We start from the raw sequence: 143,842 nt of genomic DNA, 5'->3' as shown, positions 1-143,842 counted from the left end.
TTCTGCTTATGGCTGAAGCTAGGAAATGCAGGTGTGTTAAATCTAGGACAGCCAGCACTGGGGAAACGTTCTTGGATTTTTCCAAACTTCATGTCATGCAGGTTCTGGTTCTGTTTGACCTTGGAACAGAGGTCTCACCCAGGCCTGACTTTTTCCAGATCTTGCAGCCCAACCTGGCGAGAGCAAGCCCTGGCACTAAAACAAATGCAGGCTCTCTGCGTGCAGCGTGTATGCCCAGCAGTGCTGGCGGGTATGTATCACCCACGATGCTGTCCGGAGACTGGGGGTAGCTCAGTGTGGGGACGGAGAGGTGCCCTTTACACCCAGGGCTGGGGAGGCACTCTCTTCTGCTCTCTGAGTCATTGCCGCATTGTCTATATGTTAATATCCCTTGGGGGAAAGGGCAGGAATAAAGAGACTCAGTGACATTTTGTTCCAGGGCTCGGAGAGAACTTCATATACTATTAAAAGGCACAAAAGCTCACGCTGGGGCTGCCTGGGATCACGCGTCGTGCTATTTCAACACCTCGCCAGCGCCCCTCCCCCACTCATTCACTGGAAATGTCACTTGTTGGGGTGGGGGTGGGGAAATCAAAATGTTCATTGTTTATGCCTTTGTGGTTTCCAGGCTCCCTCAGAGCACCAGGTTCCCTGCATTATTAGAGGGATCCCAGACAGGGCCAGTGCATGGCACCCTGCAGCTCTGGGATGAGAGAGGGAGCAGGGGAGCAGAGGGGCAGAATGAGAATCTTGCCACCCTAACATAAGGGGCCTGGGTATCGAGGGAGCCATGAGATACTGGGAAGCATGTGTAGGATTCCCAGACAAAGATCTGAGTAAGTGGATGTGCTGACACTAACCCTTTTCTGGCCTGGATTGACTTTACCACCTGAAAATGTGGCCCCCTTGGAGCCAGTGCACAAGCAGAACCTGTGTCTCCTCGATCAGAAACTGACAGTGGAATGCTGGCCTGGGGGATGACATCACAGGGGGTCGGCCTTCCTTTGGGCCTCTCTTCTGCCCCAGCTGAGGCCTGAAGATAAGGTGATGGGCTCAGGCCTGAAAGGCCTGGCCTGTGCCTAGGCACTCAAAGCACAGGTAACACTTGTTCGGATTAGAGCCCCAGGATGGGGTAAGAACAGCAGCACTGGGCTTATAATATCACAGTTCTCAGCAACTAGCCTGGTCACACCAGGCACAGCAGCAAATGATGCCAGGTGAACTGCACCTGCCATGTCACTGGCAGCTGCTCCCTGGGAAACATATCCAGTGTCTCACCCTCTTTTATGAAACATTGGGGTAGCTTGAAACTGTGACCCCCCAAGGCTCAGAATCAGAAGGCCCATAAGAAGAACCAAAAATGTGTTCTTTCTAGACATCTCAGGAGTTTCTGAGGCCTGGCTGATGATTCTGGAACACTTGGGGTCAGCAATGCCGACTCAGTGAGTCCCAAGCAGTACGAGTGAACCCAAAAACGAGCCAGGGTTGCTAATAATGAGCAATAGACTAGAATTAGTCTCCCCTCCCCTTCCTTAATAAAGATCTCAATTCAGAATGCCCTGTCTGGTCCTGGCCTCTCCTATTTGAGCTGATTAAAGAGTGGTGCCTGGGTAGGTGGGGTGGAATCTGGCTTTCCACGCAGCTGCACCTAGTCACCCTCTGCTGCGTGACTCTCTTTCCGGTAACTTTGCTGATCAAAGGCAAATCATCAGTGTACGCAAGAGTGGCAGAAACCTTAATAAAAGCTCCATTATGATTCCAAATTGGTTTTTAAGTGTTAATTAATGGGCACCGTCCAAGACAGGATAACACGTTAGTGACAATTTCCTGTCAGCGCAATTCCATCATTATTAATTAATCTGGTATTTAGTGTAATAGCACTGACCATAATGAGCCTAAATTATTAATAAGAACTATATAAAGTGTTTATTAATCATTAATAGCATTTGCCTGGTGTATTACTTTAAATAAAGCTCCATAATCTGTAAAATTAACTAGCAGGGAGGCTGAGGAGAAAGGGAATAGAGACGAGGCACAAATATAAACACACCAAAGGAATTAACAAATTATTTTCTTCTCTTTTAGTTTACTTTCAAGTGAGCAAAGTGCAGAAGGATCAGTAGGGTCTTGCTGTACAGCTAGATTTCAGCACAGAGTCAGGCTCACGCTGCATAGACAGGCTGAGCTGCACAGGGTCTGGTGATGCTCAGTGCGCATATCACCTACCTGACTATAAAAGAGCCTTTCACTTCTTGATATTGAACCGGAACTTACATCAAAGGCCCTTCAAATGGACCATCTAAAGGGAGATTTGACCATGGCTCACCACACTTACTGTGTGTTAAACTGATTTACAAAATGGCCTGGATCAGAGGAGGAATCTAGCAGGTCAGTGAGGGATTTCAAATGATAAGAGACCCAGTGCACCTGCTCAGCTCCAGACTTGTTAGCCAGGTTTCCTGCAGGAAACTTGCTAAACGTGCTGCCACCATTTGAGAGGCAAGGGGACCATGGTGCACAGCTCTACTGGAACAAGCTGCAGGCCTTCTGATGTCCTCTGAACCACACATCATAGTCCAGAAAGCTGGGACTGTCACTGGATAGTCTAAGGTGCTCATTCTTGCAGGAATGTCTGAGATGCTCTGGGCAGGACACTCTGACATAGCTCTTATTGTTGCTTTGGCTGGCTCTGAACATGCAAAGCCCTCCCCGGCTGGCCACCCCGGCTGTTAGAACAGCTCACTTGTGAATTACAGATTGCCAAGGTTACGCCTGCATGAATAATTATAGAACTCTGGGGGGACAGCTTTCCTCATTGACCGCTGGCTCCATCTCCCAGCAATTCAAAGATGTGGTTCAACGGTGGACTTGCTCCTCAGTGCCTTGCACAGGGGTTCTGCTGGGAGAGTCTGCAGTTAGCTCTGCCCTTTGCTAACTTGCTGGATGATTTGATTTCCCCTGGGTGGGGGCATTATCTTGTCTCATCCAAACTGGCTACTTAGTGTAGCAGACATCCAGGCAGGGCTCCTGCAATGGGTAAACAGACTGGAAATGTCGACTTCCCATAACATTTCATAGAATCAGTACAGAGAGGCAGAAAAACAAACTCAGACAACTGCCTTGCATGGCATATCATGGAACTCGGACATGTCTCCTGCTCAGCTGGCCACCTCCTCAGGAGTAAGAAATGGATCATTACAGACATCCTTTGTCTCTAACAAAAATTTCCACAAATGACAGGAGAGAATCATCTCTGACCAGCCCCGCCCTGCTTATTCTGATGACGTTTCTCCTCTGAAATCAGTGACCTCCTCTCTCACGCGCTGCTTTCTGACACTGACTCCTGCAAGCATCCAAAGTGCTAATGAGGAAACAGTGATTATGGAGAGGGAAAGAGTCAGTGATGGATGTGACTGGGGCCCTGTCAGATCTTCAGCACAGGCAGCATCTCCCACAGAGCAAAGACATCTCAGGAATTAGTTAGACAGAGATTACGTCACAGCCTTGCTCATCTCTAGTGGCTCCTTCCACCTCACGGAAACTCAAAATGCTTTACCAGCATTACCCAACCAGCCCATTCATGTGAGGCAGGTAATTTCCTTCACCCAGTCTGAACCCTCGCTGACCCTGCTTCTGGATTGCCACCCGCTGGCTACAGGCACTCAGCCCTCGGAGGTTTGTGCTTCTTTCTAGCACGGACAGTTGCAAGGGGTGACTGACCCTAGCCCAGGCTGTGGGTACCAGGGCATGCAGGGCCTCACTGGCTATGGGTGCTGTCTCATTCTAGGAAGCAGGCTAGCTGCCACAGGTAGAGCTTACTGTTTCCTGTATCCAGGCTGATGGCTCTTTAAGCAGAGTGCAGTAAATCTGTTGCATTTGTTGCCTGGGAAATTGGTGAGACACACAGCTTAATGAGAAGGATTGAAGAGGAGGTGGGATGCAGACATGATCAAGTGTCATGCCGGCAGCTGCACAGGACTCAAAAGGTAGGTACGAAATGTAGCAGAGCATCCAGCCCTCATGGTTCAGTGTGTCAGGTGAGGTCAGGAGAGTTTTCCCTCTTCCTTCACTCAACTGCAATCTGCGCCTTTGTAAGAGGTTTGCATTCCTTCAGAGCACTGGCTGTTGGTCATTGCTGGAGGCAGGATATTAGACTACAGGGTCCAGTGGTACTCTGGTTTGCAGCGTAGTAAGAAATGGGATCTCAGGACCATTGGCCTGCTCTGGTATGGCAGGAAATAGGATATGCTACCACATGGCAAATAATTCCTAAGTAGCAAAGACCCTGGTTCCTCTTTCCCCCAATCTCCTTTGCAAACCTGATCCCAGTAGGACGGATTTTCTCTGCCAACCCGTGGGGCTGAAGAGGCAGAACACATGACACATAATGCCCATTATTTATTAATCCCATTACTATTCATAGAGTACTTGTGGTTAATAGCAATGGCCACCTGAATTATGTCTCCTGAAAACTTCAGATGAGGAAAATGAAATCCTATCTACAAGGAAACATAAGGCTTGTGAAAAGGCTGCAAATATGATGCCCAATCTAGTGCCCAGGAGAAAGCTGGTTGCATGCCAAGATTCTTAGCTGGCACTAGTGAAGCAGTCCCCAGCTTGCAGTGTGGGGACTGACTGTAACTCTGTGATTAAATAGGTTGTTTATGGACCTTTGCTTCCCTGGGGAAAGCCGCTGTTTGGTGATATGCACGTGACCAGGGTGACTAACTGGGATGATGTATTACACTAATTCATCAGTCTAACCACCAGTCACTCTTTGTGATGTAGCAGGCCAGGGTGATGGAGCATTATCAGAGTATTTCTCCAGTGACGGAGCCATGCAGGGACTATGTGGCCCAGGGATGAAGTCAGCGTAATTCAAACCTGACAAACATTCCCAGCCTGAGGCACTGCAGGTACCAGACAAAAAAACAGTCGGTCACTTTGCTTCCTTGACTTAGGGAAGGTGCTTCACTGGCCAAAATATCATTTTCTGTCTTTATCCCCAGGCAGGATGCTAATCGCCACAGCCCATCCAAAATCTGTTTCTTCTGGTCCTGGCTTGACAAAGGCCTGGCTGGGATGATGTAGTTGGGATTGGTCCTGCTTTGAGCAGGGGATTGGACTCCTGAGATCTCTTCCAACCCTAATCTTCTATGATTCTATGGTCCTGCCCCTTAGCACACATGGTAATTCCTGCTTTCCCGAAGCGTAGCCTGGCAGTTCTGTTTCCTTTGGAAAGAGGCCAGATAATCATGTGCTAAAGATACTTCTCAGAGTCAGGTGTGAAGGGACCTGATGGTGTTGGGGAATTTCTAACAGGACAGAAAGAAGCCAACATGGCCCTGTGGGTGGGGCAGTAGGCTGGGGGTCAGGAGACCTGGGTTCTGCTTCTGGCTCTGATACTAACCAGCTGTCTGACTGTAGGCAAGTTACTTCTCTGTTTTCTCTCCTACCCTTTGTCTCTTCAGGCCAGGGACTGTCTTTCGCTGCGTGTTTGTACAGCACCCAGCACAGTGGGGCGCTGGGTTGTCCAGGTGCTACCCTAATACATATAATAAAGCCAGAACATTCCATTGTAATTTTAAATCCACTTTTCTTTTGTGACCCTCTCTGCCCTCCTCCCACCTCTCTGTCTCCCATTGCCCTCACCTGCTAGAGGGAGGTAAATTCTTCTGCAGACTTGGCTGCTCCAACTGCTAAACTGGGGCCACTGCAAAAGATGGACCTATTTTTCTGGGAAGTATTTTCTGTTTTTAGGAGCAGTTCTTAGGAGCCCTGCTCTCTTGGAAAATTTCCCATAAGAGTCAACACTTGCTAGGGGATGGGGAAGGATGGGCCAGGGCCGAGTCATTTCAGTTCTGGAACAAAAAACCAAAACAAACCTCACCCCCTCTCCAGCCATTGAAACAAAGGGACAAAGGCGGCTCCACAGATGGGAGGAATACAAAGCAGCAAGGAGCAGCTGGGGCAAAGAGGAGGGATCTTCTCTCAGAGCTGGTTTCTCAGGGAAAGAATTCAGCATAAAGAGGGGCTGAAATAGACCCTAATGTATCTAATCATACATTTTAGATAAATAGAATCTTGCCAAAATATATTCAATTGATCTCTAAGATTGCAAAGATACATATTTGTTCCAAGAGAAATTTAATTGTGAAATTGTGAAAATGCAAGAGAAAGCAGGGTGCTCTCCTATGTTTGATAAAGCAGATTACCCAAAAGTGCAAACAGGGTTTAAGTGTACAAAAAGCAGGTGCTAGGTTTTGCAGTTGCAGCTGCTTAATTTTTATCCCTCTAATTTTTTTTTCTAATTTTTTTTCAGTTTCTTGGCATTGTCAGGAATTAATGTGTCAAAGTCAGAGCAGTTAAGTTTGTAGCATTTGAAAGCACTTGGGCCTGGCATTAATCTGATATTTAGTACCATGCATGCAAGTAAACATGCAGGCTGGTGTGTTTCAAAATGGAAGAAAAAAGGCAGTTAATATTCACATCTATGGAAAATGTCGGTACATTTTATAAGCTGTCTTTGGAAATGAACCAAGGAATTAATATTAGGCAGTTTCCATTCATTTTTCTTGAGCTGGTGGATGTTAGCAACGCTTATTTTAACATCTTTTAATACAAGTTATCACACAATTTGAAGCCACTTTGTGTGATTTTTTTATTTTGTTTAGTAAATATTTGCTTTAAACATATTTAACAAGATCCCTTTCCAAGATGATCAATCTGTGTTTAAACTGGCTGCTAGAAACTAATGTAAAAATGCCACCTGAGCATGCCACACACCCAACAGAACCCCCAGGGCACCCCACTAGGGATTCCAGGAGCCCCCAGACAACACTAGGGGATTGGAGGAGTGTGTCCCATCCACCAGCTTGGGGACAAAACAGTCAGCCACTCCCAACTCCACTTTAGCTACAGTACAGGCAGGTTCTCCTATTGCTCTGCCACACAAACACTAGAAATAATGAAAAGAAACAAAAATGGCCTGGACTGATACTACCAGATCCTCTACACCCCAATAGCTTAAGTGTCACAACCCTCCCTTTGCCTTAGGGGGAACCACAAGCCCTGCCTGCCTTGTTGCAACCTTCCCTGCTACTTGTGAAAACATTCAGCCCCACACTTACAGCTGGATCCTTACTTATCTCTTCCAGCTGAGAATCAGAGCCAATCACTAGCTGCTGCTTAACTGGATCAGCTGGTTCCCACACCTGCCTGGCCTCCTGGGCTGCTCCCTGGCTCTGCAGCCCTGTTAGCGGGTGAGGAAGCAGGATGTCGGAAGGGCCCTCACATTCCCCAGCAGTATCAGGGGTCAGAAAGGAAGTTTCCATAATCATAGCAATGCCCTTTCCAGAGCCTGCCCCCCCTGCCATTGTGAACTATTTCATACACAGAGGCCCTAGGTCTCTGGCAATCAGGCTCTGCTTTGACAGGTTTGCTGGAGGGGAGAATTCCTGGTGGGGCTCTCAAGCCAGGTGAGTCAGCATCACGTGCTTTGGCAAGTCTCTTTCCACAGACATGTCAGACACCACCCACTTCCCTCGTGACTTGGCATTAAATACCCGGCACTGGGAACAGCAGCTGTCAGGCTGCTCCATTCAGCATGAGGAGCGAGAGAGGACGGTCCGGGTCAGCGGCAGACTTGGGCTGGTTTACAGACCCCATGACGAGCACACGATGCGCTCCAGGGTTCCCAACAAATCACAGCCCTGGCGCAGGCGAGCTCATCAGCACGGCTTTAACGTCCAGCCCGTGCTACGTCCCACTGAGGCCCTTGCTTCGTTCCTGTCCATTCCCCTGCCAAACGCATCCCCTCTCTGACCTCGCCGGGCACCAGTGCTGCGGCCTAGTGGGTCAAACCCTCACAACCCGAGTCAGAGCCTGGCCAGCCCTGAGGGCAGGAGCCTCTGCTTGGGCCATGGACCTGCCTGGGGGGCCGGGCACTGGCCCCTGGGAATTTTACCTCAGCCAGTGGCTGTTGTTTGAACTTGATTGAAATGTGAACCCCAGGATGATCAGGGACAGAGAGGGATAGGAAGCTTTTGCCAAGCTCCTGCTTTACCTTGGGGTCTGATTTTCTTCCAGTGGAGGATGTGAAGTCAAACAGGCAAGACACGGAGAAACAACCAACCAGCCAACCCCCTTTTCCCTTTTGTGAGAATACACAGCCCATTGTTCCACCTTTGCAGAGAAAGAATAAAAGTTGGTTCCCAAATTGGTTATGGTTTTTACCTTTGGCCATGTTCTCTGGAAACATCTAATGGATTGTATGCACACAATACACAAATACCCACACTCTCCGTCACACACTGCCAACTGCCATCCCAAGACATGCACAGATATGCATATTATTCATCAGTGAGCTGAATACCTGCAGAGAGAGTTTGCATGTGCCATTTCAGCAGCCACTGGGCCATCAATAACATCCCTTGTGGAGCAATGAATATTTTCCATTAGTGTCTTTCACTCTGTGGTGAGGAAAGGGAGGGTGGGCAGGACAGTGGCGCTATTTGCAGGAAGAGTGTGAGACGCAGAAGTGCTGGCAAGGGGCTGCTTACAACATATCTTAACAATCCATTAACCCTTTGTAAACGGAACCTCAAGACAAGGTGTGATTGTGCTTAGAAAAGTTTCCTGCAGTTTTTAACAGCCACCGGATGCTTAGCAGGCAGGTGCGGGGAAGGCTCAGCAGCCCCTGAAGCACCCTTGGGCTTGTGAATTGGCCCCCAGTGAACATGGTCTGTTTGGCGGGGCAAGACCTCCACGCTCCAGCTGCAGTGTTTTGGAACTAGAGTGACCAGATGTCCCGATTTTATAGGGACTGTCCTGATTTTTGGGTCTTTTTCTTATACAGGCTCCTATTACCCCCCACCCCCATCCCAATTTTTCACACTTGCTGTCTGGTCACCCTATTTGGAACCCCTACTCCTCTGCGGAGAAACTGAGCCCAAGGCAGCAGCCACACCCACTACCTTACCTGGCCAGCAAAACCAATGTGAGAGCTCCTCCTGCTGGAACCGCAGGAGCACATCACTCTATTTCCTAGGCCTTTCCTTCCCACCCCGAACATTTTCAGTTGCTGTTCTGGATCCTGCTAATTCCAGTGCAGCTCCTTATTAGGAGATGTAGTGTAGATAAGGCACCGCGAGCAACTGAAGGGGAAATGGGTAGTGTAGACACAGCCCTGGAGATGGGCACATCCTTGCTGACAACTTTTTGCTACTGAGGCAGCAACAAAAACTGAAACCAATGGGAGTAATTCATAATCCTAGAATGCCTGGGAAGCCAAAAGAATTTGGTTGACTTTCCTTGGACCACTCAGAAAAGTTAGTGACAAAAGGAACATCCAGCAACCTGCAAGCCCCTTGCCAGGATGTGAGGGGCTAATCCCTCTCATAGCGATCTGTGCTAGAGCTTTAATTGTAAGCTATCATTGTGACTCTTACCTCCTCACCTCCAGTTTAGCCATCCAGGCTCCTGGAATGTCAGTTTGTCCTGGACACAGTCTGGAAATTAATACATTAATAATTAGTTACAAAAGCAATGACATATTCTTTTCTCAGAAAGAAATATGTTAGTTACAATAACAATACCCGGTAAAACTGAAAACATTTGACTCCAAAGTTTGGGAGGTGGGGAAGTTCTTTAAAATGAGAACAAATCATCCTGTTCTCTGTCTGCGTCCCCTTCTACACAGACTTACACCAGTGTTTCTGAAGAATTTTAACAAGAATCTTATACCGAATTACAGCTAACCTCTGAAAAAATTCCTACAATGACATAATTTCACAATGCCATTTCAGTGCAGCAAAAGAACTGGTCTCAGAGAAAGCCCAGCTGTGCAGAATCCAAAGCAGACATTTCTCTGTACACCAAAGTTCTGGTTTGGGTACCGCTGCCAGGTGGATTGGGGTACAATTTATTGCATAATTTCCTGCCACCATTACATCAGACTCTGCAGACACTTGGTGCTAGCTTGGTACCTTAATATGGAATTTGTCCCGTTCTCAGTGTAACACGTTAACATATTAGTAGTCAGTGTATCTATCTAATCAGAGGATCACAGGAACCAGAGATGGAAAAGACCTAGGACTTGATTCTCATGTACACTAAGGCCTGTTTACAGTGCTCTGGCATTAAATTACATTCACACCGATTCTAAAGCACCATTACTCTGAAAAGGAGCCATAGTGTAAATGCAAATCTGTCCTCTGTAAGGTCACATCTAATCCGTTCCATCTGCCACTACAGAATGGTGTCCTTTGGCTCCCCTGGATCCGAGAGCAGACGTCTACAGTTCAGATGTATCTGCATAGAGGAGCCACCTGCTGCCGCTAGATGATGATGTAATGCAGAACAAGTGCAAGCTAATCAGCACAGCACAAAGTAACCTTTCTGCACTGCACTGCACGCTTTTGGAAACGTGTTATCGACTCTAAGGGAGAATATTTCTTCCCAGTTCATTAGCACAGCAAAGTATTAGCAGCGGTCAAAGTGCAAGAATCATAGAGTGTGGACTCTCTGAATTATTTCCCTGTGATTTGTTTGCATTATCTCTTTAGTTCATAACAGAACAGACTGTTTAGCAATTTCTGAGTGTAATACACATCAATAAGGTGTCTGAGTGGAAATGCATCTACAGCGTAAGTGAGAGCAGCCCTCTCTCTGGCTCCCTCTCATATGGGCTCCCTGATAAGGTTTAATTACTGTATTGACCTTGGTCTTTGTCTGAAGAAGGAACATAAGTATGAGCTGCTGTGTAACTGCTGTCAGAAGTGGCTTAACTCATTAAGTGTCTAACAGGAGGAACCTCCTTCAGCCAAGTGGGTTGTAAGGAAATTAAAATCATCAGTCTTTATATTCAACCTTAAAGCCTGTTGGGGGATAATTAACGGACGGATCTGACCTCATTAAGCCAGCATATACTCCTCTGCATCAGTGGTCAGTATTAGCTATAAGAGTGCCATAATGAATAATGCTGGAGCACTCGAGCAAGGAGGTGCTGGAATGAGGAGATGGCTAAAGGCTACAGAAATCATAATGTGTGAAATGCACCTGGTACATTTTGCAATGTGACAGCCTGGATCTATCTGGACATACCCAAATTACTGACTTTATTTCTGTGACCCCTGTCACCTTCAGACCTGAGTGCCTCACAAACAGGAATTAATGTATCCTCATGCCCTCCTGGGGGTAAGGAAGTGTCATTCTCACCTCTCTATAGATAGGCATGGAGGCAGAGAGAGTTTAGGTGATGTACCCAGGGTCACAGATGCAGTCTGTGGCATTGCCAGAGACAGAACCCAGATCTCCTGAAGACTGGAAAACTGAGCTGCCCACTTCAGGAGTAAAGCTGGTCTTTGCAGGAGACAGAGCTTTCTCGGTGGCTGGTGTGAGACTGTGGAAGGAACACGAACCATCGCAAACCTCAGACCCTTCTGCTCTTGGTGCAAGGCACATTTCTCTGACTTGCCTTTTCTAATATAATCACGCCTCACAGGAGACAGAATGCGTTTAAAAACACAGCCCCAGACAGTTTCTTCCTGGGGAGAGGAAGGAGAAGGAAAGACTCACACCTGACAGATGCCAGTGAGAGGCAATCCCATAAGATACTGCAGTGAGGAGGGTGATGTAAGAATCTGAGTAGAATCTGAGTCCCAGCCCAACATCCGACCCACAAACCAACCTTGCTCTCATTTTGAAGGGTCTGTTTAGTATCAGGGGTGATCTACCTGGGCACAGCTGGTACATTCAGCACAATACAAACCTTCTGCCTGCACCTATTTGGAATAGGTCGCAGGCAGCAGAGCAGGTGCAGTCTATCTGGACATAGCCGGTACGTTTGGCAGCAAATCCTCTAGGCTTAGAACATCTAGCAGGCAGCACCACTGGTGCATTGCTCCAGCCAGGCACATGTGGAAAGTCCATCCACAATCAAGTGGTTAAAGGAGCATTTTAGGAACCTTTACATTTCCGGGTGCTTGTTAGGACGGTGTGTGCGCCTCCCCAGTGAGATGTATTCCAGGCCACAGGGGGATTCCACAGTAAAAGCTGCCAGTGCAGCCGGACCACGCTAAACTGTCCTGCTATGACAGCTCTTCAGCCTCGCAGTCCCACACACGGGGGACTGCCTCATGTTCAAGTATTGCTGCAGATCTCAGGAGAATTATCCCCAGAAGAGTTCACACCCAGGGTGCCCTACCAAGGAGGGCTTTCAATTTCCCAGCTCTGCTGGAGTCCTCTTGGTTAGAGGCCACTGTTTCTCAGCACATCCTCTTGCTTTGCTGTCAGTCTCTGCTCCAGAGAACGCTCATGTGCCAGGCGTGGGGTGCATCATGGAAACGCATCCACCCTGCAGTGCTAGGGCTTAGTGATGCTGCTGGCTCCAGGAGAGGGGAACTGACTAGCTGCCTTGGACCCTTTGTTCATTTGTTAGGGATCTCGTTCCAAACTGTGGACTTTCCTTTCTGACTTGGCAGAATGCCCAGAGAAATATTATAACCTGCCAGTTCCACAGCCTCCTAGCTGCTGGCGATAGAAGAAGACAGGGAGGGGACATGGAGAGAAGCCAAGGCAGTGGCTGGAATAAACACTCTGCGGGTGGAATAACCATCCTTCACTCTGGTTATTTGTAAGAGTGCGCTGGGGTGTTTGCGGACGTAGCATTTAATCTGTAGCCATGAGAGGGGACCGATTGAGGAGACCTTTCTGCAACCCCCTGCCTGAGAGCCCCCACTTCCTGGAGTTGTCAGTTCTATGGAGCCCTTAGTTATCTGCTTTCCTTGCTTAAACACACGGTGCTCTTGTGCGGTAGCTCCCCCCATTCCATTGCTCTGTCGCTTTGGTAAGAGACAAGCAATACTCAGCCCTGATCTCACCCCTTCCATTTCCAGTCAGGCCTGTGTGGGGCCAGGGGAGGGAAAGGAGCCGGGCGCATGGGGCTCAAACCCTCCCAGGCAGGGCTTTTGCCCCACACTGGGGAAGATGTTTTACTCCAGAAGCAGAACCACAAAACAGCCGATTTCCTCTGAATGAGGGAGGCAGGGGTAGGAACCTAGCTGGTAAATAGGCCAAGCCAATCTGAGGAAATTCAAGTCCCCCCACCCCGGCTGGGTCTGTGCAGGGACTGGAGGACAGGTATTTAGTTTCACAGGTATAACGTTCACAGCCCTGAAAATCTGCGGTGAGAAGAGAGAGAATGAACCTGCCAGGCAGTTTAGGTCTCTGGCTTGATTTCCCTCTGTCTCTGCCGGGGCTCAGCTCTTCTAGGGGTGGTCTGAAGACTCAGTCCAGCAGCCCATCATTCACACGGGGCTGTCTGACATTACAGCCCTCTGGCACCTCCACACTTTAGGCCTTGACCTCAGGTTCCTGGTCTCTGTCTGAGCCTCAGTTCCCCCCGTTCTCATCTATCCAACTCTAGGGCTCTGTTCCAGTTACCCACAATGAACCCACGTCTGTTTGAAGTATTGGATCGGGTCAGGCAAGCAATGAAAGATACAGAAAATGACTTACAGAATATTACTGGCTCTATTACACATTGTAAAAAGCTGGATGTGAACTTGCCCATTCCCGATGCCTGTGGGATGCAGAGACAGAAGCCAAAGTACCAACACATTCTACAGCCCACTCCCAGTGGCGGATTAGCCACTGGGCCAATGGGGCCCATGCCCAGAGGCCCCAGCTAATAGGGGCCCCTGGAAAAATGGGTGCCCCCACCCCCAGGCCCCGCTCCACCTGCCCGGCACTCCTGCTGGGAAGTGGGGGAAGCCCCCGCACCCCAACCCCGCTCCCCGGCAGGAGCATTGGGCAGGTGGGGGAAGCCCCCGTGCCCCAACCCCATTTCCCCTGCAGAAGTGCCAGGGAGTGGGGAGGGGGTGGGGACTGCAGGCAGAAGGGGTGGGAAGGGGCCCCCCTTGCTCTGCCCCAGGGCCCCACAAAACCATGATCCGCCTCTGCCCACTCCAGCCAAAGCATATTAAATAGGCTATTGGGAGCAACCCTCTCTTGCAGAGGGCTGAGCTGGATGACCTAACAGGTCTTTCCCATCCCTGGCTTCTTTGATTCTAGGATGGATGACAAAGCAGCACCGTTGTTATTTTAGTGGAGGATTCAGTGAAAATACGGCATTTTGCTGTGTGTTATGCGAACTCCAGAGTTTCCTCCCTTTGGTTGATTTCCTGGTACTGACTTCACATTCCTAGCACATACTTTGCTGCAGCCTTTTTACTGTTTGAACAGAAGATTCCTGACCTGACATCTGATACTGCAGCCTCAAAACAGACAGGGGGGTGGTGGGGAGGAAGCGATCAGAGGGCCAGGTAAGTATTTAGGAAACCACCTGGCTCTTTGGGACCAGAGCCAATTAACCATGTGAATTAAAGAAGGAATTTTAATAAAATCTGAACAATCAGGTGCTAGGAAATATGCAAAAACTCCCCAGTGGATTCTATTAGCTTCTAGGCACTAATTAGAACTGTGGCTAAAATGTTCTCAGCACTGGTAAATGCCCTCTCCCCAGTTTTTCCACACGTTTTATCTTTGGTGTTGCCAGGATTGTATGCAAATTAAGATAATATTATTTTGTCTTTGTTGTATCCTCTGTCTGAGAAGAACAGATCTTGTCTCCAATTTGACTGAACTCTCAGGGAGAATTTCTCATTCTCACTAACAATGGCCTCCCCGGGCTCCAGTTAGGACTGGAGTCAGCCTGTTGTGGAAGGTGCTGCACAGACACATAGGAAAAGACTTGCCCCAAAGAGCTTACAGGAGCTAACAGAAGACAAGGCAAAACAAGAGGGTGGAACAGATTACGGGGGTGGGAACAAATCTCTGGAAGAGCCAAGACTGTTTGGAATTGGAAAGTGCCCCTGGCTCTCAGTGACTATCACTGTTCACAGAATCATAGAATCTCAGGGTTGGAGGGACCTCAGGAGCTCATCTAGTCCCACCCCCTGCTCAAAGCAGGACCAAGCCCATTCTTTCTCTTTCTTATCTAAATGAGTGAAGGGGAAAATAGGGACCATTACCTTGTGCAGGATCCCAAAGTCTCTCCCGCGCCAGTCTGGGCCAGTCCTGCCCTCCAGTGAATGCCTAGCGCTGGAAGTAGTGTTCGTGACTTGGTAACGGGCGACACTCTTCCCTCTGACCGGCCGCGACCAGGATCACACCATGATGTTAGGGGCCATGCTCTGATATGGAGATTGTTAGCGCCACTGGGGTGTTGAGCCCTACGTCACTGCTGTTTTCAGCTCAGGTTACTGCATTCTGCTGACCTCACTTTTATTCATTTTACAGTTTCAACTGGAGATGGTGGTTTTAATCGGTTCCCTCCTTGTGGCCATTGTGCAGTGTTCCTGTGTGCTGTTAAAGAGATGCCTGGTTTCACCTCAGAGGTGGCTGCATTTCAGTGGTGGGCATTGTGACCCTTACATATAAGCTTGCGAAAAACGTTAGCACCATCAGCTCCACATAAATAGCTATACTTACCATCCCTATTAATATCCAGAAGTTCCCGCCTGAGGCATTTGCAGCGGGAACCAACTCACTCTCTGAGTGGGGCCTGTGCCCCTTGCAGCACCTGTGCAAAGGCAGGAGCAGGGCAATCCCGATGAGTGGTGGCTGTGTCAGGGGAAGGATGGGCAGAGCGCCAGGCAGAGCCAGGAGTGGCGTTGGTGCTGACTGGGAAGAAGGGAGGGTGAGGAGGAGAGGAGGGGCAGGAGGTATTTGCGGTACGTTGCTTAGTGTATCTAGGAAGTGTCCAGATACCATGGTGAGGGGCACGGGGTAAGGGAAGAGAATTTGGTGAGAGACAAATGTGCCCATAGCTTCTTGGAGAGTGCTCCTGGCACCTAGCTTATCTGCTGGGCCTTCCCCTCAGCCCTCTACTGCTCCGTTCCTAGTCAGAACACCGCCTGGCGCTGGCCTCCCCTCCCTGCATCCTCCTCTCCCTCCGAGAGCTGCACTGGTTCCAGGCTGCTCTGGCGCCAGAGGAGGGGGGCTCCGCACAGGTGGAGAGGGGAACCAAAGTCCTGTGCTGACAACAGCTCATGGGCCGGATGGATTGTGTGTAACTGATGATACGACAGCCCAGAAAGGGGCCAGAGACCTCCTGCTCCTTACAGCACCCGCCATGCGGATGTGGCTCCATGGGCCGTCCCCTCTGAGCAGCAGAGCCCTTACTCATGTTGTCTCCAGACCATTCCCCCAGGATCCAAGCACCAGGCGCTTGGCTGCAATGGCAGTTCTGCTCCTTGTCTTCTTCCAGGGAAGCTCAGCTCCGTAATCATCCTCTCCTTCCTCCATCCTGTTGGCTCTTGTTGGAGCATTGCCTAGAGTGAAAGCCAGGCTGGCTGGGGCAAAGACCTCCGTAGCCCCAGGCCGAGCTGCAGAGAAACGATTCTGTCACAGTGTGGGTGGGTGTGTGGGGACTGCGATCCGGAGCGGTGGGAGGAGGAATGACCCGTCCCAGCTCTGCCCATTCCATCCACGTCCTATAGCCCAAGCCTGGCTGTGAGCCTTCCTCCTCTCCCTCCCACTGCCAGTCCCGACTCTCCAGAGCACATGGGTGAAAGTCAATGGCCAGGGCGCCTGCTCTCCTAGCAGAGGGGCAGTCTAAGGGCAGAAGCTGGCTGAGCTGTAGGATCAGGAATTGGAGAGGAACAGAAAAACACCCTAAGGGCCGGACCCAGAAGAGCAGAGCCTGGAAGAGTTACTGCCTTTGCCCTTGTTTGCATAATGAAACAAACCAGCTGCTCACTTTTTATCGGCAAACGGCTCTTCTGAAGCTATCAGAGGGAAGCGGGGAGTAAATGAACACAACTGGGGAGAGATTTTTCAAAGGCATCTGCCTCCTCTTACGGGCAGCGGGTGTCTGAAGGTGCCAGCAGCACAATTCCATTAACTTGCAGAAAATGGCTACATTTATTTACTGGGCTGCAGCGTCATGGCAGAACAGTTTGCATTCTCCCCTCATCCACCCTGTGCCTAGATTTCCTGCCTTACCACTGTCAGCTCGCTGGGAGCAACGGTGATAAAAACATCACCAGCCTTGCACACCTGCAACCTGCACAAGCGTGTAAAGCCCCCTGAGCACCAGGGGAAAGCCCATGTAAACCAAGCCTGGTGCAAAGCATGTTGGTGGCTGCACTGGATGCTGTGGGTTGGAGCAAATTGTTCCCTGGGGGAGCACAGGATGTGTCACGGCAGGGCGGTCCGTACCACCGCTTACTGCTGCACGCAGCTCAGGCCTGAGGATGCAGGAAGCAGGCAGAAGTGAAAGGAATTGGAAATCGGATGGAAAACAGGTCAGAGAACGGGATGGAGAATGCGAAAGAGAAGCGGGGCTATGAAAAGAACCAGTGGGGACAGACAGGCTTCCACCTGCTCAGCTTCTTATCAGTCTGCTTCAGCTGCAAGCATGGTCTCCTCTGAGTGAGAGGGCCTGGGGACAGCCCCAGGTCAGGACTGGGGCCCAACATTAACCCTGCTGTCTGTCTGCCCATTGGCATTGTCTGTCTCAGTGAAAGGGAGTTTCTAGAGAGACATGGGAACACAGTCCCAGTGTCTTGGCCAGAACTGTCTTTGTTAGTGATACAGGGTCCCACCTCTGAGGTCTGTGAGATCCAGACACACCTGAGCCCAGAACAGGTCCTTCAGCTTGCCTGCCAGAACCCAGGTTACTACTCTGGGATTCCAGGAAAGAAAATTCTCCGTTGTTTTATCCTCTTGTGAGACATTTAACCCCTGGGGAGGCGGCAGTGACTGGATGCAGAACTGTTCCAGCTGGGTGTGAGGCCGTTGGGATCAAGCTGCTGGCAGGATTATCTGTGCTTTGCCATGAGCCTTTGCTCAGCAGCAAGAGCACAGCAGCAGAGCCGGGTCTGATGTGCTGAAATATTCCTCCACCACTGACCGTGCTCCCAGGATTCAGCGACATTTATCTCCCTGGCTCAAGGTGCATGGATTCAGTGGAGCAAGGACAGATCATGGCACAATTTCTCTCAAGCCTGAATGTAAACCAGCCCTGACACAACCAGTTACGGACAAGGGTGCTCAGAGCTCAGCATCTCATCTGCCTGTGACAGCCTAACCCAGCGGTTACGGATGCAGCGCACTCATCAGGCATGGCAACTCCTTTCTCAGGCCTTTGCAGGCAACGACAGTTTGTTCTCGGCTCAGCTGTGCATTGGCAAGTCCTTAAGCAACATGTGGGGCCGACTGTCAAGCCAGGGTGAGAAATGTCGGACAGAGTGAAGGCAAAATGGTACCAGACTGATGGAGTTTAAGGAGGCTCTGGAGGCTGGTGATATGCTAGAATGTAAACCGGCTGCAACTCCTGAAGGCAAGTCTCTTGTATAACTAGGGTGACCAGATAGCAAGTGTGAAAAATAAGGACAGAAGTTGGGGAGTAATAAGCTGCTATCTAGATTCACAGATTCATAGACTGTAGGGCTGGAAGGGACCTCGAGAGGTCATCGAGTCCAGTCCCCTGCCCTCATGGCAGGGCTAAATACTGTCTAGACTATATATATACTATAAGACAAAGCCCCAAATATTGGGACTGGCCCTCTACAACTGGGACATCTGGTCACCCAGTGTATAATCCCCACATGTGGGTAAGTAACACACCTATCAGGAGGTACCTGGCTCTCTTGCCGTGCTGTTCCCAGCCCCCTGCAGCAGCACTCCTGGGGGACAGAGGGCATCAGGTCTGTGCTACGGAAATGCAGGAGGAACAGGTACTTGTCAATACTTCGGGGAAGACAGCAGAATGGGATGGAGCCTGAGTGATGTGACTCAAAGGAGTGCAGTGGATGAAGGCAAAGGGAGGCACCCAGGCCTGTAATGTCATGTGGGAGTTTACCGACCAGGATGTGGAAGCCACTTCTCCTGAGTCACCTGCATGCCAGTGACCAGCATCTCCCCCTGAACTGGTACTAGCTGTAATTTCAGTTAAGGATGCATTATCCTTTCACCATATTAACATGCACCTCAGGTTGTGCCTGTCTTACCGTGTGATCAAAATGTCCAACCATGAGCCGAGGTGGGAGAGTGGGACAGGGGCCTCTGCCCTGTGACACTATCCAGGCGTAGAAACTCCAGGATGATCCAGGCTTGCAACAAAGGGGAACATTAACTTGCCTGCCAGTTTGTTGGCATCACCTTCTTTCAAGTGAGCATTGCTCTGAAATCTCCTCCAAGCCCAGACGTGCCCTGTGAGGAGACTCTAGACAGGGCCTGTATCCCAACCAATGATTTTTTGCCCTGTAGTGAAGGATGGAGTGAGAAAGTGATGAATCAGTTTTGTCGCTGATGCTGGCATGCCATTGTGGAGACTATTAAATATTTCACTCTGGTCTTAAGAAAATGTAATTTTAAAAGACAGAAAGCAATTAACCATGTCCCTTCCATCGGGGATTTCATCACTTTGCAGTGTCATTGGGCAATGCAAGGCAGTCCAGTGAAAAACTTGAACGTTACTCAAAACCAAGCCCTGGCATTACTGCCGGCTCACCCACTCCAGCTGAATGAAAGAGGCAGGGGCCGGGAATGATTCTGGGCCCATGTAGGCTTCTTCTTTCCACCGCAGACTCATAGACCGCCCATTTGCAAGTGGGTTTAGCATTCCGGCTCCACTCCAGATGCACGGGCCCCTCTCACTTGAGTGAAAGGAGAACCAGCCATGGGTGGCAGCATTTGGGGTCATATCCACTGGAGAGCAGCAGTCATGCGCACATACACACTTAAACCGTTCAGATGTTCCATCCAGCAGAACACCATGGACGCTGATCAGTACATGACAAGCTCCATGGATACAGTGGCCCAATGGAATTGTGCAGGACTTGGTTCTGTAACAAGCCCATGGTCACCTCTGATTTCATATTTGTCATTACACCGTGTGCTGTGGCCATTCAGAGCATCACAGCATAAGATCACAGACCTGCTCCAAAAACACAGGCCCCTGCCCCCTGAACTAAAGGATACTCTCCATCAGAGGACGCCAGGACTGGGTCTTTGCCACTCAGCTGTTCGGTTGCCCGGTGTCCAGTTTTCGACTGGAACGCCTGGTCAAAAAGGGACCCTGGCGGCTCCGGTTAGCACCGCTGACCAGGCCGTGAAAAGTCCAGGCGGCGGTGCTGAAGGGCTAAGGCAGGCTAGTCCCTACCTCTCCTGGCACCGCGCTGCGCCCTGGAAGCAGCCAGCAGGTCTGGCTCCTAGGCGGGGGGGCCATTGGGCTCCGTGCTCTGCCCCCGCCCTGAGCACCAGCTCCGCACTCCCATTGGCCGCAGTCAGCCCCACTGACCAGGAGCTGCCCAAGGTAAGCCCGCGCCCCAACTCTGAGCCCCTGCAAACCTGGAGCCCCCTCCTGCACTCCAACCCCCTCATCCCCGGCCCCACCCCAGAGCCTGCCCCTCAGTGCAGAGTCCATACCCCCCGTGCACCCCAACCCCCTGCCTCAACCTGCAGCCCCCTCCCGCACTCTGAATCCCTCAGCCCCATTCCCCAGCCTGGAGTCCCCCTCCTGCACCCCAAACTCCTCATCTCCGGCCCCACCCCAGGGCCCACACCCCCAGCTGGAGCCCTCACCCCTTGCCTCAGCCCAGTGAAAGTGAGTGAGGGTGGGGGACAGCGAGCATCCGAGGGAGGGGGAATATAGTGAGTGGGGGCAAGGCCTCAGGGAAGGGGTGGAGCAGGGGCTGGGGGAGGGTGTTCAGTTTTGTGCAGTTAGAAAGTTGGCAACCCTACTGAGCTGAACACTTCTGGTTCCATCCGGTGGAGTGGTGCACTTGCACACCAGACAGGCATTAGGAACATGGCTGGAGGGCAGGGATTAGCAGCATTGCATTTCTTAGGCCTCTTCCACACTGAGAATTAGTCCCCATTTCAGCCACTAGTGCATTCCCCAAGGGTAGACACAGAAAGCTGAGATATGTACGGATGCGGCTTACCCGTCTCAAGCTGAGGCAAATTTTGGATTTTGTGCATTGGTGCCGCTGGCATCAAAGTCCCAATGCCTTCGCCTCTCATCCGTGCATGCAGTCTGCACAGACATCTGTGGAAACTTCATAGCCACATCCAACCAACACATCCTCAGGCACCTGGCTCCTTTACGGGGAAATCACTCTGGTATGTTATCAACACAGACCAGTACAAAATGAATGACAGAACACACATGGCACAGAGAGGGGGTGTTGTGGGTGGGACTGTGATGCATCAGCAGAGTTGTGATGGGACCGAAAGGGGTCCTGCAGACAGAAAGAGCTGTACCTGGAAAACCCGCACAACAATTGTGGGCACTATTCCCTGCACTAGCCATGTGTTTAACTCCTCACTTTCATGAGCAATGAACGACCCAGGTAAGACAAGAAAAGCCCAGCTGAGCGTGTCCATCTAGAGAGGAGAGAATGAGCCATTCATGCCCACAGGAGGAGCAAAGCGGCTTCTGGAATTTGGCTGCTTCATGTTTTCAATGAGCCATTTCTGTCTAATTTGTATTTCTCTGTATCTACACACTGTTCCTACGAAGTGCTCAAAAACCCTTCCTAACAAATGAGGTGGCACCACTGTTCAGAGGCAGGTCTTGAGTTCCGGAGTGAATCACTCATCTTTTCCATGTGCAGCGTTTATTCTGACCCCAGCTGATTCCTACAACTGTCACTTAATTAATCATTTTACTTCATTTAATCAATCAGCCCATTGTAATTAATGGAAATGTATGTATGCAAACAGCCCTCTCAGGAAGGGCTTTGATGGAATTTGCTGTCTGCAGCAATGCTCTGGAAAACTTGTTCCATTTATACAAATTAATAAATACAAATGCTGATGACTTCACGGCCTGAATATTAATGCTGGTAATTAACATGTTTATTCTGGCAGATGGCAGCACACCAGCCCCTAGCCAGGGGGCTTCATAAACAGAACCCTCCCCTCTGAGCCTGTGGACTCTGCCCCTGCTACGTTCAAACATCTTCGGTCCTCAGTCCATCTCCCCAAGAAGGCAGGGAGGGGAAGAAGGGAAGCTGGGTGTCATGTGGGCATTACAGTGAGATGCAAGATCCAGCCATGATGCTCCCTTTCATTTGCCAGAGACATGCAGCTCACTAACACGCGGTGCTCTAAGCTGTAGCTCATGAGATTCCAGGGGTTTGCACCAAGTATCAGTTAGGCCAGTTCCTGCTGGAGTTTTTTGTCTGGCTACACGGGAGGCATGAGAATTGCTAGGCTAGATCAGAGCAGGGGTCTCTCTACTCCCATCTCCCGCAATGAGATATACTTGGCCTTCAACCAAGACACCCCACACACGCTGCTGGCCTTGCAGGACTGCAGAGATACCTGGTGGCGGCTGCATGTTCCCAGCCTGCTCCTCGTCCCCCTGTACAACACACAACCGCAACGGGTGCTTCTGGACTTCAGGAAACTTGTTTCCCAGAGGGAAGGTCCAGCAGTCAGCCTCACGCCGGTGCTAATGCATCAGCCACCATGGCACTGCTTGGGCAGGCTTAGCTGCCGAGCATTTAGAGAGCCAGGAGCTGGCGCTTGGGTGGGAAGATCCAGCGTTCCCTAGTGGCAGCAGTGAATTGCTGGATTTCATTGCCGTATTGCCAACCACAAATGGTCAAAAATCAAGAGTCAGGCTCACCAAAAACCCTGAGATTGGCTTTAAAATCCCAAGATTCTGTAACAACAATAGAGGTGGGCCCTGTTTATTTGCCTTCTGCTTTTTGAGCCTTTACGGTGCACTGGGGTCACATTCGGAAGTTTTATCCACAGCCACAAGGGTGAGAAACGTACTTTTCCTTTAAGCATGAAGGTGAAATCCTCCCAGACCCACCTGACTCCAGGAGCTGGGGCTTTAAGGAAAACAATAATTATCATGTGACTCATGGAAAAATCATGAGAGTTGGCAACACTGTCTTGGCACTTCTTCCTGCGTTAATTTTCTCGCCTGATTCCCTTTGTTGCTTTTGCCCCGAAGTGGCATGTACCCACAAGGCGGGCGCTGCTTATGCACAGGCCCAGGAGACAAGGAAGCACAACAGTCCATGATAATGATTGCAAACCCTGCCTTCCCCACACTATGGAGAGCACAGAAGGAAAGAGAGGCCAGGCCAGGGCTGTGGTTACTTTTCTCCAAGTTCTCCTGAGGGATGCTGCAGTGCACGCTGCCCAGAGCTGCTTGTGGACCTGCAAACGGAGAGCAGCTCTTCTGATGGGTTTGCTGCACAGATTCATCTTAAAGCTCCTGCATCTCATCAGGAGCAAGGCCCTTCCCCTTCATTTACTGCGCTCTTAGTGGCCAGCCCAGTCTGCCAATGCGACGTGTGGTTATTATTTGCCTAATCAGGGTTTCTTGGCATGGCCTGCTCGTGAACACTCCACCTGAGTGATATTACGGCGATGTATGATCCATGCCTGCCTGGCCTCCCCAGAAAAAGGTGAAGCTTTTAAGGGGGAGCTGTCTGGCTAATTGGGTGTGGGCTAGGTAATTATCTGTTATGTATTCCTTATCAGCAGAGAAGCACCAGTCCCCAAGCCATTGAGAGGGAGGGAGCCCAAGTGTTATCCTGTCATTCATTTTGCGTTCACCTTCCCATAACAAATAGCTCTGCTGCAGCAGCAAACAACTGCCCATGGTGTCTGCCTTTAGTGAGTGATGAGCGGCCAAGTCCAATCACTTGTGATGCAAATGAGCCACCCTCCCACCAGCCAGCAGAATTCAGCAGATTTAATTAACTCTTCACATCAACTTTCCATTCCGTTCTCAGGATATTGTTATTATTCCATATGGTAGGAAACCCGCTGTCCCTGACAGCTGGAGCACAGGGAGGCTTCTGGGCAGATTCTGAACTGCCTGACAGCCCTGTGCCCATCCCTGGGCCAGGCCTTCCTGCCCCATCCTCATCTAAATATGCTTATTGCCGTTATTTATTTGTATTGCAGTAGTGCCTACGCTCCCCAGTCAGGGATCAGGCCCCATTGTGCTAGGTAGGTGCTATGCACACATGCGCACCAAAGCAGACAGGCCTTGCCCAGAAGAAATGACAGTCTAAATCCAGAATTTCAAAAGAGCTCAGGGCATGGGGCTGGGAGCAGATTGGGTGCTGAGCAATTTGGAAAGTCTGGCCCAACCCATCACATTGTCTTTTGCATTTAAGTGACCAAATACTTTTAACTTGGTTACACACATCGACATGCCCCACTGCTCGGGGGCCAGGCAGGAGTCTGAACACAGAAATATTGTCGGTATTTTTAATAATGAAGTTTAACTCCAGCTGGGTGAACCAGTTTGGATAAAATAATAAACCACCTGATCCTCCTTCCAAAACTGAAACTGAAGTGAATTCTAGAGCTGTCCTGGGGCTGGAGAAAGTTGGGCTAACCCCCAACACTGAAGGAAATTAACCCTTGGAACAATTCACCAAAGCTTGTCGTGGATTCTCTGTCACGGCCAATTTTGAAGTCAAGACTGGATGTTTTTCTCTAAGTTATGCTCTATTTCAAACAGGAATTAACCCAGAGATGTTCTCTGTCCTGTGTTATCCAGGCGGTCAGATGAGATGATCAAGTGCTTCCTTTTGTCTTTATAATCTATGAATATTTATGTTCATGGCCCTACTGGGGTTGGATACAAAAGTACTAAGGTCTTTGTCCTTGGGCTGGTATTTTCTCTGACCCAGCTGGACATCTCTTGAGATCCCCAGCCTGAGGTGCAGATAAGTTTGCAGAGAACCAGAACTTTTGGGTGTTTACCCAAACTGAGCATCCAAACCTACAACTCTTCCCAGTTAAAGAGCAATTGGCACGGGATGCTTATGGAAAAGCTGATACAGTCTGACTACCCTCAGAAAAATGTCCTCTGTAATGGCTACAGATTCCCATGGAATTCCTTTAGCAGACAGACTGCAGAGCTATTGCATGGCGAGCGTGAAAGCAGAAAACAGTATCTTTGAAACACATCCCAAGGAAACCACTTAGTCTGTTCCTTATTCCCATAAGCAAAGCAGAAAGTGCAAGTACTCATAGGACATGCAGTCAATCCATCATGAGGGAAGCAGACTTAGCAGAGAGGCTGCCAGAGCATATCAAATCTGGGTTTCTCTAGAGATCATCTATATTGTAGGAGATCCTGTAGAAAATAAGAAACCTTTTATTTTAAAAGCGTTATCTCATTCTTTTGCTCTACTCCGCGCTGATTAGGCCTCAGCTGGAGTGTTGTGTCCAGTTCTGGGTGCCACATTTCAGGAAAGATGTGAACAAATTGAGGAAAGTCCAGAGAAGAGCAACAAAAACTATTTAAGGCCTAGAAAACATGACCTATGAGGGAAGATTGAAGAAATTGGGTTTGTTTAGGCTGGAGAAGAGAAGACAGAGGGGACATGAGAACAGTTTTCAAATACATAAAATGTTGTTACGAGGAGGGAGAAAATTGTTCTCATTAACCTCTGAGGATAGGACAAGAAGCAATGGGCTTAAATTGCAGCAATGGTGGTTTAGGTTGGATATTAGGAAAAACCTCCTGTCAGGATGGTTAAGCACTGGAATAAATTGCCCAGGGAGGTTGTGGAATCTCCGTCACTGGAGGTTTTTAAGAACAGGTTACACAAACACTAGTCAGGGATGGTCTAGACAATACTTAGTCCTGCGTTCAGGGAGCCGGACTAGATGACCACTCGAGGTCCCTTCCAGTCCCATGAGTCTATGACTCTATAGCCCTGGTGCAATGGTGTGCTAGCTCTCTGGGACAGAGCCTGACCTCAGGCACAGCTTGTTACAGGACCAGAGCTGGCTGGGTCATTGCAGCCACTGCTTGGGAGGAGAGGCATGGCCTGGCGGGCCCAGGGCCCACCATTTCCACACATGGAAGACAAAGACAGCGGAACCCTTGTGGGCTTTGGGGCACTTTTTGACCAGCCAGTTCCCACGGAAGGGCATCGCTGGGGCAATTTGGGCCTTTCAGAGGTTCAGGGCCCAGCTCTGAACAGCCTGGCGTTCCTCTGAAGTCATGGGCGAGCTGGGGGCATGTAAGTGAGACACAGGAGCCCACGGGCGGAGGGGCCTCGATCTGAGCCACAGCACTCGTCTGTTTGCATTTGGTTCACACCCAAGTGTGACTGAAGTTGTGGAGCTGCTGAGCATTTGGGAATACGCCGGGGCTGGCCCAGAGGAGAAACGGCCCCATTCCCTTCCTATCCCCGAGACGGGCTGAGATGTGGGAGGGCAGCTCAGGGGGAGACGGTCTGACCACCAGGCAGTGCAGCTGTTGCCATTCTCCTCTCCTGAGCATGTGCAGGGCACTAAAGCTGAGCTTTCCTTCCCGAGTACGAAGAGGCGCCATAGGCGTTAACAGGAACTGACACCAATTGTCCAGCAAGAGACAGGCAGCCTCAGGGTGCTGAGGCCATTCGGATTCACCTCCTGCCAAGGGAGCAGTTCATCACTTTGCTCCCTCCATGTCAGTCACCCTCAGATTCTGCCTCAGCACCATGACAGGCCGGCTCTCCCTTTGGCTCCCGCCCGGAGGGCAGTTTGGGCCGTCACATGGCCAGACACTGCACAGTTAATGCTGATGCTGCAAACCCGCTGCCTCTCTCCTTTGCAGTGCAGCAGAGACATCCCCAGACTAGCAGCCGGGACCCAAACAGCCCTCGGCTTTGGGGGGATTTGGAAACTGAGCCCAGACCCAAATCCCACAGCCTGTAAGAGGGAGAACCAGAGTCCCAGATCCAAATCACCCTGCAGTCCAGCTGCAGGTCCAGTTTCTGGCTGAGCTGGGCTCCGCTTTGCCTCACCAGCGTCGCTGGTTTCTGAGCAGGCAGAGTTCCCCCCGAGAAGCAGCCACGACCAGATGACACTGCTGCAGACGGTGCTGACGATACCTCAGGTAATGGTGCACATTCACCCAAGGCTCAGCAGTGGTGCTCTGTGGCACAGGCGAGAGGAACAAGCTGGCGAGGGGGGTGTCTCCTGGCCGGCAAAGCAGCAGCAAGTCCCATGGTCATGGCTTGCAAAAGGGGAAAATGTGTTGCCCAGGAAGGTTCCATGTGCCTGGGAGGCAGGTCCTTGTGCCAGCCCCTGCCCTCACCCTTGGGGGCTGCACTGAAGATTCTGCATGCACAAGGCAGGCCTGGAACGTCTCAGGTCATCTACCAGGCTCCTTTGTCTCCTCTCTGTGGGACAGAGGGCCTGGTTCTCAGCAACACGCAGGCCCCCTGATGCTGCTCAGCCAAACTGCCACATTCTCTTCCTCCAGGCCCACCGAGAGTCCTGCCTGGACAGCTCACGCTTCCTCTCTGCCTGTGGCCGAGCAGCACCAGGAACCTGCCAACTTCGGATGAGACAAGGAGAGCAGAGCATCAGCCGCCTTGCTGCTCCCTCCTCAGTGGGGTAGGTGGGGAGTTTGGACATCAGCAGCAGGCCTAAGAGCTTTATCCACCCCTGCCCCAGTGCCTCCAGCTTGCATCACTGTTTCCAAGAGATTAGCCAGCAGGAAAACACAAGCCCTTGTTCTGCAGGAGGTGGAGGGTCACAGAGAGGAAGCAGAAATGAAGTAAAGCAGAGTCTGGAATCAAAGCAGAGCTGGCTGTTCAGAAACTACTAACCGCCTGCCCCCACCCCCTGCCTCCTGCCAAACACTAGCAGGGCTCAAGGGGGGCAGAGCAGGCAGCCCAACACACCCAGCAGCATCTCAGCAAAAGGCAGGGTCAGAAGCAGCCAAAGGAACTGGAGTCTGTGATGGAATGTCTGAGCCCACCGAATGAGCCCCCCGGGAGAGGGGAAGGCCTCTCTTGCTCACTCCCTGCTGGGGTTTAATGGAGTCATCCGGGGATCCAGGAGCCTGAGCCAGAGGAGGGATTCCCAGGCATGTTTTTGTCATGGGAGGCTGGACCAGGCAAAGAAAGACAACGTGAGCTGGGGACTCCACTGTGTTATCTGGGACCCAGGTGTGGCCCATGTGCTGTCAGGTTCTCTTTAAGTGAGGCACAACCACCGGAGCACACGTATGAAAGCCCCAAAGTCCGAAGGAGGTGCCAGAATCCCTTAGCCCCAAGTCACCATGGCCTCACAGCAGACTGCAGCTGCAGTTCAGGTGTGTTCTGGGGCTAACCCCGGCACGGAGCTCTGCCGAGGCCCTGCTGCTGTGCCACCCCGGGATACTGAAATCTGTCTGTTTTCAAAATCACACCCTCCCCTTCATGTTGGCATCTAACAAACCAACACTTGTCTTTAAGCCGAGCCCTGGCTGGAAATGATGCTGGACAAAGAGGCCTAACTCACAAGAGCAAGTGATCCCTGAGAATGCTCCTGGGAAGGCAAATCACCTTTTCTCCTGGGCCTGGGGCCTAGTGAACTACCTGGGCACCCATAAGCGCCTGCCGTTCATCCTTTCTCTGGGCACGTTTCAGCCTTCCCGCGGGGTTCCTATGCCATGGCTGGACCAGCCGGCTCAAACCTCAAACTCAGCCCGAAGGTTTTCTGAGCTGCCAAAAAGGTCCAGTGAACGTCTCTCTCATTCGCCTTTCCTTGCACCTGGGGCCCAGGACTCCCTCAAGCGAAGAAAGGAAACCTTGGGAGGAAAGTCAGAGCTGCTTCATTTACTTCGGTACAGTTCAGTTTCTCCTGTTTAAGGTATAAAGTGGAGAAGTCTTGAGTGCTTTTCTTGCAGCTCCCTGGAGGAGCGGGGAAAGGGAGGTGGGGTATCTGACCAAGACTGGACATCTCTCTAAGAAGAACTGTGCTCTCACCCAGCCCCGAGTTATTGGCTGGATACAAGGACCATTAGGTAGAAATCTCTGGCCTGCGTTATGCAGGAGGTCACTGATAGATGGACAGAACGGTCCCTTCTGGCCTTTGCATCTAGGAATCTGTTCTAGCCCTCGGTACCCCTGTGGGATAGTGGAGCAGTGGTAGTCAGGTGCAAGGCGCAGACAGAGCAGTAGCCCCGTTCCGGGGGGATCTTTAGCTTTAATTTGATCATACTCAGTCCCAGGACTGTCTCTCCTCTGGCACTTCCCCTCATCTCATCCCTTCTGCACACCTCTCTCCTGTCCCCAGCAGCCACCCTTGTCCCTCCTGGTCTCCAGCAGCGAGCACAAAGTCTGGCTGTGCTCCAAATCGTTCTCTGGGAGTTATTAGCTTTATGACAAGATTTGTAAATGTAAGTGAAGGGAAAACCTTTCTAGACACTTGGCAGGACTTAGCACCTTAACAGAGTCAGCTCTCCTTTCACTCAGAATTACACTTTGTTTCCCTTCCACCACAGACAGCCCCTTCCCCGCACTTACAAGCTCTCACTTGCATAGTCTGGGGCCAGGGAGTATTTCTGAGCCACTTAATTCCAGGAGAAATTTTTCAGCCTTCCACCTCCTCTCACCTGAGCAGTAATTTGTTATCAGATTTCACCTTAATTTTAATAGTACAGCAAACCTTCCCGCTCTGTTCTCAGAGGCTAAGGGAAGGAATACTGCATGTCTCACCCAGCCCCCCTTACCAGCTCACCCTTCCTGCTATTTGCCTAATTGTTTTCTTGGAGGAATTGAAGGTACTTTGTATAATAAAAACAATTTAATTAATAGAAAATCACCCCTGTGCACAAAGAATGAGGGCGCCAAGTTACACCATACAGAGACTCCCACAACACACACACACACATTATTTATACAGCACCCAAAATGTGCGAGTTGGTGATTTTACCTGGAAATTGCATTTCACACTTTGCATAGTAGTTTCATACTAAATAAACCTAACAGATTCTCTCTCTCTGTCTTCCCGAGCCCTTCATCCACTATTCATTTGAAAATGCACCTGAAAGTAACTGGGGCTGCTGAATAGTGAGGAAATGTGCCATCAAATAAGAGGCAGGTGAATGAAGGGTGAGTGGATTTCATGAGAGGAGCTCTGTGATTCAATTAGCAGCGAGTGTGTATTAAATTGGAGGCACTGTGGTGGGTGGCAGGGATGGAGAAGTAGCCACCAGCCCTTGCAAGGCAGATCACACAAATGGAGCTTCTTGACTTGCTGAGTTTGTTAGATTTGATTGAAAAGTGGAGGCAGTTCATGCAGAGATATTGGTTTCCATGGATTTCAGTTGATGCAGGAACAGAGCAAATACAGTCATGTCCCCACATATGTTACCTCACGGCCCCAAGGCTGAGCTGGGAGGTTGGTACAGCTAACTGTGTTTGTTATAAAGCTCCAAGACTGAAGAGAATTTGAAAATGATCTGCAAATTGGCCATGATCCTGCCTGCAGGTGCTGCTTCCCCTGCCCAGGCCTGGCTTTGCTGCGGTCCCTGGGGATAGGGTGCATGAAGGCAGCATGGGGGGCTGCTTTCCCCACTGGTTTGAGCACATGGGGGTAAATCAGGGAGTTTCTGTTGAAGTCAATGAAGTCGATTTACAGCAGCAAAGGAACTGGCCAGGGGCGTGAGATGCCGATGGGGGCATTGTTTGTCATCTCCGTTGTCTGATTTCCAGAGCGGGATTGAAAGAAAAGGATGGGTTGGTGGCTTTTCCAGCTGGCAAGATGCCGTGTGAGGAGCAGCAATGAAGCAGGGTTGCTGGGGGGCTGTGCATTCAGCGGGCGGTTCTGTCTGCCAGCTGGTTGGTGGATTAGTATTGTCAGCCCACAATTAAAGAGACACATGTCTGGCTGCTTGGCTGAGAGTCCAGAATTCCTCCGCTTCCCTCCCCCAACCAAACCCTGCATGTTCCAGAAGCGCTATTTATTGCAGAATGAAGCACACAAACCCGTGTGCAAGTCAGAAAAAGGGGCTGGAACATTTTAAAATTCAGTGTTTAAGACAAGACGCTGCAGGGTGCAAAATGTGCATCTTTCCTAGGTACCCAGCACTCATTTTACCTTCCTTCACTTGCTAATCGAAGGACCCAAAGTATCACCGAGTGACGAACCAAGTAACATGCTGCAGGATCTGCCAAACAAACTGCCCCAGAACTTTGGTCCCTCCAGAGGCCAGCACCTGCTGCTTTGGATGAAGGGAAAAGCCCCAGGATTAATTCACCTGGCCTCTGGTGCAATGCTGCCCACAGAGAGAATAGCCCCTGGCAGCTGGTTTATGCCCAATATCAGGAGATTTTCAACAGACACAGGCAGGGGGCAGTGAACTCCCGGTGACAGTTAATGGGACTTGGGTGCCTGGTGCCCTTGCTCCTCTGCAATCCCAGCTCTGTTGTAACCTGCACCTTGCTCTCCCCTGAATCACTGAATTTCTACCCAACACGCCGACTAGTCCATTTGTTCCCCTCACTGAGAGATTCGCTGATTCTCCTCCAGCCCAGACATGTTCCACAGGGAACCTGCTCCCGTAGGGGATCTCCCACTAACCCCATGTCACACGCTTGGTTTGCTGCTGATTGAGAGAGGTTGGGAGGGCGCGGAGCAGCCCCGGAATATAACAGCTGCCTTCTCAGTTCTTACTGGGGCGGGCAGCCTGGTCAGAGGAGGTGGGTGAGACCAAGCAAACAGCTCTTCAGAAAGCCTAAAACACAGGCAGGGGGGTCTAGTAAGCAGGGCCCTACACTGGGCATCAAGAGACAAGGGTTCTATTCCCAGCTCTGCCACTGAGCTGCTGGGTGACCTTGGGCAAATCCCTTTCCCTCACTGTGCCTTAGTTTTCCATCTCACCCCAAGTCAATTAGGGAGTATTCCTCACTTTGTATTTGTACAGCTCCCAGCACAATCGGGCCCTCACCTCTGCTGGAGCCCCTATGCGTTACTACAATATAAGTAACAACAACAGGATAGGAAATGGACCATAGAAATTCCTTTCACTCCACTAAAGACCAGTCTCTGATCCAGATGCTTGTAGATGGTGCCTCAATCACTTCTCTGAAAACTAGTGTGAGCCGGCAGGGAATGTCCTTCCAAATCTAAATATCACATCTGGGTCAAACCCACGTCCCTGTGCTGGGCTGGCCAGGGGGCACTGGCACCCTGGGCAAAGGCAGGATCTGCCATCCCTCCCCGCAGCGAACACCGCTCTCTATTTCTGTCTCATTCCCCTTCAGGAGAGTGCCCGTGTGTGTGCCCAGGCAGCAGCAGGCTCCAGGAGCTGCCAAGGACGCCCCCGCAGAGATTGCAGCAGGGTGTTAAAGGAGGGCACGTGGCTGCTGGCTTGCAGGACTGCGGGGCCCATTAAAAGTGTCAAACAGAAACAGGGAGTTGGGTTTGGAGGGGAGAGGGTGGGAATAAACTGCAAGAACCGAAGAGCAGCTTAGTGATGTGCAGGAAGGTCTGGCCCCAGCACTCCCCGACAGCGCCCAGTGATGGCACATCCTGGGCAGACAGCTCCTCCACCTGGGCTGCCTTTGCCACGAAGAATATTTACTAATCTGCTGTTTATGTAGGACCAACAATGTTTTGGACTGTTCTGCCACCGTCAGTGATGCTTGTACCCAGGACAATGGTCAAGGAGTCAGAGCTGGGTTGGGTTAATGCTCCACTCAACACGTGGGTGGGGAGTGTGTGTGCGGGGGGCAGGGTGTGTGTGAGGCATCAGATGGAAAAGGACAACGTGCTCCAGCTCCTGAGAAGGCTTTTTATGAATAATGGAAGATGAAAAACAAACTGAAAACTCCAGGAAAGTGCTTGACACGGCATCCCTTTGGGAGATGGAGGAACCGCTGCGCTGTGTTCACACGTTGCCCTTTGTCAGATCCTGTCTTGTAAACATCTGAAAAGCATGTCAATGCAGCTCTGCAAGCCGACCTTCCTGCTGGGCACCACACGCCTCCCTCCACAGCAGCTCAGCCACTGCTCCTCTGCACCCCTCCGTGCAGCTCCCTGGGAGTCGGACCCCGATGCAGCTAACACCCCGACTGCTCCAAGCCGATACATGCCACACATGCACAGCTCCTGCCCAGGGATTCATCCCAGCTCAACATCACTCGCATTCCTTGGGACAGCCCATCTCAGCTCCAGCGGCCCCACGAAGTTAGCTGCTGTCGGACACTGCCCCATCTGGGGACCTTGGAGGCTCTGAATCCTTAGGAAATGCCACATGTCCCCCAAGGCGCATGCAGCCTGAGCCAGCTGCCCCATCCCTTCTCGCCCCTGGCTCCGTGCAGCCCAGTTGGGGAGAGGGAGCTGGATGCCAAGTTATAGCTCCTGTCATGTAATCCTGGTGCCTGGCTCCATCCTGGCATTTCTCCCGTGTCTCTCCCCACCTCTGCAACAAGCCAGTGGGAAGCGGAGCAGCCTGTGTCTCAGCGAAGGGCTCCTGAGGGAAGTGGAGGGGAGCTTCCTTGCTTGGGCTGTTTAAAACCAGAGCTGCCAGAAGGTCTGTGAGTCTCCTAGGGAGCACTCCTGCTGCCCTGGCCGCTCATGGGCTCTCTCTCCAGTGTCAGTGGCTCTGCGAAGCTGGTTCCAAGCAGGAGCCCAGAGTTTGCAGAGCTGCGCCCAGGAGTCAGCACCTGGGAAAATCAAAGGGTGGGGAATTAACATGTTCTAGAGTAGTTACCTGGGTAACCTGCCTCCAGTTACCGGGGTAACTCGCCCCTAGCCAGAGATCAGCTCTGCCCGAAAGCAGAACTCCACAGGCAGCCGGCTGGGCTCCACGGCTGGGCTCAGCCACAGGCAGGGCTTACCCTAGTCGCTCGTGGACATTTGTGTGTCACACCCCACACTGCTCAGGAAGCCCAGCAATGGGCTAGCGGGGGGCGGGGCTGGGGGGCTCTGTGTGTGTGGCTCACGAGACCGGACTAGTGTGTACGGGGAGAAGTGTTGCAGGGCAGGACCGAGATGCACTGGCACAGCTGGAGTCTAGGACAGAGCGGGGGGGTGGTAGGTTAGCGCCGAAGCGCTACGGCCGAAGGAGTAGGGACACAGGACCTGACGCACAGGCGGTGTCCATGGCACTGAGAGAGCACGGGGGCAGAAAGTGAGTCCCCTCCTCCACCCTCAGGGGGGCCATGGAGACAGATCCAGTTCCACAGTCCATGGCACCTGGAGGAAACTGGGAACATCCTGCCCCTCGCAGAGGAAGAGGCCTGGATTTTTGGGGATTGGAATGAATTACCCAGCTGCCCTTCCCTTCAAGAGGGCTGCCACCCGGCCATTGCTGAACTGCCTGCAGCAGCACCCGAGAGCAGGACGCGCTGATATTCTCCCCGAATTCAGGCAGCAGTGGGAGGGACGGCCTCACGCGAGACTTGCCAATCAATAACCCAAAGTTTGAAGAATCGTTGGACCCAGCAGCCAGGCAAGAACCTGGGCTTTAACCAGGCTTCAGGACTGGGGTGTGTGTGCAGGACTAAGGCCCTTCTGCCAGGGGAGCTAGACAGGGCAGAGGAGATGGCGTGGATTGTAGCAGTGTTTGGAGGCAGGGTCTTATCCCTGCAGGATCTGAGCTCCAGGCATGCATGAACTGACGTGACTAACAGCCTGGGGGATTCGCTCTCTTCCCTCTCTTCTCCAAGGGAAGATTATGTGATTTTTGGTTGTTATTCTTACTCCTCTGTATTTCCTGGCTGCTGGGCTGCGTGTGCGTGGCACCTGGAGCGGCAGGTGGGAGGTTTATGGTGCTTCTTACTCCTCTGTATTTCCTGGCAGCTCGGAGACGTGTGTGTGGCACCTGGAGCGGCAGGTGGGAGGTTTATGGTGCTGCTTAGTTCCCACAGGAATTGGATCCACAGTGTGGTCCCTGGGGAGGCTTTGGCTCCTGCACAGACCAGCTTCACCCTTGCAGGGGCAGCTTCACTATGCCCAAGAAGTGGAGCTATCGAACCACAGCCCTCGCCTGTGGCCCTGGGTATCCTGGGCCTAGGTCACTGATGCCTTGAAGATGCGGATGGAGGCCTGGAACTTGAGGATAAGGAGAGCAGAGTGATCCGATTGCTGGGCAGAGGAGAGGGAGGAGCAGGTGTCTACGGCACGCAGACAGTTTGGAAACAGTCTGCTAGAGACATATGTTTCCCAGACACAAAACTGTTTAATTCATTAACTACTTCGCTGAGTGAGAGCCGCACGGCACTGCCCTCAGGCAGCAGCGCGCATCTGACTCAGCCTGCAGAGCAAGCCCAAGCCGGGTGCTGGCGGCGCGGATGCTGGCGGCTCAGGGACCGGGTGCGGCCAGCCTGGGAATGCACAGATGTTTCTGTTCTGACACAGCATGGAACAGCCACAGGGACCTGGCTGGTGTCAGGACTTTAAAGGGAAAGAGAGATCCCTGTAAAATTCCAGGAGGAATAGACTAGGTTGGAAGGCAACTCTGGAGCAGGCGGTGCATGAAATGGTCAGGGAACTGGGTCTGCTCGAGGGGAGAGAGCGAGCTGGGGACGCCATGCAACTATCCCAGTTCAGGACAATGGCACCTGTATTCCCCCTCTGTGGTCCCTCAAGGGCCCCCACTCTAGGCTCCCGGCTGCTCAGCTGTCACCTCTCCTGGACAGAGGCCTGCTTCACTCTCCCTCCTGACGGGTTTTCCCAGGCTGCAGTTCCCTGCCTATGCTATGAAATCCTCCCCAGCAAGCCAGACTGCCTAAAAGGCCAGCGTCTGTGCTTTGCTTTCTCTCCAGAGGCTATGAACAGCTTCACTGCTGCAGTTACAAGTTACCATACTGCTCTTCATATGCAAGCACATTTATGCTAAGGTGAAAGCGTTACAGAGACGACATGCTAAAAACAATAAAAGAACCTACATGCAGGCTAGAGTTTACCAGAGGTCACCCCAACTCCAGCCTCCGGCTCCAGTAGGTGTCAGTCCTTCAAACCTCACAGCTGGCTTTTCCCCGGGGTTACAAGTTCATAACGTCTCAGACTCAGAATCAAAACAACCATGAATAGTTCGGTCTTTCCTTGCTACAGCTTGGCCCTTTGAGCTTGGCCTCATGCAACAGGTGATCAGCAGACAGTGGCGCCCTCTTCAGGGCATAGCTTCCAAAGGCTGGGGGTTTGCAGAACCAGAGATGGGGAATTTGCCTTCACCTCCCCCTAGCTATTCCTCAGGAAAACCACTTCACAAGCCTTGGTCCAAGAGTCCATTCTTGTCTGGCCCATTGTTCAGCATAGTCCTTGGAGCCCCCAGGCCTCACATCTCCCCCCAAGAGGTTACATACAATCCTTGCTCACAATACATAAACCATTCGTTTCAATGGACCCCAAAGACACGTGAACCTACTTCAGTGAGGAATATTGCAGGAAATTGCATGTCTGTCACAGCAGCTCTCTGCTGCTTTGATTTCCACCCCCCTTCAATCCTTCAGAACTGCAGCATGTGGCGTGGGGAGGGGAGCGTGAGGATGGAGACTATCATGACTATCTAAGGAGCTCTAATCTGGGCTCCCCGTCATCACCTAGCTCCGTTTCAAGGACAGCTCCACAGCCACTTGATTCGTTTGTCAGATCAAAGGTTCTGGCAGCAGAGAGCTGGGAGTCTGAATTGCAGCATCAAGGAGGGGATGGATGGCGTGGCGATGGTTCAGATCTGCTGCGGCAGAGAGCTCTTGGCTCAGTAACCAGGCCCCACGCCTCTCTGGTCACCAGCACCTCACTCTCAGTGGCATTATTAGAGCAGGGGTGTTGGAACAATTTGTACAGTGCGGGAGCTGAGAGCCATTGAACCAAACTGTAAACCCTGGATATGATGGAAACAACTTCAAGCCAGCACCCCTAGTTCCAGCCCCTATGCACTGGAGCAGAGCTGGGTACCATTCTGATGCATGCATTCAGCATTAATATGCTCTGCCCTGCACATGGACGGAGAGAAGCCTGCGCCTGTCCCCGAGCTGACGGTCTAATACCAAAGTGCAGAGGAGATGGGACGTGCTGGGAGCCAGCAGGTCTCTCAGGATTTACCGGTATTGTTATTCTCACTCCAACTTCTGGTCAACACAGGAGCAGCACTCAGGGGTTGCTAGGACTGGCTGGGGGGTTCAGACCTGGGTTCCCTCTGGGCTGCTCCAGAGCAGCTTGTAGCTGTATCATGCAGGGACTTTGAATGCGGCAGTGAGAGCAAGAGTGAACCAGGCAACAACTGCAGCCTTGGCTTGGGGGTGCTGGGTGCCTGGCTGATGGGCTGTGCCCCCATTCTGTCTGAGTGAGACAGGCTTCTCCACACGGGTGAGATCGTCTGGTGAGGGCACTGGAAGACTGACAGCAAGTTCTGCAGCATTGCGTGCAATAGGTTAGCTCTCTGCATGCTGCTCATCATCATAGTGGCAAAGCCGTATGCACAGCCACGGCGCTGTCCTGCCGCCTCACCCCAGCTTCCCACGCAGCTAAGTTTGCTGCACTCATTGAGCTGCCAGGCTGTCTCTCTAAACAGAGACTTGTGATGTATCTGGCGGCACTTTTCCTTCATCACACCTGTAAGGGCCAGAGACCTTCCTCTGCGCCGGCCACTGCCTGCAGCAAGGCGGCAGCAACAGGCAGAGAACTGGCATTTCCTTCCCTGCCTTGAAATGCTTATTCATGTCCCAATCGCTCCCCCCTCCCTGCCCCGGGGCACGAGATCAACTCCTGCAGGTACAAGCATATTTCTGAATGAATAATCCCCCGGCAGCTCAGACTCAAACCTGTCCAAGCAGCTTTGCAGCACTCAGCTTCAGAGAGCCCAAGGCAAATGTCACTGCTGCTGAGACCACTTTGCTGCCACATCCCCATAGTCCCCATGCAGGGAGCACTCTGTACCAAGCTACCATGTGCAGAAGGGTTTTATTCATAATAGCAGCAAAATAAAGTGACACCAGCCACAAGACGGATACGATTTACAAATCACCGAGAATAATTACAGGAACGTGTGGAATATTTCTTTGATTTACTATTAACTCTAGTAAGGAGCTAGACAAGCGTTCTAATTACATCCATGAATAAGCTGCTCTCTTGTGAACGGCTTTGGCTCTGCAGGGAAATAACCCTTTGTGTCTGGATCCCAGTTCAAAGGAAGGATTGTTTTAGGGGTAAATTAGTTAAATAAAGAGCCGTTCATCTACTTATTGCTCATTAGCAATATTAATAGTGTGCACCGAAACGCCTGTGCCCTGATGGGATTCCCAGAACAGGTTACAATAACCACGCTATAACAGACCACCGGGCCATAGAGACAGAAGAATGCTGCAGTGCCAGGCCACTGACAAGGCTCAGTCCCCCAGCTGTATTTTCATCGCTTACCAAGAGAGGGCAGCATGGTCTGGCAATGAGAGTAGGGGATGTGCTACCAGGATGCCTGGGTTCTGTACCCAGCTGTGCTACTGACTTACTCATGTGACCAGGGACTGGACACTACACCTGTGTGTGTCTCAGACCTTTCAGCTCTAAAATGGGGATGATGCTGTCCCACTGAAACATCAGGAGGATGAATTAGTATTTGTAAAGTGCCTTGAGATCCTGGGAGGAAAATACACAATACTGCTGTTTGGAAACCTAGTTCCTGGCAGCTGGCCCCACATCACTCCCCACTCCACCCCCGTCACATTCTTCTCTGTAGAATCTAGAAGAAGCTGAATACACCTGCTATTCTGGGGCAGGGATATTCTGTGCTGCAACTGACCTTGAAATGGCTTTATTTGTAGGGACATTTATTTACCCCCGTACTTATGCGTCCAGGTTTTGGGGGTAGGTCAAGGGTATGTTCCTGCACTGGGATGTTCAACGGGCTCTTTTGCTGCTTTGATTTAGTGCCTGGCTGAGTTGATTCATTAGTGGTAGAGGGATTATTTTTTGGGGCTACAAGTCTAATTATCTGGGCACCAGGAGCTTTCTGTAGGGGCAGGTTTTTTTAATTATTTAAAAATGGAAAAACGGCAGCAATATTAGCTGTGTCTGTCGGGTGGAAAAGGCCTCAATAAAAACAAAAGAACCTAGCAGAAAGCAGGGAATCTAAGTTCTTCTTAAACTTTTGACAGTGCTATTGGCCTGGGTTAGAGCACTTTCCTTTTCTCCTGGAGAGAGGGGTGTGTGTGTGTGTGTGTGTGTGTGTGTGTGTGTGTGTGTGTGTGTGTGTGTGTGTGATACTTGCATGCACACTGCCCTGGCCTCACTCCAGCAATCAGACTGGACCAGACGAGCTGATAATGCCAGTGTCCTTCTGGGTGCCTGCAAGATATTCCATCAGGAGAGGGGAAATTGTCTCTGCTGGGCTCCCTCTGCTAAGCGCAGCCAGGTCCAGCAGTGAAAGCTCGTGCTGGAAGAGAGCTGCCGTCTCCTGCGCTCTGTCTGCTTTGGAGCTACAGCTGCTCTTTGTAGGAGTGGGAGAAGCAGGACAGATTGATGCCTTTTTTAAATTCTGCTGGCAACTTGTGGAGTCTTCTCCAGGGAGGAAAAAAAATACACCAACCTCCCTGAACCATTTGGGTGCTGGGGCCCTGCTACAGCTCCCTCCATGGCAGTGGCTCACTGACGTGGGGAGGGCACAGCAGAGCAGGAGTCAATTTTCTGATCTATGACAGCAACTAATTTTTGGAGAAAAAATGGTGGCTGGAGTTTGCAGCCTGGCAGACCCCCGAAGAACTGTAATATTACAGAGCCATGCCCTGCCCATAGCAATCTGCTGGGCTGTTCCCCCTCCCACCGCCACAGGCCAAAGTTAGTCAGTACTCCACCTCCTGGCTCTGAGAGTGAAACCTTTTTAGCCTATTTAAGCTGTTTTGTACTTGGCAGTAAGCAGAGGAGGACATAGCTTCAATCTTGCATGTGTATAAGGTCAATATTGATGATATTGAATTAACTATATTGCTCTGCAGAAAATGACATTAAAGTAATTAAATTATAAAAAACAAACAAAACCCCCACCCTCTGCCCAAATCTCTCTGGAGACAAGGCCCAGGTTTCACACATGCCTTCTCCTGCTCCTGGATTTTTCACTTCCTGCATCTGATGAAGTGGGCTCTAGCACCTGAAAGCTTGTGCCCAAATAAATGTGTTAGTCTCTAAGGAGCCCCAAGGATCCTCGCTGTTTTACACCTGCCTTTGAATCAAAGCGGTGAACCCTTCCTTTGTGTGACCTTGTCACTGCTATGCCAGGCTGGGCCTGAGGCAGTGGGTGAAGCTGTTTGCTACAGTTTGGCTGCCTTTTGCCTTAGCGTATATCTCATCTGGAGCCCCTCATTGCCCCATCCCAACCCCCTCTCCACTCCCACCAGCTGGGCGGCTACGGTGAGTCTCCTCTGGGCTCAGCTGCTACAGGAACGTGAGGCCTAGAATGAGCTAGGGAGCTTTTTTGCGATAGATTTGTTTTCTGGGTCTGGGATGCAGTTTTCTCTTGTGGCCCAGGCAGGGAGGGATCAGAATGCTGCTGTTCCATAAAACAAAGAAAGAAAAACCAGCCTCCCTGCTGCCTGTGTCAGAGCACAGACTGCTGCCATTAAGAGTTCCAGCTGCCGCTTTCTCCTACCTTCACCTCCTACAGATGGCAACTGGGTTTGCCATGTTACTAGTCGATTAAAGCAAACCCTGGAGGAGCTCGTTTACAATGCATAATGAGTACACACAACTGTGCTAGTAGGTACATTTCTAATCGCTGTAATTACAGAGCGGGACTGGAATAATTCTCACGGCACTGGCCCCTCCCATTTCCCCTCCCACCAGCGCTCTGGGACAGAAAGGATCAGGTTCTCTGCAGATCAGGGACTTGCTCTCCCTGCTGTCAAACAGCACCCTGCCACCCAGACAGGGTTGTCAGCACCTCTCGGGAATGAACGAATGCGCTGCAAGCGGTGGGAGGCGGGTGCAGCCAGGGGCTGTGCATGCCACTCTGGGCAGTCAGGTCGCAGCTAGGGTGACATTATTGTCACTCATACAAAGGGCCTTCTCCTGCACACGAGGGCACCACCTCAATCCTTTAGAAGTGTGAATTTAGCTCCTGAGGATACAGATGGAGGAGCGAACGCAGCTGTGATTGGGCACAAGTTGGGCAAGTTTCCCACGTGCAGCTTGGCCAGAGAACCTCCCGTGAGCTAGCTCCAGCAGTCCATCCCTGCCCCACCCCCCAAGCTCTGCCAGGGTGTCTTGGTGCTGATGTCCAGCATCCCCCACCCGGGCTGTCCACCTAATGCACCTCACTCCCACCCCCACGCCCCACTGCAGCCCGTTTGATTGTTTGAATCCCTTGAGTAGGAATGGCCGGCGTGCGCCTGGCCATTGGTGGCTTCCAGACATTGCCAGGCTGAGCCCTCCAGCTCCACTGACTGGCGATCGACAACCAATCCTTTACTTTGCCTGGCTCCACCCACTTCCTACAGGGAGCAAAGGCAATTCCCCCCAAAGGACCATCCTTCCTGTCCCTCCGGCACTTCCCAGCGCACTCGTGGCCGGTTTGGGATTAAGCTGCAGAGGGGAACATGCTTCAGGGCGTCCATTTCAGAGAAGTCAAAAGAACCCCCTTGCCCTCCCTCCTGCAGCAATGGCCTGTGACAGTGTTGGGCGCACAGTCCCAGGAAGGGAGGACCCAGCCGGAGCATCTAGCATTAAAGCTCAGAATTCATCCTGGTCACAGTTCTGACCACTTCAGCTCGGCTGCCCTGCTGTGGGGACGGAGCAAGAAGGGAAGAAAATGGCAGCTCTGGCCTGATGTACAACCTCTGCTGAACAAAAGGAGGAAAGCAAAAGGCTTAACATACAAGCTGCACAGATGTCTCTGCTGCAACAAGGAGTGTGGTCCAGCGGGTCGGGCATCAGCCTGGGACTCAGAAGCCCTGGGCTCTATTCTGCCAGTTACCTTTGCTTGAGCAAATCTCTGGCTCGCCTCATGCCTCAGTACCCACATCTGTAAAGTGGTGGCAATGCTGACCCACCTTCATAAAGCTCTGTAGAAGGGCTGAGTATTAAATACAGAGAGATTTTGCCACTGACTCCAGTGGGAGCAGGATCTGACCCTTGTATTGTATGGCTCCTGAAACTAGGCTGAGAGCTCTATGACGGGCCACTCCGGCAATATGGGATGCTGAGAAGTTTTTTACATCTGAACTGTGCCACCTAAAGGCTTGTCTGCACGAGGCCATGCACCAAGGTGGTAAATCGGTTTGTAGCCTGGTGCCCAGAGGCTGCAGGGACGCCAGTTTTGATGTAGGAATGACGGGATGCAGTTTAGTTAAGCCCACTCCGAACTGGCTTAGATGCAGCTCAGTGTGGTTTAGCTTTAGTCATTTAGGAATGACCTTAAACAAACTGCAGTTAGCCCCCCTTGTCCCAGACGGTCCGAACAGGGGTTGTACTGGTTTAAATTCGCAGACTGCGGTATGTGAGTACAGCTTTCTGGGCACACAAGGCCTTGTTCTCTAAAGAGAGTGGCCCATGGCCAGAGTGTCTCGCAGGCTTGGAACCTCCGTGTCTCTCTCTACTGGGCATTCCCTTCTGCAGCCAGTGCGTTGGACACATTGGCCAGGCTGACTGCAGAAGGTGGCCTTGGTTCCTGTCCAGGTTAATGAGCTACAAACGAGGGACTGAATCATTGAGAAAGGATAAGCCAGATTGTCTCCGTAAACAGGTTTCTGGCCTGGCAAGGAGGTGAGTGACAGAGGTGCTGCCGGGCAGGAGGAAGCACTGTTATTTTAGACACACAGACGTGCTGCGAACGGTGCTGTTTAGTTCCCCTGTAGGCTGGGCGCTCCCCTCACTAAGCAGTGCAATCCCACATCAGAACTATTTCCAAGCACTTAGAGCTCTTAACTAGCTGGTAATATTTTTCCTTTGATGCTTAATTACCCCCTGCAGTCCACAACCTCTCCCTGTTGCTTCAATCTGCTGCCTGCACAATAGCTATGAAGCAACCAACAATTATACAGTTATTCCGACAGCATTCACGTAACCTGAGCAGGGTTCTGTCTCTGCCTTAGGACGTGCTGCCTAGCAGCACAACACAGGGCAGCCTGAATCCTTAATGCGCTCTCTATTCCCTGCTGCTCTCTACATTAGCATGGCTGACAAGGATGCAAGACAAAGCTCTGCCTAATTAGCATATATGAATGTTAACTAGGCATCAGTTCCCATATATTACAGGACAGGCCCTGGACAATCACCTCCCCCCTGCCTAGAGCAGACTGTTTCTAAGAGGGCTCAGGGCTGGCTGCTAATGCATTTGCTCTGTTCTGGTGGCAGGCCAGGTCACCAGCCCATCCCTGCAGATCGCAGGGCCGTATGGGCTCTCCCCTCCCTTGCCAGACACGTTCCAGAGGAAGAACTTTTGCTATCAAATCTGTCTCGTCTGAGGACCAACAGGGCTCCCATTCTGGAGCATCACAACTGACAGCTGGGAGCAATTCCTGGGGTGGTCTCCGAAGGCAGGAATTCAGCTGGTGAATGATAGTAATGGAGGACTAATGGGCAGCTCAAAAGATCTCAGTGGCGCTGGAACACTTTTTGGAGTGAGGCTACGGCGCCCCCTCCCTTACCTGTCTGCGTCCCCCCGCCGGCCCCTAGAGCTGGGGCCGGGAGCAGGGCTGTGGCTCCAGGTGGGGGGGGACAGGAGGGACACAGACAGGGGTAAGGGGCCAAGCCTGGGGCCACAGTTGGGGATGGGGGCAGAGCCCCAGGCACAGGCCCAGGAGTGAAACCCAGGCATGGAGCTGACAGCCGGGACCCTGCACGCGGGGCTGGGAGTGGAGCCCTGTGTAAAACCTGGGGATGCTGCAGCACCCCCAGTGCCCCTAGTTCCCGCACCCCTACCACAAACAGAAGTTGGTCCAACTAAAGATACTCCCACTCCCTCCCCCGTCTCTCTCGTAGCTGCGTTGAGCTGAGGATGGTACTACCCTGCGAACAGGAACGGGGCAGGGCATGCGTGGCTCAGAGGCAGGGTGGGGCAGCGCCCTGGCCAAGGAGGATCAGACTCCAGGGGTTGACAGAGGCACGTTGAGGGGAGGAAAGGACAGGCTGGGTCAATGCCGGCTCACAGGACTGGCGGGTGCCCCGATACAGGCTAGCACTCCCTGGACCTGGGCTTGGCTTTGGTTTTTGGAGAGGCCGAAGTGACCTCTTCTGCACTTGGCCTGGGCTCGTGTTTACTGGCCAAGGGGGCTGGGGGAAGAGGAACAGCAGTGGAACGTCTGGGCCAGGTCTGCTTAGTGCCGCTCTCCCAGCCCCTGCTGCCGGGGTGGGGTCAACTCCAGGCATTGGGCTCCCAAGGAGTAAGGCTGAGAGTCTTTCATGGAGGTTACGGAAGTCACGGACTCCGTGACTTCTGCAGCAGCTGGTGTGCTGACCCCAGGGCCACCAGACCAGCCGAGGTGGCCCCGGGCAGCTGGTCCCAGGTGCTGCCCTGGAGCAGCGGTCTGAGAGCAGCAGTGGGCCCTGTGCTGCTCCCCCCCGCCAGAGAAGCAGCATCTGCTGGAGCACCCCCCTCCCCTAAGATTTAGTTAGGGGTATTTTTAGTAAAAGTCATGGACCGGTCACTGGCTGTGACGTTTTGTTTATTGCCCATGACATGTCCATGACTTACTAAAAATACCAGTGACTAAATCGTAGCCTTACCCATGAGCCCTCAGCTCAAAGGAGAGTCACAAGCCAAGCCAGACGGATGTTCTGAGAACACATGGGATGTAGGGAATAAGGAGAAAGGTCTGAGACTGTCTCTCAACCCAGGCCACCTCCTGTCATCCCCCAGGGGCTGCACCTAACAGCAGAAGCAGGTACGGAGGCTGCCAGGAAGAATCCCAGGTGCCCCTCACATGAGCAAAGGGCGCCTGCTCCCACATATAAAGAGGAGCCTTTTTAATTGCAGGTGCAGAATTAGATTTCCCTGAGGCTTTGCCGTCATCTGTAGTAATTGCCTGTCTTTCATTTCTGCTTTCTTCCCCTTGCAGCCAGCACAGGGCTCACATATTGCTCATCAGAGCTGGAAGCGTTTCCATGCAGCTACTCTTCCTAGGGCTCTGGGAGTTTATGGTATTTGAGGCTTTGCTGTTCCTTACACTTGGGTAATTCCCACAGCAGCCCCCGCCTGGCCTAGCCGGTCTGCACTACCTCTCTGAAATGCAAACACCTGGTGTAGTGTGTGCAATGCTGGAGAGCAAATTGCTATTGCACACGCTAGAACAGCGAGGGATGTGGCTCACGCTGACTCCAGGAGAGCAGCTTTCCACTCTAACCAGGTCCTGTTGGGCTAGAATAGCCGAGAAGAGCTGTGCGCTGAAGCCAGCCAGGAGGCTGGGGAAAGGTCTGGGCAGAAGCTCTGTCGTGGAGCACAGAGGAACACTGTTAGTGCCTTGTTCAGTGGCAGAAGAAAGCAAGTCTCTCCCACGGTCACATGACATCTGTGGGCCCGAGTGACTGTGAAGTGCTGGGTTGATTGTCTCCATTCCCTGTAACTGAGCTGCCCTGCCCTTGTCCTCCAGGCACCCCACCAGCACTTGCCAGCTTCAGCGCCGATGCACGTGGGCTGGCAAAGCGCTCAGCGGGTGGTCCTTTAGAGGGCAGCCTCTTGCAGGGTTATGCAGGACACACGCCCCCCTGCATCATTGCCTGGCATGCCTGCAGAAGAGGGCAAAAGCCTAAGCCCTTTGCGAGAGGGCATGATGCCATCTGAACAGACAGGGACGGGCATTGAGGGCATGTTGGTGGAGTGGGCAGGCTTCCCATCCTAGAACTGCCAACCAGCTGGCCTTCCCTGAGTCCCCGGTTGACTGAGGAGCGGTGCCATCACTCACTGGGCTGCAGTTCAGGAAGCAGAAATTTTTTCAAACACTGACAAAGAAGATGGAGTGTTGGGGCGAGACAAGAGCACAGGAAAAGCCCACCCGATTGGCACCCCTGTGCCAGAGCCCTCCTGGGCCCTGTCAGAGCAGCGCAGAGAGGTGATGAACTACAACAGCGTGGGAAACACCAGCAACTTTACCCCAGAAGCCAGAGCAGATTCCCGAGACTCTTCGCACTACGCTTGCATGGGCCTGCTTTCCTACTCCCCATGCAAGTACAGCCTAGGGGCTCCTGGCCAGTCGTGCCCAGGTTATTATGAGGGTTTTACACATTGACAGTGGTGGGGGGATTCACAGGCTTCACTCTCCATTCCTGCTGCCCAACTGAGGCTGGAGTATGGCAGCCCTGAGGGGGCAAAGAGAGGAGGATTTTCACTAGATGCCAATAGAACAGCTCATCACTGGGAGCAGCTTTGCTTCCGTGGGATTCATAGCCAGGACAGAGCACAGTCCCCCTGGTGCCCGGCCCCGGCCTGCTTTTCAGATCAGCTGCAGCCACCCACGTTTGGAACCATCTGCCAAACCTACCCAGCTTTAGATTGGGAGCGTCTCCATGCTGTGCACAGAGGGGCTGGCTCCTCCATACAAATAATGAAACGCCCGGAGCCAAGAGGCCACCTGTGACAGCATCCACAACAGAGGCGATTTTGGGCATTGGGCTCAGAACCTGACAAATTCAGGCGTGTTTTCTGCTTCGAGAGAGACTTGAGGCATAAGAGAGGCAGGTGCAGATACATCTGTCTGTGGCCGTAGCATCTCCCAAGCCTCCTGGCAGGCAGCACAGGGCTGTTATCTCCATTGTACAGAGGGGAACAGAGGCACACAGCAGCTGAGTAACTGACCTAAGGTCACACAGGGAGTCTCAGGCAGGGTGGGGATTTGAACCCAGGTCTCTCAAGTCCTAGGCTAGCACCACGACCACAAGACCACACCTCCTTGCAAGCCTGAAAGTCACAGACACCCAACAGCCGGGACACAGGGTCACTGTCTCAATTAAACCCAAGAGAAACTGCGACTATTTGGGTACTGCTGGGTCTGCCCAGATTCTGCCCTTCTGGCATCTTCCCCTGCCACAGACCTGAGGAAGGGCTCCGGGTAACTCAAAAGCTCGTCTCTCTCACCAACCGAAGCTGGTCCAATAAAAGATGTTACCTCCCCCACCTTGTCTATCTAGTTCCCTCCCAGTCAGTGCCCATCCAGCCACTGCAGCAGCAATCAGCCATTCAGTAATTGCACAGCATGACAGAAAGATGAGGCCTGAAATCCTTGTCTCCCTGGGACAAATAAGAACTGTTATCACTGTCCCGACAAGAGGAATTGACTCATCCCATTTACAAGAGACCAAGTGTCACCCAGATTCTACAGTCCTAATTTACAACCCATTTAATAACCTGAAGTCATAAAACTACTAGAGTAAAAAAAAACACTGCAAAATGAAACTTGAAACAAACAACTAGCTGTGCTAATCTGCATGGATACCCAATCTTCCACCTTTGTGACAGCCTTAGTGTGCATTGCAGCATTTTCCATGATAACAGAGAATCTATTTCAGTTCCAGTGAGCGATGCAATGAATTAGCCAGTAATTCTGCACCCTTATCAGCTGTGGTTTTGCACATTTGCAGTTGGATGCCGTGTGGAAAGGCAAATTGGCAACTGACGTGCAAGTAAATGTAAAAAATCCAATTATGCAACTGAGCAGTGACATTTTCTTGAAAAACTAAAGAAAATATGAGGCTGAATTCTGGATGTTGTCAGGACCCAGGCAGATGTTCTCCATAGGCAGGTGGCTGCATCAGAATCTCCTGTGGCCAGTGGCACATGAGGCAACCCACTGCTGTCAGTCCACAGCAAGGTGTTCGCCTGTGTCAGAAGGATTGTGCCAAAGAAGGCTTTGCATCTCTGTACCCCTTACTTTGGCAGCAGATGGGAGCTTGAATTAATCTCTTTTCTGTTTATGAGCCTTGTCCACTGAGAGGTGCCAAGACGTTCCAATAACCTCCGTTGACATTCTGCGCTGGTTCTGCTTGTCCCCACCTGCATCTCACTGTCCCTTTACTTATGACACTTTCCTCTGCTGAAGCATTTGTAAGTGAAAGCTTTTCGCGCTGCTTCTTCTAACCCTGCGCCCAGACAGATGGAGCTTTTGGTCTTCACAGTGGTCTACAGTGATGGCACTGTAGGGTGTGGTGTGGGTGGGTATCTGTTTGGACAAGCCTTTGATTAATATAAAGACCCGATATTAGGAAATACCAGGTGGTCTTTGAAATCTGTTGGCTGTTCCAGCTGGTCTTAAGTACTCCACCACCCAAAAAAACCCAGCCCCATAATGCTCCTGTCTGCAAAGTCCATGAGAGAGTGGACATGGTCAATCAAAAACAACGAGGAGTCCAGTGGCACCTTAAAGACTAACATTTATTTGGGCATAAGTGTAGTGAAATATGCTGTGCTGGCAAACCACACACGTGTTTATTACATTTACTCCTGGCTTAAGGTAAAGCAATGCTCAGGTTATTGATTAAGCACAGACTAGGCAATAGTGCACGTAGCCCCTCCAATAGCTTACGTAGTCCCTTCACCAATTATGATATATTGCACAAGGGGAGATGGCTATGGGTGAACCAATCAATATGTTACAAGTAACTGTGATCTCATGCTCTTTGTTCTAATTACTAATAAAAACCCAGCTCAAGAGAGCTCGGGACGCCTGCTTAACAAACCTCTTGACTCCGCGTCTCCTTGATCCCAACATCTGGTGACCCCGACGTGATACACTGGATCCCGAGGACCCCTGCTCATCCGACTGGAATAGTCTAGGTGCACCCGCTGGAAACAGCCACTCGTGAGTATGGGGAGCGATTTATCAGTGCCACAAAAGGCTCATGCTAAGGAATTATTTAAGCTCATTGAGGGGAGCGGTTGCCCAGCGGTTACGCTGCGGCATGTAGAGGATTTTGTTAAGGAAATAGAATGCCAATGCCCCTGGTATCCCGAAGAGGGGTCCCTGCAGCAAGCAGATTGGCAAAAGATAGGAACACAGCTCTTTGAGACACCGAGAGCAGCAGTACAGCACCTGCTCATGTGGCAGCGCTGTACTGAGGCAGTGGGAAAACTGGGGCCACAGGCGTCTCTCACTGCCGCCCCGCTTCTCGCGCTGACAACACCGCCTCCGTACCCGCGGGTGCTACCACCAGCGCCTGCGGTGTCGGATACGGGGCAGCGGCCCTCGGATCCCTCCGTTAATAAAGGAACTGATCAGCCTTGTTTCCGGGGGAATCGTGGGGGCTGCGTCCGGGCGGCGGTTGCGTTGGCGCGTGAGACGGGGGAATTGAATTTGGAGGAAGAACATCAGTGGGAGGGGGAGTTGCCCATGTTAATGCCTATAGCGGCAGGAGTCGATGCACAGGGCAATGCCGTCAGAGAGTGGACGGCGCTACCGTATACAGTACTGAGGGAAGTGAGAAAAGCTATCACAGAGACAGGCATCAGGTCTAATTTCGTGGCAGGCATCTTAGAAGGAATTGGAAATGGCTACATTATGGCTCCACAAGATTGGAAAGACTTATTTCGTATGGTGCTGACCCCCGCCCAGTATATGGTGTGGGACAGTGAGTTTAGGTTAGCTGCTGTGGGATACTCAACCCCAGCTGCCACGCCTGACCAGATTTATGGAGCAGGCCAATTTAGCACTATAGAGGGACAGTTGGAGTTAGACCCAGACACATATATTCGTACTAAACTTAGTGTTATGAGAGCTTTCAGAAGGGTTCCCGTAAGTGGGAAACCGACTAGGTCTTTCACAGCCACCCGGCAGCAGCCTACAGAGCCGTATCCGCAGTTCATAGATAGGCTCAAGGAAGCAGTACAGCGGCAGGTTGATAACGAGGAGGCACAGACAGAGCTTTTACGGCGACTGGCCTATGAGCAAGCTAATGCTGATTGCAAGAAGGTACTGCAATCTATAATACATCGCCCCTCGTACACTTTAGCGGACATGATTCAGGCTTGCGCAGATGTCGGTAGTCAAACCCATGCTATGGCTCTTTTGGCGGGGGCTATAAGACAAGGTAATAAACCAGCAGGAAATTGTTTTAATTGCAAAAAACCGGGTCACTTTAAAAGCCAGTGTAGGGCACCCGGAGGGGGAGCACATAAAGGAAAACCCCAGGAAGGGGGTAGGCCCTCCAAAAAATGTCCTAAATGCAACAAGGGGTATCATTGGGCAAATCAATGTCGATCAGGACTGGGGCAGGGAAACCAATAACCGGGCCCTCCCCGGGCCCTGGAAAAACAATGGGGGCGGAAGAATTGACTACAGCGCAACCGGCAACGACCGGCAGTGCTGGGATAGACTTGTATAATCAAGAAGAAAAATCCTCATTCTTACCGGGGGAAGTTCTTTTAATGCCTACTCAATTAAAAGGGCCCCTTCCTGAAGGGACGGTGGGCATTATACTCCCTCGGTCATCAGCAAGCAAACAAGGAATTATGGTAGTTCCAGGAGTGATTGATGCTGATTATCAGGGAAAAATATATGTTCAGTATTGGAGTCACCTGCCTTTTACTTTAAGACGAGGGGACTCCTGGGCACAAATGATACTGTTGCCATATGAGCTCCCTGGAGAAAAATCACAGGTAACACGTACAGGAGGCTTTGGATCAACCCGTACTGAAGGCGACAGCGACTCTTCCTTTCACCCACAGGTGGCGGCGTTGGTACACCGAATATCCCTGCACAAACCTCAACGTAAGTATAACCTCCAAGGTAAGTGGCTGACCGGTTTGTTGGACACAGGGGCGGATGTTTCTGTCATAGCTGAAAAGGATTGGGAACCTAAATGGCCCTCTGAGATAGCCCCTGCGGTATTCGGGGTAGGAGGAAGCCAAGCATCTAAAAAGAGCTCTCAATGGTTACCGGTAAAATCCCAGGAACAAGGTCCCATAATAGCATATATTCAACCCTGCATATTGCCTTTACAGTTTAACATTTGGGGAAGAGATTTGTTAGAACAGATAGGGGCGAAACTGATTTTGGAAGATGAGTAAGCCTCAGGCTCTTCCGTTACAGTGGAAAACTGATAAACCAGTCTGGGTAGAACAATGGCCATTACCTAAAGAAAAATTAGAAGCTTTGCAGCAATTAGTTGAGCAACAATTGAAAGATGAACACATTGAGCATACTACAAGCCCGTACAATACTCCTGTTTTTGTAATTAAGAAAAAATCAGGAAAAATGGAGGCTCCTTCACGATTTGAGGGAAATTAATAAAATACTAGAACCAATGGGCCCCCTGGAGTGTGGCCTCCCCAATCCAAATTTAATCCCTTATGACTACCAGGTGGCAATAATTGATTTAAAGGATTGTTTCTTTACAATACCGTTACAGGAAAAGGATAGAAAGTATTTTGCATTCACAGTGCCAGTCCTGAACAATGCCCAACCACAACACGTTATCATTGGAAAAGTGTTACCCCAGGGCATGTTAAATAGCCCTACCATGTGTCAGTATTTTGTAAACAACTGCTCTTCAAACCTTTCAGAAATAAGTTCAAAAAGCTACTTGTATACCATTATATGGATGATATCTTAATAGCCGGTAGGCCCCTACCCACCACATGGAAAAGTGAGTTAACGGATATCTTAAGTCAATGGGTCTGGTAGTAGCCCCGGAAAAAATACAGGAAGCCGAACCTTTTCAATATTTAGGTCATAAAATGCTTGCAGCATACTCCATGCCCATACTTCCAAAACTTACCTTGCCAAAAAAAATTAACATATGTAGTACTACAGCAAATTCTAGGATCCATAAATTGGATAAGACCGTATTACAAGATTCCCACTTCTATGCTAACTCCACTGTTTAATGCCCTTAAAATTAGGAAAGCAACCGGGAGACATAATATCACTAACAAACGAACAACGGGAGGTAGTGCATAAGGTCAACGAAGCCATGGCAGAAAGGTGGGTAGATAGAGCAGTACCTGACGTGCCCCCGTCCTTAATCATTCTTGGGGACACTAAGCAATTCATGGGGGCATTACTTCAACATACAAGTGAGAGAGAATTTATCCTCGAGTGGATGTATTTACCACACACACACAAAAAACACACTCGTCCCATTGTCTGGAAAATGTTTGCTCAATTAATCACTAAAGGACGCAATCGAGCACTAAACTTGTTTGCCATGGATTTAGTAAACATTATTATCCCCATCCCCATCGCCACCTGGGAAGTTGCATGTATGCACTCGGAGGAGGTGCAAATAGCCCTAGCCAATTATGTTGGGTCCGTAAACTTACCATACTCCCAAGGATCCTCGTCTCCAAGTTGCTCAGCATATTCCACTGAAAGTATTCTACTTGGTATCTCCCGTTCCCATAACAGAAGCTCTTTACCATTTTCACCGATGGTGGCCCCTCCAGAGGGGTGGTTGCTTGGAAGAAAAATGACCAGTGGAAATCCCAGTTTACCTTACCGCAACGCTCTCCTCAGCGTGCGGAGCTAGCTGCGTTAATTCTTGCCTTTAACACATTTTCTGATCAACCAGTTAACCTCATAACAGACAGTTTGTATGCTGCCAATGTTGTTAGTAATATTGCTTCTAGTTGTGTTACTGCATCTTTGGATAATAATTTGCTTGGTTTATTTCTTTCCCTACAACTGATATTACGTCACCGACGACATCTATTTTTTATCGCACATGTTAGAAGTCATCAGCCTTTCCCCGGAGAAATCTCGCAAGGCAATGCCTATGCTGATAACGCCTTAAAGGCTTTTCCCCTGCTCTCCTATGGAAAGTCACTCCCTTACATCACCAAAAATGCTAGGGCATTGGCCAAGCAATTTTCCATACCACTATCTGATGCACAAGCGATTATTCAGCAGTGCCCTGAGTGTACTGGAAACCTCGCAGGACCCGCTATCGGGGTAAATCCTCGGGGGCTAGGTGCAAACCAATTGTGGCAAATGGACGTCACTCGGTTCCCACCATTAGCTCCCTGGTTCCTATTTTGCATGTAGTCATAGACACTTATTTCTGGCTATATATGGGCAACGCCACAAAAAGGGGAAAAAGCCAAACACGTCTGTAATCACCTCATTCGTTCCTTTGCAGTGATGGGAAAGCCATCAGCTTTAAAAATCTGACAACGGCCCAGCCTATTGCTCTTCAGCGATGGCAGCGTTCTGCACGCGATGGGGAATCACGCATACCTTTGACATCCCATACAATTCCCAAGGACAAGCCATTGTAGAGCGAGCTAATCGCACATTAAAAACTGCTCTCCTGCGGCAAAAACAAAAAGGGGGAATTGTCCCCGGCAGCCTGACAGAAAAGGAAGAATGGCTGGCTCAAGTACTGTTTACACTCAATCATTTAAAATCTATTACCTTTTCAATTCTCAATTTTTCACCAGGGCACAACGGCATTATCAGACGACCGAAGTTCTTCCTGCTCCAAAGGTAACCTATCGTCAGCTACCTGGCCCGGAGTGGTGGAGCGGACCTGTGCCACTAATCACCTGGGGGCGCGGTTACGCAGCTGTATCAACACCAAGCGGCCCGCTCTGGGTACCTGCACGATACGTTCGACCATACAAGGATGGCTGCCAGACCTATCCTGGCTAAAGCAAATGTTTGCATATGTTATTGTTATAGTTGCAGGATTAATACTTTGTTGCTGCATATTACAGTGTATTCCTTCACTTATTAGCCTATTTGTCCACGGCTGCCCTTGGCAACGACTTAATACAAAACAGAGCATTCATTATGCCTGCAAATTGCTTAAAAACAAAAAGGGGGAGATGTAGTGAAATATGCTGTGCTGGCAAACCACACACGTGTTTATTACATTTACTCCTGGCTTAAGGTAAAGCAATGCTCAGGTTATTGATTAAGCACAGACTAGGCAATAGTGCACGTAGCCCCTCCAATAGCTTACGTAGTCCCTTCACCAATTATGATATATTGCACAAGGGGAGATGGCTATGGGTGAACCAATCAATATGTTACAAGTAACTGTGATCTCATGCTCTTTGTTCTAATTACTAATAAAAACCCAGCTCAAGAGAGCTCGGGACGCCTGCTTAACAAACCTCTTGACTCCGCGTCTCCTTGATCCCAACACATAAGCTTTCGTGGGTAAAAAAAACTTCTAAAAACCACTTGAAGAAGTGGGTTTTTTTACCCACGAAAGCTTATGCCCAAATAAATCTGTTAGTCTGTAAAATGCCACCGGACTCATTGTTTTTGAGGATACAGACTAACATGGCTACCCCTCTGATAATGATCAATCAAGACCTTTTAGATTTTATTGCATCGCTTACACAAACATTTGCTCTTTACTTCCAAAGTGTTACACAAACTGATTCATCCTCACAACATCCCTGCTAAGTGGATCCTCCTATTCAATTTTATCAATGGGGGTCACACAGTGGCCAATGCAGAATTAGAGTTCAGGGAGTCCTAGCATCTGCCCCTCCCCCAGTCCATTTGACTGTGCTTCCTCTCAGCAAGTGATGATTTGGACATGGAAATTGGAACTTTTTGCCTTAGTCTGGACTATGCAAGCTTTGTTTATCAGGTATGGACAAGAGCTCCTACAAGTGGTGGGACTAGGGCATCCATCTCTCTCTCTCACTCACAAAATGTGGGCTTGTCCCAGGCTCTCCTCTTTCCAGCCAAGATGTCTCATGAAGAGCTTTGCTGCATCTGGTTTGCCTGTGCTCAGTTTATTCCACCATCTCTCCCACACTAGTTACAAGAGATGTGTGTGTGCCAAAATGCATAGTCCTAGGGAGTGGGAAAGATCTCAGAGGCAGAATGGCAGGAGTTTGCTACCAACATGGTGATCACTTAATTTGAGAGGATTGTTTCATCCAGTGTGCAAATATCTAGCATGACTTTCCCATATTACATTCAACCAGCGAGACCAGATTCTCTCTCTGCTTGAAGTTCTTTCAATTTGCAGGATACCTGGTGAAGGGCTGTTGCAGAACGTCATGGACTTGGCCTGGGCCACTGGTCCCTGGGCTCCATTCTTTCCCATTTGCAATGATCAGCGTGGCTGGATGCTCTATTGTGGGAGCACATGAAACAACCCCCCCAATACTACAACAAGGCCAAACCCTCTTTTCCCATCCAGCTCTACCATCAAGCTTGCAGAACCATGTGCTGACTTGCCGGCAGCTGCAGTGGAACTTTTATCCCCTCTTTTCAGTGTCACTAAGCCATGGCAGCCCCGTTTTCCCAGCTTGCATGCCTCCAGATGGTGGGGCTCAGAGTACTCCTTTGCACACTGCTAATCACACCCTGTTGCGATGCTGACTTTATCCATTCTGCATCTGAATCAGCCTGGCCCTTCCCCACAAACTGAAGCATTGACTAATCATCGCAGATGTGCATTTCACATCATTAAAGTTAATAAAAGTGACTTACAAAACCATTTGTTTTGTTTGTTCTTGTTACCTTAAGGGAAGCCTGTAATTGCTTTTTTAAGTTGTATTTGCATATTTCTATACTGGCATGTAAGACAGTCTTGGTGGATTCATTGTAATTTAAATATTAATAAAACAATCAAATTCCAGTTTAATTTTTTAAAAGCAATATTCCTTCTGTTCTCAGAATGCTGTGTTTTCATAGCCCGTTGTTCATTACTCCTTTTGTTTTTATTTTAAAAGGCGGGTGTAGCAGAAATTCAAGGACTATCCAAAACATTGAAACACTTGTAACAGCTTCCCCTTCTCTCCCCCACTGTGCCCGAGTAAGCAAAGGAGACGAAGGTGCCATTCACACACACATGTTCAAGTTCAGTCTAATTTCCTGCCAGACTTCTTTGGGCTGTTCCAGTGGCCCCTGGGGGACAGCATCTTCTCCTTGAACTCTTAAAGGGGACATGTTCACTCTCTCTCTTTTATAGCAAACTTTGCTATGAACTAATCAAAACTTAACACTCTTGTTATATGCAGGGTTGGTGTAGCCTTGTGGGTCCCAGGATACGAGAGAGACAAGCTAGTGTCTCTCACCAACAGAAGTTGGTCCAATAAAAGATATTACTTCACCCTCCTGGATTCTCTCCATGTGAATGCTGTTAGCTGTGCGACACACACTGCCGCGTGCACAGGAAGCTGGGAGGCAAGGCTGGTGTTAGTTTGCTTTGTTGGGCACAGGTGCTCTGAACACTCCCATGGCATGGCTCGGCCCAGGCACAAGGGAGGGGAAGCATGCATAAACCACAGCACCGTATTTGCACCTGCTGCTATGCCTGGGAAAGGGCTAGGACACACAGAAGAGGCTGGAAGTTAGGCTACACTATGGCAGACTTAACTTTGAATTTCCTCCTTCCGCGTATTATCATGTGAGCCAATCCCCATATAGACTTATAGGCGCACGAGTGATTAGGCAGCAGAGCCTGCAGATGAGGGCTGGGAGGCAGGATCCCAGGCACACTTCACTCTAGCAGTTCAGTTGTTTCTAGGAAGCAATGCTTGCACTGACACTTCCCAGAGAACCAGCCCTGCTGCACTGGGTGTGGCAAAGCAAGTGTAAGCGGGGGGATGGTCCCACTATTGTGGGGAACTTTCCTGGCTTCTGCACTACGCCGGTGAAGTGGGCTAGCGAAAGGATCTGAATCCTCGCTCCCACTTCCTTTACCCAGAGACCTGCCTGACCTCAAGGGCTCCCCTTCCACTCTCCCCTGTGGCAGAGTCCTCGTGCCCCTGACAAGGCTGGGCCCAGGATTCCTGGGGTGGGGCTCAACCCCCAACCTTGTCGTGGTCACTTAGGGCAGGGGCTAGGGTGTCCCCACTCCGGGGTGCTCTCTCTGCACTGGATGCTTCCCTGACCCACTGATCATGACATACAATTTATTAAACAGCAATCAACTAAAAAAAATAAGGAAAAAACAGGAAAAGTTAAAGGAAAACCCGTCACCCCGCTCTGTGGCACAGGGACATCATAAGGGGCATCTCTGGAACGTACGGGAAGTTCAGTCTGTTCCTCACAAGTCCCAGGCCCCCGCCCAGGCCCTGGCTACGCTGCAGGGATGCTGCAAGTCGGACACTTGCTCTGGCGGTGGCCACGCCCTCAGGCTCTAGGTGGCAGGACCCTTCTTCCCACTGTCGCCTCCCCTTCCTCCCCAGGGTTACAATCCCCCTCCCAGTCTGGGGACATCTCCCTGTGCTGGGCCCGCTGCCCAGGGTCCCCCTCGCTCTCCCCAACTGCTCACCGCACCCGACTCCAGCTCCACTACTATTTGAGGCTTTGCTGTTCCTTACACTTGGGTAATTCCCACAGCAGCCCCCGCCTGGCCTAGCCGGTCTGCACTACCTCTCTGAAATGCCCTGGGCTGCTTCTCTGTCCCCTCTGGCTCTGGTTGCTGCAGCTCTGCTCCCAGCACAGGTCTGCTCTGTGGGCTGCTTCCGTGACTCTGCTCCCAGTTCTGACCTGCTCCCTGGGCTGCTTCTCTGTCCCCTCTGGCTGGCACAGCTCTGCTGCCCAGCTCAGGCCCCTGCTCTCTCCTTAGCTTGGCCCCACTCTGTCTGACCCAGGCAATTCCAGCTCACCCGGAGGACAGGACCCCCCTGGCCTCCTGACTCCTTGATCAGCCTGCCTGTCCTGTGAATCAGGCTGACCTGGAACATTGGCCTCTCCCCATTGTTCCTGGGGACTGTCAGTCTCAGGGTCCTGATTTCCCATCAACCCTTCCCCTTCCTTTGGTACTGGGAGCTAGCAACCAAAACACCCCCACTGAGTGTTAGTACGGGGACAACAGTCCCCTTACACAAGCTTCCTCATGCTGACCCATCACTGCCTCTCAGCCTTTGGCTGGGGTACCACTTTGAAGGGGTAAGAAGGTAAGTCAGGCTCCATGTCCATCTAGCCATTGCCTCCTGTGCAGAAACTGACAAGGCAGCCAAGCTAGTGGCAGCTGTGATGCTGCTGATTTTTGTGATACCCAGGATACCTGCTGTGACACAAGCTCTGGTGCCCGCTAACAAAGCGTTCCCTAGTCACTGGGGGAGGAAGCTGGGGCTACCAAATCATTTCACAGATGGTAACATGGATTTAGGTCACTACCACCTTGGACCAAATTGGAACCAGGTTCTTTAATCCCACTCAGTCCTTAGCAATGCCTTTGTTAAGGAGCCCAATTGGAAACAGGCCTAGACTAACTCCCACATGCCAGGATCTCAGCAGCACCATCCCCAGTGAAGGAAAGAGATAACTAGGTATTCAGGTGCGAGATGGAGCAGTCACTTCCAGGTTACCTACTGTAGGCCTTGCCCCTCATTCCCGTTAATACACTAGACCTCCACCCTCAAAATCCAGTCAGCAAGATCTAAAGATGTCTAAAGCACAGCCCGTAACGTGGCACAGGAAGAGGCCTGCGTTTGTGACAAAGCCTCCTGAATCTTCCCTCTGTCCTGGCTGCACACGGGGGAGGAGGCTGATGGTATGTGGACAATAGCTGAGCTCACATTTCTTGCACCAAGGCAAAGTTGGGCTGAGGGAAACTGACCAGCTCCTTTGAGCACCTTGGCTGTTGTGCAGAAGCTCTGTGGAGTTTCCAGAACACTTGAAAGTGCCAGTGCATTGATATGGAGCAGTAAATGGAACAGGCTGGAACCCTCAGAACAGCCCTCCTGCTGAAACAAGAGTGGAAATGCCTCCCAACTCCGAGACACACGTGGGAACAAACCACCCCATACAGGCTGCCACTTGGCCTACTCAGGGTTATACCACGCTAGTGAAAATGGTAATGGAGTTTAAATCTACAGCCACTTTCTACTAAGTGATACGTCTTGGCGTGGCAGATTATATTAGTGTTAAGCAACCCTGTACATGGAGTCCGACTAGCTGCTAAAAGTCTAATACTCTGTCTGCCAACTCATTTGGGAAATGTGAGCTGGCTGTCCCTCCTCCCCGGCCCTGCCACTCCTCCCCGGGAGTTCCTGCTCCCTGGAAGAAGAGGAGCAGTCCAGTCGTCTTGCTTTTAACGCCGCAATCCCCACCTACATCTATGCCACCAGGTAAAAGCAAAATGCTATCAGGTTGCTATGGCAACTGCTGGGACAAATGACAACCACCTGATGTGGTCTGGGCTCTTTGCTGCCGCCCATCATTCAGAACCAGCTACTCTTACAAAGCCACAGAGCTTCCAGGGCCAGACCGATTCTGTGGGAACAGCGAGATACAGGAGGGAGTGGGGCCCGGAGCTTGGAGACTGTTTTCACTCCCTTTCCAAAGCACCTTGAGGCACATTACCATTTTAGTCTGTAAATCACATGACACTGTCAGAGCTTTCTTCAGAATGCCCAGAGCAGATGCTCCCCTTGCCCCCATCACCCTCCCATGGGTGCAGACAGCTATAAAGATACAGTGATCCAGCTCTTCTACTAAACTGCCTTTGGAAACTGCTTTCTGTAAGGGAGCATGACTGGAGCCAGAACTGGAACTACAGTTATAAACAAGGGGCCCAAATTCAGACCTGGTGTAAATAGGAGCCGCCTCCCCAGTTTAGATCTCTGGGAAAACAGTGGGTAAGTTAGCCAAAGAATGAGCGTAGGTGGCTTGTGTGAGCAGCATAACTTGCGCTGATTTGGTGTGCAGAGTGAGTGCGCCTGATATGCTGAGGAAGAGGTGATGCAGGGAAGGTGAGTAACTGGGAAGCGTAAGTGAAAGGAGGGCCTCCTCTACTTTATCTCACGTCCACTTAAATTTCTTTCTCCGCCATGCTCCCTTAGCTTGTAGCATGCACCTCTATTTATACCACTACTGAATCTGGCCCAGGGATCCTGCATCCAGGGCTTTTGTGCTAAAAAAGAGAGAGAAAAGGAAGATTCTCCAAGTAACAAATGGCCGTAAGGTCTTGTAGGACAATCTATCATTCCTACTTTTAAAATATGGATGGTTCAGAGGGCTGCTGCCTGCTGACACCAACTTTAAACCCACCATTATCTAGACTCCCAGAATACTTGCATGTCACCCAGCCCCAGCTTTTCAGAAGGTCCCAAGGCTGCTGAAGTCACACAATGGCAGACCGACAGAAATCACGAAACACGGGAGGACCTGTCTGCTTGAGTGAGCCTTTTCCAGCAAGCCAGTGATAAAGCTACATACAGATTGCCTTCGTCTGAGGGGTCACTCAGACTGACTCAGACCAAGACACATTCGGTGGATTAAGATTACACTGTGAATTCTGAAGACAAGGAGAAGTGATTTTTCCAAGGCCCCACCAAGGGGTAAAGCTGCCTCGGCACTAAGTGCACATACATGCTACAGACTGATAAAGTCTCCTGCCTTTCTGGTGAGAAGGGAACACTAATATTTAATACAGATGCACATGATCGTATCCAGAAGTGCTGCAAGATAATAAACTAGACAGAGCAATTTGTCCAAGGCCCGTATGCTGCCTCAGAGAAGGTGCTGTCAGCTTTGTCGTACCTTTCCTACAGGCTACCATTGCCTTCATTTACCATTCCTAAGTCACAAGCTACAAAGCAAACTCCAATTAGATTCTGCGTCCCTGGTATTAAGCCTGCTGAGTGTAGAGCATTTCCCACAAGATCATCAACTGAAGCAGCGCTTGATTCCTCCAATTGAAACTAAGCAATGCAAAATCTTCAGTAGACAATTGGAGTCCCTACAATGCTGCTTTGTGTTGTTAAACCTTCCCTCCACAAAGGTAGCGCTTTCAACCTCAGTCTTTAGCTTTGGAGAGCCATGTTTAGTTACACAGGGAGAAAGACACTTTCGGGAGACCAAAGCCAATATTTTCAAACCTGGATGGCTAATGACAGGAACCTAAATAAGCAGCTAGATTTGCAGAGATGCTGAGCTCTCATAACTCCAGCTGACAGCGACAGGTGCAATGGGCGTTCGCTTCTTCAGTTGAGCACCAACATTTAAAAACCTTGGCCACACTTTCTATATACCAGTCTGTAGAAAAGTGACTCTAGTTTCAAGCTCTCTCTCCTAGAAAGAAGTCTTTGCCTGAATTAACATTAAGGCCAGGGATTTTACATGCCACATGGTAAGCTCTGGAACACATCTCAGGAGTGAACAGTGCAACCGGTTCAATGCACTGATAAGCAAGATGGTCAAGCACTTCCCAATACAGGCTTCTAGCATCACAAAACCAGGTAGCTTTATGCTGTAATGCTCAGCCACGAATTAGATATTTTGCTTGACATACTGTTTGTTTTTAAGTCACATATTGTTGAATTTGATCCCTGTAGGTCTCTATTACAGCAGGCCTCTGAGCGACAGGCACATGAGCTCACAGTAGCTATGGACACTCAGGACAACCCAGCAGAGATGCCATGACAATACTCATTGTTGCTCTAGCTTCATGCTCCAGTTTCCTGTTTTCTATTTTACATGCAGTCCATTGGCCTAGCACTAGTTGAATGTGCACACACATGCTGTAGGAACACAGAATCCTTTCACCCGCTTATTCACCAGCGCCTAAAGAGACTGTCTATCCAAACCTCTATATGGCATTCATTAATGCAATATTTGTACATCTAAGACAAACCGTTATTTCAGTGAGGATCCCACATTCACACTCCAGGGAAGTCGGGTTAGATTTCTAGAGAGGGACTGAACTTAGACTTGAAGAGATGACACTCATGTTCCCAAACTGCAAGAGGACTGAGGCTAGAAACACAGAAAATAGCAAACAGGAGATTGGGCAAGAGCATAGTTTCAAGTCAGCCTCCTTTACATCTTGCTTAAGTTTTCCTCACTGTTTTGTTCATCTGAAGTTAAGGGGCCAAAAATTAAACCAGGAAAATCAAAGCAGAGTTTTCTTAGCTGAGCCGGAACTTATTCAAGAGCTGACGTGACATTTTAGGCCCCTTTCAGGTTGTGATAGCCGTTAAAATCTTGTAAAACGTTCCTGATTGCTAGAGGCAGCCAAGCAGTGACAGAGAGGCCAGATTCCTTGAAGAAGGTAATAACCTCATTAGAGGAGAAATTCGAAAGAGAACAGGTTTCAGATTGATGAGGCAGTGTGGCTGCTGGGAGATTGTAGGGGGCAGGAGCTGTACAGAACAGAAGTTACTGGAGGAAATTAAAGTCCAAGATAAAAAACTGTTATACAGACGTAGGGAGGAGAGAGGGAATAAGAACAAACAACATGGAAGTCAGAAGCATGATGTGGTCCCTCTGAGAGAACGTAAAACCAAAGTGCATCAAAGGAGAAAAGTCTATAACAGATGCAGAGAAGGGAGAGAGAAAAGATGGTTAAACATGGCCCTGCTCACCTAGGGCCAGACTGGGATGCTTTAACTTACTATTCCACGTGGGCAAGTTATTTCAGCCTGGCCCTTTGATTCTTAGCATTACAAGGTAGAGGAGGGCATCTTCTCTCAAGTCACCTGCTTTAACCCAGCACGTACCCGTGACACCGAAGGAAAGGGGGCCTATGCAGAGAAGGAGTGATGGTGACTATGCCCATTTTGTTGCCTTCAGAATTCCAATCAGCCTCCGGGAAAGCAAACGTTGCCTTTTCCTCTCTGGAGGAGGCTAGCCTGTTCTTGGATCAACTTTTGTCAAGACTCCAAGGCAGAGGCGGCGATGATCATTTCTGACATGAATGCAGACAGCTGGGGCTCATGCCAGTAGAAATTTGCTCTTAGCAGCTGTAGTTACTATTAGACTCCACCACCATCATTGCAGTAGGCGTAAAAGTGAGACATAGGAGAAGGAAGGGAGATGCAGCTCTACCACCACCTTATTTGGAGAGCAATCTCAATGATACCTTTCCAGGTGTGAGAGGGGCATTCAGTCAGTCTCCATAGCTCAATCACAGGCCTCTGCCACAATGCTCACAACAAAGGGAACAATCTAATTAGGATTGTGTTTGTGACTCTCACACCTGCACTACTAGGAACTGGACTGAGGCCCCACCCAGTTCACTTCCCAGGGGTCAATGGTAGACTTCTGAGGACCACTCACCAGAGCAGGACTGGAACCAGTGGAGATGAAAGGCACCAACTCATTGGCAAATTAAAGAGCCAGTCTCAATTCTATTAGAGTCTCCCCCTTTTTCTTGTTATTTTAACAGTAATTGACAGGCTGTCCCTGCATTCTCTCTCCTTATTTCCCCGTCACTGTATGTTGTAACGATCGGGAGCAGATCATCAAGGAAACATTCCAATCACAAACAAAAATAAAGAACCATCCACCAAAATGTATACCCATCCAAACCAACCCATACACACATACTGTCATGCATATTTACAGGAAGAAAGTGCAGTGGCAACATCAGCCGTAACTGTTCTAATCCCTCAGCAATCTCGGAAAATCCAACTTTCACCCAAAACAAACTGACACAAACAGGAAACCTCTGCACCAAGAACCACTGCTCAAAGCCTCTCTCTTCAGCCCTTTGCCTGAGTTTTGCATTTTGTGTAACTTTATGCAGAGCCCCTGTATGCTATGGCTTGTTGTGTGTGGCCTTTCTGTAATGTCTGTAGGCTCATTCTGGGGATGACATGGGTGCAGGGTATGTGACAGATATTGCAATCCCATGCACTATCTTTGGGGACCACACTGTGTAGTTATGCATCATAGTGGGCCTGGGGCTCTCTGCAAATCCAGCAGGGAAGGTTCCCAGGAACCAAAACAGTGAGGGATATAACTTTAGATAATGTTTTACCCCTCAGCCATTACAGTGGATATAAACTATTTAAGCTCTTGATGAGTATCCCTTCACTTCAGCATTTGCTTTTAGCCGCGGTAGTTACAGACATGGCTGTTTTTCCAAGGATTTTACTTGGCTCAACCTTTCTGCTGGTGTAGTGCGAGACATCCAAATTAAGTCTGATATTTCTCCATCACTGTATACACTTGAATCTAAGTGTTAGTTCTGCCATCACAATATTGTTTACTCAGACTTCATACTGATGTTACCAGCCCTCTCCATGCCTGAGAACCAGTTAAATTCATATCTACTGCTCAAATCCTAGGGAAGCTTGTTAGTTTTGAATAATTTCAGTGCCATGCAAGCTAGCAATTGCCAACTGCTATTTAATGGAATTAGTTAGCTAGAGCAGCAGTTCTCAGACCTTAGCAACCCCAGGACCCCCATTTTGATTTTAAAATTTTTGTGGACCCCTAAGCCCTCTGCTCAGCCCCAGGCCCCACACCTCCACTCCACCCCTTCCCCCAAGAACCTACCCCACCCCGTCCTCCTCGCTCCTCCCCTTCCTTCCTATATGCCGCTGAACAGCTGTTCCATGGCATGCAGAAGGCACTGGGAGGGAGGGGGAAGACTCACGAACCTCAGTTTGAGAAATGCTGAGCTAGAGATCTGATTGAACACCATAGGGCTGAGGCTCAAACGGAAACGTAAGTCACACCTTTCTGATAAATGTGGTGGTGTTGGGGAAAGCATTATCAGTATAAATCATTGGCAAAGCACAACCCCGGCAATCCAGGAGCACGGAAAGAGAAAAGCCTCTCTGGAACTTCATGCTCATCCATAATTCTGTTCTGTGTCTAATCCTAAGGAGCTGTAGTGCCTTAGATATGTCCAAGATCTTTTTTGGATTCACCTACTGCACAAAGTCACCCCAGGATGTCACAAAGGACACACAATCCTGATTACTAGGAGTTTCCCCTCAGATTGTCCTGATGAAGCTGGCAGTTGAGCTGCAGAATACTGTCAGACTAGAGCAGATACCCATAGTTTAGCTGCACAATCTGCTATGTCCTAGGGGCTTGGTTTCAGTCATTACGCATCAGCGATGTGCCGGAATGCAGCCTTTTCACAGGGAACAGAGAAAAGTCTCAGGACAGAGATACTAGAAAGCGGCAAGAAACATGCCAATACAATATGAAATCTGAATCTATGCTAACGAAGAGTCCCTTATGATGGGGAATGAGGTGCCAACTGTAATTTATTGAAGCCATATGATTTAACCAGATTTTAAATTGGGTGAAGCTAGTTAATTTCCCCCTGCAGGCTCTACAAGTCCTTCTCTGAGCTCTAGGCTCACACTCTCACCCTGGGAGCTCCCTACGACAGCCACAAACTTTGCCCATGAGGTGAAGGGTCACCACTATGTGTTGTGACTCTCCCTCTTTTCAGAGGCTGCTCTTGCAGGACTCCCAGCCCTTCCTGAGCTGAAGCATGAGAGGGAGGGAACTTGCACCTAGTTTCCAGCTTAAGGCACTGCCCTTGGGCTGACCTAAAGCTGGTCATTTTTTTTTTAAATGGCAAACAGAATGAGGAGGAAAGAGAAAATGATCTGGTGAACATAACATCCAAAACCAGAAAATACACCTTAGGGCAGAGGAGCAAGTTGCAGCTTCAATTAATCCCTATGGTAACATTAAAAAAAAAAAAGTAAGTAATCCTCAACTGGGTTCTCAAAATAATTGAACTTTTCACTCAAAGCTTAACTCAGATGCAGATTACTATGCAAAATTTGCACATGGTACTGCTTAGAAACAGCTTCCAGAGACCTTGTCACCTGTACAGCAGCTTTTCACAGAGGGAGGAGGACAGCGTCACACGTATTGTGCCTACTGACAATAATCTAGCAGGAACTATTACATTACCTCCTGGAAAGGACAACTCTCGTGTCCAGATCAGAGGAACAATTTCACAGTGGCAGCTGCGAGAGGGGCTCGGCCTTTCCCTCTCATCTAGCAGGCAACATTTACCCCCCTCTCCCCATAGCTATAATCTTTTGAGAGGTAGATAAAAAAATCCAATGTGGACTCCAGCGATAAGAGGAATGTCAGCCTGAAGGTGAGGCTGTGCTGAGCAGCCGTGACAGTTATGAAATACTGTCACACAAGCTTGAAAAAGGAACCAAAAAAAAGGAACAACAATATAAGCAGATTGAGGCAAATGCTCCCAGCACTCATCCTACTCGCAGTAAGTCCTAGCTAGACTACATCTGCCTGTGTTTGACACTTGATAACACATCTGCTTCTCATTCTGATGGAACCTACATACAATTGTGTCTCCAGCTCTGAAATTCCAATTTATAATTATAAAATCTCTTCCAGCTGGCCTCCTCCTCCACCTCCCCCCATCACCAGGAGATTAGATTTAGAAATATTTCCATATGGGTCTTAGTGCCAAGGCTGAATGGCTGATTCACACCCAGAGAGCTGCACAATTAAGGAAAATACTTGCCAGTCACATTTATTTGCTTTGAATATTCTAACATTTACAAATATACTTTATACAAATATTCTAGACCAGCCTACTGCAGGTCATTGTATCAAACAATTCTTTGAACTGTACTATAAACAATTTTTAAAAAATATAACTTTATGAAAACAGTTTCTCTGCTCTGAAAGTACAATATTATTTATGAAGGTGGATTCCTTGGCAACAGGCAAAAGCAATATGTTCTTTCTACTTGTGACCTCTCATTTTGCAGGCATGAAGTATTAGGATCAAAGAGTTTTTTAGGGCTTTATAGGTAGCAGGGATGTGACAATACATCTTGTTCACGACTACATCAGGATGCTATAAATACTCTCATATAGAACTAAAATTATCACAAAGCAATCACTCATAGAGGTTAAGGACTGATTTACTTTAACTTGTTAGTGACTGTTGGTTAAGTTGGCTTCTTTTTTTAGGCTCTTTCTTGCAGATAAGTTTTTAGGATAGAAAAATTGTGTTAAGTGCCAACTAACAACAAAAGAGCTGTTTGTACTATTTTCTAAACAGCTTTTTCCATGGTCCAGAATAAAATGAGTTGATGTACCATTGATCCCAAAACTATTATATTTCAATGTGTTGGCATAAGCACTATACAGTGGGTATTTATGTAAGCAAAAATCAGGGAGATAAATTAATTCAGCAGTGCAAGTGCCATTTAAGCCCCAAGCTCCATATAACTCTTGTAAATAGTTATGTTTCCAAAACATCCTGGAGTAAATAGTCAGGACCTGGCTGGGGTGGTAAATAATGCATCAGTGTTTCTCTTTGGAGGTCGGGCTTTAAATCCCTGATAGGTGACAAATGTGTTTGATTCACTACATACATTTTATAGGGCTACTTTGAGCAAGAAGTTTTACAATCTTGAAACAGTAGCAGTTAAGCAACTTTTATAGGGCAAAGGCAGAATTAAATATTTTTGTGCTGATTGAAGTAAAACTTTGGATAATTTGTCTTGAAACAACATTGCTTATTAATGACAAATGGTGTACAAGATATTCTAAAAATACCTGGTCCTTAAGTGCCTGCACTGATAAGGATTTCTGAGCAATGGGAACAGAAGAGCAGCAGCACCATCATGACTGGGAGACAAGGTAGGTATCAAACTCCTGACACTCATAGCATGCAACGCTGTCTAAAACCCACTCTCGGGTCACCACGGCAGTACACTTCTGTTGGATTGCTGCAAAACAAAATATGAATGATAAAATCATATCTGCAGGTCAGGGTGAGATTCAGATTGTGAGCTATTCTATTTCAGCATTATTTTCATTAACAATGTTCAAAATATCATTTCAAATCAGTTACATGGTGGCTACTACTCTACACGTCCTGACATTGCATAAAATGCAGCTGTTTCATGGCCACTTGACAAATCGCCAGTATCTACACAGGAACTCTTTAAACCGCCATACAAGAGAGACTACTAAAGGTAAGAGAGCTGAGCAGTCTTTGATAAGCATCACTTAAGGATTTCCAAATCACAGACTCTCAGTTTCTCCCCGCACACACACATTCAGTGTGTGGGGCATGTTTCTAGACATGTGAGGACACTCTCGTAGGGGAGGATGGCACAAAAGGGTGTTTGTGGCATTAAAATGCTCCCAGGTTACATCCATTTTTCAGTTTAGGTGAGGTAGGGAGAAAAAGAAACGAAGGGACCCTCTTGTCCCAACCACTGCCCAGAAGGCTGAATGTCAAGGGGGCTGTGTCTTTTTTAAATAAGTGGAGTGGATGACCAGACACAAATGAGGTTTTTATATTTTATTTTGGGGTTGAGGTACTGGTGCTTGAATAGTTGGAAAAGGAAGATTGTTGGCCGCTTACTGCTGGGTATTCTCTCTCTCCGCTGAGGTTTTCTGCTAGATCTCACTGGTCTCTACAATGCAAAGCCTCTCCTAAACTCTGTACATTTTAGAAAAGTAGTCCTGCTGCCAGGGATAGATTTCAGTTAAACCTGACTCTGGAGACATGCAGGATACATGGGCTGGCAGTTTATTTTAATGCATATTTACATTCACATTTCATCACAACCTTCCTACTACACATCAGGCTAGGAGACTGCCTGGCAAACCACCTCTCAGGACTTTGTTTACTCTCAAGATAGGTAAGGGAAAAATTTGAATGACCAACTGTGTCTGTTTTGAAATGTAGGAATGTGCTCCCAATTCCAAACATAACAGGACTTTATTCTGCTTCCTTTATAGAACCCTACTACTATTTTATTACTCACACCAGTGGAACCATAAGCACTCACCATGTGCACCACAAAGCAATTCATAGCTCCATATAATCTTACCTCTGTACCCTGAGTTTTCGAGCCAAGCATCAGGCTGTACAACTATTACAGCAGTAGAGTTCTAGGATTTCAAGATAAGAAACAAGATTAAAAATAGCTACCGTTATTTGTATTACATAAAATCAACCCTTCCCATCTGTCTGCAGATAGCAATAACTAGGTATTTCTTTGCTTCACTGCATAGCTCCAGTGAAGGAGTCAAGAGGAGGAAAAATAAAAAGTGTATTAAGTTTTGTAAGAATATTCTACAAGAGTTTCTGTTCAGGGAGACTTGGTGACAATAAGTTAATGGCACGAGAGCCTTTTTGCTCCCGAAAGCTGAAGCCGGAGGTGAGCCCCTATGACAGTGGTCCCCAACCTTTTCGTCTGGCGGGCGCCAGACAAAGGACCATGGCAGCAGTGGAGCACCCATCGAAATGCTGCCGAAATGCTGCAAAAATTCAGGGGGCGACGCCTCTTGATGATGCCGCTTGTCAGCAGCAAGCGGCGTCATCCAGAGGAGTCGCCACCAAAATGCTGCAGAAATTTGGAGGCATTTTGGCGGATGCTCCACTGCCAGCCAGGACGTGGGCACACTTAGATGCCCCCGTGGGGACCTCTGCCCTATGAGATGAGTTAAGTGGCCAGTACACAGTGCTCTGTGAACCTCAACACAGCAAGACCAGCACGTATCTTGGCACTACTGGCACTGTGCTCAGGGGAGGCCAAGCTTGAAAGAGAAGGGCTGCTACAGATCAATCTCTGGTTCACCCACAGAAGTGTGAATGGCACCTACCTCTATCTATATCTGGATACATCAGTCTTTTACAAGCACCAAAAATCACTAAGTATTTAGGGAGGGAAAAAAATCAATAGGACAGTTTACCTTACACCATCATCACTGAATACTTACAGCTTTGTGTGTGAACAGATGAGGCTGCTTCACCACTGAGGCGCCACAAAGCTCCGCCATCCATTCTAGATCACCTGATTAAGTCACACAAAAGTAGCACATTACAATTATGACTGCGCTGCCCTGGGGACCAGCATGTCAGAGGTCCAGCCCTGGTTCTCCATACCTTGCTAGTGTGGTTGTTACAAGTGAAATAATTTTATCCCCTTTATTTGTGGCATAAGCAGAGAACAAGGAGCCCTGCTCTTACTAGTCTGTGCAGGCCAATTATTACTATAGTCCTATCCTAGGTTCTTCAGTAGGGAGAACCACCATGGGAGCCTCGGGGTCCCAGGGAAACAACAGACAGCCCCTGGAAAAAAATGCTGCCAGTCAGTTCATCTTAACTTAAAGAGCCAAAGCATGAAATTACAATTGGAATCAAAAGTTACAGATCTGTGATAATTTTTCATTAACACAAACTAGCCAGAGTGTTTAATTCCCATTAATTTGCTGAACTCTTGATGAAAAAACATAACAAAATCTCCTAAGCAGAGGAGCCTGTAATTGCTCATCACAGCACTAGGAGTGAGCACTGCACATGCTGTGGTAATTACTGTAAATGTCAAGAGATGTGGGGATAATTCATCCAGTCAGAAATAAATGTGATATTGGACAAATCAGAGCTTGCTGCAGGGAAGAGAATGAAGAGCAAAGATGGGAAGATATGTGCTTTTACTACTGAAAAGTTAAGCTACAAGTTTTGCTGCTTAATTGTCTTCATAAGAGACACCACATACCTGCAGCTTTAAACTAATGAGAAAGCTGCAATTGTTTTCATCTACTTATCCTATGTGCATAATTGCAGGCTTTAATATGTGTTTTACTTTTCACAACTGCTCTTTTGTAAGATTAGGACGAGATAAAAGTTACACTGTGGCTGTCTCAGTTGTTAAGATAATGGGTAGGAGCTGTGTGTGAGGGTAGAAAAGTACTCAAATAACTTCAAATGTTCAACAGTGAGTACATAAACTTTTTCCAGAGAGAGTGGTGCTTACACATCTGCGTGGGGTTTTTTTTTTTAAATGTGAAAAGAAAATTTCAAACATTGAATGGAAGGATTACGTCTAAAAATATTTTACGTGGCCAAGGCAGACACTGATGGGAATGCATTTAGGGCTGCCAACATTCCAATGGCAGAAAACTGAACACCCTTGCTCCGCCCCTTCTCTGAGGCCTCACCCCTGCTCACGCCATCACCCCTCCTTCAGTTGCTCACTCGCTCATTTTCACGGGGCTGGGGAAGGGGGTTGGAGTGTGTGTGTGTGGGGGGAAAATCAGGGCTGGGACAGGGGTGCGGGAGGGGGTGAGGGCTCCAGGCAGCACTTACCTCAGGCTACTCCCCAGGAAGCAGCCAGCATGTCCCTCCGGCTCCTAGGCATGGCGGGGGGGTCTCTCCACAGGCACTCTCCCTGCAGCTCCCACTGGCTGCAGTTCCTGGCCAACCAGTGCTGCAGAGCCGGTGCTTGGGGCGGGGATAGTACACGGAGGCCCTATGACCGTCCCTATGCCTAGGAGCTGGAGGGACATGCCAGCTGCTTCCTGGAAGCCACCCAGAGCTGGGTAGGGAGCCTGCCAGCCCCATACCAATTGGACTTTTAACCGCCTGGTCAGCGGTGCTGACTGGAGTCGCCAGGGTACCTTTTCAACTGGGTGTTTCTGTCGAAAACTGGACACCTGGCAACCCTAGAGACATTATGCAAAAATCTTTGGACAATCAGGGAGCAGAGCCAGAAATGCCTAATTTCATGATTAAGTAGATTCTTCTAAGAATTGCCTACTGAGTAATAAGAAGAATGAACAGTCTTCTACAGACACTTGGGCAGATGAGGCCGGGAGAGACAAGATTCTCTCTCTCTGATTGGGCTGTTCACACAGGCCTGACTTTTCCATCCTCACCTCAGGTTGGGTAGTACCTGACCTCACAAGTAGTGTTTATTTCAGTGGAGCTACGTGCAGTGTAAAGTACAGCTCAGTTTGAGGGTGACAGAATCTAGCCCTTTGATATTTCTGACAGTTTAGAGGACTGAGACTTGCCACATTCAGTAAAAGAAATTTAAATGCCAGATTTGTCAAGACTCTTTTTTAATTTTTTTAAATAAAGTATTTCTGCTCTAACCCCTTCACTGCACTGCACTCTAGTTATTACTGGTCTTGTGTGCTTTAATTTGTTACTTATGGTAAGAATATTCATTGGAATAGGTGGGCATTACAGAACTTGGAGATCTTACTTTCCATAATCCTAAACTGTGCAGTATTTTCCTCAAGGCTCTAGTTCTTTCCTTTTTATTCAATTTACCTATAGGGATTTCTGTAGGGCTCATCACCTTACATTAAAAACACCATCACATTAGTAACATCATGGTATGAATTTCTGTGCTGTAAGGAGTGCTTGGGGCCATCACTGTATTTGTTAGGGCCTCTAGTCACCTGCAAGTGCTTTGGGGACAGACTTCCAAGATGAAAGGTGTTTTATAAAGCCAAATCTTATTCTATTTTGTGCCATCCCTATGCCACCAACACAGAGATGGAATTCTCCCGAGATCGGTGTATCATGGCATGATGAGCTTTCCCCCAAAAAGAATTGCATCCAAACTTTTTTTTTTTATATATAAAGTCAAGCAGTCTCTTGTGAGTTAAGGAGATAAAACTGGAAAAAAATACCTAGTGTATGTTTCATTGTGCTATACTGTAAATTGCAGATTAAATAGCCCTAAAAGGTGAGTCTCCATGAAAGGGCCAGCAAAGGCAACAATTCTGGAGAATTTGCAATGGCCACTGCAGATATTTTCTGTGGATTCTAGAAATGATAGTACATTCCCTTAATCCAGAACCCCTCACCTGTGCGCATATCGGTGAAAGGTCCATAGCAACAGATCTCAAAGTCTTTGAAGAGCTGAAAAACAAGGCACATGTGAACAGAGGGTAGTGGTTCCAGGGCAAAATGGACATTCAATGAAATGTTTGTTTTATTAGAGTGATGTATGAGGTCCCTCTATGGTTGGGATTCTCAAGCTATGCTCTGTGAAGCAGCTGTGGTGCAGTAAACTCTTTCTGGTAGTCCACAAATTAATGCTTTGACAACCAAGCAGGGGACGGTTGTGGAACTGGAAGAGGAATCTCTTTCTCATGAAGTTGTCTGAAGAATGAAAGCACTGGAGACCCCTGCACAACAGTATACAGGTATACTCTAGGAAATGTTGGTTCCTGTGACTTTGGTACATGACTTATGCTAATATATACAAGATCACAGTGTATATTTTGGAAAATACACCCCTCACTTATCTTATTAGTTATGCTTGCAGCTTGAACATCAATGGATTTCCTCACTGCTAGCTGGTTAATTTAAAACTGATATTCTATGTTAAATTGCTCATGGATAGTAGAAATTGATCATGCCTACAATACATTTTTTGGGATCTGCTAGAATTATTTCAACAATTGTTTCAGAAACAAATTCCCATTCACGCAGTGTTGTGTCAACCACCCTCACTTCAGTGGCCCATAGGCAAGGTATACAGTTTCTTCTTTCCTATGGAAAGGGTTTATTAGGTCAAGGAGAGAGCCATTCTGCAATTCATGCTTGTTCCATAACCCACTTGCTTAACCATTCAATTAAAATCTGCAACCCTTATGATAACTGCTTAAAGATCTTTGAAATTCCAATGACCATTCAAAATTGGGAGAGAAGAGTTGCCAGACCACGCCCAGCCCTGGCAGTGCTGTTGTCCTCAGAAAGTCAGAGCAAACACACCCAAGAGTGTGCACTAGATTTAGAAGTAGCTTAGTGTGAACATCACATTGGATCCTGACATTTTATGGGCACCACACAGAGAAAACACATCACAGAATACTGATCATAAATCAACAAGCACAGCTGCAGCCAGACATTCTTGTGTTGTGAGCCCAGCAGATGTCACAAGGCAGGCAGGAATGCACCAAATCATTACACTTCCAACTACCAAACCTAGGTGCTACAGAAGTGGTGTTAACAACAGAATGTGGCACAATTATCTCTAAGTCAGCACTGAAATAAAACTCCAGCATGATGTTAGGGGAACTGTGCTTCCAGAGATGCCATCTTCTGAAGGAGGTATAAAACCCCTTCTGGACATATTAAAATAGCACCCTTCATGAGCGTAGGGCTATCCTGTCTAATTTCCAAAGCAAGTAATTACACTATCTAAATTTCCTATGCATTTTCAATGGATGCAGTATCCTACAGCATTGCAGATGTAGCTGAGGAGGTGCTAATCTTTATCTACACTCATAGGGCTTTGTTCACTAATATTGGTAAAATATGGGACTTTGAAAACTTGGGATGAAAGCTACCATAGAATTGAAAAGTATTATTTTAGCTCCTATAGGAGCAAAAAGAAAAATCAATTATATTGCTGGCAAAGACTGAAGAGCACACTCTTTCTACAGTACATACATATTACATCTTGCTTTTAATTTATTTTTATTTTTCTCATTCTACTGCTGCTTCCCAGAAGTGCCAGCCCAGAGAACTATACAAGACACTGCTGCTCCACAAAGCAACCCATTTGCTATAAAAAAGGATAAAACTGGAGTTTCTTTAGGTTTAATACTCGAGTTTGGCAATTGTGTTACAAAAAGGAAAGGAACACTGTATGAAGTCTTGTATCTTGTTAACCGTTATTCTTGTATTTACAGTTTCTTAATGAATATTACCAAACATGCTAACCAGAGAACAGGGTGAGAAATGTCTCCAAGTGAGTGCATTGCACATACATGTATAACTAAGGGGGGGGGAGAGATCAGGGATGAATTGCCTCTCTCTCCTTTGCAGTAGGATTCAATTTGAGAGAGAACCTCTGGCTTCGCATTCTCCAGCCCAGTGGAGACAACAGTCTGTGTTTCCAGCGGATGGCTCTGGCATCCTTCTAATGGCAGTCACACACAGCATTATTAATGCCATTCTATGAGAACACAACACATTTCCCCAGCAAACTGGAGGGGTTGGTACCACAATGGCAAATGTTAATGGGAAGGAGCTTGAGGAAAAAGCCATGTGGTTCCAGGATAAGGGCTGGGCTTTCCCCAAACGTAGATGATTGGGGTCTCATCTGATGGCATAAACAATGTGGTGTGAAACAGCAACAAATTATGCCTGCAACATTTTAAGGTCATGGACTATTTGCACAGGACCTTGAAGATAATGAACACCCAGATTCGATAAATGAGAGAAAAAAAATCAAAAATTTTCTGCATTTTTTGTTAACAGCTGAAGTGCAATTTGAACACAGCCCTAAACCCAAGAATAAACAATATTTATCATTTTGAGATTTGGTTTTGTACAAACCCATTTCTTTCCTACTGCAGTGGCAAGACAGCATGACATTTAGTATTTTACAGTTCCATCACTCTGCAAACTGTTTTCTGTAGCAGTTTAGTCAAAAGATCCCTACACAGAGAATATAAATAACTATCTTAAAAAAAATCCTACGCTTAAATCGTGGGAAGAGTGTTTCATGTACAGAGAGAAAGTTTCAGAGGTTAAACAGCAGGTGATCAATGGAAACATTGCCTGTTTCTTTTAGCTGAGAATTAGTGTAGATTGGTTATACCTATCCCTTCCCCCAGGCCTCCATTTCCCAGAGCCCGGAGGATCACCTACACATATTTTTAGTTAAAATTCACCCTGCCTGCAAAAACCATGTCTTGTATCTCACTCATTCTACTTTCTGTAGAAGGATTATAGGATCTCCCTTCAGAACCTATCAACACTGATCCTTAATCAGGCAGAGGGATTGCAAATAGTTTCCCAGGGAGCTCTCTCTATAGCAGAGTACTTCCTTTGAGCCAGCCCACACCTATATTATAAAAGATGTAATTCACTCACGGTATGCATGTTGCATGACTGGCAAGCTCTAGGAGCAGCACTGCAGAGACAGAGCCAACTACACCGTTTATGTACAGTTCTGTACCTTTGATTTCATGGGAGGATAAAAGACCATTTTTAAAATATTTCAGCATTCAGCTGGCATCATAAACAACAGTTTATGCAAAATGGGATTCTTCTGACAGCTATGAATGGTTTCTTATGCTGATGTGCCTGTACCTTTCCAGCCTGGGATCGTCTAGCTCTCTTGGGGCCTTGGTGGTTTCTCCCATTGATTACGTCTCCTCTCACTTCAAAGTTGTACTGGAAGATAATGTAAAGAATCAGAAGTCAGAGACAGAAAAGGCCGGCATGGTGAGCCCATGATAAAAGATAAAAGAGCAGTTGTATGGGACTCAATTAATGCAAATCACCTTGAGTTTATGGAAACTAGAACCAGTCAAACTAACCTGATATCTTTGGGTTTTTTGTTTTTTTTTGAGGAGATTATAAATCTGAGAGCAGGAAACGGCTCTCAGATTTCAGAAACTGGAAACCTTACAACAAACACACGCAGATGATGGACTAAAAAGCATTGTCCTTTATCCGTTAGGACATTCAAGCATTCAAGATAATTTTCTTCTGAGTTATCAGTGACTCGGTAACCAGTAATGCTATTTTTGACATAGAATGCCATTCCCCCTCCCCCTTTCCCTCATTCAGTCCTTCCTAAATAGGTTATAGCCATTGATTTTAACATTCCAATTAAGAGACTTGCCCCACCAAGGTTTCAGTAATACCAATTAGACAGAATTTATGCTAAAAACACCGAGCAATTCCAATTCCTCTTGTTTGCTACCCAGGCTCCTAGCAATGGTAGAGAAGAAATTATCTAATGCCTATACATCAGAAGTTAGAAATTGTAGAAAAATTGATAAGGAAGCAAAAGGACAGAAGGAGAAATTTATGGCCAGCAGAGTTAAGGAAAATTAGAAAGAATTTTTAAAATATATTAAGAACAAAAAGAATGCTACCAATGGTATTGGACCATTACTAGATGGAAATAGTAGAATCATCATTGATAATGCAGAAAAAGGAGAGTTCAATAAATATTTCTGTTCCGTATTTGGAGAAAAAACAGATGATATAGTCTCACCATATGGTGATAACACTCTTTCCATTCCACTAACATCCTCCAAAGATACCAAACAGAAACTTTAAATATTTTTAAAATCAGCAGGTCCAGATTACTTGCAACCAAGAATTTTAAAAGAGCTGACTGAGGAGCTTGCTGGAACATTAATGTTAGTTTTCAGTAAGTCTTGGAACACTGGGTAAGTTCCAGAAAACTAGAAGACAGCTAAATGAGATGACCTTGGTCATTATAGGCAGGTCAGCCTGACAGCAATCCCAGGCAAGATAAAAGAGCAGTTGTATGGGACTCAATTAATAAAGAATGAAAACAGGGTAATGTAATTAATGCAAATCACCTTGAGTTTATGGAAACTAGAACCAGTCAAACTAACCTGATATCTTTGGGGTTTTTTTTAGGAGATTATAAATCTGGTTGATGAAGGTAATAGTGTTGATGTAATATACTTAGATTTCTACAATGTGTTTGACTTGGTACCACATAACATTATGATTAAAAAGCTAGAATGAAATTAAATTAACATGGCACACATTAAATAGATTAAAAATTGTAGCAGATAATTACCTCCTCCCTGCATTTGCCAACATCAACAGTCATATTTTATCTTTGGAACTGTTGCTAGACAAAAGGTCAAGAAAATATCACAGGGGAGGCTCTTTGTTCAGCAGCATGGAATACCTACATTCTGCAGAACTTGGTACGGCCTAGAAGCCTCACTCCTATGCCAAATTCTCCTCTGTCTCAAACACCCCCAACTAATTTTCAGTTTCAAATATTTAATTCCTGTTTGTCTCAGACATGATTAATATGCTTATCGCCATAGTGTCTGGATGCTAGTGCAATGGACATAGTATGCATTTCACTCTTAAGACATCAGACCCACCTCATCAAGTATCCTTCCTTCCTTAAAAGACTGAACAATCCCTAAACAAAAAGAACAGATCACATTAAATCAGGCAGGATGCTCTAATCAGCACCAACAGTCTAATTATGAAGAGAAAGTATTTCTTTGGGAGAAATCGCTTACAGTTATTTGAATGAAGCAATAGATACTTAAAAAAAAAAAAAAAGAGAAAGTGAGTGTTATCGTTAAATATCTAAATATTCAGATGGTACTCTGAAAAATACCAGATGCTAAAATATGAAATATAAAGGAGGTGGTATTAGGAAACTGGGGAGGATGGGACACATAGCTGCTCCAAAGAGTATTATACTTACATTCATAGCTAACTACCCATTTTCTTCCCGCAATGCCCAGAAAGTACTTCAGTGTCCGCTCACACACTAGCTCCATATCTGCAGATTGAGTAGAAATATACTGGGATCACTCTTAGTTTTGCCATCTAAATAACGTAAAGCAACTTTGAAAGTTGATTCATATTTAAAGTGATAGGCCACCAGAAAAACACATACTACCCAATGACACGGTTGACGAAGGTACTTTCAAGGGGGTTCAAACTACCAATGTCCTAATGCTGCTCCCTCCTGGGTCTCCTCAAAGGGAGGAATCTAGTATAGTAGTCAGTGGAGAGTCTCTGATTGTACACCCCCACCCTCCAGCCCAGGTTTCCTATTGAATTGAGCTCAGAGATGTTGGAAAGGCAAAATACAAGACTCTGAATTTGTATGCAAGTGAAATATTCAAACCCTCCCAATTTTCCCCTTGTGGCTTCCTCACCAGCTTTCATTAGGAGAGGAGAAAAATAGTAGGTTGAGGATCTAATGGATTAAAAATGATAAAGACTTTTTTCCCTTTCTACATCATTTTTTTAAACTGGTAAGAAGAATCTTGAAAGAATTTTGAAATGTTCCTATAAAGCAAACTAAGGACAGAAGTAGGTTATTTTATTATAAATAACTAAATCCTGTAACACAGCAGATCAACTAGCAGCAGTAGCTCATAAAATACTTTACAGTTTAATTTTTCAAGTTTTTTGTTTAACATTTACTGATAAAATAGATCTAGTAAGGAGCTTAAAACTAACCTATGCCAAGTCATTTTAAATTTTGAGGAACAAATGTGAAAGGAGAGGTCTGATGCCTTCTTGAAAACCAATCAAATAATCTTATGCTAATCAGTTAAGAGTTTGATTTGCATTTGTAAAATCTGAAGCTGTTCTGTGTACTAAAGTTTATATAAAGTTTATTCAAGTCTTTAAGAGAGATGAGTGAGCTCTACTAAAGAACAAAAAGCAATTTAAGTGCCGTAATTTAAAAAAAAAAAAAGTCAAGTCTTTTACTTTCTGAAGTTAATGTGATCTTGCAACACTGTTACTTTGTTCCAATGGAAGTATGGCCTCCATTGATTTTCTCAGCTACTATTAGAAAGCCAAATAAAATTCAGTTTAGGTCTGTTTTTTATTACAACAGACTATTTTGACTTTTGAGAAAGAATTTAAGTGAGCTTTTTAAAAACACAAACAAAGGATGCTGTAAGAAGGAAATGTCTGGCTCCCCCTTTGGCCGGTTGTGAATTATCTAAAGTCAATGTGCTGCTGACACCTTCTTAAATGTACAGGCATGACATGAATTGCTCATCATAATGATATATCAATTTCAAATTCTAATTGTAACCATGTCAATGATACCATATAACAAGCAACCAAAATAGAAACTTCTCATCTGGACTCCATTTAATGGAATAAAAGACAGATGGGTCAAGTTTTAGTTTAGACTTGGGATCACACAAACTCTGATACAGAATAAAAGAGCAGTGAACTGTAAATCCCACATCCTAATCAAACATCTTCAGACCATCATGCTGAATGATCGTCAATGTGCTCTTTGTTTAGCCTGGAGTTAGTGTTTTATGTGGCATTAAAATATCTAGTTTGTTCACAGAGCTTCCAACACACCTGTTTTCATTATGACATGGGTTGTTCCTTCAGTAATTTGATTAGATAAAGTGCTCTGGGTTTTCCTGGCAAACTTCTGCACCAGTAACTGAAAGCAAATAAATATTGAATTAGAAAGTATTGATTTAATTGGAACATTAGACATCTCTGCCTTTGAATAGGAGTTTCCACATTACAAGATTAGCTTTCTAATACGGCTGAGAATTAAATATATGTCAATGGAAGTTGTAAATACAACAAACAGTGGAGAGGTACTTTGAAACAAATGGAGAAATGAAGTTAAACTGTTACTTCAAAAATGATGTTCATTTTGCTTTTAATAACAAAGTATTTGACTGGCTTACATAAACTCAAGTAAAGCAATACCCTACTATACAATAATTTAGATCAATCAGTAATTTATGAACCAAGTGAAATGGAAACATGTGCTGCAGTTATCTGAGGCATTAAGCCAATATTCAACTTCTGATGGCAACAAAACATTCAAAACCCAGATGATGTGAAAGCTCAGTGATATAACCATCCGTTTCAACCGACTTACAGAGAAGGGTTTTAACCAGCACGTTCATTGTTGTAGAAATCTAGAGTTTTCCAGTTACCTATTAAAACTAAATAAAATTAATAGTCATATATGCAGATCGGTTACTCCTCCAGCATCAGAACTGTTAACTATTGGTTGGTAAATAACTTTCTTTATTAGAAGCCACTATTTATCAATGAAGGCCACCAAAATTAGTATTTTTATATTGTATAAATATTGTAATTTAAGTTATTTCTCTCATGCTGCTTCATCGAGTAGTCTACATGATCTGGGGAAAGCCTTTTATAAGTTTAGCTCATTTCAACAAATCCAAATAGCACCAAAAGTTTCTCCCTCGCTAGTTAAAGCTAGGATATACTTAGCCATTAGTGATGTAATCCACAGCTTAAAAGATAGCTGTTGCCAGTGCAGCTAATAAACCCTTTGCTTTATTAGACCAAACTGGATTCTCTGCAATTACCAATACAATAGATCCAATGTCTGGGTAGCAGCTGCATGATAACTGACTAAATATACTGAAACATTTTAAGCAAGCGGTTTGCCTCAGATACACTAGTTGAATGCACTTTGTGTGACTGCAAGGAAAGCTTTGGCCATCAGATCTTTGAGTATCGAGTGCAAATTATGGGGAGGCTGCAGCTTACTGAGTCTCTTGTGAATACACCTTCCAAGACATTTAAACTCAGGAGGGAGATACTGTAGGTATAGCATGCCAAGTCATATCATCACCAATTTTGGGGCAGAGGTTGCACAGACAACTGAGATATGATTTTATGCTAGTGATGACTGGTTCGGAAAGTCAGTCCAATTGCTTACACTACAGTTGGAGAAGCACTGCTCTATGTAAGTTGGTTTTAAGTATATACCACAATATGAGCCTCTAAAACTTGCAAGGAGTCTACTCAAATGTATAAAAAATAAATAAATTATGTTATTTGAGGTGAGAGTTTCCCTTACTTTGGAACGACGAGCCTTCTTTTTGCCTGCTTATGTGGATGGCTTTCCAATCCATTTAGAAGCTCTGAACCGTACATAATTGCATCATTACATTCAAACCCCCATATTTATCACTACTAGCAAACAAGGCAGTATCTAATTTCAAATACTCTGGTATTATTAATGGGTAATTCATGTCAAATTAAGTTGTGTTGCATATAGGATCTCTTTAGGGAGAGGTTAAAATTTTATTTAGGATCACAGGCGTCATGGTATGTGTATATTAACAGGGGATTGACAAAGATAGTGAAATACACTTACAAGCTCACTCTGGTTCAGACCTGATGCCACAATTGACATTTGTCTTCTACAAGTCACAACTGGGCTTTTGGCATTTTCTTTTACAACTCCAGTGTGCAGAGCAGATGCAGAGGAAAATTCCTGCTTACATCCCTGAGTACTCTTCCCATTAACAACATTCCACGATACAGCTACACTATTCGTTGATTCTGCAGTTTGACAGTGGGTAAGTCTTTCAGAAAATTTCAAGGGAGAGCTGTTTGGAGTCCTCCTCTCATTCCCACACGGAACAGCTGCACTGTTTATCTTTGTTCCAAATTCCTGCTCAGCTGCATTTTCTGAAGGAAAGAGGAATCAGTCACTGAAACAGTCCCAGTCTTTAATTAAGGTTTCTCATTGCAGTCATGTTGGAGGAGGTTGCTCCATCTTTCAAATTTATAGGCTACAGTCATTTTCGCCGCTTAATTATTCACTATTTCACCTTTACCTCATTCATTATTTAAAATCACCAGGAATCATAATTTTTCCTGATCTAAAGCTAAGGTGCTCAAACACCTGTGAAACCTTTCAGGATACAATTAGCATTTCCTGGGAAAACTATACATTTGGGACTAAAACATTACAATTCATTATTATATCAGAGTATTATCCCCTCCCAAACTGCACCTTTTGATAGCATGGGATCCCACAAGGAATTATCAATGTTTCAATAGATTAAAAGTCTCTTGATTCACAAGAAAACACTATATAGTTAATTTAAACGCACGTTCTTTACGATTTCTCTCATTACAGATATATAAACCAGGCCAATGACTGGGGTATAAGTAGAAGCCAAAATGCATGTGTTGGGTTTGATCAGTCCCATGTGTTACCTGGTTCAATTCTATACTGATTACATTGTTTCACTGCCTCTTGTTCCAACAGCACTGCCACATCAACCCGCTGAAATGTTCCCTCCTGGGAGTGAGTTTTGGCTTTCCAAAGGCTCGGGCACCAGTGGCCTTGCTCCAGAGCTTCTTTTTTTAATAGATGGGATTTAGGATGGGAAAGGTGTAAAGCAGGCGACCTAGAACTAAAAAAAAAAAAAAAAAAAAAAGATAAACAATTTATCATCTCCTTAGCTATCAGAAACATTGGATAGCAACAGTGGCATTACGTGTTAGCAACAGAACTGGTATGAAGACACAAAAGCAGTACTATTGAATTTAAATTGACTAAAATATTTTCAAAACTGCATGTCGACATGTCAAACTGTCATGTAAATTTTCTCAAACTAACCCCAAAAGATAAATGCTAATAGCTTGCTGCTTAACAACATACCAGCTGTGTTTCACCACACTATCCAGCCTTGTGAAACAAACTTAATTTTGGTCTCTCCTCCATGCATCTACGTTCCAGAAATTTTGCTAGAACCTGGGTCTCCCTTAAAAAGAACAGAAATCTTTGCTGATTTCACAGGACCAATTTATTAGGGCTGTCGATTAATTGCAGTTAACTCACAAGATTAACTCAAAAAAAAAATTAATTGTGATTAATCGCCCTGTTAAACAATAGAATACCAATTTAAATTTATTAAATATTTTGGGATGTTTTTCTACATTTTCAAATATATTGTATTCTGTGTTGTAATAGAAATCAAAGTGTATAGTGCTCACTTTGTATTTTTATTACAAATATTTGTGCTGTAAAAATGATAAACAAAATAAATAGTATTTTTCAATTTTCCTCATACAAGTACTGTAGTGCAATCTCTATTGTGAAAGTGTATCTTAGAAATGTAGATTTTTGTTGTTGTTACATAACTGCATTCAAAAATAAAATAATGTAAAACTTTAGAGCCTATAAGTCCACTCAGTCCTACTTCAGGCAATCGCTCAGACAAACAAGTTTGTTTACATTTACAGGAGATACTGCTGCCTGCTTCTTATTTACAACGTTACCTGATGCATTAATTAAATTTGTGACTGAACTCCTTGGGGGAGAAATGTATGTCTCCTGTTCTGCCGCATTCTGCCATATTTCATGTTATAGCAGTCTCGGATGATGACCCAGCACGTTTGTTTTAAGAACACTTTTACAGCAGATTTGACAAAATGCAAAGAAGGTACCAATGTGAGATTTCTAAAAATAGCTACAGCACTCGACCCAAGGTTTAAGAATCCAAAATTGAATTTGAAGTGCCTTCCAAAATCTGAGAGGGAGGAAGTGTGGAGAATGCTTTCAGAAGTCTTAAAAGAGCAACACTCAAATGCAGAAACTACAGAACCCAAACCACCAAAAAAGAAAATCAACCTTCTGCTGGTGGCATCTGACTCAGATGATGAAAATGAACATGCGTCGGTCCGCTCTGCTTTGGACTGTTATCGAGCAGAACCTGTCATCAGCATGGATGCATGTCCTCTGGAATGGTAGTTGAAGCATGAAGGGACATATGAATCATTAGCACACCTGGCACGTAAATATCTTGCAACGCCGGCTACAACAGTGCAACGTGAACACCTGTTCTCACTTTCAGGTGACATTGTAAACAAGAAGCAGGCAGCATTATCTCCTGTAAATTGTAACCAAACTTGTTTATCTGAGCGATTGGTTGAAGTAGGACTGAGTGGACTTATAGGCTCTAAAGTTTTACACTGTTGTATTTTTGAGTGACTTTTTTGTACATAATTCTAAGTTTAACTTTCATGATAAAAGAGATTGCACTACAGTACTTGTAGTAAGTGAACTGAAAAATACTATTTATGTTGTTTTTTACAGTGCAAATATTTGTAATCAAAAACAAATATAAAGTGAGCACTGTACACTTTGTATTCTGTGATGTAATTGAAATCAATATATTTGAAAATGTAGAAAACATCCAAAAATATTTAAATAAATGGTATTCTTTATTGTTTAATAGCATGATTAATCTTTTTAATTGCGCGATTAATCACGGTTAATGTTTTTAATTGCTTGACAGCCCAATTTATCTTTCCTCCTCTACCTCCTCCAACCAATACCTCAAGTTCCTATTTAATCTCCCAGCTGTCTTTGACTGACACATGCAATGTTTGCTTACATTTAGGAAATACACAATCAACCACCGAACAGTAATTAAACAAGGGCGACTGAATAAATAAATATTTCAAACTATCTTCCTGCATTGAGTTACATAGAAGAGGTTTGTCTTCTCTATGCTTATATCTTATAGACAGAATATTTGCTAGTAATTTTAGTTTTAACATTTTAATTTTGGGCACACAGCATAGAAATTAGTGCTGGAAAAGACCTACTAACCATCTCCAAAGCCCAATGAAGACTTGCTCTCTACAATTTGTTTTCTAGTATTTTGTACAGTCCAAATTTAAAGGATATAGTTGATGGGGCTTTGTTATTCCAGTCTAGCAAATCTCACTGCTGGGACAAGTTTCCATGATATTTAGCCTGAAGTTTTCCCCTTTGCTCAATTTTGTTCTGTTACTTGTAATTAAGTTTCCTCAGATCAACCTTAACTATTCTTCTTCTTCCCTGACGTTTACGCCCTTCAATTATTTGTGCAGTGTTTGCCTGTCTTCATTTTAAAAACGGAAGCCAACCTCTTCCTTTTCTACTAACCAAAGGCACTAGCCATAAATAACTTCAGGGCACAACACAGTATGGATCATTTGTAAACTAATCACTCTTCTGTGGAATAGTTCATCTCTAGTTAAATCCCATCTCTATTGAAGTAAATTATTGACTTAAGAGGGGACAGGATTTTATCCCTATTGCTTGAACTGATAGATTGGAGGGCCTTGAAAAGAAACTTCCAGGTCCCACTGATCTCTACACGGCCAACACAAGAACAGCCCCTACTTCTCTATCCCAAATGAGGGAAAAACAAGTCTGCTCTAAACTCAGGTTTCCTGTATGCATGCGTGAAAAGGGTTAATCCTGCACCACTGAAATAGTTTGCATATCTGTTATTAAACAGAGATGACAGAACAAGCTACATGAAATCTAAATAAATAAAAAAAAACAGATTTTGACTAGAGATGGAATCACCAATCAAGGAAATACTAACAAAATGCAGTTCTTCTTCTTCTTCAAGGGGCTAATTGTTCATAGAAGACCATAAATGACAAACAAAAAGCATTTACCCTTCTTTTTCTAGCTCTTTATTCTTTGTGTTGGAATGATCACTTGGCATTACATGGAACCCATCAGCTGAAAGTCCCTTTGAACTGCTGATTTTGTGATTTTCCAGATTTACTTCTGAAATTAATGCTGTTCCTTCAAAAGAAAAACAATATTTACAAAAATCCAAGAGAAATAAAAACACTAGTGTTTTCAACCTTGTTCTTAAGGTAAGAATTCAATTATTTCTCCAAAGCAGCAACCTTAGGACAAATCAGATTTGTTTTAAAAGAGAAAGAATTCCTGATAAAAAAATAAATGCAAAATATCAAGTAAAGCAACAAGTATATGAAACTGTTATCACCAGGAGAATGACTGAAAAAGAACAATTTTCTCGGCTAAGGACATAAAGATACGTACGAACAATACATGGTTTGAGTGAACTGTAGTGCCAGTGGCACATTTACTGTCAATAATGGTGAAATGAGATTAGTTTTTATGTAATTTTCAGTATTCTGCAGAATTATAATGCAGCATTAACCATGAAAAAAAATGGAGCCATATTAATTTCTGACCCCTGCAAAAGAAAAAAAGTTACATCTTACAGACTCTAAAATCCCAATGTCCCCAAATCAAAATGTGTATAAAATACTACTCCAGTTGAAACATAGCAAACTTCATATATTCAATCATTTACAAAAACAAGGTGTCAACTGATGTATTAGGTGGAACTAATGATGAAATAGGGAAAAGTAGAAACATTAAGGCAGAATTCTGCTAATTTTATACACTTTTTATTTATAAAGCCTCGAAAATACATGAACGTATCTCTGTTCACCAGTAAGTATTTTAGAAAGGCAAATACTTAATGGCTGGGAGATGCTTGTAATTTTTAACAAACCATCAATAATTGTAATCAGTTTTAAGCTTTTATGAGAAAGCCTTGAAATCCATATTCTAGCATGACAATGTAAACAAGGTTTATATTAATTAAATTGTTTTAAGTCACTTTGTAGCCTGAAGGAAACTAATCATTGATTTCCCGACTTAATCCTCAAACACAGTATTTATAGTTATCTTATGATTTAGGCTTATTGGATCTAGAAATGTCACACACACACTCATTCAAAAGTTAGCTCCATCAGGAATAATGTATCTCTCCTACCGAATTAGGCCCACCAGTGTCAACACACTTTTCAGTTTCTCTACCTGTCAGCAGTCTGGACCTGTCCTGCATCATCTCCTACAGCCAACCAATACTGAAATCCACTCCATTCTGTTTTGCCAAAGGACAGACCTTCAGTGATAGAAGGTGGAAACCTGTTGGGAATTTAGCAGCTTTCACAGCCCCCATCCATCCAAGGGACAGAAGACACTCAGACTGGAATGAATGCCCACAAAACAAGCAGCATGGATCGGTATTGCTAAGCCATGAGGCCTACCCAATTTCTTTTTGAAAATATCTTAAGCAAGAATAATTGTATGAGAGAGTCAGGAACAGATAAGTATGTGTTTTGTAGCCTATATATTTCACCGTGTAAATCATATAAATACAAAAAAGCCACTACTATGTCCTGTGCATTTCACTGAATAATTGAGTTTAAGCAAAACTATATTAAGATTAAGCCAGCTCGACCCAACACCTCAGCTTCTGGGGGGGGGGAATAATCATGAGATTCTCAGCGAGTTGTTTGGAATAAAGGTTAAAAATAATTTTCATTGATGTTCTGTTACCTCTAGCTGGTCTCATCTGTCCCACTGTGAGTGTCCCTTCCACTCTGGAATGAGGCAGTTCACTGGCTGGGGGTGGAAATTCAAAGCCCTGGCTTCCATGCTCTTCCAGCACAGCCTCAAGCACGGCCATTTCCTGTTGAAGTTTTTTTAAGTTGTTTTGCATGGCATCCTTCTGCTGCAATAGAAGAAACTACATTGTGCTACCAGGAATCAGCTCAGTAAAAAATAATTTCTATTCAAATGCTTATGAATGGAACCACAGCAGAACAACTCTGATCCAAAATACTGAATCTAATTCATTTACATACTGGGTGCTTGGGAAATTACAGTGAGTTTTTATTGTAAAAACAAACCATGTCATGGCAGAAGAAAAAAAAATATTCACTTTGCAATCGTAAAACATTTTGGAATAGATTCCAAGTTATCACAGCCTCGCAGTAGGAGCAAATACAGGCGTTGGCTTCTACAGAATGATTTACACAGTTCAAATAATAGATTACTACTTTTTCCTTCCAGTCATCTTAACCTGTTGAATGCCCTAAGACAACATGTCTAACAAAGTGGCCCTTGCATGCCCATTGAATTGGTCCTAAAATTGCACATGCTATTTATTCAGCAGTGGAAAAGGTCCCTATTACATGAATTCCAAGCATACTGAGCCTAGTACATGAAGGGTTAATAGGCCACTTTATTTAGAAAGTGGTAGTACAGAGCCTCTAATTAAAATTTATGTTTGCTCTCTACTATGACTCGGAAACCCAACAGCTGTTTTCAAATAGGAAAAAATTGCATCCCTTCCCTTCTTAATGCTGTCTCGGATCCTTGAGAACTGCTGTGCTCTCTACTAAAAATATGCCGTTTACCTCTTACACCACACAGAATACATGGTTTCAAAGGATGCTTTTATAAACAAACAGTTTTCCAAGCTTGACAAAGGTGGTTTCTATAACAACAGTGGCTATTACATTGCCAGTTCCACCACTGCCACCACGTGGAACTTTCTGGTTATTGCATCACTGACGAAGCTAGAAATGAGAACAACTCTTTCATCAATAAGTCCAGCCCAAAGCTCTTAGGGCTTGTCTACACTGGGCTTTTCAGGGCATGTCTACACTAAAAAATTCAGTCGACATAACTTACTTCGGCATACAGCCGCTGCAGTAATTACATTGCTTGTGCATGTCTACTCTTGGCTCCTTGTGTTGGCGGTGCACATCCTCACCGGGAGAGCTTGTATCGATTATACTGTCAGTGTGGGGCACTGTGGGACGGCTTCTGAAAGCCAGTAACAGTTGATGAAAGAAAAGCAGTGTCTACACCAATACTGCACTGACCTAATTACATCGACTCTATGCCTCCATAGAGGTGGAGTTATTAAGTCGGCGTAGCTGGGTAGTTACATCACGGGAGTGAAATTTTAGTGGAGACACATAGTTAGGTTGATGAAAACTGCCTTGTGTCAATCTAACTCTATAGTGTAGACCAAGCCTCAGTCACCAATGAAGTAGCACCACTGCAAACCCACAGCATAGTTGTGCTACACCAGTACGAACCATGACTTGCAATAGTGCAGCACACACTGGTTTGAACATGGAAGGGTCACCCACACAACAGAAAGGTGAAATTTATTCTTCCTTGGATTCTCTGTTGAGACAGCCAACAGGGTGTGATAGGAGGCCAAGGGGGAGTTCTGTGGGGAGACCTGTCCACTAGAAACTGGACTGAGGTCAACCAGCCAGTACATATGACCCAAGGCACCCTTCCAACGTAGTCTGGTCTGGAATCAGTGACCAAGAAGGCAAAGACTTTGTGCTTCTAATTAATCACCATAGCAATCCAGTACCTCTTTCCCCACAGACAACTGGAATCAGATAATACAGTTAACCAGGGTTATAATTTTAAAAGTCTTTTTACCATAAATCCAATATCAATTCCTACCAATGCAAACCTTTGGTGTAGGAAGCACAAGTTTCCAGCACTAATCGAATACAGAAAGGAAGTTACAGACACAACCCACAATTAAGCATCAAAATCTTAATGCTATATGGTGAATAACCTGTAGCAGAATGTGTTGCTAATGCATAAGGCAAAATCTGTCAAATATCAGCATTAAAGCAGCTCTGCAGTTCTGGATAGCTTAGTACCTGAAACTAACAGCACCTTTTCTGTAGACCTGTGGCATCCAGTGATGGTAGCTCCATAATTTTCACATTAAAAAAAAGGTAATAATTGGAGATATACCAATCTCCTAGAACTGGAAGGGACCTTGAAAGGTCATTGAGTCCAGCCCCCTGCCTTCACTAGCAGGACCAATTTTTGCCCCAGATCCCTAAGTGGCCCCCTTGAGGACTGAACTCACAACCCTGGGTTTAGTAGGCCACCCTATCCAACCATATCTGGAAAGTGCATTAAGCAGTTAGAGAGCTCAGTGCATGAACTTTCATACCTGCGTGGTAAGGATCTCACACTGGGAGGACAGCCCAGAAGAATCTCCTGGGTGACTGGCTTCACTGTCATATCCGGATGCTTCACCTTGAAAAACAGACACTATGATTCATATATTAAAAAGTACTGTTAACAACAACAACGTCTCTCACTCACCACGGGGCCCATCACTGCATGTTCACAATGAAGAGATTAAGGGTGATGTTTTCAAAAGCACCTAAATTACTTAGGAACAAAAGTCCCATATTCAGAAGTGACGTAGGTTCCTAAGGGAGTGATCTTCTAAAGCATCAAAGTAACAAGAGCACAAGTCCCTTCCAATGGGACTGGTGCTCTTAAGTCCCTTGGGCACTTCTGAAAAATATTTATTTCTATTACTGTAGCACGTGGGAGTCCTAGTTATGCCCATCCTGAGTCTCACTTAATATCAATGGAACTTAAGAGCTTTTGAAAATTTTACCTTAGGTCGGTATCCTAAGAATAGCTTATGCAAGCATCTTTAGAAAAAAAAAGTATAATTATCCTGTGAATTTAAAACTTCTCTTAGAGTAGTAAGTAATGTAGAGCTGAACAGCAAGAGATATCAATTTCCATTTCAATGGATTTTTTTTTGGGAAAACCACCTTAGAACTAACAGTGAAGTTTTGTCAGCAGATCCAGGAATCAAATTCTTATATGAAATTCAACCCTTTAGTCAACAGGTGCTGGGGCCAAATTAATTCCAGGCTCTATTTTAGTCATTTCCTCTCTGCTCTAAGAATTACTACGAGAATTTAACTTAAAAGGAAACAAAAATGAACAAAAATGCAGAAAAGTAAATAATTTATTTATGCTTCTGATTTGATTGCATGTTACTTAGATAGTAAGCTTTTGGGGCATGGACCATCTTTTTGTTCTGTGTTTGTACTGCACCTGACCCAATGGGACTCCTAAGTATTCAGTAATACAAATAATAAATTGGAGCAAGGATATCTTCCTTTGTACCTAAATTTGGTGGCACATTCTGGTCTCGTTGGTGTCCACCTTCCAAATCAGTTTTTCTTCCTGTCAGCTCTTCATTACCATTTGGACTAGCTTCTCTGCTTACATTCAAACTGCTCATTTCTTTGGAACAAGGAGCTAATGTTATGGGCTTCTTCAACTCTTGTGGTCTATTGGTTGAATCTTCGGATATGTTGGACTGGGAAGAAAATAAGTTAACTGAGCATTCTGACTCTTGGCTTGGAGAAACACACGTATCTCTCAAGATGACTCCAGGCGTTTTCTGTACAGCTTTATTATTGCCACTGCTACTGTTCAGCAATGCTAGAATCTCTGCCAGGGATGAAGACTCTACCGTAGACATGATCTGTTCTGTAGGCTGCAATGGTGTGCTTGCTGATTTGCCAAATATTAATGCCTGAAAGCACGGTAGTTCTTCATCTTCACTAGAATCCTCCTCAGAGGACTGCAATTTCCAGGCCGGTCTTCTGGGTTCCCGAACAAAGTTTTGAGACCTAGACTTAGAACTACTGCTGCCACTGTCCAGTTCTCTTAATGAGGTATCCTGACCCTTTTTAACAAATACAGCAGAAATTTCTTTCCTATCTATTTCACAAATGCTTATGTTCTCTTTAATGTCACCAGCAGAGCACAATAAGCCATCAGGGGTCTCTGACAGCAATGGAAAACCACTAGTATCTTCAGTGGGTTGTTCCAGAGCCTCCTCTGAAATTAAGCACTCAGGCACACCTACACTGGCAATTTGGGATACTTGTTCTTTATCACTCTTTACTTGTTTGTACTCCCCTTCATAACCGTTCTTTTCAATTACTTTGCAGCTAAATTCAGCAGGGCTTTGTTGACAAACTACAGGATATACCAGGACTGGCTTAGGCTGTAAATTTAATACCGGCCCTTTGTTTTCAGCTTTTTCAGCTTTTACTCCTTGATTGCTTTCTGTTTCATTCATTGTGCTTAAATCAGTTATTTGGAAAATTTGCTCTTCTATATTACTCCGGTCACCTAGGCTTCCATTACTTTTGTTTAGGTTCTGACTTAATTGACTTTCTACCACCATTTCAGGTGAAATTCTCTTTTCCTTTGGTTGTCTTCGTTTTTGCAGTCTGCCCCTACTCTTAATCTTGGCTGTGGCTGCTCTTGGTGGTGAGAATAACTGCACTTGATCTGGAAGTTGTGAAATAGTCTCGCCATCATCACTAACGTGTCCATATTCAGTGTCCCTGGAAAAGTGAGTTCCTGGCCTATGCCCAGAAATACCTTTACCAGAGTCAGATGTTTTAGGCTCTTCTCTCTCACAAACCTCATCCAGACCCACTGTTTTTTTAACATACGTAGGTTCATTTTTTAAGTCTCTATTGTTATGCCTATATTCTACACAGCTAGCACTTGATTTCCTTAGAGTTTCAGAAGCAGTGCTTTCTGTCACTGATTCCTTCACTGGACTAGGATGAAGGGTAAATGATAGTCTTTTTGAATGTCTGAACATATTTCGGAGGTACTGTGTATCTAGCTCACTGTCTTCAGTTTCTGTGTTCAATTCTGAAATGATTTTAGCTTCAGGTGACTTTGGGTTTCTGAACCTTTCCAAGTCATTTTCTGTGCAATGTCTATTGGTCTTGGGTGAACCTGCACACGACTCTTTCTTCTGGGGCTCAATTGTAGCACACTGATTATTCTCAGACAAATTCTGCACTGGCCAGGCAGCTTGATCCACATTTGTGGAATGAGGCTGCGGGAGTGACTGGCTGCCTTGATTTTCACAAACTTGAGAATCTGTATCAGGCACAACAGAACAAGCATTTAAATCCTCCACTGATATTTTGGCATAGAAGAGGCCCTTTCCAGTTTGCATACCGTCAGAACAATCTTCATGATTAGGGTGTGTTTTATCTGCTTGCAAGTCATTGCCCTTCAGATCAGTGTCTGACAGAGGTATGCTGTGGTTCAGTACATCCTGCTGCTCATCAGGGTCTTTGCATTCAGGAACATGGACCAACACATTCCTCTGTAACCCAGAGGAGGAATCTTTGCTTTCACTGGCATGCTTTCTTGCTCTCTCATTTGGCTCACCTCTTCTCCTGGTTTCTTTTGTAATTTTTTCAGTCAGTAACTGAAGCCTCCTGCTGCATCTGACTCGTTTTTTTTCTGAATCAACTTTTCTTGGCTCTTCACTGCTTGGGTAACTATCAATCTGCATCTCAGTCTGATCAGGGCAACTTGAGTTTCTATGCACTATCAGCTGCAGAGAACACACGGGCCTACCCGAATGTCTGCTTCTTTTTGTTTGTGAGCTTCTCATTTTTTTAGTACTCTTTCGGTCACAGGTATTCTGTGCTGGCTCTCTATCAGTGCTGTTGCAAGTTACTTTCTCAGTATCATTTTTCAATATGAATTTCCCCTCTTGGAGGGGAAGTTCTGCTGGTATATTGTCCCCATTTTTCACACCCATGGGACTCCCATTAACAACAGTGGAACCTTCACCACCATTTTTCCTTCCAGTATTTCTACCAACAAGGCACTGATTAACACCCTCAGAGTGCTTCTTTAGATCCTTTTCGTCTCTCTTCTTGATGAAGTCCACAGGTTGCAGATCAGAGGCAGTCTTTCTTTTCCGTTTTAATTTACTTGTTGCGGAATTACTTGAGGGTTTCACATCAGTAGTAACATCTTCCATTTTTGGACTCCGTGGCATCTCTCTCGTGTGGACTAGGGAGTTTGACTTCCTCTCTCTTTTATAAGTTTTCCCAAATATTTTATCTTCAATATTATGCACAATTGATTTTGACAAACTCCTATCATTTTCACATCCCATCACAACTTCCGTGCAGTTTACCATCAGGTCAGTCTTCTCTGAAATACAGGACTCTCTATCTGATAAATATGAATCTCCATCTTCTGTGTCAGCTGCCCCAGCAGGAGCATCCTGGGAGGAACTAGAAGACAGCATCTCATTGCTTTTAGAAAACCACTCGTTGACCTTTTGAATGCTTCTCTTCAGTCTTTTCCCAGAAACTTGACTCAAAGGATTGCTGTGAAGAGTCTTAGGTTGCAACAGACTTTCCAAAGCAGGTTCCCTTTCATGCAGGGAGTTACTCTCAGGTTGACATGTTTCTACAGCTTCAGTATGCTGGACACCATTACCTGTCTTCTTGCTTTTATCTAATTGGTTTTCTGAGCTGTGTGCTAAACCAGACTCTTTGTTTTTACTACTGAATGGAGTTTCCCCAGCATGCATTTCTTCTGCACTGTGGAATAAACTTGTGTCCTCATTCAGTAAAGAGCTGGCGTTGGCTGTTCTGTCACACTGCTCTGCCTGTGAGTTTGAAGCAGAAATGCCCTGGCTTTCCTTTAAATGACCCTCAGCCACATTCACTTGAGCAGCCTCTAAATCTTCTATGCCGTTCCAAGTGCCTTTGCTGTCTTCCTCTGAGACACCACATTCACCTGAAAATACATAAGACTTACAAGCTGTTAAGCACCTCAGGGTTTGTATACACAGGAATAATGAAGTGCTTAACTGCCAATATTTTGTTTGCAAATACGCAGAATTTTAAATTTTATTCATAAAAACTAGTTATAGCTTAAAAAACCTACCTACATGCACACTCAGATACAACTATCAGACTCACTAGATATCTTGTTTAATTATTCCAGACCTAACTCATCTCTCATTTTTCCCAGGATACTTAATTTCAGAGTTTTTGTTACTTCCTCTACACTGTCCTATTCCCTGATCTTCAAAGGCTAATTAACACCAAGTCATTCTTCATTTTTCTGCATTTTGAGGTGGGCACATTATTCCATTTAAACTACAATGAGTCTTTCAATTGCCAATCCTTCAAAACATTTTTAGAAATATTATGACAACCAGTATGAGTAGGTTACAAAAGCAGACTTTGTTTGAATACCTGGAACTAACAGAAAGTTCACCAGCAAAAGAAAGACAGAACTGCTTGTTAGTAGTTTGATTATACAGGCATGAAAGAGCCTCACTAACCCCTGCAGCTCCTGAAATTTCTCTGGATTGAATTAAGTTCAAGGTCTCTGTCCTTATCTTCAAGGTGCTATTTGGCCTGAGCACAGGACACCTAAAACATGACTAAAGCCCCAGGATGAGGATTCTGGTCGACTACCCTGCTGCCCTGGTAAAATGGAATTTTTCCCATAAGGGTAATGCTCATCTGTGCAAGAGTCAGAGGCTTCTCTGAGACTGTGGAATGAACTCCCACAGGAACTAAGGACCATCACAAACCTCACCACTTTGCACTTTTTCAACTTGTCTTCTTTAATTTAAAAACAAAAACAAAACCCTACCAATACAGTTCGCTGCACACACTATTCTCCATATGCGGAGAGGATGGGAGAAACACTGAACCACATGTGACATATGTTCACAGTGATGCTTAATGCACTACTGGAAGGTACTCAGATACTACTGTGATGAGGGTGATATAGGAACCCATGCAGAGAAGAATTTGTTTTGCACTTTAAACAAGTTCATTTTTCTGTTTCCATGCACACAGACAGTTAAATATCTGCTAATAAGTCTGATAAGACAGACAACCAAATGCCTAACATTTTTGTGTGTCTAATCTGTAAACAGCTAGCCTCATAACTACACACACTCTAGCCAAAGTCATTAACAAAAATGAATTCAGTACAGTACTGAGCGTGCACATTACCTAAACATGGAAATGAAAGTTTTAATTTATAGGAAGCCAAAATTAGTACTCTAAGTACATATGGAGAGGAAGGAAGTTTGAAATATCTGGCACAAAAATATCACACATACCTAAGATATCTGACGAGAGTATTTCTCCTGCATCTGACTTGATAGGCCATATGTTGTATGGACTTTCACTTTCCTTCTGAGCATACTTTAGTTCTTCCTCACACTCTCCTTTTTGAGGTGGTGTCTGAAATAATTCTTTGTCTCCCATTCTGTTCGGAAGGATTGTGAAAAAGAAAATCCATGTAGTCACAAGTGCAATAATGCTTTGACATAATCAGAAAATACTATTTTATACCCAATAGCAAACAAAGATTATTTACTAGATAATCATCATTATTATTATTATTATTTCTGCTCCTCTGAAGACATCGTATTGCAGGATTCATTCTCATTCAACCCAGCTCCTCCCCTCAGAGTGTGGGTAACTGTTTCTGAAGTCTTTTTCCCCCTTGCACCTGATTTTTCCACTCTCTCGTATAGATAGAGAGAGAGAACGAACTGTTGTGGTTATGATGGTGCTGTACCAAATCCTTTGGAATATACAGTACCTGATGTTTGCACCATGGAAAAGAATGATCTGAACCTTCATAAATGAATCATCAGAATAGAAACCTAGAACATGAAGACTGTGTACGAAGGGAAGCTTGCCATTGTGACCAAAGAATTGAAAAAAGATGTAAGATAGAAATATGTGAAATCTCAGCGTTGCAGTGGAATGGCAGGGGACATTTCACGATGATGGATGGGTATGCCATGTACTACGCAGGCTCTGTGAAAGTGAGAGGAAAAAGTGGTTACATTTATCTTATCCAAGGAGACATCCAAGCATGTATTTGGACATAATCTAGTCAGCAACAGAATAATCAGAATTTGCCTTTGAGATAAGCCAGTTAACATTGATCATATATGTTCCTACGACAGCAGCTGATGACAATGCAGCTGATGAGTTATATGATTGGTTTGAAAAGATACCCATTGAAACACCAAGTAAAGACATCATCCTGGTAACTGGAGACATGAATGAGAAAGTTGGCGCTATAAGCTCTTAAAGAAGTAATGGGAAACAATGATCTGGGTTTACAAAATGAGAGAGGAAGGTGTTTAGTTGAATTCTGCTGTTTAATCATCTAGTCATTACAATTATCATCTTCACCCAACATCCTAGACGTTTATAGACATGGAGGTCACCTGACAGTGACAACGATCCAAATCACCTGTGTAATGATACAGGGACATTGGAGATCAAGCATCCAATGGGCGAAGATTTTCCTGAGTGCAGATTGAGTCTCAGACCATCAACTGTTTGCCTCAAACAGAAAATTAAAACTTAAGATAACATGTTTGGCAGGTCCACTACATCTGGACCTGTCCAAAAATCAATGAAAACTACATGACTTCTGTAAAGAATGCATCTGAGTCATTGTCACAGGTGAAAGAGGAGAACAACCTGAATAAACTCTGGGATAAAATGAAAAACTAGCATGCTCAAAGCCTCCAAACAACACATTCTGAAAAGCCAGCATCAGATGACACTACAGTTAATGGAGAAGTTGTTTGAGCTGGCAAAAACACAATCCAGAGTGAAAGAGGTGTGGAGACTGAAGAATGCAGGAGAAAATACAAGGACCTGAGCAGATGGATTCAAAGGCAGACTAGACGAGACTGACAGATGCTGCGACTGAAGGACAGGAGTTATAGCACTCGATAATTGCCCTGTTCTTTTCGTTCTCCTTGAAACATCCGGCATTGGTCACTGTCGGAAGACAGGACACTGGGATAGATGAACCATTGGTCTGACCCAGTACGGTCATTCTTATGTTCTTATGACAAGAATAAAACACAATAGGGCAAAATGCAAGGAACTTGAGAATTATAAAGGCAGTAATATTAAAAAAGCTATTCTCCCAGTGGTCAGTCTCCTTACTAAAAAGTTTTCCCCACGACCAACCATAATAAAAGATTACGATGACAGAGTTCTTACTGAAGATGATAATATCAAATGCAAGGGGAGCAATTACTCTACCAATCTATCTGCTTCATCAGAACCACTAACTATACATGACAGCAGAGAAGAGAATACAGAGCTGAAGCCATAAATCCTGAGGGGAAGTGGGGTGTTATATTATGAAAATTAAGCCTAGGAAAGCACCATGGGTGGATAACATACCAGCAGAATTGCTAAATGCGAATGGTGTCCACAATATTGACCTCAAGTGGAAAATCTGCAATGATGTATGGATGACTAAAACAACTGGACAAAGGGAATCTTTCTGCCCTTGCTAAAGAACAGGGATATAACCGAATGCAGTAACTATTGTACCATCTCCCTGATATCGCACATGAGCAAAGTGCAGCTCTACATAATTCAGGATACCATGAAGTACGATAGGAGCAGAACTACCACTACAACTATGTGATTTCAGAGAGGAATGAGACACAGGGGATCAAATTTGCAAATATCCATATCACTGAAAAACCCAAGGAGTATAAACACCCATTGATCACGTGATGACATCTGACATAACCATCATTGGAGGATATAGGCAGACACGGGGACTCCAAAGCATCTAATTAAACTCATTGCAAGTCTCTTCTGTCAACAACAGGCCATGGTGTGAAAAGCAGCGATTGGTTTTCCATTGAGCAGAGTGTGAGACCACGGTGCATTTTTCCCTCGAGTCTTTTCCACGTGTTCACAACATTTATTAAAATTCAAGCTCTGGAAAGTTTTGAAAAAGTGGAAGGAGCTGAGGTTCCACTGGTGGACACTTCTTAACTGATCTCAGATATGCTGATGATATAACACTTTTTGCTGCAACCACGGACACAATGCAATGAATAAGGAAGCCTGTAAAAACATGTAATCAGGAATATGGACTATTCCTGAATGTGGCAAAAATGAAATGCATGTATGTTGCCATGATCAACAACAACATGATACAAGTGAACATTACGATTAATGGTCAAGCTGTAGAGGCAACAGATGAATTTAATTATCTGGGATCATATACATACCAACCAAGGAGGCTACTCTGAAGAAGTTGGAAGACTAGGAATGGCTTCCCTTTTGAAAGTGTGGAAAAACAATGGAATCTGGAAATGTATGAAGGTTCAACTGGTGAAAAGCGTAATATTTTCCATAGTGATTTATGGATGTGAATCCTGGGACACTAATTTTAGCTGTCAAGGGAGTGCAGAATGTGGGTAGAAACTGGATTTAACTGTAAACGTCTTCAGACACGTTTTGTGAATGTTTACCACAGCATTGTCGTCATCTATTTGGAAAGTCCATCAAAGATGCCTAGTGCCGCTAAATGCTATAGGTTCCTCTTGACAGCACTGCAGCACATCTGATTCTCTAAGACCCAACAAGGAGTAGTTAAATGAGATAAACTAGAAAATACCAACCACATTCCAAGTATTGTTCTCTTTTACTTACCCACCACCACCTGCTTTTTTAAAAAGATCGTCAGAAGAATCAGATCCTGAAAAAAACCCCAAATCAGCTGTTAGAACTCCGGCTGAAAAGACCCAAAAAGCAAACCAGGATGTGTCATTGTTTCAATGTGCTATATTCACAGAAGCACTTATACCCTGGTCTTTTTCACAGTTAAGTTCTTTCAGCTTGTACTATGTGAACTCCATCTTGATCATGCCAGCAATTTATGCTGGGTGTAATTTCTCTGTGCAGATACATTGTTGCCCCCAGCACAAAACAATGTACTAAAGCTTTTTATACAGAGCCAGTTAGTGAAAGAAAAGTTCTGATTTGAGTTTCTAATTTTTTACCCAATACAGAAGGCACTGGCTAGTGTCTAAACATGAGACTGGAAGTCGGGAGCTCTGGCTATATTCTAATCCCAGCTCAGGCTTCTGTGGCTCAGTTTATCTCCTTTTTATAAGTGGAGAATTCTGCACTCCCAAGGAAGGTGCAAGTCTAAATTAATTAGGAACACAGGAACTGTCATATGGAATCAGACCTGAAGTCCACCTATCTTGTTTCTGACAGCGGACAGCGCCAGCTGCTTTAGAGGAAGGTGTCAAAACCCCACAGTAGGCAGATGTGGGATAGTCTGCCCCGAACATTAGGTCTCATCCTGATCTCTAGCAGTTAGAGATTGGCCTAAGCCTTGAAGCATAAGGTTTAATTACCATCATTATTTTTAACAAGTCTGGATATTCTTGATATACATATAACTATCCAATCCTTTTTTAATCTTGTTAAGTTCTTGGCCTCACAGACTGCCTGTGGCAGTGAGTTTCAGATTTTAATTACACATTGTTTGAAAAAGTATTTAGTCAGTTTTGAATTTCCCACCCAATACAATTAAAATGTCCCCTTGTTCTTGTGTATGAAACAGAGAGAACTGCTTGTAAAACACTTTGCTATTCACAGGCAGAAGGTGCTATACAAGCATTATTATGCTTCTCATTAGTACATTTACACACAGGGGTTCTTACCAAATTCGATGTACACTGCTTTACCAGATGCACATTTCTGCCTTTTGTTTCTGAGGGAACTCCTCCTGACCATGTTGTCTGCAGCCTGGGCACCAGCATTAGCTTCCTGCCAATAAAAGAGTACAGAGGAAGTGGTTACTTCAAAAAACAAAAGTAAGCCTGTCAGGCTGAATTATATAATCTGTAGGACCATCAGATACAAACATTCTACCTTATGCTCCATAAGGTAGAATGTTTGTATCTGGAGACTCGGTACAGAACTTTAACGTGCAGTTCATGAGAGTGGCTTTGACCTGACTTATTTGAGAGGTATTCTGCAATTAATAAACATTCTTCTGTTGTAAAAGCAGAAATGTAATTTTTAGTCATTTAACATTTCAAAGCATTTGTTACAGTTCTGCCACATTTAGCATAGGATTATATTCAATATTTGGCAGATCAGACAAGTGTCCTAATGGGTCCTGGGAACGAGCTTAGGCTCAAAAAAAAAAAAATTACCACTCATTTGGGAAATCTCTTTTTGATTATAAATAGCCAAGAATATTTTCTTCAAATTCACCACTTTACTACCAAAAAATTAAACAGTGGCCAGTGTTTAGGTAGACTGTAAACTAAACAACCTTTTTTTTTTTTTTTTTTTTTTTTTTTAAAGCTCTGCTTTAAAAATCAATTCTTTCCCCAACATCACCAGTTGCACAGGAGTAGAAAAACCATCCAACAGAAGCTCATGCTACTGTCAGCTCTCACAGGAGATGCCTTTCCACTTGCTTCAGTGTAACATTTGGAAAGTTTTTATTTTTCAAGGTTATTACGGGCTATTACAATGTCAAGTAATTTTCTTTTATAGTTTTTTTTTTTTTAAAGTCTGCAATGGCCTTTTAATAGTTATTCAATTAGGATTCACCATTATACATTAGTAGAAAAAACCTCATACCAGTAATTTCAGCAACAATTAATATATATTACAACCTTGCATAATAAAAAGTAATGAAGCCCTTTTATTCAAGCAACATCTTTAAGGAGTTATTTCAGTCAAATAGTCATTTAAAAAACAACACAACATAAGGATTTTGGCTCATTTAAATTAATTCAGAGTTGCATTCCTAAATCACTAGCCATCAGATGATAGTCCAGATTAAAAATAAATAGAAGAGAAAAATTACCAAGGTTGGATTTTCTTGTTCTTGAATTCTTTTTTGTCTGTTTCTGTAGCCTTTACTTTGGATAATGGAATCTTCCTTCCACAGGAGCTCAGTAGAACTGGTTTCTACAGGTTTTTTAGAAAAATCCTGACTGTTTAAAACTGAGAAACGATAGAAGAAAATTAGGAAACAAACTTTCTTCCACCATAACTGTTAAATAACCATGAACTGGACACTAATACATCATGTGCAACAGTAACAGAAGTCCTGTACAGATGCTCCCCGGATTGCGCAAACACGACTTACGGAAATCCAGAGTTACGGAAAAAGTTCCGTAAACACCTTTTTTTTTTGGCGCGTAATTGTCGAAGGTACGTTCCCGACTTACGCAAAACTCGATTTACGCAAGGCCTTCCAGAATAGAACGCCTTGCTTAAGTCGGAAAGCTTCTGTATGTACAATTGTATCTTGTACATAATGCTCCAAGCCCCAGAAAATAAAGTTATTGATTTTAAGACTAGCAATGAACAAATTACTAGCATTAATTTTACACTACAAAACTATCCCTAACCTAGATTCATGAGAAATTCCTTACAAACTAATTTACTGAAGCCCCAATCTTAAAAACAGATCGCCCAATCAAATCGGTATGACCACATGGATCAGCTTGCAGGATCAGGGTCTAAAACTACTAATTTTAAAGTGATGCAAAACAATTAAAAAACCTGAGAACTGTCCAACTCCATATATCAAAACACCTTCCCATAAAAAAGCCCTATCCCAAAATATGAACAAAAATATGTATCTAAAAGTCTACCAGTTCCAGTGTGCTAGAAAGGATCGTTTCATATCAGAACAACATGATTGAGAGTGTACATTTAAAAGTAATTAGTGCAGTGATTCACAGTTCAGTCTCATTAGGCTAAAAATTCATTATATCACAGTTTAGTTAAAAAAATAAATAGAAGAAAGCAAAGACACAGTAAGAGGAGTTGGGGGCAGCGGAAAGAGAGGAAGCAGGATAAGACTTTTGACATGGTTATAGAATTAAAATTAGCTAACACAAGTTCAAACATATCTCAGATGAACACTGAAAATATGGTCAGATACTGTAGTCATTCCACACACAGAACAGTCCTCGAAGTCCTGGGGTGGGATTTTCAGAAATGCCGGGGTGACTTTCTTTACAATTTATGGCCCTAAATAACTAAGCACTTCTGAAAAACCCACCCCATGGAGTTTTACACAGTGACTATGGCACTGGACGTATAATTTTGACACAAATGCCCAAAAGTTTACCATGAGTGCAGACCCTTGGAGGCAAGCAATACCTACACTTGATTCCAGTGTCAAGTTCAAAAGCATGGATAGTTTCCAGTAGTCCTTCAATTAGCTGCTTAAATCTTGGATTTTCCTGAAGACTTCTGAAACAAAAACAACAGATGTGTGTCAGAGGAAGGCATGGGTAAGTTACCAGTAGTTCCCTGGGAATCTGAGCTAAGTAAGGAGGGGGGATGCAACTGGGTATGTGGAAAATGAGGCAGTGCTAAGAACTGTTTCCAAGGAGCAAAGACTCGATTCCCAAAGATGCCATAGCCGGTATTACTGTAATTAAAGCATTATTCACTTCAGAATAAACCAAGAGGTGGTACACATTATCCTTACAATTTTATACTTAATTATTCTAATGTAGCTTTAGCATAGAAACTGCCTGTGATGGTTAAACAATGGTGAAATCTGAGATATTTTACAGCACAAACATTTCCTAAGAGTAGATTCTGAATCATACAGCTCTTTTGGAGATGGTCACAGAAAACGCTAAGAGACAATTCTTCCTATTTTTCTACTCTTTCAATTTTTTGTTCCTTATTAGTGAAGGCATTTGCACAAAACAGGATCTTCTGTTTTAGAGTTCCATCTGCTCTCTCTCTATCCAACGCCATGGCCCCCAGAGTACACATTACCTTTTGGTAACCTCAGTCTTACACAGTGGACACTGAGCTGGGCCTTTTTTCTTTTTGCTGAGAAGTTTAAACATACAGAATCTATTAAAAGAAAGAGGAAAAATCATGCTGGTAATATGTTTTAACAGAAGAAATTGGTTTTTCTAAAAAGCGGTATCCATTTTGATAGGTTTCACTTTGCTAGGATAACCTCATATCTGTACAGATCTGTCATTGTCAAGCTGAGTACCTACATTATTACTACAGGAGTTTAAACCAAATTGAACATATTGCTTCTGAAATGGTCTCCGAAGCTGCAGCTAGTTCTCAGCTGGAATGGATTTTCTTCTCTTGAAATAGCTAATCATTAATTTATTAAGTAGTCTACTCCATTAGCATTGCTGGGAGAGAGTATGCTCAGAGAGCACTATGTGCTGAAGAAGTTTGGAGGCCCACCTGCAGAATATATGGTCACATTTTGTTGAGACTGGCTCTTTTATCAACTCCAAACTGAAAGAGGAAAAAAATATTCACAGTTATACATTTGAAAAGACAATACAACAAAAATAAATAAAGAAAGGCAAAAACTTCATTAAACTAGAAAACAATACATAATCTTTGCCAAGAAAAGCAGAATATTCAACAAAAAGAACGAGGAGTACGTGTGGCACCTTAGAGACTAACAAATGTATTTGAGCATAAGCTTTCGTGGGCTAAAACTCACTTCATCGGATGCATGCAGTGGAAAATATAAATACACACACACACACACACGAAATGAAAAAATGCCATACTAACTATAACGAGAGTAATCATTTAAGGTGGGCTATTATATTCAACATAATTTTTGTTTGGGCACCAGGCAAGGTGGCTGACTTTTCCAGTTGTGCAGCCTATTGCACAGTATTAGTTTTTCTAAAGCAATTTCTTTCTTCCTTCCTCTCTACCTAAAAGGTATGCTTTCTGGAGATGCCAGTTCAGTATGGCAAGGGACAAGCTGTTTTGCAGCTATAAAAGATGTCCTCTTCCACACTGTCCCCTTGTGGAAACACTGGGAATACAAGCCTTCCCTATACCAATTCTATTCTACTCAGGTTGTTATGTGACCCTCATCACTGCAATATGATCATTTTCCAGAAGTGCATTAAGTGATATGATTAGTATCTGTCATGTGTGATTCTCTTTTTCTGTTTTTCTCCCAAGAAGAAACTGTGTGTGGGGAGTGGTTTACTCTATTTTTAAAAATTATTTATTTATATCAATTTAATATATGTACATTTTGCTGTGTGTTTACATTAGCAAAAGCAAGGTCAAAGATGTGAACCTTGCATTTAGAGCAGAAGGGGGAGATGGCTGTGGCAGTTCTTGGTCCCTGTGGGAGTCTGTTCCAGTCTTGGATAGACCCCCCCGTGAAAGTTCTGTCTCCTGCACAAATGACCTTTATCTTTGCTGTGGATAGTTCCATTGATCCAGAGAAGCAGCACTTTCATCTGCAGACCTCGTCCTAGAGTTTTAGGGATCTTTTAAATAGCCTGGACTCAAACCATTTAGTGTCTTGAAGATAAGGACTGAGTCCTTGAATTGACATAGTAGTATATAGTGAGGCCCTGAAGAAAGCAGAAGACAAGTTTGATGTATTTGCAGTAGCTCATGTTGCTGGGGAGATGGGTTGCCACATTCCATACTGGTTGTAGTTTCCAGAGGGCCAACAGCTTCATTCCCAATTAGCCAGCATTTCTCTAGCCCAGTGGTCCCCAACGTGGTGCCCGCGGGCGCCATGGCGCCCACCGGGACATTTATGTACGTCCGCCTAGTGCTCAGCAGGGGAGAGAAGCCGCAGCCCAGCACCTGACGGGGACAGAGAACTCAGGCTGCGAGCATGGTGTTCTCTGTTCCCAGCAGGCACGGGGCCTGCCCAGTGCCCAGCAGGGGAGAGAAGCCGCAGCCCAGCACCTGCCGGGGACAGAGAACTCCGGGGCTGCAGGCTGTGGGCGCCGGTGTTCTCGGTCCCTGGCAAGTGCGGGGCCGTGGTGTAAGCCAGCGAGAAGCCGCAGCCCTGCGTCTGCTGGGGACAAAGAACTCCGGGGCTGCAGGCGCCAGTGTTCTCTGCCCTCGCAGCTTCTCTCCGGATTCCTATATTATGTTATATTAAATATGATGTTTTTCGTATTATTTAATGTACAAATACAAAATAAGCCTTGAAAAATAGTTGGCGCCCGCCACACTCTTCTGAAAACATGAATGTGCTACTGGCCACAAAAAGGTTGGGGACTACTGCTCTAGCCTGTTGAGATGGGACCCAATCTCCTAGAACATGTGACTTGCAGATGCTACTTAGAAGCACTCCTAAACTGTGCACTGAATAGTACAGTAGTGCAACTTTAAGAGAAACTGCACCATGCTGGAAACTCCTCAAAAAGTTCACTATGATTATGATAGTTCTCATGTCTTGGCTAGATTAACTCAAAGCTTTGAAGCAGACAGACAATTCCTGCTTGGATACAACCCTACTGCTTTTTGAGATACAGCACAGAGAGCAGAAATCAATGTTATTGGGAAGCAAGTTCTAGCTAGGGTACCACATGCTCATCTAATACCACAGAACTGGAATAATTACATTCCAGCACAGTAATTATAACCCAAACCAGGCAGACATCCTGCAAACAAACTCAGAACACAGGAAAATTTCAACACAAAATAAATTAAAAAAAAAAAAATTCTTGTAGTTTGTCTTACAAACACTGACTAACAGGCTAAGAGAGACATTTCCTCCTCTGCCACATCTTTGACTAAAATGGCTCACTGCACCATGTTCAGCATCTTATTTTTCAGGATGACGTTTCATAATGAACATTCACACACCCATCTTTGGATTGGTGAAGGTTCATAAAGACAGGACCTGCTCAATCAGTGAATGATATTACTAAGCTGCCCCCCCGCGCATCCAAAAATCCAATACACACTATGTTTTAATAGGAAGTAAGGACTTCAAAGATCTCCTACCACCAACCCACCTTTTCCCTCCCCCACTCCCACACACAAGCAACTATTGCTAGAGGGAAGATATGAAATGAGTTTCTAAGCAGGACAGAGGGAAAAGAGTAAAAACAAAAGAAAACCAGAAAGGGATTAGAACAACTATTCCACTGGGGATAGTCCTTTGCCACACTGTGATTTTTAGTAGAACAGTTAAATTCCATTTCCTCTGCCTTTCAAAACTAAGTTGTGGCACACCAGATGGAACCCTACATTTCTTGTGAGCATGGGCAGACAAGGTCAAAACAGTTAAATCTGCTCTAGCCTCAGTACAAAAATAAAACAAATACATGCAGTAGGAAATTACAGTAGCAAAATCCACCTGGTACAGAAAGAAACATTCAGTAAATAACTTGGCTTGAGTCATTTTAACTCTTTCAACTGTTCTTAAAACATGTTAGACAGGAACGGCTTCAAAATATTAACTCACTTTTGACCCTGAATCCTTTGTTGTTGTGGCTTTGAGATACGCTCCTAATTCTTTGCTGCTCCTAATGGATTTACTTGAACAGTTTCCATGCTTTAGCCATCTTAAAGACAGCAAGTACAACCTACCTTCAACATGTGGAAAAATTCCCCTTTATTTAGATAAAATGTCATACATCTAGGCAAGCATGCTGTTAACAGGCCGAGTCATGCTGCGAAACCCTTAGGGGTTTCACAGTTATTGTATCCACATCAGGAGGACAGATCATTCAGAATCCCAGAATCTCAGAAATTAGCAGCATGTAAGAACAGGCTAAGTATTTTCTGTTCACTGCTACCATTCTTCTTCAACAGCTGCCACAGAAATGGATTTCAGCTCAATGAACCTCAGTGAATAAAGTAGAGAAGAAAAACATGCTATATAAACTTTGCCAAGTACCACAATGACTCCAATTAAAAGGCTACCTCAAAATGACTGTTACTTGCAAAGCAAATAAAGCAGTTTCTGCTGCAAAATAGTCTAAATAATAATTGCTAATATCAAAATCTACAGCAATAGTAGCCAAAAAAGCAGCATCAGCATTAACTCTCATTCCTGCATCCTTAATTTTTACGAGTCTCCTAACTTTGAAAATTGATAATTTGCTAGAGTAATAAAGAAAGATTACACTTTTATTACTTAGATTCTCATGAAAATGCAAAATAAATGGACCCAACCTCCACAGTATCCACAGCTTTTTGCTTACTTTATAATTACTACCACGAGAGGTTAGTAAGTGTTGTAAAATCCCAGAAGTATTTTTTAATATTGCCATCTACTGCTTCTCTGGCTTAGTGGTTCTTAAGTTAGACTATGCATTTTTCCATGGTTTATTATTTAGCAAATATGCTGTTAGCTTTAAGAATCAAATCCATGTTGCCTCTCAGAGTTCTCCCATCAATGAGAGGTGAAAGTTCGACTGGGCAAAACTCTCCCCTCACACAAGATATTCTACTGTCCCTTAGGGAGCTCCACACACATACGGGGAACAGAACATGGTAGAAAATGTGCACCAGGGAAACCTGAAAGCAAAATCTTGACAACTGTGTTGGATTATATTTTCTCTCTGAGCAATTATGACCTTTTAATTTTAGCTGCTCTCAAATGGTTCACTATTTATTGTCATTATAACAAATCATGCAGTGATTCAGAGATTTACCAAAGAAGCACCAGCATTATTACACCCTAAATGCTCCGGAAGAGGTAGTACAGCAACATTTGACTAGTCATAAAGAATACAGTCTCCTACACTGTGGCTTTACAATGAAAGAGATCACACCATAACATGTCCACTGCAGTTAGGCCAAGTCATTTTCTAGTCACTGGGGCAAAAGCTAGATGTTAAGCTTGTTTAAAGTTCAACTCAGACCTTTCATCCCTGAATTATTTGCTATGAAATGCACACTCTACCACATATGTGGTTCTTAGAAATTAAGAGTCTGTCCTAAATTCATCAAGAGTTCTGAATTTCCTAGCTTTAACTCTGACCCTTAACATTTTAACATCCTGTTTGTTTTGAAGGACTATGTACCTTGTGTAGAGACAAACAGGCAGGATCCAGGCTCTCTCACAAGCTGCACTTGGATCCAGCCAGTTCCAGTTTTTCCCCCCCACCCCACTACTGAATAGTTAAGGGAGATTCATGCTTCCTTGTTAATAAAGGCAGGATTTGTTAGAACACATTTGTTACATGTATCCAGGTGCTGTTAAATCTTCATGCTTAGATCTGAGCAGATGCAAGTATTTTCTCAATAAACTCTCCGAGATACAGAAAGCTTGGACCTCACAAAACCCAAATATTCATTTTCCAAACGGCCCCAGCTGTGGCTGTGCATAGAGTAAGTACAGATGAGCAAACTGCGACTCGCAGGACCGTCCTGCCCGGCCCTTGAGCTCCAGCCGGGGAGGCTAGCCCCTGGCCCCTCCTCTGCTGTCTTGCCTCCCTCGCAGCCTCAGCTCGCCATGCTGCCAGCACCCTGCTGCGAGCTCCTGCCGGGCAGCGTGACTGTGAGAGCTGTTGGCCTGCCCTGCTGCTCTAGATTGGTTCCAGCCAGGTGGCGTAGCAGCCAGTCCTGGTGCTCCGAGTGGCATGGTAAGGGGGTGGGGAGCAGGGGGGTTGGCTAAGGGGCAGAGGGTCCCAGGTGGCAGTCAGGGGACAGGGAGCGGTTGGATAGGCGTGGGAGTCCCGGGGGGGCCTGTCAGGGGGTGGGGGTGTGGAGAGAGGTAAGGGCAGTCAGGGGACTGGGGGTGGTGGTGGTGGGGTTAGATAGGGGGTAGGGTCCCAGGGGTGGGGTGGTTAGGGGCAGGGGATCCTGGGAGGGGACAGTCAGGAGACAAGGAGCAGGGGGGGTTGGATGGGTTTGGGGTTTTGAGGAGGGCAGTCAGGGGGGGCAGGAAGTGGGAGGGGGCAGATAGGGGACAGGGACCAGGCTGTTTGGGGAAGCACAGCCTTCCTTACCCGGCCCCCCATACAGTTTCGGAACCCCGCTGTGGCCCTCAAGCCAAAAAGTTTGCCCACCCTGGTGCAGTATGAAGTCCAGATTCTTCCCCTGACATACCATATTGGGCACTCCAAGTTCTTCTGCATAGCCAAAAGCACACTTTGCACATCTCCAATGGCAGCCACAGACGACTCCATTCCTCAATTCCAAACACAATCTACAAAAAAGAAATGTATTCTGGCACATAGTATCTCATTCACATTTGCCTGCAATGTGAACATTACTACATTAATATGTACTATGTTGCATGTATTAGGCTCCTCAGAGAATTTGATGGATCCTTGCTCTAAAGAGTTTACAATCGAGAATACAGACTTGACATTACATATGAAGGTGACCACAAACTAGAGGAATAGAGTAGAGTGGGGAAAGTAACAGAAATAAGATCAAATGGCGACTCAGCGAACTCATGTACACTTCTTGATGAACAACTTTTTTTCTCCAAGCTTTCATTTAAAATATGAATTAGTTTATTTCTTTGAGGCTTTGGGGCAGATGTGAGTCTTTAGGAGGGACCTGAATGCAGTGAGGGTGATGCCTTAGCGAATAGGCTTCAGCAGAGTTTTCTAGATACAGAAGGCAGCATAGAAAACAGCAGAGATTTATGTGAGAAGTCAAAAGCTGGCATCACCGGTGGACAGAACAGATGAGGACATGAAAGTAGATTATATTAAAAGATATAGGGAGGAACTGAATCTCATAGTCTTGAAGGCCAGAATTTGACCTTAATATGCAGAGGGTTGGTGAACAAGTGCAGGGCTTTCAAGGTTGTGAGGGAAATGCTGTTATAGCAGCTAACAAGGAAATTATTTTGTCAACTGAATTTTGGACAGAAGAGAAATGGATGAGGTGCACGTCAAGAATCATAGACTTTAAGGTCAGAAGGGACCATTATGATCATCTAATCTGACCTCCTGCACAATGTAGGCCACAGAATCTCACCCACCCACTCCTGTATCAAACTTGTGTCTGAGCCACTGAAGTCCTCAAATCATGGTTTAAAGACTTCATGGTGCAGAGAACCTTCCAGCAAGCGACCCGTGCCCCATGCTGCAAAGGAAGGCAAAAACTCCCCAGGGCTTCTGCCAATCTGCCCTGGAGGAAAATTCCTTCCCGACCCCAAATATGGCGATCAGCTAAACCCTGAGCATGTGGGCAAGACTCACCAGCCAGAGGAAGTTGTAATAGTCAAAGCAGGAAATGGTTAGGGTATACAAGTATCTTAGGCTATGCCATGCTGCTGTAAGGTGTGCAGTGTAGCTCTCTCCTGCCGACAAAATAAAACCAGCCCCAACAAGGGGCGGTAGCTTTGTGGGCGGAAAAGCGTCTCTCACTGACAAAACGCTGTCGACACGAACGCTTTTCATCAGTAAACCTTTTGTCAGTCAGGGGTGTGGGTTTTTTTCATACCCTTGACTGACAAAAGTTTTACCGAGGAAAGTGCAGTGTAGACGTAGCCCTAGTTGTGAGGAGGTCCAATCCTGAGCTCCACTGACTCATGCTTCCAGGATCGGGGCCTTGCACATGAACAGTTTCCAGAGCTAATGAAAAGCTAAATAGATTTACATAAAACATTTAATATTTCTTACATTAACTTGCAGAAAACATGAGAAATTATCTGATAACGGTAGTCCCTTTAGCCCCTGGCATAAAATCTTTAGAAATGATTCTCTATATGTACATAACTGCTCTGCTGCTCAAATGAAATGCAAGAAAGCACAAAATGGATCTTCACCTCTGTATGCCTGTTATCCCTCCCCATTATTTAAGCATCTGGACCATAAGCTCTTCAGAGCAGGTACTGTCTCTTACAATGTGTAAACACTGTACCTAGCATAATAGGGCCCTCATCTCAAGTGTGGCTTCTGGGCACCACCCTACTACTTAATTTGGTTTTTTTTTTTAATTAAATACCTACATAGTGAAATACTTTAGAGAGGCCACTGCAAAGATTCTAATGGGACAAAAACATAATTATTACTACTTTTATTGCTGTTTGCTGATGATTCCAGTATAGGTCTGTAGCTGAGCAAGTGGCAATGCACATCATACGTCTGCAGAATGAGAAATCTTGTACCCTCTTGGCTGACATAGTAGACTTGGAATCTGGAAAACCTATTAGATCACACAAGGAATAAAACCAGCTTTTGGAGTTGTGGGTATCAGGGCACGAGTACACAAATCAAAACTGATTGAACTCAGTTTAGATCTTACAAGTATGGGCTATTCAAATGATGTGCAGTTGGAGACCAGAAACAAAACATGATATAGTCACAGTGAGCTCTCAGCAGCAAAAGCAGGTGGCACTTACATAGATTTTGAACCAAAAGGATGCTCTGTGCCACCTTATTCAAGGATGGCAGTTTCCAGGTATGAGACTTTTCACTTGAAAGGGATTATTGCATAGACTCAGTTCTGAAGCTCAGACAGGTGGGGGCAGCAATGTCTTAAATTTACACTGAAGCAAAGACAAAAGTAAACACAGAAATAACCAAGGGAGAATCAGCCACGCTGAAACCAAGACAGCAACAAGAGGCAGACAGCCTAGTACTGTCCTCACAAACAGAACAGGTGAAAGGAGGGATAGACAGGCAAGCAAACTGCAGAGCCCAAGGGCAATCACAGCAGTCCCTCATTTAAAGAGAATGAGTGTTGACACCCCAGAACCACAACAGTGGGGGCTGTCGGAGAAAAACTCAGTTCTCGCTTTTTGTTTGGGTGCAGCAAAATCAAATACTTTATTATTTCTCCAGTAATTACAATGGAGGGAGAGAGTGCCATAGGACACAGGGTCGCCCCAGTCCTGGACAGGTCTCTCAACTGGTAAACAATTACATCAAGCCTTTATACCTTTGTTACAGACAATTTCTAGCAATCATGGAGACAGTAAAAAGCAACAAATACATTTTGTTTATACATAGCAGAAAGGCTTATCTTATTTGTCTCACTCCTAAGAAAAGCAAGCCTGCATTTTGGTTAGTGATTGCAAGGTCGTAATAACTTTGTACACAGTTCTTGTCCTGTCGCCTCGCACTATCTTTGCTCCTACAAGTCTCACGTCATTAGGGTTACAGTATGGCCTGACTCTTGCTAACTGACTGTCACGCATTAAAATCCGCTTCAAATCCTTATTGAAGCTTTCCCTGCTTCCACAGGGCCCTCCTCAGACAAATACGCCCAGGCAGCCAAACCAAGAGACTGTAATGGTTCCCCCAACCAGAGCTCTCTCCTGCTCCTACTCACTGCACCCCACCCCCTGTCACACCATGCCCCTTACCCCCAAACCTTGTCAGTTTAGGGCTTATCCCTCCCGATCCTGCCCCACACATGTCCCCCACCCTAAACCTTGCCAGAATCAAGCCTACCCCTTGCACCAGCTTGGCCGCTAACCCCCAGAGGTCCTGCTTTGCACATCCCCCCCAGCCCCTAAACCTTGTCAGTTTAGAGCTCTACCCCCCCACACACCCCGAGGGCCCTGCCCCACACATGCAGCCCCATCCCCAAACCCTGACAGTTTAGGGCCTGCACCCAAAGCCTGTCCCACCCACAAGCCCTGTCAGTTTAGGGTTTACCCCCTCATCCTGCCCCACACATGCACCCCCACGCCGTACCAGCTTAGGAACCTATCCCACACCTGAACTCTGCCAATTTAGGGCCTAACCAACCTCCCCAGGCCCTGCCCTGCCCATGAGCCCTACTAGCTTACGGCCTACCCCCCACCCTACCCCACACATGCACTCCCACCCCTACCCCACACCCGAACCCTGCCTAACCTCGTCCCCCGTCCTGCCCCATCGACGAGCCGCTACCCCTCCCCTACTGCCCCACCCATGCACCCCAGGGCCGGCCCCATACATTTCCTCTTCCCTTTCCCCATCCCAGGCATTACCCGCCCCCCGCGCCTGTCCACCACCCCACACATCCCCGCCGGCCCTGACACCCTCCCCAATCCCTGGCCCTCTCGCACACTCACTCTCCCAGCGCCTCGCTCGATCTGAAGGCTTTTCGCGCCCTTTCCATCACCTAGGAAACCACCGCACCCAAGCAGCCAATCAAATATCCGAGCTCGCGTCACATGGGGAGAAGAGTTTCTCCGTATTGGCTCCCCACAGCCACATGACTGTTCGCGCACCCGGAAGTGAGGGTCACTTAGGGTAGAACACCTGATTGGCTGTGCTGCCCCATGTGACCATTGGGCTTGTTTATTCCGTCACGGGCGGAAAGCGAGCTGCGAAGCCTGGTGTTCGTGCAGGCCTGGAGTCCCTCACGGAGTGGGGCAATGTTGGGAGCCAGGCCCAGCCTAGGAGGTACATGCCGCCCAAACAGGGACTACGACTCCCAGCGTGCACTGCACACGCCGGACCCGCTGGGGAGCGGTGTATGCTGGGAACTGTAGTACTCAGAGTGAGGCATCCTGGGAGTTGTGGTTCCGGGTGAGGCGGGGAACGTCGTGCGCTGAAACTTGCGGCGGCGGCGACGCTGTGCATGCCGGGAGTTGCCGCCCTAAGGGGGCTGCGTGCCGGCAGCGGTAGTTCACCCCGGAAGTGGAGGGTGTTGGGAACCGCTCTGCCCCGGATCCAGCCTCCCGCGCCCCTCTTGTTTATTGTTGTGGTCCCCAGACACGTGGCTCCACCCCTCATCGTTGAGACCAATCCAAAGGAGGGAGGCTGTGAGTGGCAGGCGCGCAGACCAATCGGGTGGCAGTAAATGGTGCGGGGCAGACGAGGTGAATCCGCCATGTTAGGAGCCTCTGTCACAACAGTGAGGAGCGAGCGGCGCCGGGAGCCTCCCCCTGCCCAGGGAACCGCCGAACCGCCCCCCTTCCCTGCCGGGACCGGCCTCAGGCGGGTAAGGACCCCCAGCGGCGGTGTGGCCCGGCCCAGGGGGAGAGTGAGCCCGGCCCAGGGGGAGAGTGAGCCCGGCCGGGTTCTTCCCCCGGTGCCCCCTGCCCGACCCCGGGGCAGATCCATGAACTCCGAGCCGGCTCCCCGAGCCGCCCCCCGTGCTCGGGGGCCGTCACAAGCCTCTCGCTGCAGGCCTCGGGCTATGTGAGCATCTTGAGTGGCGGCGTCACTCCCCAGCCGCGTACGCGGCTGCCCGGCCCGGTCCCAGCACCCCCCCCCGATCCCCCGCTGGGCCCGGCCCGGTCCCAGCCCCCCCCACCCCGATCCCGCCCTGGGCCCGGTCCCAGCCCCCCCCCCGATCCCGCCCTGGGCCCGGTCCCAGCCCCCCCCCCGATCCCGCCCTGGGCCCGGTCCCAGCCCCCCCCCCGATCCCGCCCTGGGCCCGGTCCCAGCCCCCCCCCGATCCCGCCCTGGGCCGGGGCCCAGCCCCCCCCCCCCGATCCCGCCCTGGGCCCGGTCCCAGCCCCCCCCCCCGATCCCCCGCTGGGCCCGGTCCCGGTCCCAGCCCCCCCCCCCGATCCCCCGCTGGGCCTGGGCCGTGTCCCATTCCCCACCCCGGATCCCCCGCTGGGCCCGGTCCCTGTCCCAGCCCCCCCCCGATCCCCCGCTGGGCCCGGTCCCTGTCCCAGCCCCCCCCCGATCCCCCGCTGGGCCCGGTCCCTGTCCCCGCCCCCCCCCGATCCCCCGCTGGGCCCGGGCCCTGGCCCCGCCCCCCCCCGATCCCCCGCTGGGCCCGGTCCCTGTCCCAGCCCCCCGATCCCCCCTGGGCCCGGTCCCAGCCCCCCGATCCCCCACTGGCCCCTGGGCCCGGCCCCAGCCCCCCCGCTGGCCCCGCCCCCTGAGCCCGGCCACAGCCCCCCCGCTGGCCCCGCCCCCTGAGCCCGGCCCGGTCACAGCCCCACTGGCCCCGCCCCCTGGGCCCGGCCCGGTCACAACCCCCCCCCCCCCGATTCCCCCTGGGCCCGGTCACGCCCCCCCGCTGGCCCTGCTCCCTGGGCCCGGTCACAGCCCCCCGATGCCCCACTGGCACGGGGCCTGGCCCGCCAGCCCCCTGATCCCCCACTGGTCCCTCAGCCTGGCCAGCTCTGCCCCGGGTCCTCTGCCCGGCCTGATCCTCTGCTCCCCCGCCGACTCTGTACCCTCTACCTGCCCCGTTCCTGCTTTCAGCCCCCAGGCATGGACAAGGCACTGCACTCTCACTACCTGGCCGCCCTGTGGGCCTGCGTTATTAGCACAGGCAGCGAATCCCGCACCTGGAGTTAGGCACCCACTCTGCCTTGCATGGGTGCTGATCTCTGGTAGCTGTTATCCCAGAGACCATTCAGCTCCTGAAAGCTGGGTTCTGGGCATCCAAGTTTGAAAGGAGTGGCCTTGGCTTTAAATCCTATCGAGGAGTTAGGTAGCCCTCTCACAGCTGGCATCAGCTTTAGGGCAGTTTCCTCTGGAAATATAGCCTGGGAGTGGCCCCCTGGACCACAAGCGGGCTTGCCTAATGCTCTAAGGTTAGCAGCAGTGGGGTTAATGCAGGTTCTGCAAAATCTAGTTATTGTTTCCTGCTTCTCACAAATGTATTGACTACAAAACAGAGTGCCAGAAAAGCTTGGTTACCTGAAGCACAGAGAAAAGCTGTGTGGAGATTGCCTGAAAGGGCAGTGATCACTCACTCAGCTGTGTGATCAATCATGAATACATCCTAGCTCCTTCAGGACTGAGGGAAGGAATTGCTACTAGTAGCCTGACTCTAGGTTGCAATGCAAACATTTGTTGGAAGAGGTGTAGCAAATTTCCAGTATTGACATGGAACCAAGACTCCAGTTGAAGTCTCTGTTGGATGGCTAATTTGTGAAGAGAAATAGCTGAAAACTCATGTGTCCTTTGTGTGAGCAAAGCTGTCATTAGTTCCTGGACAAACAAAAGGGCTGCAAGCATTTCAGTTAAGATCACTTTTGTTGTTTTAACAGTCTTTGTTCAAATCTTAAATATTAAGGACTAAATTCACAATTCCAGTGAAGTCACTGGAGTTGCATTCCGTTTCCACAGAAGAGACTTTGGCCTGAAATGTCTTAACATATTTTAGGGTAACAATCTTTCTTTTTCCATAGCCCCACAGCATGGAGCCCCAGGTAAACCTCAGTGTGACTTTTAGAGGTGAGACTCAGAGTTTCCTGGTTTCAGATTCATCAAACACTACCTGGGCTGATGTAGAAGCCATGGTGAGTTTTGTAATTGTGTTGATGAATCCTGTATACTATCCTTTCTCTTTCCAACTTTCATAGAAATCTAGGAATTAAAGAACATTTATTTTTAATATAGGCAACTGTATTTCTTAAAGTTCCTTTTATTGATGCAGTTAAACACAAGATCCTCTAGACTTCATTAAGCTATTAGCTACGTCTATGTTACATATTTCTGCCGGCGTAGCTGTGTTGGTCAGGGATGTGAAGAAAAGTATCTCTGGCCAATGTAGCTGTGCCAATAGAAGCCCCTAGTGTAGATGCAGTTATATTGGCAAAACTGCACTTTTACTGGTATATCTTGTTTTCTTTAGTGGTGGCAGTATGGTAAAAGTGCAGCTTTGTTGCTATAAACCGCATCCACACTAGGAGCACATGGCTGATACAGTGTAGACATGGCCTTAGTAAACTTAACCTAAAGCTCAAGTTGCCTTGAATACTAATCCAATTTGGTTATGTTATTTCAAAATCATAGTGAAGTTCTTATGTTTGATTAATCTGTGAAAACTTTAAAAATGAAGCTTCTCTCCCTTTCCTTTTCAGCCTTGGGAGTCATAATTATGCTATCATCTGTTTTTTTTCTCTTTGTCTCTCTAAATCCCACCAATCTCGTTCACTTTTACCGTTAATTGTGTTTTCTAAAATTGGATGCAACAAGCTAGTTTTTGGGGTGAAATTATATTTTATTGTGAAAGTATGAATCTTTCATTTGGCTTGTCTGAAAGTAAGATGTAATGTCTCCATATCCTGTTCTTTTCCACAGCACTAACAACTACTAAGGATTCAAATTTAGGCTTTTTCCACCATCAAATGCACTGACTAGTCCTCAACCTCTTAATTCCCTTCCCGACCAAAATAGATATAGGGAAATGACGTACCTTAATGGTTCTCTGCGTTGGCTATGACTGGTTCTCCTGAAACTTGATCTTTGTTCTGAGGTGCAGTGGAATTGCTGACATAAGAGTTATCAGCTTCTTGTTATGTTAGTGCTTTTTTATGGACTGGTTTGCCTTTTGGATGCAAGTGTTTATCTTGCATATAAGCTGTGTGTGTAGACTCATACAGTCACTTGTACCAATCTGTATATCATATGGTAGGTGACTGGTCGCTGAAAAGTGTTAGATTTGATTTGCATTTCCAACATTTTCTAGTTAAACTCTTTCATTGGAATAGCTGTCTGGGAGAGTTCACAATCCATTAGCCATAGCAGAAATAATGCACCAAATTCATTTCCACCTGCAGTAACTCCCCCATCTTTTTCCTGTTTTTGTTTGTTAGTTCTTCTGTTCAGACCCTCACAAAGATGCATCTTGATATAATGGGCAGTTATCAGTTTATATCTCTACTTTCCATCACTATCTAAGACTTGGCTATTATCTTTGAATGATACATCTTGGGAGAGGGCCCTGCTTCACAGCTCTCATCCTTGTACTCAGGAACTGAACAGCACTAACTCCCTTGAGAGCGGCACTTTAATGTTCTGGGAGGCGTTGTAGTTCAGATTCAAAATACTTCCTTGGCATGACAAGCTATTCAGATGTTTCTAAGGGGCAGAAAAGGACAGGACCATCAGGTCTGTACTCCAATTTCCTACTCACACCGGGAGTGAGGGACATGAGTCACTTGCAGCGCTTCCTATAGCTCCATTGAGATACTTGAGTGCTGGGGCAGATGCTCCAAAACATTCAGTGTTGCAGTTTCTCAACTGGGAGCTTTGCCATTTTATCTATAAATTATCTGCAATGATAAACCTGCAGAGACGGATTCTATTAGGAGTGCTGAGACCACTTTTCAAAGGTGCTGATTCTGGGGTATACTACTGGGGACAACTGCATTTGTTGTCCTGATACGCTACACTGATTGTAGTTATTACACTGGGGAGTTGCTCAGTTTCTCAGGAAACTACTGTATAAGAAACTCAGCTTTCACTTGTCTTCCATCCCCACTGGTTGTCTCTACTAGGCTCAGAATTGCAGAAACCTGGCCCATATGTAATTATTCCTTCTGTCAAGTAGAGAGACTTGAATCTCCTTGGGGAAAGAAAAGGATTGTTTGCTTATGTAAATCTCATAATTGCGAAAACATACATGGCCCTCAAAGACTTATCACAGTAGGAAACATCTGCCTGTGTTTATGGCTCATTTGGAGCCATTCAGGGTCTTCTGCTAATGCAAAATACAGAATGGCTGCATCGTACCATTTTCCTGAATCTGAAACACATGAAGTTAGAGATTCCGTGTGGTCCCACAGAGCAGAGTATTAGGCAGTGGGTAATGCAGGAGTAAGGTACTTCACTCTGAGTGCTTGTGTAGCTTCAGTATCTGAAAACCCAAGGGGACAAGTGAAGCAGGTATGTGGAAAAAAGGCTCTTCATATGATTCCTGATTCCATGTCTCCTGATTGCTTGTTTGTGTAAAAGTGCAGGTGCTTAAGAATAGTTTGCCTCAGCCTTTCCTTACCGCAGGGTGTTTACACAGAATAGAACCATTAACCTTGTGTAAATCCCATTTCAGTGAAAAGGTTGCTAAATGAAGCTTGGGTTTAGGTGCATATTAACTAAGGAAGAAGGGATCAAAGGGGAGTATTGCCCTTGGTCATGATAGGTATTTAAATTGTGTAAGGCCTAAAGGAAAGGCAGAGAGAGGGATGTAACTTGACTGCAGAAAAATGGATTTCATAAAACTTAATTGATCTCAAATGAGAGACAATGGGAGGGGAGAGAGTTTAACCATCTCCCCTATTAATAAGTATGACTAGCTGAGTTCCTGTCTCACTCTTTATTTTTACTTGCAGGTGAAAGTTTCATTTGATCTAAACAACATTCAGATCAAATACATGGATGAGGATAATGATGAGGTACTTATGTTAGTGATTCCTGTTGTGTCCCCCCCCCGACCCCAAACATTAGTGTGAGGCCAGTAACCAATTGATGGTTTGTAGCTGGTTGTTCAGGCAAATGGTTTGTGTTGTGTTAGGTCCGAGTTAACTCCTTTTGGAACGCTGAAGCTCCACATGCAAGATTCACTTTGCTGGTTTCCCCTCTTGTAAAATGAGATGTTCCTGTTTAAAAAAGATGGAAAACTGCTGTCCTGTTGCCATCTCCCATGGCCTACTGAAAACCTGTAGTAGTTCCATGCTGTTATGTGGGAGGGATGTTCCTGTTCCTGAAGACTCACAGGGTTGTAGCTTCTTGTGTTCCCAGCCACTGCAAAGCCCTAGCTTCTTAGTTCTCATGGAAAATTTAGGTTTGTTACTATGATGTGAAGCATTCAATTTCTTTGCATGTCTTATTCAAACTCCATGGTCTCTATGAAGTGATGCTTCCCTTCCGAGTGAATAAATTGCCTCCTTGTAATTGTTCTTTTGGGGTAACTTCCTGCGTGGCATAACCTGACACACTCACTGCCTCTCAATATATAGTTAGAGGTTTAGATCACAATAAAACTGTCAGATAGCTCCTGAACACTGCCCCTGTTGGATAGCTCACAGCTCTTCTTGTATGCTGGGAGAAAAGACAACACTTCTGGAAGCTTTGAGGAGAGCCCTGTTTGGTACTTTGCTTTAGCAAACAGATCAGTATTGTGTTGTCTCCAGAAAAAGATTACAGGAATGGAGTCTCCCTTTACCTTTTAAGGCACACCTATGAAGACTAGGTACTCTCTTTGTTAAACTTGCCCAGAATCTTCAGAATCAACAGTGTGTAGTGATGAAATAGGATCTATCTTATGCTACAGATTAGTAACTTTTCTGTGCACACTTACTAATCAGGCAAACTGTAGGAGATGGGGCTGGCTTGTGTCTAATTCAGTTGAGCATTACACCTTGAAAGGTAATAGGTCAGACCCTGCTCGTATGATTGTTTCTGTCAATGGCCCAAAGACACGGATGGAATCTTCTCCAACTTGCTTTTAGTAGACAGGATTGTGCCTCGAGGCCTCAGTTGGGGATTGGTATATAAATCTAGTAAAAAGACCCAAAGAGCATACAATCTAGGTTAATAACAAGATGCAACAGGATGAAGTAACACCTGGGTGGAGATGAGGATGAGGTAACAGAAGTAAGACAGTGTTTCTGAAATTCTGAATAAGAAATAATTTTATTTGAATACATTTTCAAATGTAGTTGGAAAATATGGGGAGTAGTAATAGGAAATATTAATGATGTGGTGGCTTTTGCTCACTATTATTTCTCTTCACAGGTCTCTGTCAATAGCGAAGGTAAGGTATTACTTTGCTTTTCATACTTGGTTTATTATTTTCAGTAAAATAATAGCACTGCTTAGGTTTCTGGGGAAACATGGTACTGCTAGGCAGTGCCAAGTCAGGGCATCTCAGTGGTGAAGAGGGAAGGTCTGGGCTTCTGAAAATCTATAGCGCTGCTATTCTTAAAACTCTCCTTTTAATCATCCTTCTGTTGCCTCCCTGACTTATTATCTTTGCTGGAAGCTATGTAGAGAGATGGTTTTTAAATTGTAGTTATTAAAAAGCCTGTGGAGGGTTGGCTAGTTCTGTCGCCCTCATGGAATTGTCCTGCTTTTGTTTTGTCTGAGTGGCATCTGATCATAGAATCATAGAATATCATAGAATATCAGGGTTGGAAGGGACCTCAGGAGGTCATCTAGTCCAACCTCCTGCTCAAAGCAGGACCACTTCCCAATCATTCCTCCCCCTAAACTTCCCTGGATGGGGAATCCATGCTTGGGTGCTGGATGCTGGCTTTATCATGTTCCTCATTCAAGCGCTTCATAAATGAAGGGCTGTTTTGTCCATCAAGGCTGCTGATGTCATGAATTTCTACCCGGGTAGGTCCTGACACTCAGGTCTTCTGCGGAGTTCTAAGGGTTTTTTTTGTCATCCATTGGCTGGTTGTATGGGAATTATGAGAAATGGGTAGAAATGAAGGGAGGAATGTTACATTGCCAGACTGCAGGTGCATATACTATCTTTTGTGCTACTTTTGTAAATTGCAGAAGGCCCTTTAAATGCTATTGAGTCCCTGAGGAAGAGCACTCATGTCCTGACACAGGAACCCAAATAGCATATGCTAAATGCCCCCATGTGTGACTATTTCCATGTCCCAGACATAACATTTCTTCTTTTTTCTTTTAGAGGAATATGAAGAAGCTCTGAAGGTAACTGGTCCCTGTAACTTTTTCTAATATCTTCAAAAATCTCTATAATGGAAATCCATGTAGTGCTGGATTTTTCTCAGGCATGTAGCATGTGGGGAATCAGAACAACCTGGTTGTAAAGTTGTCTAGTTTTAGATGCTAGTTTGAAGACTTTATTAGAATAATTCTTCCAGGCCAAAATATTGTTACACTGACTTAGCAAATGTTTCCCATCTTAAAAAACAAAACAGTATGCCGAGAATGTAAAAGGGACTCGAAAGCATGGTCTTCCAGACTCTTAAAGGCCTTATCACCTGCATTCCTGAATAATGTAAACTACAGTGGTGGTGAGCTCAGTTGCTGTATCTAAGGTTAATTTGTTAGAGCAGCTATAAACTGTAAACCACTTGCTGTGTAACTAGCACAAGAAAAATCCTTTCATCACTTGGTTCAGTTTTGAATTTCTGTTTTTGAAATAACGTTTAAATATTCAAGAACAAAAGAATTGTGAAGTAATCTCCTGACTGCTCCGGGGCTAAAGTTTTTCATAGTCATCCTGTTTATCAGGTCAGATAAACTGTTCTGTTGTGGATTTAGCAAAACCTACAGAAGCTCTGTCTACTTTCCCTTCCATTTATATTATGACTTATGATTTTATTTGGTAATAGAGACCAGCTGACTGTAGTCTGGAATGTCACTTGCTTTTTTGGCTTATACTACAATGGTATGACGGAAATGTCTCTTCAGGAAAACTTGCTTGTTGCTTGTGAAATGGCGAGAATGGGAAGTGTATGTATCATGCACTGTTTACTTAGATTGCAGCTACACAAGGAAATCAGCTCCAAATGAAAGTGTATCAAGTAAACTCCCTTCCAAGTGAAACTTCGCATTCCTGTTCCACGCAAGTCTGTGAAAAAGCTGGATTAGAAAACCTGTCCATTCCCAAAGATGGAAAGAGACCTCTCTCTCACTATTCCATGCTTGCTCAGGCCTTAGGGCAGGACTTAAAGGCTGAAAGGGAAACCACAGCACAGGTAGGATACAGAGCTGCATTGTTCAAAACAAATGATTCTGAAATGTTTCACTTGATAGCATATTATTGCAGGCTGGTAGTCATCTACCTGTACACGAGATGGAGGCTTGAGTCAAAATTTTGCCTCTTGGTCGCACCTGTTCAAACCCACTGAAATCAATAAAGTTGGTTGGATGTAACTGAGGGAGATTTGTTTGGTCTGATATTAGGATGAAGGAATCCTTAATGTTGAGGACAGAGTCTTAAATATTAGAAGAGGTGTGATTGTTAGATTCCTACAGCCTTGATGAAGTGGGTTCTAGCCCACGAAAGCTTGTGCCCAAATAAATGTGGTAGTCTCTAAGGTGCCACAAGGATCCTCGTTGTTTTTGCTGATACAGACTAACTCGGCTACCACTCTGAAATTTGATTCCCTCTGTAATTTTCAGCTACAAACTAGCTGCTCTCAAGTAATTTTCTCTAGCTGTCAGTGTGTAATTTTGCATCTAATGCTAATAATGGAGGAAGCTTTCAGTAAACTTAGTGTATGCAGACAGTGGCTTGCTTACGTGGCTTCCAGTGTTCTTCTAGGAGACTGAAACTCTGTTTATGGTGAAAGGTGTTTGAGGGGAATATGTTCAGAACTCTCCTAGCTGTTCGTTGGGGGTGGTGGTGGTATATATTTGGACTTGGTGTTTTTGTTGATTACTCCCAAATTAATTGGAGATACATACAAGGAAATTATATATTTAAGGTTTGCAGTTTATTTTTGGCTCTACAGCAAAAGCTAAATCAAAACGAAGCTGAAGGGACCAATGAAAAGCCTCCAGAGTGGTTTACTAGCTACTTGGAATTAGTAAGTATTTCCTTGGATCTTTGTCCTCTCAAAGATTTATGTGAGACACTGTGGAGGATGGGGGGAGGATTTTGTTTCTTACAAGTATAGGTCTGGTTAATGTGGTTTCCTTAAAGCATATGGCACTTGGCTTCTAAATATCAAGAAGCCACCACAGTTCTATAGTGTAGCCGTTTCCTAAAATGTGGTCCACACTGAATGTTACAACTGCTCTATCCCTTGTCAAAGCTGGATTGTTCCCTGTTAAACATTTACAAGGGTTGTCCAATCTGATTTTAAATCATCTTAGCTTTGACAAGGGTTGGAGTAATTTAGGGATTCTCCCTCTTTCCATTGGGAGACTCTCATGGTAGAATCCATGTTGCATTCCACACAGCCCTTAGGATCTCATGGTCATTGTCCTGAAGAACTTACATAGAACATGGTGCCGCTTTTAGAAAGTCCTGTTTGACCAGTTCAACAGGTGTAGCCCTCAGGGCTTCTAAAGACTTGGAACCACAACATAAACAGAGCAATTAAGAGAGGCTAGGCCACTAAAGGTAACACTTCTTTGGAGACAAGTGGGTATAACATATAGACTGTTAATATGGGTTATTAATATCGTTGTCGTCGATCAGCTCCTTAATACACAAACTCACAGGAGAGATGACTAGCCAGGAATAATCAGATACTACCTTCCTGAACTAATCCAAATCATAATGATCCCTGTAATAATAGCACCACAAACTAAGCAGCCCCTTATTTATAAGGCGCTAGCTAGTGATATTTAAAGTAGGATCTGGTAAGTAAAGGCAGGATTCAGACTTTTAGGGATCCTCTAAAAATGAAGGCTGGAGACCTGCTTGCTGTCTAGGAAGGTCCATGCAAACCTGGAGTTTAAGGGAAAATACTAAACTTACCTAACTCCCAGAGCTACCTGACTTGCTTGGGAAGCTGTGCCATAGAGTCAATATTTAGAATCTTCTGTTTGCTTTTCTGCTATAAACTTGATTCATTAAAATAAGTGGTTTGGTATTTTGTAAAATGCCAACTGACTGTCTGAGGAGGGTGATACTCCACTGATTTCAGTCTGGAAGATGCCAGGAGAGGAAAAGGAATTAACAATGAACTTTCTGTCTTAAAAATTGGGAATATTGGGACTATGTGGACCAAAACCTAAAGTTGTCCAGGCAGGTGCCATTGGTGACCACCTTCTTTTCCTCAGTTTAGGGAACAAGTAGTTAAAGAAACTGTTGAGAAACTTGAGCAAAAACTAAGTGAGAAGCTCATCCTTCATAATCAGCCCCCAGACTCATCCAGCAGCTCCACCGTAATAGCACAGCCTGCTCCAGAGACCCAGTCGACACAAGGCAGCCAGTGTGACTGGCTAATCTCCTGCAGCAACTGCCACGCCCAGATTGTGGGGATCCGCTACCAGTGCAGGTACAGTCTGATGGCATCTGGTTGTTTAGAAGAGTGACATATCAGTGTTGTATGCCTATGCATTATAGGATGAGAAATTGTTGGCACTTGGAAAAATCTCCAAAGTTTGAATTCACAGGGTGTGATCTTTGTCTCAGATGCTCCTGTGTGCATTGCTGCATGTCTTGAATAATCAGCAACTGTGCCAGTACTTTTGGTGATTTGACAACTTTCTCAGTGGCATAGGGGCCTAGATCTGAGATCATGATGTCTTCAGTAAATAGTTCTCTTGTTGGTCATGATTGGTTACTAGGCTGTTGCACATTTTTTTTCTCCTCTTCCTCTCCATAGCCACATCAGAATTCAAAGCACTGAATCCTGCATTACAGATACATTTATAAGGGTCTTACTGATAGGTCTCTTAAGTGCTGTATGATAACACAAATCCCATAAAAAGGGGCAGCTGCCATTTGAGTTTCTGTAAAAATAAATGCTTTGTTCTTATGGCCTAAATAGCAACTGTAGCTATTGACATAGTTCAATCTGATGTATATTTCCTCTGTCACTCAGAGTGTACAGATTGAGATACTTCTATTAATTCCATTTCATCAGTACATCTGCTTTAAAGCCCTGGGACGCTGCTAAGAGCTTTGGTGTCCTGTCCCCTACACTGTATCATCCACTGTACTGCAGTATATTTTACAGAGAATTTTGCTTAGTCTTTCTTACCCTCTGTTGCAAACAATCTGCAGTCAGTCACTCATGAGCTGAGAAAGGGCATGCTTTAAGATGTGACACTAAGGAGAAAATGACTCAATGTCCTGGATGGAGTTGGGTTGGAAAGAATGTTCCCGATAGAGGTGGCTGCACAAATGATGAAGCCGGCTCCTGCTCCACCCAAGTAGTCTTGCCTAATATGCAGAGGTTCCGATGCAGTGATTGCTTCTTTAGGGAGATGGGGGTGTTACCCACCTACCTTCCTTTATATGTCTTTAAGTAACCTGCTTGCCTTTACTTCTTTTGCAGTGTGTGCCCAGCCTACAGTATCTGTGAACCGTGTGAGGCAGGGACATATGCACATGATCCTAATCATGTCTTGTTGAAGTTGCGGAGACCTGTTCTATGTGTCTCTGAGACATACAGCGTTGGGCAGTTCTCTCCTCGTCTCCCTGCTACTCTGGAGCAAGTTAGGTAAATGCGTAGCTGCCTCAGTTACATGGCAATGTTCTTCTGGTCTGCAGGAGGCAGTTTGAAAACGCCTATATTTGGGGTTTTGTTTAGGTTTTTATGGTGGATATAGAAGAAAGCAAGAAGTAGAAACTGGCATATGCATTATTTCCAGAATATGGAGTAGACGACTAAGCAGAGTAGCATACTGTGCCACATTAAATCCAAGACTGTCCTAGACTCTTCAGCAAGAAGGTGGAAGAGATAGTTAGGCAGAAGTTTCTTCTCCTTTCTCGTTTCATAGCTGGGTTCTACAGGACCTAACGAGTTCAGTATGTCCCTGTGATACCACATATGTTAATGTGGCTTCCGTGGGTTAGCTCTTTCATCAGGGCCACATTGAATATCTTCACCAGCTACTCTTCAGGTAGTGTCGCAGATTTGCATCCTTTGGGAAATGTGCCCTTCAGAAGATGTCACTGGGATGTTGCTCATAGAAGCCTGAGGTTTTTCATTTAGCGTTCCATGAAACATTCCTGGCAGAATTAGAATTTATGTTGTTGGAAGCTGAACTCCAATTTGGTTGCCAAGTGTATGTTGTACAGAGCTGGATATCTTTATTTGCAGGCTCCAGAAACAAATGGACAAAAGATTTCTGAAGGCAGAAAAGCAAAGATTACGAGCGGAGAAGAAACAGCGCAAGGCTGAAGTCCGAGAGCTCAAAAAGCAGCTCAAGCTGCACAGGAAGATTCACCTGTGGAACTCTGTCCATGCGCTGGAGATCACCAGCTCACCCGCTATCAAACCAGAGAGCCTGCAGCCCAGTGCCCTCATGTAAGGAATGCTGGGAGCCAGAGCAGCGCTTTGTGCATTGCTGTGCTATTTCTTGATCCTGTGATGCAATGAGGTTAAAATGTCATTTAGAATTTTATGAAATAATGAAAGGCTAAATCCTGGAGACTCCAGTGAGAGTCCATGAGAGCTTTTACCTATTGAGGACTGCAAGGTTTGATGCTGTTTGTTAAAATCCTATCCCTTACCAAAAATCTGATAACAGGTTTATATGGAGCATAAACTGGGCATGTTGTGAGTTGGGAGAGTGTGAGGGGTTTAAATCTGAGGTGGTGTAACAGGGAGGGAGGGCAGCATAAATTGAGGTTGACTTGGTGCCTCATTTGAACAGACTGCATGTTTTTATGGTCTTCCTGACTGGCTCCTTTGGGAATCTAGTCTGTACTCCATGTGCACAGTTTTGCACAAGACCATGCTGAGGTAAGAATGGAGGCTATAGCACCCTTTTGTCTCATTAAATGGGAGTCTTTCACGTAGAGAAGTCTGCTTGAGTTTTTCCATTATTCTACTTTATGCATGTACAGATTTAAAACATATAATATCTCTGGTTTCTCATTCCCTTAAAATCATTGGGGTGTATTTTTTCCCTTTACGTATGTCTGAATCCAATTAACATTAGTTGGAGCTACTTTATACTCATGGAGAGTTTAATAGATCCAGTTGTGTTACCTATTTGCTAAATAGGAAATATTTCCACTTTTTTTAAAGGACACCAATTTGAATTGTAGTGCAGGACCTGAAACTGTGTTTAAATTAACATGTCCCTAAGCCTCCTTCCAAATTTTGTGTGGGTGGGTGGGGAACATTGAAACCCATCTATTGTGGAGAGTCCTAACAGGGGAAATGATGAGGCTGACTAGATACTAGTATTCTGATTCAACAAAGCATTTCAGTATGTGTTTTAAATGCTTTGCTGAATCTAGGCCAAAGAACTGTCAAATGAAAGTAAACCAGCTGGGAACAAATTATTTCATTAATATAAATCTTTAAATGTTGTAACTATACTTGGGGAAGTTTTCAGAAAAGTGTTTTATCTTGACCCCTATAAGCAAAGGAAGACCAACTGCTTAAATGGTGGATTTTAAAACTTAAGTTGAAGATATTTATTTAAAATGCTAGGGCTTTGGATCTGCTTCCACAGGCTGAGGAGGAGGATGACAACTGAAATAGGTCAGTCTGCTTCATTCAGTCAGTTTCAGAGCGGCTTCTGTGCTTTGTTCTGTATTCAGGAGTCCTATCCAGCCCTGCCCAACAGTTGTCCCTACACTGAGTGCAGCGTTCGTGGATGAGAATTTGCCTGATGGGACTCGCATACAACCAGGGACACAGTTTATCAAGCACTGGCGAATGAAGAACACTGGCAACGTGGAGTGGAGCTCAGACACCAAGGTGCCCCCCCACTTTGCTATTGCTGTGTTCACACTTGTAAATCACTTGAGTAAGTTCCAGGAGGTTAAGTTTGTGTGTGTTGGCTATGGACAGGGATTTTGGTTCTGACTGCGGTCAAAGCAACACCTGCCTCAGGTTCTGGCTAGTCTGTTCATAGAAGAGTACGCTTCTTGCAGTCCTCAGGAATAGATGGCAGAGGACTGGAAAAAAGGGGTTAATGACCACCATAACCTTGGGAAACTATATTGAGTTAGTGACTTGCCAAGGCGGGGTCCCACAGCATGGTCGTTCTATCATACATCAGCTTTTGCTTCTATCACACGTACAAACATCTGACCATAGCACCGCAGCCTCTTTCTTTCATTAGTCTAGACCAAAATTAAAACTGAAACATCAATATTTTATCAGCCTTTGCCGTGACTGCGACTTACATAGAAAGTCTGAAGGGTTCATTAGACAGGTCCTCCACTGGAAGAGTAGAGCTGGTGGTGTGGGGGAGGTTAGGGTGCCAATAAACTAGTTGGTTTTGTTTTTTATCCTTCAGCTGAAATTCATGTGGGGAAATCTGACCCTGGGGTCTTCTGAAAAAAAGGACGTATTGGTGCCATCCCTGCCAGCAGGGCAAGTGGGGATTGTCTCGGTCGAGTTTATTGCTCCTGCTCTAGAAGGGACCTACGCTTCTCATTGGCGGCTGTCACACAAGGGGGAGCAGTTTGGGCCCAGAGTTTGGTGCAGTATTGTTGTGGATCCTTCCGCAGTCACTGCCTGCCTGGAGAGGAATCAGAAGACCTCTAGTTCTATTCTAAAGGATAAAGATTCCTGTAGAAATGAGGCAAGTATCTCAAACTGATATGATAGAATCTGCCTATGGAAGAGAGAATAGCGTCTGTTTCTGTTTGGTGCAATGGTGTAGTTACTTCCATCCGCCCGCAGTGTTGATCTAGTGTTGGGGATTGTTTCAGTTGTTTCCCATTGTTTAAAAAAGATGGCCTAACTTTCTTGCTGAAGTAGTTGCTGACATAGAATCATAGACTATCAGGGTTGGAAGAGACCTCAGGAGGTCTAGTTCAACCCCCTGCTCAAAGTAGGACCAATTCCCAACTAAATCCCCAAATGGCCCAAATGAACTCTCAACCCTGGGTTTAGCAGGCCAGTGCTCAAACCACTGAGCTATTCCTGCCTCCCATATTACCTGCTGCTTTGCCGAACCTGGAATTAATTGTTGTAGTATATTACAGCTGGGTTTTTTTGGATTTTGTTGTAACTGAAACCTTGCAAGACACCACTCTTACGATATTTGCACCTGTCCATAAGGCTCCAAGTAGGTGGAATGAGGCTTTTTTCATATTTATATTGTCCTTCTACATAACATTCTGGCTTCATATTTTATATAACTATATTTTTGAGCCTCCTGCAAACATCAGAGGGTGTTAATCTAAGGTGCCTCTGGGATGTATCTCCTCCCCACCCTTGGTTTTCTGCAGGTGGTTTCTTCAAAATCAGAAGCGGAAGGCCAGGAGGCTGGTGAGAGGATGGAGCAGACAGACTTGCCAGTGCCAGGCATCCCTCTGAAGATTAAAAATATCCCCAGCGAGAGAGAGTTTTACATCCCATCAGTTGATCTCCTTACTGCACAGGTAAAATACTAAATTAAAGGCAAAAGAAGATTTTGTGCCCTGGTTTTAGTTAAGTGCATAGATATTCACAGGGGTTAGTTGCCTGTCTTCTTGAACTGTCAGTTGTTTTGGGTTCAGGAAAATACAGGCCACAGCTTTCTTGATTCAGTAAAACTACTATTTCCCTGGAGCAACCAGTAGTGGGAACTTGTTGCCACTACAATAGGAATGCCACCCATCTTGTTACCCGAGTAGAACCTATTCCACGCTGAGTTATATGGGAACCTTCCCTCCTTTGCCTCTAATAAAGGGCATTTGTTTGTGCATTGCTCCCACTGTATAGTCTCCCTCTTTCTGGCCATTCACTGATTTTAAAAACACAACTATTCTTCGGCATTGGACATAAGAGTCCTACTAGAGAGCTGCAGTCTGCCTGAAATTCTGAGGCCCCTGGAGAAGTGGAGTAGATTTATTTATAATAAATGTGGTGCTGCTAGGTTCTGGGGGGGGTTGCAGTGCAGGGCACACTAATGGAAATAATCTGGGGTTTCCTCCTGTAGGATTTGCTGTCCTTCGAGCTGCTGGACATTAACATTGTGCAGGAACTGGAGCGAGTGCCGCACAACACTCCTGTTGGTAAGGAACTTCTTAAATTCTGGTGCACAGCAGCTCCCATTCCAGGAGATCTAGAACAGAGGAGTATGACTGTGGTCATGCAGACAGCTGATTCTCCCTTTGGGCCTCCATGGACTGTGATGCTGGAGAAGCGATTTGGCACTCTGCATGCGAGACTTTGCCTCTTGAGACACAGAGGTAGAGTAATGAGCTCTTCCAAGCTCCAGTGTCTTCTCCACACTTTGATCAGAATTCGCCTTGCCCTGGCCCAAGGGGAATCTTGAGGGTCCCTTGTGCTTTCATTCTTGACTCCCTTTCTCACTCACATCACCATGAACAAGGTGATGGACCTCGAGGGAGGCTGCTCTTCTGTCCACCCACCCAGCCAGTATCAATGGAGCATCATAGATAAGCCTATTTGAGGTGTTTGTTCATGACACCTACGGTCCCCATCAGCCTTGGAGCAAGTAACCTGAGGGGGGGGTGGTGCTAAACCTAAAAATGGCTAATTGCTTGAAAGGTTGCCTTTTGTTTAGCAGGAAGCCTCCTGTAATGCAAATAAACTTTTTTTTGCCTTTATTTTCCAGACATGACTCCCTGCATGTCTCCTCTGCCACATGATAGCCCTCTGATAGAGAAGCCTGGCTTGGGTCAGATAGAGGAGGAGAATGAGGGGAGTGGATTTAAACCAGTTCCTGGTAAGCAGTCACCCTTGGAGTCCCCAGGATCATTTCCCATTTTCTCTTGGTTGCTAGCAGCTTAAGGTCTGTAAGTGGGAACCAGGAACTCTACCTGCTGCCACCACCAAATGCAGCAGTGTGTATTTCCAGCTGCATTCGTTGCAACCTTTTTATTGCCTTAAATTGCCACTGTAGCCTGAAATGCAGCGAAAATGGTTCCTCCTTATTCAGCATTTCTGCTCGCTGAGTCTGAGTTCAAACTACTTTAGTGACTTAAACAAATGTTTACTCTTGTTAACCCTTTCTAAGGTGGAGCAAATGAGAATGCCTGGCTCATAATCTACCATTGGCTGATCCACTCTGATTGCAGGATTCACGCGGATTTTAGATCCAGTGAGAAACAGCAGTTAGAAAATCCCCAGAATTGATCCAGAACTCCCCCTTGCAGTTGTGCATTGAGTTATGCTCAGAACACTGCAGTCTCTTTGGTCCACGCTTTTCTCAAGATTCTACTCACTTATATTTAACTTAAAGGAAGTGAACTGTGGAATGTATCTGTTTCAAAGAAGTAATAATATTTGAAAAACTTGAGGTTTTCCTGTGCTAGCCTCTGCCCTGGTCAGGCTGCCTTTCACACGGTCCATGTGATACATTCCTCTAGCTGTACTAAAATAACCTGGAGTACTTCACTTGCAAAGTGCTAATTGAAGCCTGCTGTCCTGCAGATGCTCACATGGTGAAAATGAAGGCTGAACATCCAGTGAACTTGGAAGAAGGGGAGGAGGACATGAGTGGGACTCAGTTTGTATGTGAAACAGTTATACGCTCACTCACCCTAGATGCTGCACCTGACCACAAACCCCCTCAAAGGAAGAAATCACTGCAGAGTGAGTGCTCCCCTCAGCTGAGTTCTGTGGCTTTATTTAATTTTGTGCAGCTGAACCTTGGTAAGAAATTGCCTCACCCTGAAGGTGCGTACGGCATTTTAACTGTTCTTCCTGTTTCTTCTATTAGGCTCCCTGCAAACACTACAAGACACCTTCAGTTACAGTGTAAAAAGTGAAGAAGCTGTTAGGACAAAAAGTAATTCCGCTTCCAAACCCAAGGAAATGGGGTCAAAGAGCCAACAGACAGAAGAAAATAGGTTTGGTAAGTGAAATGGATTCTGAGTCCGGAATGGACCACTGTGATAATCCTATCTGACCTCCTTCTTAACACAGGACAGGACTTCTCTCAAAGTAATTCTTGTTTTGATTTAGAACTGCCTTAAAAAAAAAAAATCAGTGGGGTCAAAGGTGTGTTTGACTGCCTGACTCTAATGACTCTAAAGCTATAATGGATCCCATGATAAAAATTGTGATAAACTCTGAAGTACAGTAAGAAGTCCGTGGAAGGGAATCATTGTTGCGTTAAAAAAATCTGTGTCTGTACTCTAGCCGAGCAGCACTAGAAACAGTTTTCTTCTGCAAAATGGAATTAAACTATAGCGGGCTAATGAAAACTTGAAAGGGGAATTCTAGTTGGGTAGGTGCCTGTTATAACACTAGGCGAAGGGCCTGGTTTTCAGCCTGTGTCCGTGTTAGGCCATATCTATACTAGCATTTATGTCGGAAAAACTTTTGTCACTCCAGGTTGTGAAAAAAAAACACCCCATAGCAACATAAGTTACACTGACAGAAGCGCTCGTGTGTACAGTGCTATGTCAGCAGGAGATGCTCTCCCGCCAACTTAGCTATTGCCGCTCATTGAGCTGGTTTTATTATGTTGACAGCAGAGCTCTTTCCTGTTGACATAACACAGCTACATAAGCGCTCTTACAGCGGCGCGGCTGTAAGCTTGTAAGTATAGACATGGCCCCAGTGTGCACAACTAGATGGGAGCACTTCTTTCTTTGTGTTGATAGTTGGTAATCTGTGTATAGGTGCATACCTAGCCAAAGACTGAAAATCAGGCTCAGATTTCTAAGTCCTCACTGTAATTAGTGTGCATGTTGCATTTTGCATTCACTTAATAATACGACCTGTCCCTTTCTCACATCCTCTCACTTTTTCCACGGGATGGGGTGCACTCTGTAGATCTGTACTCTGCAGTCAGTCAGTCCCTAAGGAGGTGAGTTGCAAGCCCAATTGATCTGTGTGGTTGTGAGGTTTCAGCTACTACCTGGTCACTTCTGGAGGTAGCTGTGACAGGTTCTCCCTGGGGTGCCACCTGGAACTGGGGTACCATGGAGCGCTCTGACTCACCAGCCTGGACTCCTCTCACACTATGCTGCTGTGACAAGTTGCAGACCCGCTCCCAGTCCTACACCTCCACCAGCAATCGCAGAGGCAGGGACACACCCAGCTGCAGTTACATGCAGGCTCTCTGACCAGCCACTGCATGAACCAACAATTGAGAGGCTACAGCCAAAATAACCACCCGCTTCTCAGTGTAGGACCCCAGAGTTGTACCTTCCTGCCCTGGTCAAAACCCTGACCTGTATGAATTTATTATCCAGTTCGCCTCCCACCCAATGTGGAAGGGAAATGCAACAGCTTTTGCCCCTTGAGCTAAGATTTCCAAGCACTTCATTCAAACTCACTGGTTTAGATAAAGCAAAAACAAATTTATTAACTACAAAAGAGAGATTACAAGTGATAGCAAACAGATCAAAGCAGATTACCTAGTAAAGAAACAAAAACGCAAACTAAGCTTAACATACTAGATAGATTGGATATACATTAGTAGTTTCTCACCCTGAGTGATGGTACAAACAGGCTTGCAGATTCTTAAAGCACAAGCTGCACTTGCTTTATTGCTTGGATTCCCCAAGTTTCTCATATGCAGACTAGAAATCCCTTTAGCCTGTGTCCAGCACTTCCCCCAGTTCAGTCTTTGTTCCTCAGGTGTTTCCAGGAGTCCTCTTGTGTGAGGAGTAAAGAACAAGAGAAGATGTCTCTCTCTGCCTTATATTGCTCTAGCATATGGCAGGAACCCTTTGTTTTAAACTTGGTTCCTAGACCAGTTTGTGGAAAAATACAGACATCCCAAGATGGAAGTTCGGAGTCACATGGCCTTGCTTAACTTGCGGAGTCATAGGAGCCATATAGACTGTCTGGAATGTTTACAGGAAGGTTAAGTTCTTTCAGGGTCCATTGTCTTTGCTGATGGGCAATCAGCACTGTCTGGCTTCATTGTTGTACCTGGAAGGCTAGTTCTGGAGTCCCCCAGAGTAAGCACATTTGAAATACAGATACATAGTCAATATTCATAACTTTAGATACAAAAATGAAACATGCATACAAATAGGATAATCATATTCAGCAAATCATAATGTTTCCAATAACCCCTCACATGGCCCATCTTGTACAAAATGCATCATAATTATGCCATGATCATATTATAATAATATCACTGTGAAGAATATGGGATGCAGTGTCACAACGCCTTTCTAACTTCAAGTACCCAGGCCTAGTGCAGTTCCTCACCCCTCTGTCCCGGTGTGAGCACTGGATAAACAACCTGATATACAGCTGGAAGGCCAGGCAGTAGCAAAGACAAAGTGCAACCCCACTAATCTCATGCCAAGGTCATTTAGACAAGGTCTGCTTCCCAGCCAGTCGACAGGCCACACCATCACCACGTGCACACAGGGAAGAAAACCTGGCCAGCCTTGGCACCAAAGGTCCTGCCGTTTTTTCTGAGCTCTTGTTTTGTGTTTGTAGGCAAATGGTGCCTTTGTTGTCAGGCTGGTCTTAATGGCAAAATTCTAGTACACCGTTCTTTTTCTTCTGTTAGAGAAACTTGCAGTGTCTGATGGAGCAAATCTCAGTGGGGAGCCTAGTGATGCAGAGTATGAAGAGGAGGAGGATGTTAAAGATGAAGTTCAAAGCCAAGTGTCCTCTGCTTCTTCAGAGGATTATATCATCATTCTCCCTGAGTGCTTCGATACCAGCCGTCCGCTGGGAGAGTCTATGTATAGCTCTGCCCTCTCTCAGCCCAGTTTGGAAAGAGCGATGGATACTGACATGGAGATGGTGATCCCAGAAGGAGAGAGCCAGCCTCGGGTCCATAATATCAACGACATCTTAACAACTTCACAGACGTTGGATGCAGTACTGTTGACCCCAGAGATCGTCAGCACCCTACCCCAGCCACAAAGGTATGGAGGGTGTGGGTGCTACTGTGACAAGAACAAAAGTGCTAAACATAGAAATTCTATGTCTATGGGGCACTGAGCCTGAGCCCTGTGTGCAAACTGAAAAAGTTAAATTTGTGCTGTTTGAAAAGTATATATGCAAGTATGAATGTCTCAGATCCTGCTGTACCGTTCAAAGGAAGAATCTTCTGTACAGCCTGTACTGACTCCAGAACTGAGGTTTGCGGTGTTTGCTTCTGTATCTTTCTACATGGTTTTTATATATAACCTTTTTTTTGCAGGAACCCCTCTTCTCTTCAGAGTCATGGTCTCCAAAAAGCAAATTTGCCATTTACAGAGGAAATACCTTCAACTGTTCCTGATCAAATAAGACAAGGTACCTGCAGCATATATTATAAATTCCATAGGTGGCTGCTTCATAACATATACTGTTAACTACATGGGCTACTTGTTGTCACCTGTTTGTTGGGTTCTGCAGCATATTATTTCTATTAAAGTAGTGTCTAAAACCTGCCAGTTGCCATAGAGGCAAAGTTTCTCCCCACGCTCTTTGTATGTTTGTCTTTTATACTATAAATTCTTTGGGGGTAAAGTCGTACAGCATACAGTCAGAATGATTCTTTTATACACAAATGATCCCTTTCTACTTTTCAGTTTATCCAACCAGCAATGGTTAACTTCTTGTTTGAGTAGATGTGTGCCTGAAGGGAGGGATTTGGAGATGTGCTAGCTAATCCTGACCACATTTTCTGGCAAAGACAGATCTGCTGAGGCAGATGTTGCTGAGGCAGATGTGGGACTGTGGAAATCAGTCTGTCTCAGTGGTGCTTTCTGAATGCAGAGGGTGCAGGGGAAAAAGGGCAGTGGGGGTGAAAGATAAGTACCCCTGTACTTTCCCTCTCTTCTTATCCCATGATCCCATGATCCCCAAACACTGGATAGCTGCAGCACCCAGCTTAGAGTATGGTGAACTGTCTGCCTACAAGCTTGTGATATCTGTGTTAAACGTAGTTTCTTGTGGACTGTAGGAACCTCACTACTCACTTCAGTTCACATGCGCAAACCTCAGCTGTCTAATATGCTCGTTGACTGCACCTGCTCACTTGTTTTGATTTATTTCTAGAGCCTAGATATGAAGACTTTCCTGGACCAGGACCGTCAAGAATTGTAAATAATAATAAATCAAAGTGCCCAGAATACACAAGGTAATTGAAACCAATCAGTTATCACTTCAGAATTGATGCACTTTGGCCTTCCATCTCTTTGAACTAAGAGAAGCAATTAAGCGCATAGGTTCTCTTTGTAAACTGTGGAGATAGAGGGAGCCTGTCTTAGCAACGTTCAATTCACGATTTCAGAAATTAGTGCCGAATTCAATGGGGCCAGATCTTTAAAAGAGCTCTGCTCGGATTTATGCACCTAAATGAAGGGGCCAAAGTTGATGAGCACTTTGAAAATCTGGCCCTTGACTTGCATGCTTCTGTTGGAGCTGAGTCCTTCTGAAAATCTGGTTTGTTGCCTCCAGGTCTTTCAGATTCTTGGGAAAAATTTAAACTAAAGACACAGTGAGAATGCAACCAACTTCTAAAGATGTTGGGAGTTGGATGTACAGCATAGTAATCTAAACAGAAAATGGTCAAGAGACCAGGCACAGTATCTGGTTAAGTAGATGGCACCAATAGAGACCAGAAATGGTAATGGCAAATCTGGGTGTTAGGATTGTTCTGAGAGAGGTATTTGGCAGGCAACACAGTATGCTGCTACATACCCACGTACAACCCTGTAGTTCTCTGTGGGCAAGCAAAGAATAGTTCCACTGTAGAAAGCTGTTAAGTGTGTCTTGAATGCACTCTTTCTATACTTTCATAAAACGTGTTGATAAGGTGTCTTGAAAGAAATGGACTGACCTTCACAAATAGCTTCTGAATGATTCCCCCTGAATGATGGGGATAATACCCCATTTTCTCCAATGAGACTTAAATCTCAGTAGGTTCTCTAACAGGAAGATACCATAAGTGAAATACACTTTTTTGCCTTTACTGACTTCAGATAACATCACACTTCTCCACAGACACCCCCAAGGAAGCAGCATTGCAGGAGGACTGGTTAAAGGAGCTTTGTCTGTTGCTGCCTCTGCCTACAAAGCACTGTTTGCTGGACAGTCCATTGCAGAACAGGTACGTGTATCTCTCGTTTTCTGATGCACTATGGGTGGAGGTTTTTTGTTTTTGTTTTTTTAGAACTTTAACCTTTGCATTACAAATATTAATTATGTGAGTTTGTTACCCTGTATAGGGGTAAAACTCCTGTCCTTTTACTCTTGGAACAGGAAAATATTAAACAGGTTTGGCAGTAACTGTTTCAACTGCAGACTCAAGCACAGCTTCCCTGACTACTTCAGGAAAGCCAAACAGCTGGTTGATTGGGGGACATTAGTAATCCTAGCAGTTCATACAAAGCAATAACTGGCTTAATTACCAAGTAAATCTGAAAAGTCGGATCATGTCAAAAGGGCTGAACTGCCAGAGCTGAGCTCTGTATGGTTATCACATTGACTCCAGTGTCTGGAAGGTTTATTTCTAGTCTGCAGTTTAAGATGCAAAAATGAGGGATATGCTATTTCCTTTGCCAGGACAGATTTACAGTTATGTGTTGTTGACTGAGTTGAGGGGAAGCTATTGGAGGGAGTGACTTGTATAAGATAGTGATGCAGTTGGACAGCTGATGTTATAATATTCCAATGTAATGTAACTTTCAGCCAATTGCAAGAAGGAGAATTGTTTCAACCACTCAGCCTAGAAAAATCAGTTGCCTTTCAGTGAATCACCTGTGTCCCATTCAGCCCATGACTTCTTTAGAGTATCCGCAGGCCCTTGTTTTATCTAGTGTAATAACAGTCATCTGTTGCTTGGTTGTGTATGCCTTTTGGGATTGGCTAATCATTTCACTGTTATTTCCACCACTAATAAATCTCAGCAGCTGTTTAAGGCTTCGTATATTCCAATATAGCAAGGAACTGAGTTACCTCCCTATTATAAGTCTCTTTGCACTGTTTTTCCTGACAGCATGGAACCATAAAAGTTGCAAATGGGAGAGACCTCTTAGGGTATGCCTATACTGCAGTTAGACACCTGCGGCTGGCCTGGACCAGCTTACTCAGGCTCGCAGCGCTCCTGGGACTATTTAATTGTGCTGTAAACCTTTGGGCTTGGGCTGCAGCCTGAACTATGGGATCCTGACACCTTGCAGTGTCCTAGAACCCAGTCTCCAGCCCAAGGCTGAATGTCTACACAGCAGTTAAACAGCCTGTTACCTTGAGCCCTGACAGCCCAAGTCAGCTGACATTGGTCAGCCAAGGGTTTTTAACTGCAGTGTAGACATACCCCATTGAGGTCTTTTTCCCATCTAGTCCATCTTCTGGCCAGTGAGCATATAATGGTTCTTTAGTTACTCGTGAAAATAACCAAGTTACTCATTAAAATAATGATTTGCTCACGGTCCTAGGATCATTCTAGGTTTTCTCCAGCAAGTAACTTGCATTGATTTCTAAACACATGCTGATATATCATTAAAATAAAATAAACCAGATGTTTCTGGGTAGAGAACACTGATTTTTCTAAAATGTTCTGTAAACTAGGACATTTGGTGCTTATTGTGAAATCAGTAGCACTGCTTAGTACTAGCCATAGTGCTGGCAGACATTTCAAGTTCCCCAACATGACTTCAGTTCTACCCCTTTCTGATTGCTCTTCATACACATTTTTTTTATGTAGGGTGATGAAATGTACAACCACATATAAAAGGTGGCTGTACCTGGGCCCTGCCCCAAAAAGCATAGTTTGAGGGGTGATCCTCCTCTTGACTTCAGTAGGGTAGGACATGGTAACCTTGATTCATTTGGAACATGAGTCGATACTTTAATCCATCTCTGAATGGCTAATGCACTAACCAGCTGTGCTAGATGGCCCATGCAGACTAATTCTCAGTTGCTAAATGAGACCCTAAAAAGTGAGGTCATTTAAAATATCAGAGACTGTAAACAAGTTCAGCTGCAAATAAAGCTAAGATCAGCTTTAATCTCTTTTTATAAAGTATTTTTAAGTTTTCTGCTTTGAAATAGAGATGACTTCAGTCAATTCCGTATTTTGAATTTAAAGGGTTCTCTTTTCTTTAAGCAGTCTACAAATACAGAGGAGCAGACTGCCACTCTCCTAGCCAATCTATGTGAGATGGGATTCTGTGACAGGCAGTTAAACCTGAGACTGCTGAAGAAACACAACTATAACATAGTGCAAGTGGTTACCGAATTGCTTCAGATCAATAACAATGACTGGTACACCAGCAGATACTGACTCCTCCTGGTAGCCGAAGCACCCATATTTGACCAGACTGTTATTAAACATCACAGCAGCAGACTACTCCCAGGCTTCCTTCTGTTTTGGGGTTGGGGGATAGAAGCACTTCATTTCCATTTTTCTTGAATTCTTGATTTGTTCCTTCACTGAAATCTCAAACACACCACTTGCGTCTCAGAATTTTATGAATCAAAGACCAGAATTTTAACTTTGCTTTAGACACTGGATAGATAGTTGAATAACTTTTAAATCTGATTTGATACTAAATCTCTTGTATCTAGGAGTTCAGCAGAATTATTTAAAACTTCTCCAACACAACTCTTTTACTGTGTAAGTTGTTTTTAGGCAGTTGGGATATTTTGTTTTGCTGACCTCAGCATGAACAAACATTGGGAAGAGGGGCCAGACACTGCTGTTAAATGTCTCACCTAATCTTCAAAATCTACACACAGCTAGGAGGTTGCCACTTCTGCTGAGATTTTTTTTTAAAGTAATCTACATTTCCAATGCATGATAGAAGTACTAATAAATTAAAAATACATGCTAAGCACTCTTTTTTTTTTAAAAAAAAGAAAAGAAAGGGGGTGCTCACATGAGACACCTAAAAAACCCCATGATTAAAATTTATTTTAAAATACTGAAAATATAACCAATGTTAATTTAAATGTAGTTAATGAAGGTCAGAAATTTCATTGTTTAATTTCATTGTCGATAGAATGAAGCATGAGAATTAATTCACCAGCAGCTTCTGAACAGTATCTGTAATGGTGAATAGTACAAAATGTATTTCTTCAGCAAAGAAACAAAAAGTCATATAGCCTACGTAAGATATTTTCCTAAAAGGAGAATAGAACTGTAGGAAAAAGTCCACCTATGAATCCTTAGGGACCTTTTGCAAAGGATGACAGTTTGACACTTATTTTTCCAAATCACTGCAGTGCAAACCTCCTGCTTTAGTGATAAAGAACTGAAGAATGTGATCGGTCAGGCCTATGTAGGGGTGTGAATTCTAGTTATGTTTGGGAATGTGAGTAGGAGTGAGAGGTAGGATTTGGTTGACTTCTGGTTTTAAAAAAGCATTATCCCCAGCAGCATTAAGTACCCAGTCTCTTGATGAATCAGGTTATACTGTGTAACAATTACAATATATTGTATACAGTTATACTGTATGATACAGTGCCATTGCAGCTTATGTGCAGTATTTGAGAGAGATGAAAACCTGAGAAAATAATTCCCCTTGAAACCCGTCGGGGCTAGGGTTTGATTCTTGGGAATGACAAGAAACCATCAGAATCCACTGCTGTGCAGTAGTGTGCTGGTGCTTTGTAACTTGGAACCCAGCCATTTGGATTTGACAGCAGTGTTGACTACATTCTTATTTTGAATCTGTCATGGTTTAAGTGAATTTTTTTCCTTGCTACAGCAAAACTCAGACCATTGACAGTATTGAAAACATGTTAAATTCTGATCTCTGCTGCTTCTATTTAAGGTGTTAATGTTTTGAGAGGATGTGGCTAAACAGTCCAAAGCAGTATCAGTATTTTGATTGACTATATAATAATCATTAGCCATACAAATATAAATTAGATTCTATTAAATAAAGTATTAAAAGAAAATATGTATCAGATACAATTTTGTTGTTTAAAACCTATTTTTATAGAAGATGCTAGATAAATTGTTAAACCTTTATTTTGAAATACAGTGGGACTATTTTGCAGTGTGTTTTTTTTCCCCAGTACATTTCTATGTGCTGTGGACCAATTCTAGATAATTTCTCACTTGATAAAACTACAGTTTAATACTTTTCCATCACCTACAGTATGTGTGCAAACTCTGGTCTGTAGTGTTATAGCTCGATCTTACAGAGAATGAAATGGTGAGGATGAAGTTCAGTTGCTGGTAAGCATCTTACTTTGACCTGGATTGTTCAACAAGAAAAACTTTTTCCTCTTAATACATACCTTCATACTGAGGGTGGGGTGTTTGTTTTTTTGTTTGTTGCTTTTTAAACAATTTTCCATTCGAGCTAATTTAAGTAATTGTTAAACACTGAAAGATTTGCAAGTAACACACTTCATTTGAGATTGAAACCCTTTCAAGTTTGCAAGACCTATTCTTTTTAGTTTCCCCCTCCATAATGCTTGGGTTAGTTTTACTGTTATAACTCTAATCCATTCTCCTGTATCCTGATCGTTTTAGATAATGTATGCTTGGACTTAAGAGTTATTTCTGTTGGCTTTGTATATTTTGTTAATGAATGCATGATATAATTTATAATATATTCCATAGTGCAGATATGGTCTTTGTATATTATTTAGAATAAGCACTTTAAAGTCTTCAAATGTGATGTAAAAAAAAATAAATAAAAAAAAATCTTTGCCTCAGTCCTTATAATAAAATTCTTAACTATTTGTTGTTCATCAAACTCTTAAAGTGCACTTGGTAGCCTTGCAGTGACACCATGGGGGTGACAAGTACAGTTTTAATATTATGAACTAGTAGGATACCTTGTCTTTTTTTTTTCTTTCACTTAACTAGTGATTGACTGTCCCACCATGCAGATTACTTATCAAGAAAAAACTTCATGTACGTTAGTCAGGGTTGAGAGCAGGAAGCAGGGAACAAAGTTTCTGAACAATTCCAGTTTTGGCACAGCTTTGGTGAGGGCCCTTGTGCAATCCCTTTGACAGATAAGGGGAAAAATACAGCAAGGGTAAACAAAGATGGTGAGTCACTTAACTAATGTTTCTATGGAGCTGCTGAGCATTATGACTCTACAGATATAGTCTGTGCCAAACTTCTTACTCCCAGCTGTGATTAAAGTGGACATCTTGGTTCATTTCTTCTTTCTGTTGCTATTGTTCTGGTAGAAACTGCTGCTGTTTGACTTTTATCATAGTTCTGTTGAGCTGCAACCAGTGTCCAAAGGCATGCTGAGGCCCTAAGCCAACCAAGTAAGAGCAGTGACACACAGGCTATGACACAGCCTAAAACTTCCCACTGTTGTACAACCCTCTGCAATTCCACAGCTGGAGGCAGTGCTGAGAATAAGAGTGGTATTAACAGGGCACCTTTAACTAATCCTAGATACTCTCGGCAGTTCTCTACAGTAGTAGTGAGGCAGTGACAGCAGGGGATTAAAAGTCCTGTGTAGACAATGCTAAACACCAAACTAATGAAATGTGATTGTGGCCATAGCATAACCGTAGCTGTGCCTGCTGGATTACATCATCATATAATGGACCCAAATGTGCTGATCTACTCTGCTATCCTTTCGTAGTGTTGGCAGGTAAAATCCATTTGGTATTTCTTTGTATTATTCCTTTCTATTTAATTACTGTTTCAACTTTCCTGAAACATCCTCCTCTCAGCCAGCATCAATCTTCCTATGACACCCATCAGTGAAATTTTTGTGCAGTCTACTCCAAATCTTCCAGTGGTGGTAAACCACCCTTGGCTACTGTACAGAATTCTGAATATAGGCATAAAATTTCTTCTATTTTCTGTTAAAGGGCACAGTTTGCTCACTGGCAGTGGACTGACAAGGCTACAGGTTTGCTGCACACCTGCACAAAAACACCCCTGGCGTTGCTGTGGGAGTGGGGGAGAATGGCATGCTTCCCTACTCCTGCTCCCGGTCCCAACCTCAGAAATACATTTCCACCTCCAAAGGGTCCACTGCCAACCTGGGGAACTCTTTGGCAGAGGATGTTGTGAAGGCCAAGACTAGAACAGGGTTAAAAAAAAAGGTGCCAGCGGAGTTCCTGGAGGCCAGGTCCATGCATGGCTGTTAGCCAGGCTGGGCAGGGGAGGGGTCACTGACGATTCCCTGCTCGGTTCATTCCCTCCGGGGCACCTGGCGCTGGCCGCGGTCGGCAGGCGGGACACGGGGCCGGATGGACCCTGGGTCTGACCCGGCCTGGCCGCTCTGAGTCTCGGTACAAACTGTTCCAGCGGCCCCGGCTGCGGCCACGGGGGAACCGAAACCCGCAGGCCCGACCGGCCGGGCACAGCCTGGCCCCGGGGTTCGGGGCGCCGCGGGCCCGGGCGGAGAGCGCCGCGGGCTGCACCTGCCGGCGGGGGCGGGGAGCGCGGAGCGCGGGGAGGGGCCGGCCCGCCCCCCGCCCGAGGCGCTTTTGGTTCCGCTTTGCCCGGCCCCGAGCGGGGCTGGCTCGGCTGCTGCCGCCGCGGGCCTGGAGGAGCCGCCGCCGCCGCCGGGGTAAGAGACCGGGCCTGGCCCCTGTCTGGGCGGGGGGGGACCCGAGCGCCCCGGCCGCCCCCTGCCCTGGTTACGCCTCCGTCCCCGACCCAGCCAGCCACGGGGGCCCTCAGCACCCCCCGTTACCTGAGCCCCCAGCCCCCTTCCACAGGCACCCCCAGGCCCGGCCAGCCACGGGGGCCCTCAGCACCCCCCTGTTACCTGTAACCCCAGCCCCCTTCCACAGACACTCCCAGGCCCGGCCAGCCACGGGGGCCCTCAGCACCCCCCTGTTACCTGCACCCCCAGGCCCGGCCAGCCATGGGGGCCCTGCCCAGTGATGGGGGACCCCATCCCCCCATTACCTGAACCCCCAGCCCCCTTCCACAGATACCCCCCCCACCCCTAGCCAGCCACGGGGACCCTGTCCTGTGAGGGGGACCCCAGCACCCCCGTTACCTGTACCCCCAGCCCCCTTCCACAGACTCCCCCAGACCCAGCCAGCCACGGGGGCCCTCAGCACCCCCCTGTTACCTGTACCCCCACCCCCAGCCAGCCACGGGGGCCCTGCCCAGTGACGGGGACCCCAGCCCCCTTCCACAGACACCCCCTCCAGCCACGGGGGCCCTCAGCACCCCCCCGTTACCTGTACCCCCAGGCCCGGCCAGCCACGGGGGCCCTGCCCAGTGACGGGGACCCCAGCCCCCCCCGTTACCTGAGCCCCCAGCCCCCTTCCACAGACTCCCCCAGGCCTGGCCAGCCACGGGGGCCCTGCCCAGTGACGGGGACCCCAGCCCCCTTCCACAGACACCCCCACCAGCCACGGGGGCCCTCAGCACCCCCCCGTTACCTGTACCCCCAGGCCCAGCCAGCCATGGGGGCCCTGCCCAGTGATGGGGGACCCCAGCCCCCCATTACCTGAACCCCCAGCCCCCTTCCACAGATACCCCCCCACCCCCAGCCAGCCACGGGGACCCTGTCCTGTGAGGGGGACCCCAGCACCCCCGTTACCTGTACCCCCAGCCCCCTTCCACAGACTCCCCCAGGCCCAGCCAGCCAT

At 46.0% G+C, this 143,842-nt stretch overlaps 2 protein-coding genes and 1 long non-coding RNA gene across 15 annotated transcripts; 2 read left to right on the top strand and 1 right to left on the bottom strand.

Annotated features, from left to right (window-relative positions):
- Positions 1-48,294: 48,294 nt before the first annotated feature.
- LOC123356454 lies at positions 48,295-53,141 on the top strand. The gene is made up of 3 exons (XR_006575358.1): positions 48,295-48,488; positions 50,351-50,393; positions 53,063-53,141. It is a non-coding gene; the product is annotated as an uncharacterized LOC123356454 (long non-coding RNA).
- A 12,654-nt stretch (positions 53,142-65,795) lies between these two features.
- On the bottom strand, positions 65,796-112,272 carry BRCA1 (BRCA1 DNA repair associated). 3 transcript variants are annotated; one of them, XM_044999828.1, is made up of 23 exons: positions 112,229-112,272; positions 108,313-108,412; positions 102,709-102,762; positions 102,274-102,354; positions 101,645-101,733; positions 100,331-100,470; positions 99,168-99,273; positions 98,146-98,191; positions 94,767-94,915; positions 89,957-93,418; positions 88,974-89,059; positions 86,528-86,702; positions 84,817-84,949; positions 81,571-81,770; positions 80,720-81,036; positions 78,922-79,009; positions 77,285-77,362; positions 76,950-76,990; positions 75,154-75,237; positions 71,910-71,964; positions 69,030-69,103; positions 68,138-68,198; positions 65,796-67,021 (listed from the first exon to the last, which is right to left on the bottom strand). In XM_044999828.1, the coding sequence occupies exons 2-23, from the start codon at positions 108,390-108,392 to the stop codon at positions 66,915-66,917; spliced, it is 5,706 nt and encodes a 1,901-aa protein (XP_044855763.1). In that variant the 5' UTR covers positions 108,393-108,412; positions 112,229-112,272; the 3' UTR covers positions 65,796-66,914. The 3 variants fall into 3 exon arrangements, with proteins under 3 accessions (XP_044855763.1, XP_044855764.1, XP_044855762.1); XM_044999829.1 differs by lacking the exon at positions 112,229-112,272 and adding an exon at positions 110,567-110,713 and having other exon boundaries at positions 84,817-84,943; XM_044999827.1 differs by lacking the exon at positions 112,229-112,272 and adding an exon at positions 110,567-110,712.
- A 186-nt stretch (positions 112,273-112,458) lies between these two features.
- On the top strand, positions 112,459-140,968 carry NBR1 (NBR1 autophagy cargo receptor). 11 transcript variants are annotated; one of them, XM_044999567.1, is made up of 23 exons: positions 112,475-112,562; positions 112,875-113,103; positions 115,262-115,372; positions 118,187-118,249; positions 119,592-119,610; positions 120,502-120,524; positions 121,319-121,537; positions 122,270-122,371; positions 123,576-123,793; positions 124,799-124,963; positions 125,567-125,773; positions 127,021-127,180; positions 127,725-128,012; positions 128,665-128,817; positions 129,357-129,432; positions 129,999-130,109; positions 130,817-130,978; positions 131,106-131,240; positions 133,869-134,232; positions 134,511-134,605; positions 135,353-135,434; positions 136,301-136,406; positions 138,405-140,968. In XM_044999567.1, exons 2-23 carry the CDS (start codon positions 112,963-112,965, stop codon positions 138,579-138,581), a joined length of 3,177 nt encoding a protein of 1,058 aa, XP_044855502.1. In that variant the 5' UTR covers positions 112,475-112,562; positions 112,875-112,962; the 3' UTR covers positions 138,582-140,968. The 11 variants fall into 11 exon arrangements, with proteins under 11 accessions (XP_044855507.1, XP_044855502.1, XP_044855505.1 ...); XM_044999570.1 differs by having other exon boundaries at positions 112,520-112,562; positions 112,875-112,924; XM_044999572.1 differs by lacking the exon at positions 112,875-113,103 and having other exon boundaries at positions 112,459-112,562.
- Positions 140,969-143,842: the final 2,874 nt, after the last annotated feature.

This window comes from Mauremys mutica, chromosome 25, assembly GCF_020497125.1.
Source record: "Mauremys mutica isolate MM-2020 ecotype Southern chromosome 25, ASM2049712v1, whole genome shotgun sequence".
NCBI lineage: Eukaryota > Metazoa > Chordata > Testudines > Geoemydidae > Mauremys > Mauremys mutica.
Note: the sequence above shows the minus strand (reverse complement) of the source record. Positions and strands in the feature narration are given on the sequence as shown.

Bases quoted from the DNA above. Each gene is read 5' to 3' on its own strand.
- NBR1 (XM_044999567.1), top strand. From the start codon at position 112,963: ATGGTGCGGGGCAGACGAGGTGAATCCGCCATGTTAGGAGCCTCTGTC. The intron at 113,104-115,261 runs GTAAGGACCCCC...CTTTTTCCATAG, and splicing joins CCGGGACCGGCCTCAGGCGG to CCCCACAGCATGGAGCCCCA. The intron at 134,233-134,510 runs GTATGGAGGGTG...TTTTTTTTGCAG, and splicing joins ACCCTACCCCAGCCACAAAG to GAACCCCTCTTCTCTTCAGA.
- BRCA1 (XM_044999828.1), bottom strand. From the start codon at position 108,392: ATGGAGTCGTCTGTGGCTGCCATTGGAGATGTGCAAAGTGTGCTTTTG. The intron at 79,010-80,719 runs GTAAGTGTATTT...ATTTGCTTTCAG, and splicing joins GTCTGAACCAGAGTGAGCTT to TTACTGGTGCAGAAGTTTGC. The intron at 67,022-68,137 runs GTAAGATTATAT...TTTGTTTTGCAG, and splicing joins CGAAAACTCAGGGTACAGAG to CAATCCAACAGAAGTGTACT.